Here is a 144,179-nt window from a genome sequence, read left to right on the forward strand (position 1 = left end):
GCCGAATTCCCCAGCAGAGGGCGAGCCACAATCCCTCCTAACCCGTCCGCCGCGCAGCCAGCTACTTTGTTTCGGCGGAGCCGTGCGCATGCGCTGTTGCTGACAGGGCTGGGGAGCGGCGGCGGCGCCGGCGGCGGTGGTGGTGGAGGAGGAGGCGGCGGCTCGCTGGCAGGAGGCGGAAAGCGCGGTGTGGCCATGGCCGCCCGTTAATGGGGCTGGGGAGCTCGTGCGGGGTCGGTGCTCGGAGGCGTGGCGGGACGAAGACGACGATGCTGCCCGGGGAGGCCGATCGGTTGCTGCTGAGCCCGCGCAGGCCAGGCACGGAGCCGCGGCAGCTGCTGTAGGCGCCGCCAGGAGGGGGAAGAAGAAGGGCACAAGCAAGCAGGAGAAGCAGCCAGCAGCCCCCATCCCCCGGCTGGGGCCGAGACGCATCGCATCCGGCCAGGTGATCCCCGTTCAGCCTCTTGCAATTTCTCCTCTACATCCCAGAATGCTTCCTAAGGGCCTTTCTGCCACCTCTGTCCCTCCCCCCGCATTGTTCCTTTCTACGGGTTTTTTTTTTTGCCTGCCCCTCCCGCCAGTAAGAGCCTCCTCCCAGCCTTGGGGCCTCTCAGATATGTGCCCCACCCAAATGAATCCCCGGATCCTTTGGAGCCCCCCAAGTGGCGCACTGCCTCCCCCCCCCCACCGCGTCTTTCAGAAGCTCTGCAGTCCCGCCTCCAGAAAGAGCCCATCGGAATCCCCTCCCAGCTCAGCATCCTCGCCCATCCAAACTCCCGACGAACTGCTGAAAGGGAGCTTTCTGCCCACATGCTCTGAAGAGACCCCAAGCCCAGTCCTCGTGGCATGTGCCGCCCTCAGATTCCTCCCATTCCTAAGAGTTGTGAAGCCTCTTTCTGTTGCATCCCTTCCCTATATATATATATATATATATATATATATATATATATATATAGAGAGAGAGAGAGAGAGAGAGAGAGAGAGAGAGAGAGAGAGAGAGAGAGAGAGAGAGAGAGAGAGAGAGAGAGAGAGAGAGAGAGAGAGAGAGAGAGAGAGAGAAGAGAGAGAGAGAGAGAGAGAGAGAGAGAGAGAGGAGAAAAAAAGCTACCCTCCGCCTTTTTCTGCTGCGCGCTGCTTCCCAGGCGGCGACGGCTTCTGGCTAGCAGCTAGCTGTGCAGAGGTTACTCGAGTTCAAACGTCGCTGAGCTCACCAGGGGCCGGGGAAGCTGGAAAAGGGGGTTTTCCGCAGCAGCTGAATCGAAGCTGCAATCAGCAACGCGCTGAAAGTGCGGTGTGTGTGTGGAATCTCTGGGTGTCCGTGTACTTTCTAAGAGGACCTTGTGACGGAAGCTGGAATGAAATCCCAGGGGTGAGGTGGTGACGGCCAAGGTTCTGAGTTCAGTGATAGAGCTTGGGGTATCCTGAGTTTTCAGAAAGTAAGATAATAGTGCAAAGAGCCTTCTGTATTGGAGCCAAAAACGGGATAAAGTGGAAACGAAGTCCTGTCAAAAGTAAGGAGGCACCCAAATAATGTGTATCACATTGTAGTAGTATTTGGTTGTCATCAATCATTGCAAGTGTTTTTCCTGTGAGAAATTCTCTATTGCAAAATCTCTCAGTCCCATGTGTGAAATGTAGTGTTCCATTTGAAAGGGTGGGGGGGGGCAATCTGTATTTAAAGTCAAAGTTTACATAAGAATCCTTCCTCTTTTCTCAGTCTGATGAGCAGGGTACACTCTACCTGTGTCACTCTCACAGACATATCTAATTTTTGTAAAGGTACCTTATTCTTCAAGACATAAAAGCTTATATCTTGACTAAAACTTTGTTGGTCTTAAACGTGTCACTGGACTCAAAACTTTGTTTTCCTCAAATCTTTCTTATTGGCATTGTAGCTCAGATCATCAGCTTGAGCATACACTAACAGAAGAATATTTATGGGAAAGCTGCATCTGTGCCAGTTATTTCTTTGTCATCTGGCAAACAGAGGGGGAGAGTATTGTGCTACAGAGGTTGCTTGGGTTATGGGAAAATATGACTATAAAGATAATTTAGCATACTCCTGTACATTAAAAAAATCTTTGTAGTTGATATATAAACCATTTAGTTATGTTGAGATGCAGATTTTGTTCTGAATAGTGTACATTAAATTGTTTCTAGCCTTTTCAAACTGTGGAGTGCTGTTTAATGTTTATTAGAACTAGGTTTAACACGGAAATAACTGCTACTAGGTGTTGGAGAAGCCCATTAAAATACTGGTCATATACCACAAATTTTATGTTAAACCTTAGTTTCTCTTACATGGGAGTATAGCACTACGGTTCTGTACAGTTTCACGAGTGCAAGACTTTTTTCAGCTTGGGACTAGCAATGCTTAGAAGTGACAGTCTTCCTTGGATATGAATTTCAATCAATATAATACAGCACAATCAATTCACCAAGCATGGGTCCAGAGAACAGGAATTCCAGCAGGCTTCCTACTATTACTTTTACCATCTGTATACTGTTAGGAAAAATTGTATCAAACTTATGTGGAAACAGGATTGCGCACTTTTGTTTTCTATCAAGATTTTTAAGCTTCTAACAACTGCATCGTAACTTTTCCTGGAAAAGGTATCCCTGTTGAATTTCCACTTGTCAAGCAGAAAACTGTTAAAAACATAGTTGCTTTGCGTAGGAAAAGTTGATGACCCTGTTTCTATACAGTGTGTATTGTGAAGCCTTCGTGGTGGTGGAAAGTGCCGCAGCTGACTTATAACAACCCTGTAGGGCTTTTAAGGCAAGAGATATTCAGAGGTGGTTTGCCATTGCCTGCCTCTGCATAGCAGTCCTGGTATTCCTTGTGGTCTTCCTTAGCTTCTGAGATCTGGCAGCATTGGGCTAGCCCATGGCCATAAGCCATAGATAAAAGCAAGACAATGTGGAAAGCAAGATTTAATTTATGAATCATGCATTACCATCATATATTTCTGAAATCAGTGTGGTTTTGTAAAAGTAGAAATGAGAGAGTCTGCAGTATGGTATTCTAACTTCTTCCTGTCATGCATTTTAACATGAGTTTAGGGACGGAAGTGGGCCTCATCAGTCAAGGATGCTTGAATAAACAATGAGGGGAAGTCCCCTTGCAGTTTATGAAAATAGTTTATTTCAGTTTCTATCAACCTCTTATATCTCTAGGGAAAAACTGTAGATAAACTCAATAAAACAGAAGAATTTGCATGTGCTCCAAAACAATATATCACTTTTCTTGTGTTTTCTTGCTTTAAAAAACACGTTAAACACAACATCCATTGCTTTTGCTTCTTCTTAAGGTAATCTGTTGGTTGTTTAAACTGTTAGAACACTGACTGATAATTTTATACTCCAGCTGCACTTTTCAGACAGTGCATTGCTTCTACTCTTCTTAAGTCCTAGGTGTACACATTGACATCTAAATATAACATGAGAGTGACCTCAAGGGTTTTGGTCTTGAAACTTTCTTTCACTGGAGGAGAGTGTCAAGTAGCATCCTGGGAGACCTGAAGCCTGTCATTTACTTGACAGCCATGGTGAAATCAGTCACTGTGAGATGTTTCACATTGTCAAAACACTTCAGTGCCTGACCTGGAAGTAGTTACTGTGGATTGCTGCCCTGCATGTGAACTTCAGGGCTGTATGTAATTACCTTTTACTATAACAGGCTTTAGTGCGGTGTAGACTCTGTTGCTGTGTACACTTTGCAGCTATGATATAGGTAATGTTTCTTTATAGAAGGAAGCTATTTAATATTTTTTCTGTAATATGTATTCTCACTCTATACCTATTATGGGTGTCCCATGAAACTACTGATGTAGTTTTTCTTTCAAATGCTAGTGTGGGTTTGGTGTTCCCAAGCAATACCGGCATTACTGGTGTGTTCATTTCAGAGTCACTAAGAGACAGGAGACGGTTTGGCACATCTGCTTATAATTATATATAAAGTTTAAGGACTAGCTATATAAGTTCAGTGGGGCCAACTAGGTCCTGTAGCATGCCTCTTGGGGATTTGGGGAGGAGAGAGGGGCAGTTTGCTCCCATCCCATGCTTCAGAAAACAAAAAAAAGACTGCTATAGGTAGCCAGCCCATAGAATTCTGGTCATTAAAGAGTCAAGTTTGTGAAGTCTGAACCACTCTGTATATCTAGAAGGGTACAAATCCTATTCCCTCCCAGCCTTCAGGAGTAATACAAGGGGTCGTTTTCAAGCAGGATCGTCTATACTTGTCTCCTCACATTTTGCCTTGGAACATATCACTCTATAGGCAAACATCTCTATGGTGCAGGTCGTCAAACTTCTCAAAAAATTCTCTTTAATTATTGTGAATGTATACGTACCACCCTCTTTAGATAAGCTAACTCTTTTGCAATATTGGGAACCCTTGGCCACACTCATGAAGGAATTAGAGAGGAAATTTCCAACTATAGAAATAATTCTAGTGGGTGACTTTAATACTAGGGTAGGGAAGGACTGTGGCATATTTTTTAAAGCTCTTGATTTTAACCAAGACGACACCCTTCCACCCATTTTCTCCTATCCAAGATAGCCTTCTAAATTCGGCAGGCATCTGTCTTACCAAATTCTGTATGCAATACAACAGAATTCTGTATGCAATACAAAAGGTTTGATTGGCTACCCAAATTCAGGAGAATTCACCTTTGTCTCCCTGAGGGGCTGTAGCGTAATTGATTACATTTTAATCTCTCCTTTATTGAAACCTTATTTCAAAGATTTTACATTGGGGGATTTTATTATTAGTGACCATTTTCCCCTCATTTTGACTCTTCAGATTGGTCCTTACATTTATCCCTCCTGTAATTTGTCCTTGCAACCTTACAAGGCTGACTTATTGCCCAGAATTCCATGGAATGACCGCACAGTTTGGGAAACTCAACAGCTCTTCAGATCTGGTCCTGCTGTAGAATACAGATCCTCTTTAATATGTGTATCTGACCCTAATGTATCTGTATCAACTTACAATTCTTTAACATCTTATATCTCTGAATCACTGAGTGTCAGTTTAGAGTGCCCAAGCAGAGGTGCAACTATTCTAGTAAACTCTGCACACCGATGGTTTGACAGAGAATGTAAAGAAACAAAAACTCTTCTGCGTAAAGTTTACAACCAATACCGCAATTCAAAGGCCCTGACCTTGCCATCACAATACTTTGTGCTTAAGACTCAGTTGCACCACCTTATCACAAAAAAGAGGCACAATTATATTAAAACTCAATTGAAAGAGCTATACCATGCTACTATCTTAAAAAATTCTAATAAGTTCTGGGCCATGGTCTCGAGTGCATTCCAGGCCGATGACCCATCTATGTCTGCCATTTCCTCTTATGTTTGGTTTCAGCACTTCTCAGTTCTGTTCCATCAAGATCTAACTTGTGCTGAACCATCTGATTTTCCTCTAACCAATTTACCTGACTGGCCTTCTGTCCCTCCAGAGGAAATAAAAGAATTAATTACACAACTGAAATTAGGAAAGTCTCCTGCTCTGGATGCCATTTCCTCCGAAATCTTAAAATTAGACCCAGACTGGTGGGCTTCTCCCCTTGCATCTCTGTTTTAGATTTAAAAAGTGCATTTGATTCAGTTGACAGGGACCTCCTCTGGATTAAGTTAGATAAACTAAACATGGATAAAAGACTCCTTATGCTTATTAAGAGATTACACACTTCTACCACCTGCCAAATCAAATGCTCATTAGCAGGCAACCTAACATTGAAGATTGCTGCCAATAAGGGTGTCAAACAGGGTTGCATTTGGGCTCCCTTTTTATTCAGTCTCTTCCTTAATGACCTGGCTATTCAGTTGTCTGGTCCTGACTGCCATAGTCCAAAACTCGGTGCATTACATGTACCCTTGTTACTTTATGCTGACGATACGGTGCTGTTGTCCTGCTCTAGAGTGGGTTTAAGACATCTGTTGTCCTGTTGTGTTCTTTATTTTACTAGTAATACGCTCCAGCTCAATTATGAGAAGTCCAAAATCTTAATTTTCTCAAAAAAGTGGAGACTTTACAAATGGGTTATTGATGGTAAAGAGATAGAGCAAGTCAAGTATTTTAAATACTTAGGTGTTTATTTTCAATATAATGTGACTTGGTCTACCCATCGCAAGTATGCTATGGCAGTGCATCTGCCATAGCTCGCTTATTTTATGGCAGAGGTAACCAATTTGTGCCAGCTGCCATAAAAATATTCAAAGCCAAAGTGATTTCACAACTTCTGTATGGAATCCCAATCTAGATTGGATTTTATGAAAGTGCTATGGAACGTGTCCAATCCAAATTATTGCGTAAAATTCTGGGCATGCCAAAATGTGTTCCATATGCAGCTTAGAAATTGGCATGTCTTTAATGGTTACTAGTGCATGGCTCATGATCTTCAAATTCTGGCTACGCTTGCACTACAGCTGTGAACCAGGGAGCTATATCTCTCAAATGTTCTCTGAATTTAATTTGTCAAATTGGTCAGCACAAATTGAGAAAAAAATAAAAGCAATGGGTTTATCTCTAGAACTATTGTCCATGCTGTCCTTCACCACCGCAGTCTAACAAATTAAAAATAGGTTGCTAGATATTGAGCGCCAAGGCCTATACAGTCTGGCTAAGAAAACTTGTTCCCCACTGAGTTTTGAGATCTCTCTTAGTACTGGAAAAATGGCCTCATATCTAAACGTCTTGCAGGAGCCACAGCAGTGTAGAGCTTTTTCCCTTGCCAGATGCAACTGCCCTCTCCCTCTGCCAAGGGAGATTTAACAAGACAGCCTACTCAGACAGATACTGTCTCTGTAAGCAAAAATGTGTGGAGTCAGTTACTCATATTCTTCTTTATTGTAATTTGTATACAGATCTTCGTCACAAGTATTTACATCCTCTTTTAGTTAGCATGGTTGATTGTTCTGATGCACTTAAGATCTATAATCTTTTGAACGATACTTCATCTAGTGTCACTGAGAAAGTGGCTAAGTTTCTTTATTCTGTTTTAAAGGCACGCCAGAGGATCTCATAGAAATAGTTTATGTTTATGCTTTTCCTGATGTAGATGTATGCAATCGTTCCATTTTATCTTTTTTTTTAACCAATTTGCTCTGATATATATATCTATATATTTTATACCAATAAAGGCTAACTTGACTTTACTTGATATCTAGAATCACTGAAAATCAGCTATGTAGGGAAACTGCTGGGATGGGGACAGAAGAGGAACAACCAATGTTTCTTGCCTTCAGCACAAGGGTAGTTTCTCTTTAGGCTGGATTTTAGACAGCCAGGAACCTCATTGCTCTCCCCCCCCCCCAATGGCTGTTTGGCTTCTAAAGTCGAGAACTTAATTAACCAGAACTAGGTTTGTAGAAGGGCCCTCCGTCAGAACTTGTTTCTTAAGAAGGGAAGAACAGAGTAAGCCTTTAAATCTAGCAAATTGGTCCCCAAAAGAATCTGGGATTGGCAAGTAGTTATGGAGAAAGCCCACCCTCCAGCCCCAATCTACTAGGTTCTTTTCTCTGTGGAGCAGAATTTCAGCACTTCCTCTGCTTCATCAACAGCATCACAGCTCTTTCAGCCATGAAACCCCAGTTGTCCTGCAAGCAAGAATCAGTATGTCATGGCATGTTTTTCACTTGCTTCCTATATAGTCCATAATTCATATACCCTCTGTACCATATTTTCCTTACAGAGCTGGATTTAAGAAGTATTTGAGAGAGACGCTCAAATCTGTAGATCCTTGCTTGTCAGTTATAATTGCATTATAGAAGGTTCCTGCTGAATATGCTATGTGAATACAACTATATGCCAATGTGATGTAGTGGTTGAAGTGATGAACTATAGGATGGGGGAGGCTTGGGTTCAAATTCCTACTTAGCCAAGGAGCTCACTGGGTATTCTTGAGCCAGTTACTTTTTTATTTATTCCATCCTACCTAATTGGACTGCTGCAGGGAAAAAAGAGGAAGGAACAATGATGTGTGCCATTCAGAGCTCTGTGTGATGGGATAAAAATGTAAGATCAATAATGTGTTCAGTAGCTTGATAGAATCATTGACTCCAGTGCTATCTCAGTGTTATTTCTGCCATACAGGAGAAATAAACTTAAAAATTATGAAGACATGACAGAAAAGCCACCTTTAAAAAAAATGGAAATGTTGCAAGAAATTGAAATTGAAATATACACAATATTTAATTTCTTTACAGATCTGAACCCCCTCCTCCCGAAATCACAGTGGCCCAAGAAATCAGTGTTGTGGTCTGTCATTAAATACAGATTGGCTGTGATCACGCATGCTAAATAATGTAGTTTCAACCCACTTTCAATGCAATTTCTTACGGGATTTTATTGTGTGAACTGGCAAAATTCAGTTTGAAAGTGTTTGTTTTTATTTATACCTCCTGGTTCTTCCCAGTGGGGATCCAAAGTGGCTTACATCGTTCTCCATTTTCCAGCAGATTAGGGATCCAAACATGGGTATCTCAGATCCTATGCAACACTCCAACCTCTACACTGGTGGGTTTATTCTGTGTAACAACACTGACCCTCCAGCATTGTCTCATAATCTTGTACAGCAAGTTTCATAGTGATTTTAGTCAAAATTAGTCTCATGAAACCTGTTCCATGTCATTTGAACCATAAATAATATAGCCTTGGAAATTCTATAATCAAATTGAGAACATCTGACTTGGGAGCAGAGAATCAGCATAAATTGTTCTGAAGACTTAAGTGCCATTATGTGTATGATACTGCATGGTTGGATACATACCACGATCTTAAAATGTTGCCTTAAGAAGGTTTTGGTGATCATTCTAAAACAGAAAATATTTCATAACTCCCCCCCCCCAATTTTTCTAAAAAGTATTGTCAATCCCCCATGTGGTTTTCCTCCCACCCTTTCACATCTCTGTACCACACAGTACTGCAGTTAAGTTGCTTACTATGGTTATGCTGTAACTAGTCATGGTGGCTGTTTGTGGAACCCTGGAGCAGGCTGTTGCAACTTGTGATGTTGTGCTAATGCAGCAGTCGTCTTAAACTCTCATTTACTAATGCAGCCATTTATAGCAGGGGTGGCCATGGTAGCTCTCCAGATTTTTTTTTTTTGCCTACAACTCCCATCAGCCCCAGCCATTGGCCATGCTAACTGGGGCTGATGGGAGTTGTAGGCAGAAAAAAATCTGGAGAGCTAACGTTGGGCACCCCTGATTTATAGAGTTGGGCTTTGAGACCTGATGGCATCTAGTTTCCCTGCAGCAGAAAACTTGGGCATCAAAGCTGCGATTAAACAATTCTGTAGTGTGTTTAGTATGCAAAATGGTTTACGATGTTTACCTCTTAATATTGGTCATTAAATTTTAATAATATTCAATTTGTGGTGTTGGAGTTGCAGTCTGTATAGCAGCAAGCTTTAACAAGTCTCCAAAGTGGAGCAGATTATCTGCAGTGGGGAAATCACAGTGGATTAAGCAAAGCGTTGTAATGTAGGAAGATGCTGTGAGCATCATTGGTTGGATCCAACCAGTCCCCCCCCCCTTTCTGCTGGTGAAAAAGTGAGGAGAGGGGCCTCTTTGATTACCAAAAAGTAACTGTGAAGCCCTCATGGACAAAAGCCTGTTGTAAGGAGGTTTGTGCATTTATGTTGATAGAGAGACTTATGTTGATAAGAGACTTTTCCACTGTAGGCATCTTCGTAGCAGGTTCTGATCAGTAAGCAGAAGCAGAATGCTAGTTTTATATACACAAGAGGAGCTAGTCAGCCCCTGGTGGGACAACCTGGCACTGAGAGCTCCATGCTGCATCTGCTGGGGCTGTCACCTGAATAACAGCCAAGAAAATCATATTTTGAGGGGCTCACCTGTATTGGTTTTTTATAAGGTATTTTGGGGTATTTATTCAGCTCAGTTTATACTGAGTACACCCCTAATATGCATGCCTGTTTTCATTTTTCTGTGATTTCAACTTCAAAGAAGTACTTTTCGAGTTAATGGTGAATAGCTGTGTTGGTTTATTGCAGCAAGATAGTTCTGTCAAGCTGTTTTCATACCGCAATCTCTCTCTCTCCCCCTCCCCCCCCTCACTAAGTTCAGCAGATTGAAAATAGATCAGGCCTAAAATATTTGCAGTTTCACAGTTCTGCAGTAATACTGTTCAGAGGAGATGTCAAGACTGGTCATGACTTTTCCAGACGGTCCAGAGACCATGGTACATGACCACTTCACTCCCACCCAGATCTCTTAAGCACCCTACTGCCCATGCTCTGTGAATTATAACGTGTAATGGGTTAATGAAATAATTATATTGAGCAGTCTTAATTCACAGTTCCTGCTTTGGGTTGGACTGTCAGACACTAGTTTGATTAATTCATTTGGCTTGAAGGTGAAAAATAGCACTTTTCTCTTCATGTGAGCGTGCTGCTATAGTTGAGCCTAATTTATTATGTCACATGGTAAAATTCCCTCTGGAGGATTTCAATTGTTTTTTCAGCAACCAGTCTCTTACTCAGGTATCCAGAATTTTTCCAAGTTCTTGCTACAAAACCTCACTGCACAGCTTTATGAAAAGTGAACACGTTTAAAATGACTGAGCTACTGTAGTATACAACAAAAGAGAGGTTCAGTAGAATTTCTGATGAGCTGTGATAAATATATATTATCCATTTGGGTCTTTCGGAGTATGATCATTTTACGAGCTGTATTGCTTGTTAAAAGTGGAAGAACTCTTTATTCATAAGAGTTTCTTTAAAAACATATCCCCAAATCTATAAAGTATTTCTTTTGTTTCCATTGTTAATATATGTGATTTCTGCACAGGACACAGAAAGAGGGAGAAATAAAAAGTTGATAAAATGTTTGGTCTTAACAGCAGTTATCAGTTTGAGATTCTGAATTTTTCTCTGTTGGCACTTCAAGGATAATTCATTTTTCACAAAGAAAGCATTTCACAAGCTTTGCTTTCAGTGACCATTTTCTCTTAAGTTAAGCATCCTGTATGATCACGTCTAATTTGTTTGCAATATGAAACAATATTTAGATTTTATATGTGAGCTATAGTGACATTTGCTATGTTAGATAGGTAGCTGCTGGTGATGTGTGCTTTTTATTTACTGCCATGCTTGGATTACATAGGCAAGTAATAGGCGGGTCATGGTTAATATAAAATCAGCAGAATTTTTTAGTTTATTAATGTTTGCACTTGCATTGTTGGTGGCATTGATCAGTTGGTGTCATTCATTGTGTTGGCTAATACTTGGAGCTCATTGGATTGAACTGCAGTTCCCAGGCAGCAGTTCCACGCTACATGAGATACTTGTAATTCAGTTTAGCACATAAGATGCTTGTGAAGTCAGGCAGGAACAATGAACAAGGCTGGAACAAGGTGACAACTCTGTCATTTTTTATGAACTGATCTAAAAAAAATGCAAGTAAGAATAATAAGGGAACTTTATGTAGTACTGTGTGCACAATAAGATGTTGCCTGGGTTAGCATGTGTATATTCAGCAGCCCTATCTGCATGGCATTGAGTATGTGAAAGTCACTGCTACATTACTGTTGGGTATGGGAAGAACATTAATCTAGTGCACATTTGTTCATATTGGAGAAGGAAGACAGGGTGTGGTTGTGGGTGCTGTAAACACCTTTGAGTAGAGTTGAAATTATTTGAGGGTGTTCATGTCCTTGCTGTGGTTCTGGGGGAAAATACGTTGTACTTTGTTGCTTGTTCAAAGTATTTTATTCTTCTGATATGACATCTGATATGTCTTATTTTATTTATTTATTTAGTTATGTCTTTCCCACTTTTCTCCAAAGGCTCAGGGCAGTTAATAAGATGCTGGTATGGCATAAAAACACACAACCAGATCCAAATTGTACCCTCTTGACATTGCTACTGTGGTAGTGGAGAGGAATGGATGGTCATCTTCTGGGGCTCTCCAGTAACTGCAGTTGGCATGTGTTTGCCTTTTTAAGTGAGCATTTTTGCAGGCATTACATATTTTTGTCAATGGCAGGAATGATCCGTAGGTGGCCAAAGGGTCTGAACAAAAAAAACAATCTCTGATTAGCTTAGTGCTACCACTGTTTGCTGATTCTTTTTATAAATTAACACTTTATTAGTTTTAAGTAATGAATCAGTACAGTTATAAACAAAAGTATAAAGATCTACAATTCATAAATCAGTAAAATACAGTGCACATGTGTAAGGAAGATATGTCAATACAGACAAGCTTAGATGGTGACTGAGTAAATGATAATATTTTCCTTTCTAAGACTGCCATAATTTGGTGCCAGCGTGAATAACTTACAGTAGTACAGATCCAGAGAAGCACTAGGGTGCATGCATAAATTGAACAAATATTATTTTGAACACTTGAATAGTTAAAATATTTGAGACTCACACTTTGTAACTACTGTTGTTCACTGCTTTCATAAGTCTCACAGTCATAGATAACACGGAATTACTTTGTTGGATCCATAGTCAATCCATAACCAGGACATGATACAAAAAAAGTGCCAGTTGGTTCTTTATCTTCAGTATGTGGTAACTTTTTTATCTCCAGTATATGGTTACTGGAGGTGTACTGTCTCTAAACATGAAATGTTCCACTGAGATACCATCACTCATAACTCTGAATTTGTATAAGCCTCATTTAAAGGCATGTAAAGTTGTCACCCTCAAAGCAGCTTGTAATTAATTCCATTGAATTAATCTTGTGTTCCTTGAAGTACTTCCTGTTTCCTGTCCTGAATTTTTTGCTAGTCATTTCTGTTGGATAATCTTGAGTGTATTGATTATCAGCACACTAGTGTCATAACTTTATAAACCATTTATTGTTGTCTTTTAGTTGTCTTTTTTCTGATTTGAAGATCTGTACCTTTTAAACCTTTCTTCTTAGGGAAGTTACAGATCTATGAATCTGTGGTAAAACGACAGTGAAAGTATATATTGAATTGTATGATGCTTTTTTCATTCTGTAGTTCCATTTTCAGCAGTAGCCAAAATGTCACCAAACTTCCCTGGAAATAGGTAATATAAGGATAGCCACAAAGGACTAAGTTTTGGTTGGTACCTGGGTGGTATTGGTTGTTGCCTGGGTGGTATCGTCATGTGACACTGACCATCCATTGCTACTGATTATTAAATCAGGCTTTTTTTTTTTAATGGTGGACTGTAGCTGAAAATGAACAATGCAAATTCATGTTCACCTCCTTCAAAACTCTCCTCCGCTCCCCTGCAAGACAAAGATATGAAGGAACAGGAGCTGTGTGCTTCTACTTTGCTTTTTTAATTTGTAACTCCCAAAGACTCTGTCTTTAATTTGATGCAGTTGTCAAACACCAGATGTATCTCCCAGATTAAATGCAGTTTTGTTTTAGTAATGTGTCAGAAGTCCTTTCTCTTGTTTTCTTTTGTAATAAAAGCAAATGTTCTGCCATAATTTCTTTGATAAGGCTTATAAATAAGATGTATCATCATTAAACAGGGAGAAATGAATAGCCCTTCATTGAGTCAGGGTTGGACTTGAACCAGAAAGACCTGATCTTGAATCCTTCAGGGACTATGAAGCTCACTGGGTGATCTTGAGCCAGTCACTCTTTCGTAGTCTACCTTGCAGGTCCATGAGATGTTTTCCCTGCAGGGCAAAGCCCATCATATGCCACACTGAGCTTCTTGGCAGGAAGAGAAGAAATAAATGTGGGGAACAATTGACTGACAGAATCATGTCTTAATTTTTTTTTATATCTTTTGGTTTACTGGGAAGTCTGTGTTAACAGCTGATGTCACTAAACATTTCTGAACTTACCTTGCTTCCACACCCATCTCAAATCATGAAAAAAGGTCAGACTCAGGCACTTACTGCAAATGGTTTGGTTCTAGTACATAAGACCATAACGGAAACCGTGCTGGATCAGGCCAGTGGCCCATCTAGTCTAACACTCTGTGTCACACAGTGGCCAAAACCCTGGTGCTATTAAGAGGTCCACCAGTGGGATCAGAACTCCAGACGCCCTGCCACTGTTGCCCCCCAGGCACCAAGAATACAGAGAATCACTGTCCTGGACAGTAACAGTTGATGTTCTCAAAGGCACTGTAGAATGGAGGTAGAAGTTTCATGGGGGCAGACTTCAGGATCAGAGATATTTTAAACTGGAAGTAAAAAAGTCTCAATGTATTTGTAGGGAAGGAAAAAATTGCCACCAGGAGTTCTCACATTATCTTTTTGCCTCCAGATTTGGAGGGTTTTTTTTACTGATTAAAAGCAAATGCAACATACTTGATGTTGAAATGCCTTTCTTGTTAGTGGGTGAAAATGGGCATAAATTGCCAAGAAGCTACTAAAGACCCTTTATGCGATGTGCCAGGTTGTTGAACCAAAGCAGAGGGAGAAATCCTTGCAATTCCAGACTTGTGTTGAGAGGGGAAAGTGAGAGGGCATTGTAAATTACAGTATGGGCTATAAACACTGAATTGTAGTGTGTTGTCTGGTGTTGAAGGGATGTGACTTAATCATTTTTTTCTCTAGCAACAGGCACAACAGTGTGTCTAGCTGTGGATCCAAGTTTCAGTGGTAGTTGTTACAGTGTATGCTGCAGTTGAATACCTATTGGAATCTTTTCTGCAAAGCATTTTATAGACAAAATCTTAATGCATCCATTATGCTGCTCTGGCATGGGCAAGATCAGCAATGCTGTGAGAAGTCTGTTGCTGTTCTTCCTCCTTACAGTGCAGCTGCTGTTTATAATCTACAAGTATTCTTCTCTTGTGTTGTCATCCTGTGACCACATTGCATCTTTTCCCACAGCTGTGTTCATAGCTCTTGTTCACCTCCTTTGCAGGTGTCAGTTCAGATCCCCACACAGTCAGTTTCTATGGGCTTGTGATGGTCCCTGAGTAGTACTAGCAGTTACCCTGCAAGCATTGCAGATATCACAATAACTTGTTTGGTTGTTTTTAATGAATAGCTCCAAATCACATAGGTGTGTCAGTAGCACTGATTAATATGGATTACTGTCTTGTAAGGCAGCTTCTATTGGGACCGTTTTTTAGTTGCAGGCATATTCCTGGCCTGAAGAACAGCTATATATATAGCCTTCCTCTTGGTTCCTTGCTAGTCTTGTACTCAGCTCACCCACCGGTTACTGCTGCATCTGTTGCACTTTCCTACTTTGTTTTTGTAGGCCTATTGTATTGTTGTCTACTAGCTCTCTGGACATTTTGGAATTGAGGGCAGTTAACCAGCTGGCCAGCTGCTTAGCTGAGCCATTCTAGAATCCCTTATGGGGATTTTATCCCAGTCTTTAGTGCTAAACTGATGATTCAGTGGCAGAAGTTGTGGAAAATGTGAAAGCAACAAACTGAGCTCAGATTTGTAATACAGCTAGCATCAAATGCCTCTCTTAAGGACTGTAGGCATGAAGACTTAGACCTGGATGAGACATTTAGTACATCAGAAATCTCATACCTAGGTTTAGTGTTCATTTGGCTGCATACATAATCCCCAGCTCTTTCTCTTAAGTCAGAGCAGGACTTATGTTTTAATTCAGCATTCTGAGGAAAAGAGCTGACAAACGAAGAATTGTGGACTGTAATTGGGGGTTAAGGGCACTAACTTTTTTACCACTTGTATGCAGTTTTCACAACATTGAACAGTGATAAAAAGTGGGAAATCCTTTTTTCTTTTGAGTAACTGACTGGGGTTTCAGACTTATGCATCATAAGCATTTATAAAACCAACAACCCTGAATTCTGCTATTGTCAGTAAAATGCTGTAGTAACTGCATAGGCTTAACCTGACTCCCCAGATTTTGTGAGTGTGAGAGAGAGAGAGACTTTATGCTCAAGTATAAAACCAATATAGTGTAGTGATGAAAATGTCAGACTATGATCTGGCAGAGCTGAGTTTGGTTTCGCCCATTGCCATTCAATTTGCTGGGTAATTTTAGGCAACATAGAGAGAAAGAGAGTGTGTGTGTGACTGGCCTATCTCACAAGATTGCTTTGAAGATAATGGGAAATTCAGGTATGCCTCCCTGAGCTCCTTTTGAGGAAGCACGATAAAAATAATACTGTATATAAAGGAAGAAGTAACAGCTATGAGCTAAACTGATCTCAGGCTAGTAAAAAAACCAACACTAGTGAAATCTCACTTTCCAGCACCAGAGGGATTTGTTGTAGCTCTTGAGTGTTCCTATTGCACATCAAGGGAAGCACAATTGTGACAACAGAGGGATTCAGGGTCTCAGAAAATATGTCACACTTTATGAAAAATCCCTCGAGCCTTTGTCTTATGCTGCAGTAAGAAATTATTTCAAGTATGACTGCAGGAACTTTTTTTCTTTTTTGCAAAGTATCTTAGTTCAGTAATGATGTTTAACCCTAATACTAAAAAACTCTTGATATGTAAAACGAAAGATAAAAAGAGTACACTGATAGCTATTTTATTTTGCATCTGAAGATATAAGCTGATCCTACATCTGAAATGACAGTGGACCCAGTACATGATAGCATTCTTTGTAGCTTAGAATCTACCTTTCTGAGGGATGTTTGATATCAGGCTTCCCTTTAATGTGGTTCACAGTATATAAAACAATTCAATTAAATTTCCCAACACACTCCCCCCCCCCCCCCCCAGCACTGATTCAAGATGAATGAATACTCTTAATGTAATTTTCTTACTACATTTAAACCAACTTGTTTACTGTACTGGGATATTCCAAAAAGATTTAGAAATCCAAAAATCCCAGGATGAGTCCTTACTTTATATTACCCCTGCCACTCTTGATATAGTGATTAACTTTTATGATCTCATAGTTCTTTGGAATAAAAATTCTATCCAAGACCATGATGGGATAAATTTTTCAGACATATATTTGTGTGTGTGTGTGAAGTTGGAGAGCCACACAGAAGAATGAAATGGTCAAAGCCTTTTTCCTGAAGCCTTCAGCTCTCAGAGCCAGCTACCTCTGGCAGAGTGGCTCTGTTTTATAGCCAGTCGATGTGGCAAATTGTCAGTGTGGAAAACAGATAAGCGTGGTCTAAATATAGAGCATAAGGGACTTCACTGCTGAAGTTCTAACCTATTGATTACAAATGGAGTGAAACTCATTCATACTGTGATGCCTTTTCATACATACTTTTAAAACATAATGCATAGCTGACTTCATGAAAACAAAATGTAGGCTTGAATCTGATGAAACAGATTTCCATTAGTAAAGTGGACTCCTTCCCCCTTGTTGTTCCCCCCAAAATGATGCTACTGGAAGACATGAAAGCCACAGAAAAAGCAAGAGGGGAGAGTGGACTAAAATTTCCCGCTTTTCATTTATACAAGCCCTCTGTAGTATCACCAGTTTTAAAAGTTTACTAAGGATAAGTCTGTTACTAGCAGCTAGCCATAATACCTCAACAAAACCTCTGTGGTATGTTAGAATGGTAAAGATGGAGTGCTGAACTTAATGGACCTTTGATGGGGTCCAACAGGGAAATTCCTGTATTAAAGAACAGGTTTGGTATAATGAAATTTACTTGTTAAAATCTCCTTTTTTTACAGTCTGTGGCACATTCACTGAAAAGAAGCAGAATGGCTGCAAAGGAGAAATTGGAAGCAGTGTTAAATGTGGCCTTGCGGGTCCCAAGCATCATGCTTTTGGATGTCTTGTACCGATGGGATGTCAGTTCCTTCTTCCAGCAGATCCAAAGAAGTAGCCTCAACAACAATCCCCTCTTCCAGTACAAGTACTTGGCTCTTAACATGCATTATGTGGGTAAGTTATACTTTGTTTGACATAAGCATATATTCCTTGTTAATGTCTGACTAAAATAATGATGCTTTCCCATTTCAAAACATTTGTATTTTATGATAGTGGCATCTTTGCAAATAATTATGGAGTGAAAGAATTCCATCCCTGATTCATTTGCATGAAGCTCCTGCCCACCCCCCTCTGCCGTTAAGCTATGTTCTGAGAAGTCCCATGTTATTATGATTGACCTATTCTTCAGGCTTAGGAAACAGTGGCTGCTATGATAGCCTTGTCATCTAATACCAGCCTCTATTTAAGTTAGCAACACAGTTGTCAAGGAGAGCAGAGATTACAGGCTTTGCAGTTTACCAGCACTTGCGGCTGATGGTGGCCTCACCTCATGAGAAAGTAGGCTTGAATGCCAGGAATATTGAGGCTAGAAAGGGGCAGTTGAAATGTCTAATTCACATGATACAGAGTCCTCATGGGCACCACAGGGACTTTATATCCCACGTGCACAGTGAGTTCTGTGTCCTCCAGGCATGTGAGGGTCATAGTCTGATGAGTGCATGTATAGAGAGGAGACTTCAGCCTTCTCCTGGCCCCAGTACAGTTTCTGAGAACTGAAACTGCCTTGGGAACTGCTGCTTGCTCTTTTGGAACACTTTGTGCTGCAGTGTCAGCAAGCAATTTTTGCGGGATGAGTAGTAGCTTCTTTAAGTTGTCAGCAGATGAGCTCTCTTGCCTAGTGCTACCTCCCTTGAACAGGCACTAGTAGTGCCCTGAGCAAGCAGGTGGGCCCTCTCCTGGCTTCTGTTGCATTCAGCTACTCACCAATGGGGTGAAAGAGTGCTGGATGAGAGCTAAAGAGACCTGGATTCAAACCCCCACTTGGCCATGAGGCTCACTGGATGATGTTTTAAAAAATCTTAAACCACCCCTACCCCACCCTCAATGAGGTAGGGCAGGCTGAAAGAGTGTGAATGGCCATTCACACTCTTTCAGCCTGCCCTACCTCATTGAGGGTGGGGTAGGGGTGGTTTAAGATTTAAAAAAACCCACAGGAGAATGGGGAACCATATAAGCTGGCTGGAGTGCTTTGGAGGAAGGAAAGAATAAAAATATACCAAATAGATAGGGTAGGCAGTAGAAGCATAAAGAAGGAGCCATTGCTGCACACCCACGTTAGTTTTTTGAGGGTGCTGAGCAGTACTTAAGCTGGCTCCAGGGGTATCAGCAGCTGCCACACTTCCTCCCCTTTGCTCACCAGAGCAGGAAGAGGAGAAGCAATGTGCTGCCAACAATGGCCTCCTCTTTCACCCCCACCCAAATAATATTCTTGTGATGTGTCTGTGAGTGTTATTAGCAGCAGAGGGAAATGTTTCCATTTCTATCTTTTGTGGGGAGCACAAGGGGGAGGAAGCAAGTTGAATCCTGCTGGAATGCATCTCCCCCCCACACACACACACAAAAGACCAGATGTTGCCACTGCTGCTTATTCTTTTGACTTGGAGGTGAGCAACCATGTAATAATATCACTGCTTGCTCACTCACCTGCCATTGGAGGTATGGTCATCCCACCTGCCCCTTTAAAATCAGCAATCAATTTGATAAGCAATGACCACTGAATTTGACATCAGGGCATTTTACTTTCACAACATTTGAGTTTGGTATTCCTGGTCTACATGTCAAAAATACATTTATAGTATATTTGGATAGCTGGGTTTCCCAGAATTAATCATAATACTGGGAAATGATCAGACCCATTTTATATGTGTGTGTTAATTAAGGGAACAGAAAGAAGTAATTCCCTGTCCCCCTAAGAATATTAAAGCTGAGTCATTCAGTGAAATTTAATGGCAGAATCTTTGAAACTGAAAAAGCAATACGGATCCACAAAATATGAACATAAATTGGTGTGTGTCATGGGTGCTGGGGACCCTGCAGAGGAAGACGAGTCTGCCGAGGAAACTGTACCCCTGCCACCTGCACCAGTACCCCTGCCTCCTGCTGAAGAAGATCCCAGCCCCCCTGCCTCGCCCTCTCGGGTGGCTCGTGTGCGTGATCGCCTCCGTCAGGACCTCAGGGATCGGAGGAGGGCGGCACGCTCACAAGCAAGACGCTCCCTGAGTTTTGAGAGGATTCTGGCCCTCCTAAGAGCAAGGATGCTTGAGTTGTAACAGGATCCTGGCTGCCTCCCAGAGCCAGCAATTAGCCCAAATGGGCAACAGCCAGCAGAGGGCTATATAGCTGTGGGCTTTGGGAGGAGGCTTTGTGGAAGCAACTAGTCATCTCCCTGACGTTCTAGCATCCACTCCGGCTTGACTTTGGTTCCTGACTCCCTGACTTTGGCCTTTGACTTCTGGACTCCCTGACCTCGGCTTCTGGACCTCGGACCTGCGATACTTGCACAGTGATTTGGATTTGGCACCTTGGACACTCCTGCTTGCTGGCTACAGACCTCGGACTGCCTCTGGACTTTGCCTGACCCGGCCCCAGCCGTGACAGTGTGCTTCATTACTACAAGATATCTTGCCAAGTGGTTGCTTAGATAGCTTTTTAAAAGTATTAGACAAAACTGTGGAAGGCAGATCCATCAAAGGCTATTAGCTACAATTGCTAGATGTAAGCTCCATATTCAGAGGAAATATAACAGGTGAGAGGATTGCTCTGTTTTCATCTTGTTCCAGTTACCATAGGCATCCTGTTGGCTGTTGTTGGAGACACAGTAGAAGATTAGATCACTCCTCAAGCATGGTCAAGCATAGCGGCCCCGTGGCGCAGAGTGGTAAAGCAGCAGTACTGCAGTACTGTCGTCTGAACTCTCTGCTCATGACTTGAGTTCGATTCTGGCAGAAGCTGAATTCAGGTAGCTGGCCCAAGGTTCACTCAGCCTTCCATCCTTCCGAGGTCGGTAAAATGAGTACCCAGCTTGCTGGGTGGAAAGTGTAAAAGACTGGGGAAGGCAATGGCAAACCACCCGTAAAAAAGTCTGCCGTGAAAACGTTGTGAAAGCAACGTCACCCCAGAGTCAGAAACGACTGGTGCTTGCACGTTGTGAAAGCAACGTCACCCCAGAGTCAGAAACGACTGGTGCTTGCACAGGGGACCTTTCCTTTCCTTTCCAAGCATGGTCTAGCATGAGTAGTTCTTACAGTGTTTAGAAAACTATATTTAAAACTGGATGCTGCAGTTATAACTGATGGTGTCGCCTGTGTATTTTGCCATTTAAGCATGGGCACATTTTGTACCTTCATATTTTTAAAAAAAATTAGCTTCAGATTTACCTTTATAGTTGTTATAATACTGCAGCAGACAGGCACTTCCTATGGATTTTCAGTTCCCCATCTGTTAACTTTGTAGCCTTTATGTAGCGCGTCACCCTTCTGAGGTGGTAAATAGACTTTATTATAATGTCATTGTCCTACCTTATTACTGTTTGATACTTAGTAGGTTTACATCCCAAATAAAGAACTGTGATTGAGGAGGGTTTGTGCCTCTATAAATTCTCCCTCAGAAATAGACATCTAGGCACACTTAAAGTTGAAACAGAAATCAGATTTATTAGAACAAATAGACAGGGGATGGAAAACTTTATTTACAAGTGAACTTTGGTTAGGATTGGTAGAGAGAGGTTCAAAGATATAGCCAAAATAGTTTTTTTTTATAACACTAGAGATATTTAGAGTTTATTTTCTTGATTTACTTTGGCTTGCTACTGTTATAAATGTTTCACTGGTTATACTTCGATACAGGTATTACTAGAGTGCCTTATACTTTCTCTTGAACTAGTTACTGGTTTTCACACAAGGAGATTTCTTTAGCTCCTTGAGTATATGAATTCTGACACTTCTTTGCCAGAATCACTGTCACCATCCCAAGTCTGTCATTTGCAGAAGTCACAACACATTCCTCTGCTACAGAAGGGGCTTAACAGACCCTTTCCCTTCAGAGTCTCTCCTTAGGAGTTTTCTATCCGCTCCCCTTCATAGCTCCAACTACAACCATTTTCATTCCAGCTAGCTAACCGACTCCTTCCCACTTGAATTTTTAAAAACAGCTCCCTCTTCCATTCCATAGCAAGCTGCTTTTACCCAATCAGAATAAGCTCTGTGGGCTGTCAGTCATTTTACAGCAACCTCACCCTTTCTCAAGCAGCATTCTTTAAAAGACTTTCATCACTGCAGAAATAACTTTAGGAATGCTTAAGCTTTTGAGTTTTGCTGAAGAATTTGTACTACAAACTATTTAAAATTACTTGTGTTTTCAAAAGAATGGTGCCACAAAACTGTTCATAAAATATGCCAATGGGCTGTTGTGTTCAATTTTCACAATAGGAAAGGAAAAGGGAAAAGAATTCAATCTCTGGACTTCATTGATACTACGCTATTGTATGTTTAAGTACTTTAGATTAACTTGTGGTTTGGGTTTCTTGACCCCAGAGGATGCTAGCAACAAGAGAACATTTCATATATGGAGCAAATAAGACATTTAGCTAAGATCATTTTGTGTACTTCTATGAGTTAAGCAAGCATCTGGGGAAGGAATTATGCGACTGATAATTGTCTAAATATTAAATTGCATTGACTGGCAGGAATAATAAAGATATAGAGATACTTGGCTGTTGCCTGGCCATTTCTATTTTATCCCTGTGCTAGTGTCCTGAGTTGCTTTATCAAACTGCAGGAAAACTCTTGAGTTTTCTCAAGGAAGAAACTGAAAGGAAAGGTACATACGGTCAAAACCCTTGGGGAAGCTTGGACGCTATTTAAAACTATAATCCTAGAAGCTCAGATAAAATACATACCACAAGTTAGGAAAGGCACAAACAGGCATAAGAAAAGGCCTGCGTGGTTAACAAACAAAGTAATGGAAGCTGTAAAAGGTAAGAAGGACTCCTTTAAGCGGTGGAAAACCAGTCCAAGTGAGATTAGTAAAAGGGAACACAGGCTGTGGCAAATCAAATGCAAGACTGTGATCAGGCAGGCAAAAAGGGACTATGAGGAGCATATTGCAAAAAACATAAAGACCAACAATAAAACTTTCTTCAAATATATTAGAAGTAGGAAACCAGCCAGGGAGGCAGTGGGGCCCTTGGATGACCATGGGGTAAAAGGATTACTGAAGGAGGATAGGGAAATGGCTGAAAAGCTGAATGAATTTTTTGCCTCCGTCTTCACTGTAGAAGACGAGAACTTTTTGCCCGCCCCAGAACCACTAATTTTGGAAGGGGTGTTGAAAGACCTGAGTCAGATTGAGGTGACAAATGAGGAGGTCCTACAACTGATAGACAAATTAAAAACTAATAAGTCACCGGGTCCGGATGGCATACATCCGAGAGTTCTGAAGGAACTCAAAGTTGAACTTGTGGATCTTCTAACAAAAATCTGTAATCTTTCATTGAAATCTGCCTCCGTTCCTGAGGACTGGAAGGTAGCAAATGTCACCCCCATCTTTAAAAAAGGTTCCAGAGGAGATCCGGGAAATTACAGGCCAGTCAGTCTGACTTCAATACCGGGAAAGTTGGTAGAAACCATTATCAAGGACAGAATGAGTAAGCACATTGATGAACACGGGTTATTGAGGAAGACTCAGCATGGGTTCTGCAAGGGAAGATCTTGCCTCACTAACCTGTTGCATTTCTTTGAGGGGGTGAACAAACATGTGGACAAAGGAGACCCGATAGATGTTGTTTACCTTGACTTCCAGAAAGCTTTTGATAAAGTTCCTCATCAAAGGCTCCTTAGAAAGCTTGAGAATCATGGAGTAAAAGGACAGGTCCTCTTGTGGATCAAAAACTGGCTGAGTAATAGGAAGCAGAGGGTGAGTATAAATGGGCAGTCTTCGCAGTGGAGGACGGTAAGCAGTGGGGTGCCGCAGGGCTCGGTACTGGGTCCCATGCTCTTTAACTTGTTCATAAATGATTTAGAGTTGGGAGTGAGCAGTGAAGTGGCCAAATTTGCGGATGACACTAAATTGTTCAGGGTGGTGAGAACCAGAGAGGATTGTGAGGAACTCCAAAGGGATCTGTTGAGGCTGGGTGAGTGGGCGTCAACGTGGCAGATGCGGTTCAATGTGGCCAAGTGCAAAGTAATGCACATTGGGGCTAAGAATCCCAGCTACAAATACAAGTTGATGGGGTGTGAACTGGCAGAGACTGATCAAGAGAGAGATCTTGGGGTCATGATAGATAACTCACTGAAAGTGTCAAGACAGTGTGCGTTTGCAATAAAAAAGGCCAATGCCATGCTGGGAATTATTAGGAAGGGAATTGAAAACAAATCAGCCAGTATCATAATGCCCCTGTATAAATCGATGGTGCGGTCTCATTTGGAGTACTGTGTGCAGTTCTGGTCGCCGCACCTCAAAAAGGATATTATAGCTTTAGAGAAGGTGCAGAGAAGGGCAACTAGAATGATTAAAGGGCTGGAGCACTTTCCCTATGAAGAAAGGTTGAAACGCTTGGGACTCTTTAGCTTGGAGAAACGTCGACTGCGGGGTGACATGATAGAGGTTTACAAGATAATGCATGGAATGGAGAAAGTAGAGAAAGAAGTACTTTTCTCCCTTTCTCACAATACAAGAACTCGTGGGCATTCGATGAAATTGCTGAGCAGACAGGTTAAGACGGATAAAAGGAAGTACTTCTTCACCCAAAGGGTGATTAACATGTGGAATTCACTGCCACAGGAGGTGGTGGCGGCCACAAGTATAGCCACCTTCAAGATGGGTTTAGATAAAAATATGGAGCACAGGTCCATCAGTGGCTGTTAGCCACAGTGTATGTGTGTATATAACATTTTTTGCCACTGTGTGACACAGAGTGTTGGACTTGATGGGCCGCTGGCCTGATCCAACATGGCTTCTCTTATGTTCTTATGTTCTTCCCAGTACAGCTACTGATGAAGGAGATAGAATAGGAAAGGAATGTCTTACATTGGTTTGACACAGTTGGATAGAATGTCCAGATAAATAGTTGTTCAACAGGGACTTGGGAGTTAAACCCTGATCTGACACCAGCTACAGAGAACTGTTAATTTGGAGCTTATTCACCTTGTTCCGGAACATTGCAGTCTTAGCAGTATTTGCGAGAACTGGGTTCATTATAGTTTGGCACTCTGGTACTGCCTATGAAGGCATGCATCTCTTCCATTACGCTTGGCAGCACTTCCTTGTAAAAGCTGATTCCAAGATTAAAGGATGCACAGTTTTTGCCAGTTAGGCCTAGTGCCCTGTAGTGCAGTAAACAGCGTTGCCTAGTTTGCCCCAGTTGTTTGTTTTAATTTCATGATTGTAGGAATGTAACAGTTATCAGCATACATATCTATTGCCTTTTGCATCTTACTGGTTTTCATTGTAGATTACAGCATGTTGCCTACCCTTGACTTTCTGAGATTTAACATGTGATTTGCAGATTAACTGTAGAAATATCATTCTGAACTGAAAGATGTAGCCCCCTACCCTGGTGTGGCGTGTGTGTGTGTAGCTGTCAGTGTCAGTTTGGTCATAGTTGAGAAGGAAGTTGGTGTTCTGCTCATTGCAGAAATGTTCAGGAATAATAGACCAAGTTGTGTCATGTATAATGGACTAATGGTAAAAGACTACTCATTCAAAGAGCTAACTGTTTAGTGGCACCATTCTTTAAAAAAAAATTAATAACGTTTTTTAAAATTTACAACACAATCGAAAAAAACGTCTTCCCCCTATAAACCCACCCTCTTTCCTATCCCTAAGCAGAGAAGAAGGGGGAAAAGAGGAAAGGAAAAGAATGAAGAAAGGATAAGTAAAGAAATTAAATAGAAAAAAGAAGGGAGAGGTAAACCTTATCCGAACAGATAAAATAAGTTTCATATTGTTTTATAGAGTTCTAAAAATCAACCTAAATGCAGTTATTTCATGCCTGTATCAGATTTATTACATGCTTTTTTTCCACTGGTAAGATCTCTGGTTATCTGACCAAATCTTCTGTCCCCCTGCCCCCAAAGTGAAAACACATAATTCTACAGATCACACCAGAATGTAAAAAGAAAAGCAGATTATTCAGTGCACCTACAGGAAATAAAGGATATGTTGAATGATAGGTCTGGGATTAGAAACTATCAGTAGCCCTTTAATAGTGCAGAGAGGTGTTAAATGCCATAGCACTAACTCTGACCCCAAAGGTAATATACCAGTTACAAAGAGGGATTGAAGATGGGCAGTGAATAGCTATGTTACCTTATTGCCTGAATGCACCTCCCCGCCCCCAAGTGTATGTAGCAGCAGTACTTGCATTTTGGAAACCAATGAGGATGCAAGAGGGAACAAAATTAGACAGCACACTGAATTCAGAGTGCAAGAGGAATGTTTTCACTTTCACATGGCTCTTGACTGCAGAAAATTAATTATTTAATACAAAGCTCAAGACAGTGATGGATCATTGCACCACAGGAAAGTTCTTCCCTCCATGTGCGTGATCACAGAGGGACACAAGACCAAGTCACAAGATTATGTGTTCATTTAAAAATAGCTACGCTTTAAAATAGACCATTTGAAAATTAGACCTGTCACTCAACCTAACATCTGCCTAGGCATGAAATACACTATGAGGTTAGCATAAAGTGTTTAATCAAGACTATAGTTCTCTGTCCCTGGAGAATTTCACATAGAAACAGGGATAGGACACTTATTATCTGTGACTCAGAAGGAAATGCATTGCAGTGAAGACTCAGAAATGTTGCAAATATTGGCCAGTGTTAGTGGTGTGAGTTCCCCAAATGTAGCCTTGAACTTTTGGCCACAGAGGGTGTGGCTGCCAGACATTCTTAGGGATGTCATTAGGATGAGGGGAAAGTCTGAATGTCCACCCCTTGGTGAAAGGAGACACATAGCCTTAACCAGACAGAAGCAAGGAATCCAAGAGACAGAATGTGGATGAATGTGACGGAAGGAAAAAAAAGTATTGCATTCAGCCACCATAAGCTGCAGTTTGCTATCATGGGCATGGACATAGCTTGTTTCTCATACCCAGATATCCCCTTCCTTTCTCTTTGAAAGTGCAGCTAAAAATTCCTGGTTAGAAACAAACTCCAGTCCTCCTCCCAGCCATAGTACAAATTACGGTTTGTTTTTTTCTTTCCAAACCAGGATTCTAAACTGGATCAGAATCCCCTCTAACAAGGAGTCCCTAGAAATGTAGTTTCAAAACAGGAATCCTTAGCCATGCTCTATATAAAAGGGAGGGAAGGCATGAAAAACAAGCCACGTTTGTGCCTGTCATGGTAAATTATGGCTTTGTCTAACATCTGAATGAAGCCAGATCTTTTAGTTTAGAGCAAGATGCCCCCAGCCAAAGCTTTTTTGCCATAATGCTGAAAGTAGACAAGTCCAGAGACAGCTTCAAAAATTCTACAGCAGCTAGATTTCATTTTCAGACGGTACCCTCTTCCAGGGCAGCTAGTATGATACAATACAAACTGAAGGTTCTTTTAAAGGTACACTCTGTTTTTGAGTACAGTCAGTTAAGTAGACTATACTGAGTACATTCAAATACTTCATGAAATTAATAATATCCTTAAAGAAGGAATCTATTTCTGTAACTGTATCACAGTGTCATCTTTTAGCAAAGGCATAACCAAAGGCCTGAATACGCATACACACATTCACCCAACTCCCCAGACCCTACACTTAAAGGCAACTTTAGGTTTTTAAAATACGTAGCTACTGAGCCTTTCAATGTAATTTTAAATAAAATTTGTGAGTTCATCCTTATGTGGAAGTGCACAGACTTACATAAAAACATTTTTGCACATTTGAAAATATAGACCCATGTAACTTGCCAGAAATCTAAACCACATGCTGGAGGATTCCCACAGAATAGCAAGAGCATTGCAAATATGAAAAAGGTATGCAGGGAACAGAAACACTGTTGTATGTAGTCACCAACTGTAACAGTGTCTGGTTTTTCCATACTTACATGCGTTTGGAAAACACAGTTCACAACACTAATTGCTTATCAGCATGGCATGCAAAATAAACACAGTCAACCAGACAGAAAAGTTGCAGAACAGCTTCGAGTTGCGCTGTCATCGACATATTTGTGTTAATGACTTGAGAGATATGACCTTTAATAGGATCACAGGTCCACAAACATTGCCTTGCTCTGCATTCGATGCCAGCTTCTTCCTCTCCCTCCTTCCAAGTTTCTGCTTTGATATTTACAGAAAACATGAGGGAAAGCCAGTGTGTTCTCTCACTTGTTTAGGACATGAAGAAAGTAGAGAAACAGTAGTCTCTCTAACTGTTTCTTATCTTTTCCATACTTCAAAGCAAGTGCAGATTTCTCTCAACTGTACTGAGATGAGGAGATTAGAAAGAGCAGGACACTCTGGCTTCGAGGGACCCATGGCCTGATTCAGTATAAAGCAGCTACATTGCAAGTTACAACTTGGAGGTGGGTGGTGGAGAGAATATATGCTTTTGGGTGACCTACTTGCTAGAGGACCAGGAAAATGTGTCCCCAAGTAAGCAGATTCATGGGTGCATTTTTTGCCGATACTGTACAGGGCCGTATACACTGATAGTGCTCATGAATAATGTGTCTATAGAATTGCAATTCCAAGCGTATAAGTATAATACAAACAATGACTTAGATAACACAACACTGCTAATAATTGTTGACTGACTGTACCTTCCATTACTGTCTGCCTTGCACTGCAATCATAAACAGAGTTACATCCTTCTAAATCCATCTACATCAGTGTTAGAAGGATCTAACTCTGATTAGGATGGCACTGTTGAGATTAATTTAATAGAGAAAAAGAATCAATATCTTTAAAGTGAACAATATTGCATGATTAACCTATATCATCCACTGTTTTGTAGTCTATATTCCAAAGACGTTTTTCAACTGTACAGATTCTACATTCTGTACCCTTATATGCAGAACAGGCAAAATACCACACTTAGTACATAGAAAAAACTGCATGGTAAAGGAGGATTTGGTCTTCCCAGTCTTAAAATATTCCACAATGTATTTCTAGTGGCACAGGTGAGTCTGAAATGACAAATCAGCAAAAAAAGGGGGGTAGCTTAAATGAGCTACACTTGAAATTCAACAAACAGAAGAAGAAGAAGATGATATTATTGATATTATTGGATTTATACCCCACCCTCTTCTCTGAATCTCAGAGAGAGTGGCTTACAATCTCCTTTAACTTCCTCCCCCACACCAGACCCCCTGTGAGGTAGGTGGGACTGAGAGAACTCTCACAGAAGGTGCCCTTTCAAGGACAGCCCCACAAGAATACCCCATGAGAATGGCTAACCCACGGCCAATCGAGCAGCTGCAAGTGGAGGAATGGGGAATCAAACCTGGTTCTCCCAGATAAGAGTCCATGCACTTAACCACTACACCAAACTGGCTCGTACAAGGCTAAAAAGTACAAGGTACATAATACCCTAGAAACCCAATTGCATTCTTGCAGTATAATGGCTGCTGTCAAGCATGGTGAAATTCTATTGATAATTGATTGTTATAGGGTCCTGCCTAACACTGGTCTGTGAAATATCATGGAGGACCCAGCTTTGCTAGCTTTGTTATTCTTTCCCTCCCCCCTTCTTGCTTTATTGCCTGAAATGTAGAAGTAGTGAGAAACGAAACTAACTTGAGAAGAAGTAATCAGCACCTTCCCATACATTCCTGGTAGGGAGTGTGACACATCTGGGGAAAAGCAAGGACAGAGTCCTGATAACACTGTGAGAATGTAGACATTTATGATAGTTTATGTGTGAGAGCTACCCCGCACCCCCATCCCTTGGAATCCTTTTGAAGTAAGCCTTAAAAGTATTGTATCAATGTATATGCAGCATTACTCTCAAGAATCTGTTACACAGAAAGTATCGGTCTATCAATAAACGTAGTCTTTGTATCAACTTCAACTCGTCATTGAACCCACATGCTTGACAGCTGCTAGGAGACTGTGGAGGGACTAGGGTCCATCTTTAGGCTTTGACCTGCATCCTTGAGAAGACTTTACAGTGTAGGGCTATCACATCATTAAGTCAGGGCAGAGCACAATTATTTTTAATACCTGGGCAAGATCTGGATTTATGATGTTAACTCATATGTTAACAGAAAAAACCCCTTTTGAAAGCCTTCAGGTAGAATTTTACTTCTTCCTAGCAACATTTTGTCAATAATGCCTATCTGCCAAATTTGGCCTTGATGTCTTAGCTGCATCAGAGCTTTCAGAATTATCCTTTTTGAATTTGATACAGTTATTTGCATAGGCTCGTAGGCCATTTTCAAACTGTTTTTGTATTAGTAGGTCGCTGATGGATTTGTTTCTGTCATTTCAGACAGACCTGTTTTAGTAACTGGTTGCTAGCGAAATTTATTTACCTGTTCATACAAACCTATTTGCATCAGGTTAGCAAAGCCTGGTTGAACTGGTTTTGAGGGAAACTGCTTTCTTTCTGTTTTCTACTTGTTTGTTGCACTTCTGAATTGCTCTGGTGTGCTGTTTAAAATGTCCAGTGTTTCCTACAATGCTGCTTTTTCTCACCCTTTTTGGTCCCATGATCTTTCACAGGCTTTTAAAACAAATATAGCACTTCAGAGCTATAGCAGCACCCTTGAAATGCCTGGACTCCATTGACCATTGGGTCAATGGAATCAAGTCATCTCAGTGGCACTGCTATAGCACTAAAGTGCTATATTTGTTTAGCACTAATAACACTCAACTTAGAATGTCCAAAACACCCCAAACTCCAAAGAAGGTTGTGTGGCGAAAAATGGTGTGTGGGGGGGGGAAGGCGCACTGTTTGCAATGATCATTGCATTCCAGAGATGGCCCCTTAATGGAAGAAAATTTGTTGTATGAAAGCCCCCGTCCCTGTATTACCTTACTTGAAATCAGGCCAACAGTGAAAAACAACAGATTTAGAATGGTAATGTGAAAAATTTCATATACTTCTCCTTCTGCTTGGAACTGGGAACCACACTGAACAAACTTTGGCTAAAATGGAATGCAGATGCAGAGCTGCAGGTACAAGCACCACAGTGTATTTTTTTTAATCATCCTGCAAGCTCCCTGGACCCGAGGCAGATTGGACAGACCTGGCGTTATGGACCACAGCAGTAGTTTGAAATGCACTGCACCTGGAAGGTCTTCCCTTATCACAGCATTCTGGCAAGAGGTGGAAAAACAGATTAACTTTGTCCTGGTCTCCTCTTTTCTGTTCTCAGCTATCAGTCTCCTCAGCACAGGGGGGTTTAGACCTCCCCACAAAAGCACTACCATCACTCTCTTCTATCCTGTTAACATAGTCCTGCCTAGCCACTTCTACCCCTCTCAGTCAGTCATCTGATGGTCCAAGCATTTGCTTGAAGCATGGTTTCTCCTCTGCTGGGGAGAGCTGTCTTTTGCATTCTCTTTCTCTCTTGTGGTACAGCCACCATTGATTCCTTGTCAGTCCTCCAGTGGTCTAAACCCGCTTGCCAAAAACTTAATCTTTCATGGATAAAGGAGCGATGAACAGTTGGTGGGCATTGGCTGGACAAAAACAGGTGAAAAAAGACAGGGAAAGCTTTCATGGAGAGCAGAGGGTTTCTGTGCTGGTAGCACTGGAAGACAACTGGTGAGAACACAAGATGGCTAGACTGGACAATATTAGGTAGTAGGAGACAGAGAAGAAAAGGTAGATTGAACAGGGAGAGGGGCTTTGGATAATCCGCAGACAGCATAAATCCTGATCTCTAGGGCTGTAATACTCAAGAGTAAACATGCATAAGATCAGATTGCATGTTACATGCATTTGCTGACATTTCTTCCTTCCTGTCCTTCCTTTTCAGTGTTGCTTCCTTTACGTTTAGTAAACACCTTGGTGAAATAGTGTGTTATTTTCTAGCTTATGTTAATAAACTCATACATTACGTGAACACATAAATAAACATATAACATGTTTTGGTAATCATTAGTGTTGGTCCTGGAGCTGTGCCCAAACAATATGGTATATTTATGCATTATCAAGTTAGAGTAGGCAGAGATGACTGTGAGAAACTAAGAAAGCAAAGGAAACAACACCTTCAGCTTGTGTTTCCTATTCACAGCTTTCTTGGGCCACTACCCCATGATCTTGGCCGCATTATTGGTGAGCTCATAACACTGACTCAGTCACACATTTGTAACTCAGTGGGTAGGGCTGGCGCAACCCAGTAGGCCAGGTAGGTCTCCGCTGCTACTGCACTTTCCCTTGTTGCCGCCTGCTTCTCCACCATCATCCTCCACCTTGGTGTCCAGCATGGTGGTCTGCAGGTGGGTGGGCAGCAGTAGTAGGGAAGGGGCTGAGTGGGGAAGGTGCAGTGGTGGCTGTGTTGCAGCAAGGGAGGGCCAGCTCTGAGCACCTCTGAGCACACACACCACCCCGCCCCTGCACAGCCTTCCCAGGTCTGTGCTTCCACCAGAAGCACAGACCTGGGAAGGGGCTGAGTGTGAGTGACGGGGTGGTGTGTGCACTTGGAGCGAGCCCTCCCTTGCTACCTAGGGTGCCAAAAACCCTGGCGCTGGCCCAGTCATTGGGTCACATGTTGCTTCCAGAAGTTCTGTAATGAAAGGTGGTCTGTAAATGAAAGATCTATATCACTGTTCTAGAGAATAACAGCCCTTACGTTCTTGGAATGGTTTGTGTTTTCTTATGTTGGAACCATGCACTTAATCCTGGAGTTCTTCCGTTTCAAGAAAAAATAATATTTAACCATAATTATTAACTAGTGGGACACACCTCCCACTCTCAAACATATGCAACACTTTTCTGAGCAGAGACTTAATATGCTATGTTGTTGTTAGTTTAAATTCTATTCTGCCCATAGCCAAGGCTCTCTGGGTGGTTTACTACAAATGTAAAACAATAAAATACAATAAATAAAGCATGAAGTATTAAAATTAATTTAAGGGGACATTAGAAACTATAGACTGGACCCCAAAAGGCCTAACTCAAAGTGAAAGAAAAGTGCTTGGCTAATTGTATCGGTCCCCTGCATGACCAAGGAGGTCTGTAAGTGCCTATTCAAAGAGAACTGCTTTAACCTGGTGCCAAAAAGATGGCAGATTTGGCATCAGGTGGGCCACAGCAGGGAGATTGTTCCAAAGACAGGAGGCCATCATCAAAAAGGCCCTCTGCCAGTTGCCACCGTCCGAGCCTCTCGAGGGGTTGGCACCCAGAGGAAGGCCCCTGGGATTGAGCGTAGTGTCCAGGTAGATTTGTGTAAGGAAGGTGGGAAGGTGGCAGAGAAATGGTTTGTGTAAGGAAGATGGGAAGGTGGCAGAGAAATAGGATGAATTCTTTTCATTTGTTTTCACTGTGGAAAATGTGGGATGGACACCTCTTCCAGAGCCTCTGTTGAGTTAAACTGAGGTGACAAGAGATGAAGTTCTAGGACTGCTAAGCAAACTGAAACAAATAACTCTCCAAGTCCAGATGGGATATAGACAAGGGTATATAAGGAACTCAAATGTGAAATTGTTGCTGTACTAATAAGCATATATAGTTCTCACTAAAATCATCCTCCATGCCAGAGGACTGGAAAATAGCAAATGATGCACCTATTTTTTTTTTAAATTCCAGGGGGGAGCCAGGAGATTACAAGCCGGTTAGCTTAGCATGTGTTGTAGATAAATAAATAGAAACTGTTATTAAAGATAGATTTATTAAGCACAAACAAAAATCGCTGACGGGAAGTCAGCATGGCTTCTGCAGAGGAAAGTCTTGCATTACCAACTTTTTCAAGTTATTTGTGCTGATTAACAAGCATGTGGATAAGGGTGATCTGGTAGACATTAAGAACATAAGAGCCCTGCTGAATCAGACCAATAGTGTGTCTAGTTCAGCATCCTGCCTCACACAATGGGCAACCAGTTTTTCTGGATGGCCAACAATAAGGCATAGTGACTGAAGCTTTCCCCCAATTTTGCCTCCTTGCTCTGGGATTCAGAAGTTTAGTGCTTCTGAATGGGACCTCAGTCACCATGAGGCCATTGAAGGACTTCTCTGTGAATCTATCTAATCCCCTTTTAAAGCTATTTATACCTGTGGCACTATATCCTCTGGCAGTGGATTCCACATTTTAATTACTCTCTGTATAAAGTAGTGTTTTCTTTTGTCCATCCTAAGTCTACTGCCCATCAGGTTTGTTGGATGCCCTCAAATTCCAGTATATTTTGGAAGAGAGGGAAAATTTCTCTTTGTCAACTCTCCCATTCTTTGCCCCATTCATAATTTTATAAACCTCTATCATGTCCCTCCTTAGTCATCTCTTTTCCAAACTGAAAAGTCCCAGAATCTTCAGCCTTTTCTTATAGGGAAGATGCTCCACCACCTAATCATATTTGGGATTCTAAAAGACTTTTTCCAAGGTTCCTCTCCAAAGAGACTTTTTTTTAAAAAATAAATAAATATTTTTATGTTTTATTGACTTTAGTGCAATTGGCCATTACAGCATATGGATGTTGAAATTACAAATAACCCTCCCCCCCCAACCCTCCCCATCTTCTTTTAGTCTCTCCAAAGAGACTTGAGTTCAGCTGTTGTGGGATGAGAGGATTGGTTTTATCAGGAAGCAGAAAGTAGGAGTAAATGGGCAGTTCTCATATTGAATATAAGTGAGCAATAGGGTCTCACAAGGATGAGGACAAGTGTTATATAATTTGTTTCTAAAAGATAAGGATTTGTGGGGCGGATGATGGGGAACCATAATAATAGCCAAGTCTGCAGATCATAGCAAATTATTCATAATGTTGAAGAATGATAAAAGCCAAGGTCCTATGGTTGCAGTGAATATGAAATACATGAAAATATGAACGAGTATGTGGCAACAGTAAAAATGGTAAATACTGCACTTGGCATTATTAGAAAGGGAATTGAAAATAAAATGGCCAATATTTTAATGCTCTTTTACAGAGCTGTGGTGAATCTCCATTTGGAACACTATATACAGTTCTGGACACCATATCTGAGAAAGCATTTTGCGGAGTTGGAAAGAGTTCAGAAGAGGGAAAATGATTAAGGGGTTGGAGCATCTTTCCTATGAGAAAAGCCTAAATAATTTTGAGGGTGGCATAAACCAAGAAAGCTAAGAATTAAAGACTAATTAAACAGCAAGACATTGGTTTCCAAATTACCAGATATCACCCATTCTCAAGGGTTCTCAGGAATCCAAAATGTCTCTTTCCAGAGCCTGCATAGGTCAGCAAGCTGTTTGGCCCATATGAGCAAGCTTTCAAGATGGCTGCAGTGAGCAAGACAGTGATTGCATGGTGAAGCCTCAGGTGGTCACCATCAGGTTGACAGCATGCTTGTTTATGGCAAAGGGTTTAAAATGGTCTCAGGCCTGAAAGACCAATAGGATGCTTTGGTGGTGATGCAATGCTGGTTGCTGGACAAATGACCTAGAGGTGGTCTGACCAAGATGAAAGGAAATGAAACCTATTTGCAGGTAGTTTTGGCCCTTTCCCATGGGTGCAAATCGTGAACCTTATTTGGGCTAATGGAGGGTTGATGTTAAACTCTCGACTCTTCTCTGGAGCTGGGGTGTTTTCTAAGAATCACAAGGTCAGCCATTTTTTTTAACTCTTTTGACCCAAAAGCAGACTGCATCTCAAGCCTGAACCAAACTTTGAATCAGAGCAAGAAATTTAGGGAACCACTTTCTTGACAGTCTCCATGTACAGAAGAAGCAAAACTCTGAATACAAGTGCCATGAAGCCGCTTTAGGGGAAGCCTTGGCCTCTGTAACCTGTTTATGTACCCTCCAGGGCAACTGGTTTGCCACTGTGTGAAATGGGATACAGGACTAGATGAATTGCCAATCTGATGCAGCAGGAATCTTCTTATACTCTGTTAGTTAAAAGCTGTTTTTAAACTTGATTTGGAAACCATGTGCCAACTGCAGTTTTTCAGTTTGCTAGTCATAGAGTGCATGATGTTCACAAACTAGGGAATAGGAGAAAGAGCCCATGCATAAGAAAGGGGAGAATGGAGCACATAAGACTGCAGAGATGGTCTCAATTACAATAAAATAATGATTTGGCATTGTATCTGAATCAAACCTCTTATTTGCCAAGTTTCCTCTAGCTAGAAAGATGTTAACATATATGTGATTTGGAAATTTCTTCCTTGGTTCTTTGATCTTTGGCAACATGTGCATTGTTTTGTGATTACAGAATGCTGGAATGTCTTTGTGTTGGAAGTTTGTGTATGACTCTCCAGCTGTCCTAATAACAGTGAGCACATGAGAAAAACCATTTGTGGAGATTCAGGTTTTTTTTAAAAAAAAAATCTGTGCCTGGATTTGTTGTGCAGTAGAGGAGGAGTGAGAGTCATGGGAATTGAAAATAAATGTGCTTTTGGCATCTTTGTTTGAATCCCAGTCTTTATTCAAAGTGTAGAAGTTCCCCTCTTGTGACAGAAAGAAATCACTGTTCTATCTTACCTCTTTAAATATTCAGTCAATTTTTTGGGAACCAAATAAGCGAAAAAAACCCTTTGTAATTATTGTTGTTCTCCAGAAAATGACATGTATTGTTATACCAGGGGTGGCTAAACTGTGGCTCAGGAGCCACATGTTGCTCTTTCACACATATTATGTGGCTCTCAAAGCCCCCACCATGCCAGCCAGGTTGGAGAAGGCATTTGTCCTTGTCAATGGAAGCCCAGATAGCTGCCACTGCTAAATCCGCCTTTTTCCATCTTAGGAGGGCGAGGCAGTTGGCTCCCTTCTTGGAACGTAGCAACCTGGCAACTCTGATCCACGCAACGGTCACCTCGAGGCTGGACTACTGTAATGCCTTCTACATGGGGCTGTCCTTATACCGAACGCGAAAACTGCAGTTAGTGCAGAACGCGGCGGCCAGGCTGTTAGTGGGACTACCTCGGTGGGAACATGTACGGCTGCCAGTTGTGTATCGAGTTCGTTAAAAGGTGCTGGTTATTACCTTTAAAGCCCTATATGGCCGAGGACCTGCCTACTTTAGGGACCGCCTCTCTCCATATGTTCCTCAGAGAGCACTGAGATCTAGTTCCCAAAATCTTTTAAAAATCCCTGGACCAAGGGAGGCTAGATTGAAAACAACGAGGGAGCAAGCCTTCTCAACAATGGCCCCCCCCGATGGTGGAATCAACTCCCAGAGGAGGTGCGAGACCTGAATCAGTTTCGCAGGGCTTGCAAAACCGCCCTCTTTCAGCTCGCTTTTAAGATGGAACCCGGCTAACTGACGTCTAGCCATCCTATACATGTTTCTGAATTGTGGCACCTTAATTAATAATTTATAATGGTTAACTGTTTTATCTAATTTTTAACTTAATTTATAAATGTAATTCAACTGTATTTTAATCTGTTTTATAGTAATGGTTGTATTTTATTGTAATCATGGTTACACCATGTCCTGTGAGCTGCCCTGAGCCTGCCTTTGGCAGGGGAGGGCGGGATATAAAAATAAATTTATTATTATTTGTTTCTTTAAATCACTTCTCCAAGCCAAGCCTGGCATTGACTTGGCGAATAAAGTTACAGTTGCTTTCTTTCTACCTCTACCTCTCCCCCCTTTATTTCCTTCCTTCCATCCCTCCTGCCCTCCCTCCCTCCTTGTGGCTCTCAAACATCTGATGTTCTTGTCTTGAGGCTCTCAAACATCTGACATTTAAAAGAAGAAGACTGTAGATTTATACCCCTCCCTTCTCTCTGAATCAGAGACTCAGAGAGGCTTACAATCTCCTGTATCTTCTCCACCCACAGCAGACACTCTGTGAGGTGGGTGGGGCTGAGCGGGCTCTCACAGCAGCTGCCCTTTCAAGGACAACTCCTGTGAAAGCTGTGGCTAACCCAAGACCATTCCAGCAGGTGCAAGTGGAGGAGTGGGGAATCAAACCGGGTTCCCCCAGATAAGAGTCCAACCACTACACCAAACTGGCTCTCCAGTTCAATGTGGCTCTTACTTTAAGCAAGTTTGACTACTCCTGTGTTATATCTTTTCAATTGGTTGTTGGTTGTGTTAATGTAACTTTGACAGAGGAGCTTTTGCGTGAGTTGGGGGAAACCCTGGAAACATGCAGCATAGCGCTTGGCTTTTTTTCCTAAATGACAGCAGCAGAGAGAATGCTGAGATATTAGTTTAAGCTTATAAGCAGCAATGTTGTGATGAAAAGCTGTGGTGCCATAGTGACCTTGACTACAATTTTGCCTACTGATTTCTGCATTTTAAGATGTGCAATGTTTGGATCACCTTTTTCGCAAAATTATATCATTACATCTAATTCTGAACTGGGCTATGAGTGTGGACCAGCGAATCTACAGAATGTAGGGTAGCACCCAGAGGTCTCCTGCTATTACAGTTGTTCTCCAGATGACCAAGATCAGTTCCCCTGGAGAAAATGGCCACATCAGATAGTAGACTCTATAACATTGTACCCTGCTGTCTGTCCCTTCCCAAATCCTGCCCTCTCCAGGCTCCATTCCCCAAACCTACAAGTATTTCCCAACCCAGATTTGAAACCCTAACAGAATGGGACCCGAGATAATGGAAAATTTCTCTACAAATCCAGGGCCAGCACACCTGCTAGGCGACCTTAGGAACCAAATTGGGTGTCCCCTGGGAGGGTGGGGACCACCTTCATCCTACCAGGCAATTTAAATCGTGCAGGAGGGCACCCAGGAGCAGCCACTGCCCTTCCCACACCTGGGAAAGGTCAGCCCACCAGCAATTCAAATCACATGGGAAGAGCAGCAGGAGCAACCACTGTCCTTCCCACATGATTTAAAGACCCTGTCGACCAGCTGGTCAGCAGGCTCTTCAAATGGAGGGAGAGGCTGGCCTGGCTGCTCTGCCAGTGCTTCCCATGATCAGGAGAGTGCCCAGGAGCAGGCACCAGCCTCCTGGGCAGTTTAAAGGCCCTGCCGATCAGCTGATCAGCGGGACCTTTCCTAGGCATGGGAAGGGCAGCAACTGCTCCTGGGCGCCCTCCTGTGCGATTTAAATTGCCCGGGAGGGAGGGGGCAGCCCCCATCATCCCAACCTAGGGCACCAGCAACCCTGTACAAACCTAAGGGAAGACCAGGTTTGCAGAAAAATCTGAAATGCTAAAAAGGGGGGGTTTCTTTTATTTTTTAAAAAAATAAATTCATAAAAGTAATGTCTTTTTTTAACAAAAAATATGCCATTAGATTGTGTTTTGAAATCTTGATGGCCATCTTGGTGGGAAATCCTGCTAATGTTTCCAAGTCTTAGTGTAGGGGAGGGTTTAAAAAGGTAAAAGGAGGGGGAGGAGCAAAAAGGTTAAACTGGTGAGGAGCATAGAGGTTGCTAGGAGGCAAAACAGAAAGAGGGAGGGGAATGGGGGTGGGAAAGACAGAAAAAGAACAGGCTGCAGCCAGTTTTGGGGGGAGCAAAGAGGAAATGCAAGAGGGAGACAAGGAGTGGGGCAATGAGATCCATTCACACAGGTTCCCTATTTGTTTATTTTTAGTGGTCTGTCTACAGAGTTCATGGTCAAATGTCTCAGTAGGGTGCAAAACCTAGGGTGTCTTCAGATAAAGTAGGTTAGGCCTTCTGCATATTTGGGGAAGTAAGTTCAAAATACTTTTTTAATTAATAGAAGATTCCTTTCGAATTGTTTTAGAAGCACTGATTATGGCCAGTGCTCACTGGAAGGGCATTCAGGGGAACAGGAAAGGAAAACATTGATAATGTCTTTGAATGGAGAGGTATAGGAAGGGAAATGGGGAGTGATGTTAATACTCCACATTCATTCCCCATTCCTCACTCCCGACTCCTCCAGTGCAGCCTGGAGAGGGATTGGCTAAAATACCCCCAACCCTATAATCCTCAGCAGTTTTTTAATATATATTTATAAAAGCACTAGACTGTTGAAGGTCAGGGCCAGAACGGCACAGAAGTGACTCATCCCAGCACTGCAGTATCACACTGTCATACTAGGGTGCATGTTCATTTTCTACCTATTATTCCTCCCCTAACTTGTAGAAACAAGTTGTGAAGTAGAAAGAAGCAGTTGCCATGTTTTCAGCTGCACATGTGAGATGCCTTTATTGAATATACTGTGAGATTACTTGAAAACACTCTTTCTCACTTTTTCAATGGTGATTACTGTTTTTGCAAGTAACCAGTTGATTTCAAGTGGTATGTGTTCAAACTTGCCCTAATGTTAACACGTGGTGGTGGATATTGGCTTTATTTGGTTGGGGTAGAATGAGAGAGTAATTCTGTTTTATCAACTAATCTGCATAACCTGCCTTGTATACTTGGTTTAATCACACCCTTCAGACATTCCCTTTGTTAGTCAAATTGCCCTCGAATGAGGTATGGGTGAATTTATTGAGGTGGGCAAAGATAGCAAATGCCATCAATAACCTGTGTATACAGGAGTTAGTTTACCAGGAAACCCTCTTGGAATAACAAGGAGATTTTCATGGTCTAAAAAGGGGTTTTATTAAGAAAAATTAGCAAACACACAAGAAAAATTAAATCACACAACAATCACACAGTCATAGGAAAATAAAGAGGGGGAAATTGGATAGAGAAACATATAAGAAATATATAAGGGTTAAAACACAGACAGGGCTATACTTTATCAATCTTGAAGAATCTAGAAGAATGGTCCAGTAGAGAAGATAAGGGAAGGGGGAGCAAGAAATGACCAGTGTATCTCGCAATAATGGACCCAATATTGTTGCACACACCATCAGTGCCAAAAGTTGAGTCCCCAGCCCAATTTAAGAGTTTCAACAGCCAGAGATCCAAGTGAGTTGATCCAGAGATTCCTTTATTGCCACCAGTGACAGGAGGAAAAGCACCTCTCTCTCTGTACCAACACCCTCCATTTTTCCTCAGCTTTCCTTTACAAAACACAGCATATTTATACAATTTTGATAACAAAGCAGGTCTAGTTGACTGGTTACGAAGTTCTCGCTTTTGGCCTTTTGTGGTATCTCATTGGCTTAAAGAAACCCGTCTCTTTCAGGATGAGTTAATTCCTTGGGGATTTCTTTGTTCTGTACTCCCAATCTCCTGCCTTCCTAGCATCTAGTATCTGGATGGAACTCTGTGGTTAGGTGTTCCTCTAAGAATGTGCAGATGGCCAAGGAATGGTGTGCAGGTTCTTTGTTTTAGATTTTTTGGCTTGGTTCCAGAAAATGTATCTGTAAGCAGAATCTCTGCTGCATGGGGGTCATTCTGTCCTCCAAGCCAGGCTTTTCCTTGGTGGTAGGAGAATTGTTTACTTTCTCCTAGAAGATGTTTACAGAACATACTCTGATAACATATTCTTGCTAGAGAAAAAAAAGGCTTCCTTTTGATATCTAATGTGCTTAGTAAAGATTCTAATAAGAAACTATATTTTTCTTTGTTCCCAAAATCCACTAGGCCTATAGCCCATAGAAAGATGCTATTTTGTATATTTTAAGGCAGGTTCTGTGATCAGAGTTAGTGCAAATATGTTCTATGATTAAAGTTAGTGCAAATTTTTCTGGCACTCTGTGCATGCTCTAGTGCAAATCTGAATCTACATTCTGATCAGGTAATTGTCAGGCAATGTCAATCTACCTGAATTTAATATGCTTATTAAAACCTAGTAGCCATGTTGAACCAATGTTACTAACACGATAGAATGCTATGCACATCAAAGTGTAATGTTGCCAGTGTACTGTTTGAACTCGCTTTGCAATTACTAACCAATGTAGGAATGCATTCCTTTGAAGATAAGTGCCTTCAAGGACAAAATGCCAGTTAGTCCCAGGAAGAGAGAGACCACAGGAAACTGATAAGAGAAAGTTACTGTGTGAATCTTCACACTTGGACTCCCTGTTGTTTAGAATAGCAGCTTTTGTTTTGGAAACCTTTGATGTAGTATCCTTAAGTATGCTTTGTAACATTGTTTGGTATCAGTCCCAATTTCTCTTCATTCAATACATATGGATTATCAAATAAAGCCTAACTTTGTATCATTTCAAGGACTGGTTGATTTGAGATCTAATTGCCTTACAGTAATTGGGGGTGGTTCAAACAGCAAAGGTGGGGGTAGCATAAGGCACACTGGACTGGCCAAAACCTGGCCTTCTAGCCAAATTTGTGTCCTAAGGCAATATCATATGCAACATGACATCATCCTGGAGATGGCTCCCAGGACTTTGACAAAAGGATTAATGGACAGTGTTGGTTTTACCTAGTGCAAACCATCGTAAAAACAAAGAAAATTAAGTGGACAATCTAGCTCCAAATTATTTACTATTTTGACACCGTAACTAACATAGTGGAAGGGGTCTATGTGACAGGATTAAGTAATTGACAGCTATCTTGCCTAGATGGTCGGCAGGAAGAGTCTTTTGTTAGGCGAGAAGCCATCGCAGCAATCCTATTGTTAATCATTGGCTTTTTCATCAACATCTCCAGAGCATGACTGATCTCTTGGATGTGATATGTGTTTTGGACATCCCCCTGGTATGGAGGTGTGCAGGAATAACTGTGTTGTTTTGGGACATCTCAGGATGTCCCTAACCCTTGACATGGCTTCTGTCAGGGGCTGCTTTTACCACTGTCGTCTGGATGACAGAGTGCAGTTGCTATCTGCAGGGCTGGGCAACTCATCTGGGAAGCACGAACTGGGGTCCTCTACTTGGCAGGCATAACAGTCACACAGTCACAGAAACAAGCAGGAAGCTGGGTGGACCTTGGCTGGTAACACTGCTGCATGATCCATTCAGGGAAAATGTCCATACTGAGACTGGCACAAAGGCCAAATACTTATACTCCAACAAGACTGAATGTCCATAAAGCAGTAGGTATGTGAGTTTTTAAAGAACAAAGTCCATAGTGGCTAAGAGTTCATGTAGGCCTGGCATTGGAGCCAGGGGTTTCATAATCCTCAATGGTGGACAATACAATGTTTGAATTGTATTAATTGAAAGGCTGGCCATTCATTCTTCATTTAGCAGTCTGCTCTTTACATTCCTCAGTCCCTTCCAATAACAAGAACTATCTGTCTGTCTATCTATCCTGTTGTCTATACATTAAGATATGTGAACTAGAGGCTTCAGATTGATTTGTGTATGGCAACTCCCATAATGTCTTGCCATATCACTACACTGAACTATGTGGAAATGCCTTGATAAGTGTCAGGGGTTGCTCTTTAGTGTTGCCATTTTGTTTGTTATATTTATTCCCATCTTTCCACAGAAGTGCAGGTTTGAATTGTTTCATTCAAACCTTGACAATGAGTACCAATATGTTCATCCATAAGGCTTCAGTAATTTCTTGAGAGAATGTAAAGTCAGTCATGACGAGAACATCTTCTGTGTTAAATATAATTCTTTCATGTAGTTCTGCATTAACCAGTAAATCTTGGCTGCATCATTCCTTAGTCAAGCTGAAGATAGCCAAGTAGTACTTTATTCAGGGCCTGTACAAAATGCTCATAGGTGGTTGTACTTTTACCATTACAATCTTTCTGACACTAGAACAGGAAACAGTTAAGAAGTGTCAAGACTTTCACGATACTTGGGTTGTTACCAGTGTTCCCTCTAAGCTGAGTTTGTGTGAGCTAGCTCACAGTTTTTTAGCCTCCAGCTCACATATTTTTGTTTTAGCTCAGGAAATATGGCTCCAGAGCAAACTAATATATGTAGTAGCCAAATCGCTTGCTCACAACTTTATTTTATTTATTTTATTATATTTATATTCCGTCTTCCTCTGAAGGGTTCCAGGCAGCTAGCATCAATTAAAACAACATAAAATTACATTATTACAGTAAAATCACAATTAAAACATCTCAAGCATATACAATTTTAATCCCTAGATGGCATTGTTATTACTTCTTAATTAGCACTGTTTATGGTAATGTTATTAAGTGTTATTGAGTGCATTGTGTTTCTATTTGGGTCGGATTAGGATATTAATGCTGTGGGGTGGTGAAATACTGGACGTCTCCATTAGGTGTTAAAAGCCTGTTTAAACAGTTCTGTCTTGCAGGCCCTGCAGAATTGTGGCAAGTCCTGCAGGGCCCTGATGTTTTCAGAGAAAGCATTCCAAAGGGTAGGGGCTGCCACCAAAAAGCCTCTTGCCCTGGTGGTGGACAGTGGAACATCCTTTGGCCTGGGAATCACTAAAAGGTTTTGTGAGCTTGATTGTAGTACTCTCTGGGGCTCATATGAGGACAGGCAGTCCTGGAGGTAGACAGGTCCCAGGCCATATAGGGCTTTAAAAGGTCATGGCCAGCACCTTGAAGTGAGCTCACAATGCCACAGGCAACCAGTGCAGCATCTGCAGCGCAGGTTGAATGTGCTCCCATAAAGGTAGCTCCAATAACAACCTGGCTGCAGCATTCTGCACTAGTTGTAACCTCTGAGTTCACGTCAGGGGCAGCCCCATGTAGAGGGTGTTACAATAGTCTATTCTCGAGGTGACTGTCGGGTGGATTACTGTGGCCAAGTCGCTGTGCTCTAGGTATGGAGTCAACTGCCTTATGATGATAAAATACGGATTTGGCAGTGGCTGCCACCTGGGCCTCCATAGTCAGCGAAGACTCCAGGAGTACCCTAAGCTCTTGTCCCTAGAAGCTTTAATGCCAGTAGCTCACGAAGTAGTATTTCTGCTCTTCATAAATACTTACTCTGCTGCTGAGGAATCTTGGCAGATCTGCCATGAAGCTCCACCAAAGGGAATATATTAAAGCATGCCAACAAGAATAACCTATAATAAGTCAGTGCCATGGGATGGAATAGGTAGTTGCTAGAGGTGTCAATCATATTGCCAGTTATCTGGTCTACAAATATGCGAGGAAGGAAACATGAGGAGTGAGGGAAGGAACAGGAACCTGCTTGGGAGGTCATAGCTTCAGTGCCTGGTGGAACAACCTCCTCTGAAGCAGCTTGCTGCAGCAGCAGCCGCCACCCTGGTAAGTAGAGGATCACTGCAGTTGCCATCATGCTGGCCTCCCCTTCCTCCCCTTCCTGCACATGGCGAGGCAGCTTTTTTCTCTACCGAAGCTGGACAATCCCTCCCTTCCTCACCACCAGCACACAACAAAAGAGACATACCAAGGGCAGAGGGGAGGGGAGTGGGTCACCCCAGGTGCATGCAGTGAGGGGTGCTCAGAAGCCCAAGGGGTGGGTTTGCACTGGAGTGGAGAGGAATGGGCTGCGGAGATGCTTAGCCTGCCTGGCTTTGATCATGATGCTGGAAAAGAAGATTGTTCCTCCTCCCCCCGCCCCCGTGCAAAGCCCTGCCTCCAACAGAGTCTCAGTAGACAACAACAAAAAAGTTAAGGGAAAAATACATTCTTTTTTTGCTCAACATCCTTAACTGTGCTGAACAAGAAAAGAATGCAACCCCCCCCTCCCCCAATCTCTGTCAACATGAAAGTTAGGGGGAAGAAATCCTTCTTTCTCCTCCCTAACTTTTTTCTCTCTACAAAGTCAGGGATGCTCCTCCCTCCTATTTGAAAGAGGGCAGCTCTTCACATCAAAAGAATTACTGGAAACTGGTGTTCCGGTGTTGCTTTGTTTCTTGTCTTCCCATGGAATTGTGAGATTCAAGGTAAAAACTGCATTGCTTGGATTAAGCTGGGTAAATTTTCTGCCTTTGCCTTGAAGTCTTTACATTCAGTTTATCTTCCTGGAAGATCTGTATGTCAAAATGGATTGTCTTTTAGTGTTCCATTTTAAAAGAGTGATAAAAAAAGTATTAATTGGATAGCAAAGTGATTTTTTGTTATGAGGCTTTCCTGCAAATGAGAGGAACTTGCTGCAGATTTCCCTTGTAATGTTTTCAATGCAAATTCCTAAGGGGCTTTATTTTGTATATTTCACTTCCCACCTTGTTTTAAAACTAACAGGAAAATATAAAGCATCTGCTGTCATCACTGCAATTGATGTTGATTTATTAAGAAAGATTTCATTAAGAATTTATTAAGAAATATTTTCTAGCCATTTTTCATAGCACCTCCCATAGAACCTACTGCAAATAAATTTTAGTGTTAAATCCTGATAGATCCAAGTGGGCAACCGTGTTGGTCTGAAGCAGTACAACAAAGTAGTAGTCAACTTTCACCTTTAAGACCAACAAAGTTTTATTCAGAATATAAGCTTTCGTGTGCTCTAAGCTCACTTCATCAGATGAGGAATCGGGTACAGTGAGCAGAGCTACATATAGCTGGTAGGCAGTGGTTTAGAATGCAAAATAATACAAATTTAAGATCCAATTTTAGAATAGTAAAATTAACAAATTGAGCAAACCTTTGATCTGGGTAGCATGAGCATGAGAAAGCAATAAAACAGTAATATGTCAAAATGTGAGAATGTCTGTTAATCACTCTATTGTTATAAGGCTGGGCCAAAAAGAGGGCATTTCTTTCTCAGAAGTTTTCTCCCATCCAAATAACTTACCTTTTAACTTGTAACACACATATAGTTTGCCATCAGAAGAAAAATACATTAAAATATAGTGGAAGATGGGTTTAGTATACAGGGCCGAATCTAGGGGGGGCGGAGGGGGGTGCTTGCCCCAGGTGTCGACGGAGGGGGGCACCAAATTGGGTATGGAGTCCATTGTATTCTATGGGCGCCATTTTTTAATTTTGCCCCCCTCAAAAAACATGTAGAAGTATTTAAGATGGAGTGGAAAAAGTTTAGAAGATACGTAGAAAAAGAGTGGAAAATAAAAGGCCATTGGACAATTTTTGATAATGATTAAGTACAAGAGGGAGGAGGATATTAATTTTTGTTCTTATTAATTAAGAGTACCTTTAATATTAATATTTTAAGTATAGAACACCGGCGGGGGTCAAGTAACAGGGGGAGGGGTGGGTAGAAAGTAATACGTGGGATAAAAAAGTAGTTGTTATTGATGTAAGAAATTGAAATTTATTACCATATGTTACTAATAAAATTGTTTAAAACAAAAAACATGTAGATCCATTCCTGTTAGTATATGTGATGAGATAACAGCCAATATCCCTATTTGAATATGTCAATACAGCTAAAAGAGAAATACATTGGATAGTGATGTTCTTGTCCACCTAATTTACTTTTTAACATGTAAACATCATTCTAGTTTCCTAGTATTCTAGGAAAAAAGAATACAATAAAATATAGTGAAAATGGGTTAAGTATATGTAATGAGATAAACAGCTAATATCCCTATTTTGAGCATATCAATACAAAAAATTAATCTGATACACTATTCTAAAAGAAAAATGTATTGGAACACTATGGATGTATAACTGTACTCAGTGAGAGTGGGTTTAGCATCTGTAATGAGATAAAAAAACCCAATATCCCTGTTCATTCCTGGGGAGATGTTTGTTCCAAGTTTCATAATAATTTGTAATTCAGCAATTTCTCTCTCCATTCTGTTCTTGAAGTTCCTTTGCAGTAAAACAGATTTGTGTCCATTTATCCTTTGTCTGACATCAGGAATTACAGGAATTACAGAACTGAGAAGCCTGTGGGAGAACACTTTAACCTTTCAGAGCATTTAGTTGTAGTCTCTCCTCAAAGAAATTTTAATAATAGTCTGGTTGGGAGGAGCCATGGCTCAGAGGTAGAGCATCTGCTTGGCAAGCAGAAGGTCCCAGGTTCAATCCCTGGTATCTCCAGATAAAAGGACCAGATAGTGAGTGACATGAAAGACTTCTGCCTGAGACCCTGGAGAGCAGCTGCCAGTCCGAGTAGATATTACTGACATTGATGGACCAATGGTTTGATTCAATATAAAGCAGATTCATATACACCTGGCAACAACCATAGAACAGTACTCTACTTTTATAATACACTTGTATGTCTCATACCTGGCATTACATTTATGACACACATATGGTCTGGCCCAACAAAGTGACATTTATGTCAGATCTGCCCCTCATAACAAATGAATTCGGCACCCCTGGGTTAAAGGGGATGAAGCACAAAACCTCACAAACATTGGTGATCAGACCCATGTGATATCAGCTGCTAAAATTTGTCAGTCAGGTTCTTCAAGTTTAACAGTCACAGAGGAGCTGGATATGTTTAGACAAAGAACTTCTAGGTCAGAAAGGGAGAAACCCATTTCAGTACTCTTTCTGTCCATAATTTGACTCTAAATGCTACGAAAGTATCTGAGCAAAACCACAGCAGCAAAGCTGAAAGAGAGTCCTCAAGAAGGACTAGCTGGCATTTATTTACTACTGACTGTACTAATGTTGTTTCATCTCAACCTGTGGCCAAAGAGCTGATAAAGCTACACATCTGAGTACTCTATGTAGAACCTGCAGGAAAACTGTCTGAATATGCAGTACTTTGGGACTGAAAGCCTGGATCCAAACTGTGGTGTAGACTTGTAAAATTATTAAAAGTGTGTCTTTTAAATCATCCCACTTGTTCTGGGAAATCATGAAGGTGTTGGGCATCATGGTTCCTTACAAAACACCTCAAAGGAAAGCCTTGGAAATATTATCATATTTAAATATCTATTTTGAAAACTTAAATGTCTTTACATATTGTTCTAAATGTTCTTGACTACAATGATTCTGACTTATTACAAGTAAAGGATTTTGGTTGGGGACTAAAAGACTAATTCTGTGATGCTGCTTAGAATAAGCAAGTGTTAACAGCCTGAGTGAAGTACAGATTCCTTGGTTGCTCCAGAGCTTTAAAATATTAAGAGCACATCATCAGTTGCCCTTTCAGCGAGCTTACTGTAGTTGAAGGAAGAAGATTGGGATGAGAGTGAGGGCCTGTTAAGGATAATGAGTTACAAAGGAGCAGTTGTTAACTCTTTAAATGTTTCATTTCACTTTAGAATGTTGAAGTATGTTTCTGGAATTGTATTAGGTAGCTAATGGTTGGTCCTACTAGCCAACACAGATTGGCTGGATGTTACATTGCAAAGTATAGTAAACCTGGTAATGGAATCCTTGGTGTTTTGTAATATTTATGTATGAATACTGAAATGTGTTATTTATTAAGAAGATTTTTGTCCCACCTTTCTCCCCCCCCCAATAATAGTTAACAAATTAGCATACAATTTAAAACATATAAATTAAAATGTTAACTTAAAAGCCATTAAAACCAACACACAAATACATCATTAAAACAAGTTAAAATCAGAACTTAATTTAAGTACAAGAGATAAGAACAACTGTTAAAACATTGGGGAGGAAGAAGTCTCTCAGAGAATGCCAAGCAAAACAAAAGTGTTCACCTGCTGTCAGAAGACAGCAACAGAAAGGAAAAGGTGAATCAACCTGGAAAAAGAGTTCCAGGGTTCTGATCCTATTCAGAAGGCAGGCAGAGAGTGCCTAATCTCAGAAGATAGGAGCACCCCCAGCAGACTCTCTGAAGGAGACCACAGTGTTCCAGTAGCTTCATAAAGTTCTTCAGGTATGCTGGTTCCAAACCATATAAGGCCTCAAATGTCAGTGCCAGCACTTTGAATTGTGTTGAAAAACAAATTGGGAGCCAGTGCAAATGGAGCAAGACTGGAGTAATATGGTCCATATGACCCACTCCAGTAAACATCCTCTGGTCAACAACCCACTCCAGTCAACATTTAGTATGTAGTGTTAAATCCTGTGGTAATATTGAAACAGGACAGATTATATATCTTGATACCACTTTTTGTTCTGAGAAAATCTTTTGGCTCTATATGGATTTGTGGGGTGAATTTTAGAACTGAATTTTTATATTATTTGACTTGATAGTCCCAAAATCTTTGTTCTGTTTGTTTAGTAGAAAATGCTTGAAAAGTGAGGACTACATGATATATATTAGATGGTTATGTTTCAAGTGCCATCTGCTGTGAAAATTTCATAACCACTATGTTTCCGCAAGCTTGATTTCTGGCCAAATGGGGTCCTCTTGTAGGTCTCCATCATGAATGAATATCACATATCCCCTTGCAACTAGAAAACAAGAGATATTAATTGATTTTTTTCCCAATTATTTCTCAAGGAACTGTTTACTTGTGTTACCTACATTGTTGAGAGATGTTCTGATTTCTGATTTAAAGGGGAAGTCCTTTGATGTTTTTGACTTAATGGTTAGCATAATTATAGAAATCTTTTATGTGCTGTGGGGTGAATCTGAGAGTTAACAGGGAGAACTGCAAAATTGTTCTCTTCCTTCTGAATGGGAGAATGGTGATGCTATTTCTGTTTTGCTTGTCTTTTTCTAAATGCTCATAGTTCACAGCCAAGTGGAGCTTTTAAAATTCTAAACTCATTTTCAATATGATCTGTGAACGGAAAAGATATAAGGTACTTTAAGATTTGCTTAATGTGTGTTTTCATTATTTATGAAAATTACATGACTGCAAAATGTTCATGAATGAACTTCTCAGCTAGTATTAGTGAATGGCTGGTTGATTCTCTTTTACCTGCATGATGAATTGTTTCTCCCATATTTTATTACTTGTGAGACAGTCTCACAAGTCGTCTACTTTTTGATTTAAAAAATTTAAGACATAGTGACTTTCCACTTCTGTTTTAAATGAAATACACTTTTCAGAAAGTTCATAAACTTGATTGTGAATAATCTCAATTTCTTCTCCAGGTTACATCATAAGTGTTGTACTCCTAACCTTACCCAGACAACACCTGGTTCAACTCTACCTATATTTTCTAACTGCACTGTTGCTATATGCTGGGCATCAGATCTCCAGGTAGGAATAGCAAAAATTGTTTTCTTTTATAGTTTTGATTTTCAAATCTGAAAATGTATTTTGTGAATATTCTGGCTGGAGCATCCACTGACCTTTCTCTCCTTACTTGCAAAATATGCTTGGGTTGAAAGGGAAATAATTGATGACAGTAATGTATTTTAATTGACTATGGAGAATATCTAAGGACTAACTTCTGACTGAATAAATGGGAAACTTTTCTGGACTTTAGTAATGATCAAGGCTGTAACTTTACTGGTGCCTAGAAATAAAAGGAATAATTTTCTATTACAGAGATACTAATATACTACTATTTAAGTTTGCACATTCAAACATGCTGGGTCAAAACCCCTGTAAGCCCCTCTTGAGGCACTGAAGTTTCTCTGAATTATTCATGAGCATGATTCAGCATCATAGTGGACACAATATGCTAGAGAGAATAAGGAAGAAGGCCAGAAGTACATAAAGTGTAATTACAGTGGCAGTTATTGTTTGTATTGCATTGTTTAACAAATTGGCTCTTAGGAGGTCTTTACAGATTTTGAAATCTGAATTTAAAAGTTAACCATTTGATATCTGAGAGTATGGAAGGCTAGATTCCACTTATCTGAATGTTTCAACATATGTTTAAGAGCCAAATGACAGTTCTCTGAGATTTGAGGCAGACAGGAACTTCTTAGGAGACTGGGAAGGAAGAAGCTTGGTAGAGCATCTGCTTTGCATGCTGAAGGTCCCAGGTTCAGTCTCCTGGCATCTCCAGTAAAAAAGATCGGGTATTCAGTTATATCTGTTGCGCCCTAGAGAACCACTGCCAGTCAAAGTAGACAATACCTAAATAGACCAGTGGTCTACCTCATTCTATAACAATTTCATACATTATGTGGAACTGGACCAGATTCTTTTTCGCGTTCTGTGGTGAACAAATAGATACACCAAAATGATGTCCAAGCCAGTAGAATATATCTTCCAGCAAATGCTTTGATGAAGACAAAAGGAAAATGAAAACTTGGAGATATCTATGAGGGTTTTGTGATAGTTGCATTATTCAGGTATATGAGTCAGTATTTAAATGCTCCAAGAAAAGAGTGTGATAGTTTTGGATGTGTGATCGCTCAACAACAGAATGAGTCGCATTCTTGGATGCTCGTCTGAGCAGCCCTGCATCGAATCAATATTCAGCGGTTCAAATTTGAGTGCTACACACCTGCTTTTAATGTGAGGTGTGGCCGCACCCCAAGTATTTATTTGGTCTCAGATGAATAGTGACAGTTTCTTATTTTTTTCTTCTCTTGTGAGGCATATTTGGCATCATCCCTCTTCACATTTAGAAGTATAGTTAATTTTTTTTAAAAAAATCAGTTTAGTTAATTAGTTTTGGGTTTAGATACTGTTTTGACTGTTGGTTTCTGCTAAGTATTTATATGTTACCGACCTGGACAGGAAGAAACTTAATGTTGCTTGTACTTGAAAGAAGTTGTGATCTGATTGTATAATGCCGCCCTTAGTTATGTGTTGCTTATACCAGATAATTTTAATACTACTCTGAAGGTTGCATACAGTTATTTTATAGTTATGTCATATTTTAGCTTGGTGTTGTGTTGTACCGTTGTCAATGTGTTGTGTTGTTGTTGTTGATTGGCCTAGCGCCGCAATAAACTGACTGACTGACTGACTGACTAGTACTTTTTTTTCCTTTTTAAAATTAATTATAAGATATCCTTTTGTGATGTTTGATGGTGTTTGCATTTGTAGGTGAGTTGTTTAATTCTGTTTTGTAAGCTGCTTTGAAGGTATTTTGTATAAAAAATGAGATAGCTATTCTATTTTTTTCTGCCCAAATCACTTCTCTTTTTGTGTTATCTTGGATGACATCATCACTTTCTGTAGCTTCCAGACCCACCATTTTGAGATTGCCTTTGACTCATTTCCCCCGACAAATATTAAAGCCCCAACAAACTTTTCTTTTACAGTTTTCCCAACATTTACTCTTTTCTCTCCTTATGAGTGCAATTTGAAGAACTTTTTAGTGGAAGTAAGCCTCTTTTAATAACATGGGACTTAATTCTGAGTAAACCTACTTAGGATTGTGCCCCTCTCTTTTCTTAACTACATTAACCTTCTTCCTGCTCACCTTCTCTCCTGTTATAATTTCTTCTGTTTGTTCTGTCTGGAAAGGTCTCTTTTGAAATGACTTCCTGTTGTTAAACCAAATTGTATTTTCTCTAATTCATCTTTTTGAAGACAATTGCTTTATCTCCAGTTATATGACATACTTTTCTCCTTGTTCCCTTTGCTCTTCAGTTTGTTCATTCCTTTTCCTATCTCCATTGTGTCCTCTGTCAACTCCCTATCTAGTCGGCCTCTTTATATCCCACTTTCCTCAAAGCTTTTCTTAATCTGTTTTGTGTTGTCAGTTACCTCTTTGACAACTTTCCTTCATTAGTACTGGTATTCTGGCAATAATGTCCTTTCCTTCTTTTATATATTAAGCTGCTTAGGCATTGTTTGTGTCCAGTCTGTGTATACATTGCCTTAGCATCCTGACTTTAAATTATGTGATAATATATTAGAAAGACCTGTTGGACAGCTCCTGATTAATACTAGGGTAGTGGACTGAAACCTTTCAGCAATTGTGTTTGTAAAAATGGTATTTCGGTGTCTAAATGTGCAGGATCCACAAAGTTGTAGATCAGCAGCTTGAGTAGTCATTATACAGAAAGAGGCCATTCCTTAGCTGTCAACCAGAGAATGGAAGAGTAGAGGATACAGGCTTACCTGTTTCCTAGAGTTAATTGAATGTAAATAAACACGATCATGGCTGACACTGGATGTAATGTCCTATGTGTTTATTCTGATTTTCAGCATGCTGTGTTTCTCCCATGAGTTTATTAATCAGGCAGTTCTCCCTATCAGAATAAAGCAAATTTTAATGAAGAAAATAGTGCTTCTATTAAAAATCTGTGTATTCCAGTTTTTGTTAATGGCAGTTTAAGGGCAGTTGCTTAGCTGTTATTGCCTTCCAGTTACTACGGTACTGAAACCACTCTTTGTAAACTTGGCTCAAATCTGTTATTTAGCAACAAAGTAGAGCTTTTCTGCAAATACTTAGATTATTTTACATGGTATAATATAAACACATTTTCTCTGTAACCATCACAGCGATAGAGAGTAGAATATTTTGTGATTAAGGGATAGAAATAGACATTGTGAGGCAGATTTACCCTGACCTATGACATGGAGTTATGAATTTCCTTTAAAAGCAAAATATAAGCCTCCATCCTGTTTTTTTTTTTTAAATAAATCCTTGTGACAGGGACCCAAACCAATTCTTGTATGAATGGAAAGATGCTTCCGGTTGTGCAGGGAGAGAGGTGATTTCTGCTGACTGTATGACTTCTGATCCTTGTTCTCCATCCTTTGCTATTCCCAATGCTTCTGTGACCCTCAGGAGCAGCCATTTGGGAACCATTTTTTTTTTGGGGGGGGGGGGAGCATGAAGAGGAAGGTGGGAAAATAATGTTCATAAGCAGAGGTCTACTTACGATTCATTGATGACATCTTTAAAAGTGCCTTCTAATAGAGCAAATGACAGTGTTTTTAATTACCAACCACTTCAAGAAACCAGACATGGATCCTTTCCTCAAACACATTAAATCACAATCCTTGACTTTGAGTTTTTCATGTACATTGTATTATTTCCCTCTTTCTTTTCCTTTCCAAAATCTTACTGACACCAAGTAACTTTTTTGGAAATGTGGGAAAATTTTGAGTTTTGTTATAGCTAATGTGGATTGTAATATTTAGGATGTTAATGAAAATATGAAAACTAGAAAGGGGTTTGTGGGTATCAGCAGTTAACAGAGAAGTATGGTCAGCTGCATGCAGGGCCATTGTGTGGGAGTTGGCGAAGTAGGCAGCCACCTCGGGTGCCACTTCACCGTGGGGACAAGTACCCTACCCCCGCCAACCCAAACGTCCCTTGCCTGGCCCTCTCCCACTTCAGAGGGAGCCGAGAAGAGGCAAAAAAGAAGGACATGGCCTCTTGTCAGCTTCCTTTGAAGCAGGAGAGGGGTGGGGCAGGCCACACATTCTTTCTTGGAGAATGCACAGCTTGACCTGCCCCTCCATTCTCCTGCTTCAAAGAGAAGAAAGAAGGAGGTGGTCTCTTTCTGAGTCCCTCTGAAGCGGAAGAGGGGTGAGGCAGGCCACATGTTCTTTCTTCAAGAACGTGCAGCTTGGCTCGCCCGGCCCTCTCCCGCTTCAGAGGAACCCAGAAAGAGGCTGTGTCTTCCTTTCTTGTGAAGAAAGAAGGACATGGCCTCTTGCCGGCTCCCCTTGAAGTGGGAGAGGCGTAAGCCAAGTTGCTCACAGCGCACACAGCCCAATGACATCACTTCTGGTGATGTCATTGGGCTGTGTGCGCCTTGCACGCACATGGGGAGAACCATGGAGGGGGTGTGGGCACAGGGTTCGGCGTGGGGTGCCAGAACCCCTAGCACTGGACCTGACTGCATGATGCAGTGAGACTAGTGAACAACAGTGTGTTTTTATTAGCCTTCTAGACTCTAGAGCAGTGATTCCCAACCAGGGTACCGTGATATGTAGATGTACCACAATGCCATTCAACCCCCCCCCCCCCACCGACACCTTCCTCTGACCAGGCTGGCCAGACGCAGGGTGACTCCAAAAAGTGCATGGACACAAAGCTGGCAGTGCTGCTTTATGACCACGCAAGGAGGCTCTGCCTGGCCCCACCTTCTCGGCATCCTCCTTTTTGCACACTCTGTGCTGATCAGCAGCAGACAGTGAGCAGAGCAGCATGTGTTGTCTGCTGCTACTGCTACCTGACTCCTCTGCCCCTTTTTTGCTGAGCCACCAGACAGATCACCCAGCTGTTTCCCTCCTCCTTTGTGTCTCAGACTGACAGCTGGGTGTCACAGCCAGCCTTAATATTGAGTTGACGACAGATTGGTAAGCAGCAAGTTCAGCAACATGCCATGCCACGAGGAGGGCATGTGGGGAAAAGTTGGCTGGGCAGGCCTAATTAACTGCAATAAATTATTATGTCTCTCACGCAACCAGAAATTAAATCAATTTTTTTGTAAAAAATAGGTGTTTTCCTCAAGGGCACCATGAGATATGAAGAGCGAGGTCAAGTGTACCAGTACAACTAACAAAATTTGTGGCAGGGCATGAGCTTTCATGAGTCCCTGCTCACTTCTTCAGATACAGCTAGAATAAGAGTCCATCAGTCCTTATATATTGAACAATGAGGTGATTTTGCACACCAAATGACAATAGCAGGTATTTGTAATGAAAGAAGAAACCTAGGTCTCAGTTCAGTTCAGGAGGATGCATTGCCTTGAGCTTCATTATCAGTTGCAAGTCAGCAGTCTCTCTAATCTCCCTTTGAAATTCATTTGTAAGACAACTACTACTCTTAGGTCAGCAACTGAATATCCTGGGAGGTTAAAATGTCCCCCCACTGGTTTTTCAATGTTGTGGTTTCTAATAGCAATAGAAACAATAAGAATCCAGGAGCACCCTAAAGCCTAACAAAAAATTGTGGTAGGGTATGTCATGTCACCTCTCGAGACCGTCCTATGAGCAATGAGCTCGGTATGTTTAGCCTGAAGAGGAGACGACTGAAAGATGATACAATAGCCATCTTCAAGTGTCTCTCTGTCTGTTTGTCTATCTAATCTTTCTAACCTTGTAGTACTTGAAGAGCTGTCATATAGTGCAGAGTTTTTTTCTGTTGCCCCAAAGGGGCGGACCAGAACCAGTGGGTTGAAATTAAATCAAAGATTTTTGGCTAAATGTTAGGAAGAACTTCCTGACAGAGTGGTTCCTCAGTGGAACAGGCTTCCTCAGGAGTTGGTGGGCTCTCCTTCTTTTGAGGTTTTCAGGCAGAGGCTAGATGGCCCTCTGACAGTAATGTTGATTCTGTGAACTTAGACAGATCGTGAGAAAGAGAGCAGGAAGGGTTGCATCAGTGCTTAGTTCTCATGGCCCTTTCTTACCAATCCAGATAAATGTTAATTGCCACTTTGGGGTCAGAAAGCAATTTTTCTCCAGGCCAGTTTGTTCAGGGATTCTGGAAGGGTTTTTTTTTTTTTTTGCCATCTTCTGGGCATGGAACAGATTAAAGTACTACTTTTTTCAGATCAGTTGCTGCTGGCAAGAAAAAGAACAGGGGACTTGTGTAAAACAAAGATGGCAGTAGAAGGACAAAATGTTCTAGAATTGGTCCTCTAGGTTCTTTGTTCTCATACATTTTGTTTGCAGGTTGTAGCCTAACAAGGCCCACTTCAACATAATTTTCCATGTTATGCTTTTTTAAAAAATCTTGCAGTGGACAAGGAGTCCTGTAAAAGGTATGCAGGAGAAGAATTTGAAGTGATTAATACTTGAGAATACCTCTGTTTCATAACTTGGAAAGTAAATAGGAGTGGACAAGAAGAATTTGTCATCCAGCAAAGCTATTTTTTTTTTCTGGCTTTGACTGAGAAACTTCAGTCTGAGTGGATCATTGTATGCAAATCACAAGACTGTACAAGATCAGCAAAGAATAGAGATGTTGACAAAGATGCATCATAAATTAACAGCATGTCTTTTAATCCTAGACATAGGAAGAGGCTTTCTCTCTAGTAGCCAGTGCAATACAGTTGTTAGAATGTCAGGTAGGGAGACCTAGTTTAAATTTCCACTCTGCCACTCTAAGATATATTGGAGAAAGGTCAAGATAAATCTAGTAAATAAAACATGCTTCTTTTTTTACAACTAACTTCTATTTTTATATGTATAGATTGTAATTTTTTATTCTTCAGTGAGGAATTTCAGCTAAACTGTACATTCTGTAGTGTTTTGTGATTCCTTCCTCTGTTTTTTTAAAGAAAAACAGGTTTGAGAGGCCAGAAGCTTGGATAGAGGATTAGCAAATAGCAAGGATGACTTGCCATTTGTCCACTCATAATCATCTGAGGAGGTAAAGATTGATGGATGCTGCTTTTTTCATCCATGGGTGTGAAAGCATGTTAAAATTGCCAACTTTGAGTAAACAAATGGCTTGCAGAGAAAGGGTTAAAGAGCCTCTCTTACCCCACCCTGAAGCCCCACTTTTGCTCAATTAAAAATTGCCTATCTGGTCAGCTTTCCTTGAGGGAGGGAGGGGATCCTGTAACTGTACATACCACATACTGTTCAGACTGTGACTGAATGGAATTAAATTTGATTGGCAGAAAGAGCCAACCTCTGTGTCATATTTTTCCAGATTTCTTATGAGACTTTTTGTGGGAAAAGTGGGGAGGAGGAACCCGAGGCAGTGCTTCTGTGTTTTACATTATTGTTTTCTGTTGCCTGCTGTACATTTCTGTACTGATTCTAGAATTCAATAGAATTTGTTCACTGCAGGGGATCTAAAAAGATAAACTGCAATTACATTAATTGGATTGAATTCATTCTTTATTCTACTTATAGTGTGCCTTTCAATCTTTCTTATTCTTCCAGCAAACAAAGGGGATTGTTGTTCTGGTTATTGAAAGGATAAACTAAGATAAAGATGTCACTTTTTCTGACAGAGCTGCAATTTTAAATGTTATTGTGACTGACTGCATTTTTAGAAGCTTAGAAGTGCTGTACAAACAGATAAAGGACTGTAAAGGGTTAATTTTTCACAAAAACCGAGCCTTGAGTGGCAGACTGCTCCAAGCAATCTGATTGGTTAACATCAGCTGATTAGGGAAAGACTTGAGAGCTACATGCTGAAGAGAGTCAGTTAAATTTCTGCCTTGACTGAGTTGAGCCTGATTTCAGCCTTAGCTGAGAGCAGTTTTACACAGATGGAGCATTGGGGAGAGGTTGGCAAGAAAATTTGGGAAGTTTGGTACAGACTCCATTCAGGCCAAAGAAAAGGGGATAGATCTTCTAGTGAGAGGAGAATTTCCCTACCCAGTCAAACAGGCAGCTGGTCTGTTGTGGTTAGAAACTGCCTTTAGAGTTCTTAAGAGTAAGTTAAAAACCCAAGATGAGTATTAGTGTTTCAAGAGGAAGGGGTTTGGGTACTAGAAAAAGTGTACCAGCCTTCTGGAAACCAAAACTGTCAGAGAATACTCAAAGTGTACTGAAGTGTTTGGGAAAACACTGGGAAAAACACCTCTCAGCATAAAGATTTAAGTCATTGTGAATAGTTTAAGAAACTCTCATTGGCTTGAAATATAAGAACTAAAGTCTGTGCGTGTACTGGTTTAACCTCAGAGTTATCTATATTGAGTTACCTCAGAAATTTCAACCCTTGATTTCATGACCCATTCTCTCTGTATTGAATAAAATATTAAATTTTGAATTTAAAAACGTCTCAAGTGCCATTTTTAGTTGTTAAAGCACAATCCTAACCCTTCCCTCAAGTTCCTGGGCTGAGCCAGCAGTAAAATATCAGTTTGAGACAGGATGGAGCAGCCAGAATTCTTCAGGAAAGAAGAAAACAGACCACTAAGGCTGCTCAATCAGAAAAGCAAATAGAAATGGAGGGAAAATCTTGCCTCTGAGGGAGGAAAGTGTATGAGGGTCGTCATAGTTACCCAGCATCAACTCCCAATTAATATAGTTCTCAGTAAGCACATTTGAGATCATTCAGTGAGTGGGCACAGTACTTTCTTATTTTAGAAAGCATTCATGCATCATACATAACATAAATCTCAGTTTGTTTGCAATAACCATAAACCCAAGTAGCTAATGACTTCACTAACTGAGGCTTTCCCTCCACTTACTAGGATTTTGCACTGTGGCTTAATCCCAGTTAAAAGTTGCCATTTCTGGGATATAAGCTAACCTTGTTTTGTGCTTATGAGAGGGTTGCCGAGGTCTGCAGAGGTCCATCTGTACTGACCTGTGCATAGGGCCCTTCTCCCAAGGTGTACTGGACCCTGCTAAATCTACATTCCCTTCTAAATAACAGAGTTCTGTGGTGTTTCTCTTGTTTACTTTTGTAAAAGTTGCTGCCTGGTTTTCCTTCCTGCTCAAAGTATGTCTTTTTATCTTTAATAAAAGATAGGCCTTACAATCACAACCAATAGACTAGGGCTCCCATTCCCCAGGCTGCGGCAGGGAGATTGCCTGCTTTTAGGGGCTTCTGCCCACGCTGGCCAGGTTGCCAGCAGGGGAAACCTCACTCCCAAGCAGCAGTGTTGCACAGTGATGTTCCCGAAGCAATGACATCACATGAAAGTGATGTCATCAGGTTGGTGATGCTCTGCTTTTGGGGCAAAACTCTATGGTTTGAGGGTGATTTTACCATAGAGTTTTGCCAAAAAAGCAGGGCATCACATGTGGCATCCCCAATGTGATGATGTCATTTCATTCACACAACTTCCCTGCCTCCTCCAGGAACATCCTTCAAATCCCCCTACCAGTACAAAGGTAGGACCTGGCAGACCCTTTTTACTGTTCATCTTTCAGAATAAAGTGCTTTGCCTTTCCTTTCAGAAAAAAACTGGCTCAGTTGATTCAGTTGAAAAAAGCATGTATAGCAGCTACTCATGTAAGGAAGTTACAAAAACTGTCTACCCAAGTTCAACAGTGGTTGGCTGAACACTCTTGCAAGACTTGGTTACATAAGCCTTTTGTGGCTTGCTTGTACCTAAGGCCTTCATTATTTAGTAGTTAAGTCTTTACCCCAGTCAAAGTTTCTCTGTTTAAAGATGCAGACAATGGCTTTGCTTCTTTTCATTCCCAGCTCCTAAAACAGTATGACTAACTTTTAAACAAAGCACTAAGTTGTATTGCTAAAATAAAAACAATTTTGCTGTACTTCAATAGCTACAAATACAGGCTTTCTTCTTACCCACTACCCCATTTCTAGTGAGTTCAGTACAGAAACTGGAGACTTTTTAAAATATATATATGAAACATGGTTTCACTTATGGTAGACAGAGTTCAAAGACAAGTTAAAACCAAGAGAGCCAGTTTACATAAGGTACTATCTTCTTCGTGATCTCTGTGCTTCACACTCATGGGATATAGCGCCTGCGTCAATCCCCCGAATCGGTATCTAAAAAGCCTGGGATTTTTTCGCGCTCAGCACCAGTGGGCATGCGCAGGCGTCCCAGTACACATGCTCACTGGAGCCAGCACGAGGATCCCGCCAGCTCCTTTTTGACCGCCGTGTTGATAGGATCTCTTTTTGACTGCTCTGGTCGGTGCCTGGATTTTTCTTCCTGTTATTAGCCCGTTTGTTGTTTTCTTAGTAGTTAAGTGTTATAGTGAATTGTTGTTGTTTTAAAAAAAAAGACTTTGTGTTGGGACTTTTGCCCCTTGGGGCTTTATTTTCCCCCCATCCCCTCAGAAATCTTTCTGTGTGGGTTCCGGTGCCTATGGAAAGGCGTTGGGGGGTTTTCAAACGTTGCCTCAAGTGTGGTAGCAAGATTGCACCTCCTGATGGTCACTCCCTCTGCTTATTGTGTCTGGGAGAGGGACACCGGGTCGATTCGCGCCCGCATTGCTCGAGTTTCTGGAAGCAAACCCGCAAAAACCGGGCGGTGAGACTATCGGCGGCACTTGTAGAATCGGCTCTTCGTCTGCTGAAAATGGCAATGGACCCGTCGGTATCGATGGGGGAAGCTACCCAGGCCCCAATGGTTACATCGGTCAATCCATCGTCACCGGTGCAGACTACCATGCTGACCGAGAGAGAACAACCCTCTGAAGGGTTAGTGGTGACTCCGGCCAAGAAATGTCGGGACGATTCAGGGACCCAGTTGTCCCTCCCGAAGAAGTCTAAATCGAAAGAGAAGCGGAAGGACAGGCTTTCCCGCAGTCCTTCTCGGGATGCTTCGTTGGAGTTGATGTTAATAATAATAATAATAATACTTTTTATTTATATCCCGCCCTCCCCGCAAAGCAGGCTCAGGGCAGCTCACAACACGTAAATACAATGTACAATGTTGACTCAAGCTGCTCCACCCCGGAAGATTCTGGCATCTCCACGTTCACGGAGTCCTTCGGTGTTGAGAAGCAGGGGCTTGCAGCCGATCCATCTGTTGGGATCTGAGCAGGAGACAGACCTGACCCAGCGCACCCATTCGTCAAGATCGGGGTCGCGTCATCGGAGCGACAGTGGTTCGATATTGGAGATCGAGGTTTTGGTGCCGATCGAACTCTTGGCACCACTTCCGCCGACTATGGGATGGAGAGAACTTGAGCCAGCTGCTGTGGTTCGACGTTTCCCACCACCTCCAATGTGGGATCAACGTCAGTGGCCATGTTCCTATGGGTATCTGTACTCATCGCCATACCAGTGGTACCCTCCGCGTGACTTTCCAGAATTGGATCAGCAGTCGGAAGCCTCGCATTTCTCGAAGGTTTCACATCACTCCACGCATTGGTGTCGATCCCTCCCGAGAGACGCAGAGAGCGGTCGGAAGAAGTGCAGGCTCGCCCGTCAGTATCACTCTAGTCATCCGAACGTGCTTCGACCCCGATACTATATGAGCACTCAGTGAGAAGAGATTCTTCGTCATCGGACTTTGAGGTCGGTACCGATGATCCGGACAGGGCAGCGGAACCTTCTCCAGAGTCACATATTGCTGAGGACCTTCCCATATCTCCATCGGAAGATCTGAAGTCTTATGGGGACCTGGTGAAGCGGATGGCTCAATCTCTCTCCCTCACAGTGGTTCAACCGCAGCCAGTTGTCGATGACACCATCTTTGACATAATGCAGAGAAAGACATCGACGGCTGTGGCCCTTCCAGTGACCAAAGTCATCCTGCAGGCGGTGAAGGAGCCCTGGGCAAAGCCAGCATCTACACCAATCTCTACACGAAGACTGCACCATATGTATCATGTTCAGGAGGATGGTGCTGAGTTTTTGTTCTCCCACCCTAAGCCCAACTCGTCCTCAAAGGCCCACAAGACTCATTCTTCTCCACCTGACAAGGAGGGCAAGAAGATAGACAATGCGGGCAGATGGTTTTATTCAGCAGGAGCATTGGGAGTGAAGATCTCAAATTACACTGCATGCATGGCTCGCTACCAATATTCCATCTGGGAGCAGCTCACACCGCTAATGTCTTCCTTGAGTGAAGAAAAACAATCTTCCTTCAAGAAGCTGCAAAAAGAGGACTTTGCTGTGGCTAAGCAACAACTGGCTGCAGCAAAGCATATGGTGGATGTATCTGCCAAAACCCTCACTTCCGCAGTCTCCCTGCGCCGTCACTCTTGGCTATGGTCTACAGCTCTTCAGCCTGACACCAGGGCCTATGCTGAAGACCTTCCTTTCGAAGGTGAAGGTCTTTTTAGTTCCATCACTGACAGTGTCCTTCAAGAGATGGACAAAAGCATAAAGACCTCAAGGGACCTTGGTGTCCCAGCGTCTTCTAGGGCGGGCAAGCCTAAGCAGTGGCATAAATCTTGGCCCAAGAGGCCCTACCAGAAATTCTCCCCTGACCAGCCCTGGAGACCTCGCCCTTCGGAAACAGAGAGTAGGTTTCCCTATAGGGAAAATAATAAAACCAGGTTTGCTTCAGCATTTGCAACCACGGGCAAATCTAAGGGTGCTTGCCCCAAGAAGCAGGGCTTTTGACTTTTATGTAGCACACATCGTCGCCCCTTCTCCGTCACATATCCACCTCCATCAGTATCTTCCAGCTTGGGAGTCCATCTCCAGAGGCAGGTGGGCTCTTTCCATCATAGCAGAAGAATACAAGATAGATTTTGTTCAGGTTCCGACTCAGTCATTGTTGGTCACCACACCTCCTTCTCCCCCTCTGTTAGAGGAAGTTTGCAACCTCTTGCAGAAACAAGCCATGGAACCGGTCCTTGCAGAGGACAGGACAGGGGGATTCTTTTCTCGTTATTTCCTGGTCCCCAAGCGGGATGGAGATTGAGACCAATAATGGACCTTCGGAATCTGAACAAGTTTATCGTGTACCAGAAATTCAGTATGTCTACATTGCAGATGATTCTTCCCCTCATCAACCAAGGGGACTGGATGGCAACCCTGGATCTGAAGGATGCCTACTTCCATGTCAGTATCCATCCGGCTTACAGGCATTTCCTCAGGTTTGCGGTAGGCTCCAATCATTTCCAGTTCAAAACCCTTCCTTTTGGCCTGTGTACTGCACCACGGGTGTTTACCAAGGTGATGAGTGTGGTAGCTGCACATCTTCGGCTGCAAGGCATAGTCGTTTTTCTGTATATAGACGACTGGCTCCTTGTGGCGGATTCAGAAGAGCATCTATCCTGCCACATTGCAACCACTCTTTGTCGTCTTCACACCTTAGGTCTGCAGGTCAACATGAAGAAGTCCCATCTGACACCATCAAGGACTGTTTAGTTTATCGGGGCTTTGCTGGACACAACACTTCATTGTGCTTTTCTGCCTTAGCAAAGAGCATCAGACATCATCGCTCTCATCCATTTTTAGCAAAGTCGGAAATGGGGCACGGCACAGCAGCTGCAGCTGATGCTGGGGTTGATGGCAGCGACTACCAGTGTGCTTCTGTTCGCAAAACTGTACATGGGAGGGCTTCAACTCTGGTTCCTCAGAAAGTTTCGACCATTACGGGACTCACCTCAAAAGAGGTTCATGCTTCCATCATCGATCCTTCAGGCCCTGGAATGGTGGCAATCCAAAGACATCATCTGTTAGGGAGCTCCCTTCCATCTGCCTGTAACGACAGTCACGATCACCACAGATGCGTCTATATGGGGCTAGGGTGCTCATATGGACACTCTGTGTGTGGGGGGGGGGCCATGGCCTCTACAGCTGACTCGGTGCCACATAAATTATCTCGAACTGCTGGCAATTCACTTTGCTCTTCGGTCCTTTCGTCCCTTGGTGGCGGGGAAGGCTGCGGCCATGTTGACGGACAATACTACAGCCCTCTGCTGTGTCAACAGGCAGGGAGGGACAGTTTCCAGACGTCTCTGTGCATTAGCAATAGAACTGTGGCAGGAGTGCCTGGTGCATGGCATATACATGAAGGTGGCACATCTTCCAGGAGTACTCAATCTCCAGGCAGATTCATTGAGCAGAGGAGCAGCATCTCCGCACGAGTGGGAAATGCAGTGGCGCTTCCTTCAACCTGTGTTCCAGCTCTGGGGGTACCCTCAGGTGGACGTCTTTGCCACAGCCCTGAATCGGAAGTGTCCTCTGTTCTGCACCAGGGGAGGGTCGGATCCAGCATCCTTGGGAGAAGGTCTAATGTTCCCATGGAAGGGTTGGTTTCTGTACCTATTTCTGCTTCTTCCATTGCTGACAAAAGTCGTCAACAAAATAGCGAGAGAAAAGCCGAGGTGCGTACTAATCACGCCATGGTGGCCTCGACAGAACTGGTTCCTGTTTTTGCTTCGTCTGGTGAAGGGAGTTGAGGGGCATTCAGTTTTTGCTCACCCAGATTCAAAGCGTTTCCTGAAAGGATTGGTCAGATTGCATCCTCCATCTAGATCACCTCCACAGTTGTGGGATCTGCCGCTAGTGTTGGACAGGTTGACTCAGCATCCCTTTGAACCAATGGCAACCTGTTCCCTATAGCTTCTATCCTGGAAGACTGCATTTTTGGTGGCAATCACATCGGTACACCGTGTAGAGGAGCTCATGGCGATGCGTTGTGACCACCCTTATTTATTTTTTCATGAGTCTGGAGTGTCGTTGGCTCCTGATGTTTCGTTTTTACCTAAGGTGGTTTCTCAATCTCACCTTAAGTTGGAGGTTTGGTTACCCACATTTTATCCGACCCCTTCCTCAGATGAGGAACATCGGTGGCACACTTTAGATGTCAAGCGTGCGTTGCTTTTTTATTTGAATTATTCTAAGACTTTTCGGCAGGACCAGCATCTTTTTGTTTCATATGCTGCTCTGCGGCTGGGTTTAAGAATTTCATCTCAGCGGCTTTCAAGGTGGCTTACTGAGACTATTAAACTGTGCTACTTGCTGGCCACGAAGCCGTTGCCTGGACCCATTCGTGGACACTCTACTAGAGCGATGGCGACGTTGGTGGCATTCCTGAAGGGTGTTTCCTTGACGGATGTTTGTAAGGCTGCCACTTGGTCCTCTCCTCATGCTTTCATGAAGCATTATGCTCTGGATGTGCGTGCCCAGCAGAGGACTCGTATGGGAGCTGCAGTGCTGCAAGCTGTTTCTTCTGGTTGACCGTCTTCCCACCTCCAGGTATGTCTGGCTTGCTAATCTCCCATGAGTGTGAGCACAGAGATCATGAAGAAGATAGACAGGTTGCTTACCTGTAACTGTATATCTTCAAGTGGTCATCTGTGCATTCATACTACCCACCCTCCTTCCCCACTGCTGACGGTCTCCCTATGTTAGGGGCTTCCAGCGGTCAAGAAGGAACTGGCGGGATCCTCGCGCTGGCTCTGGTGAGCATGCGTACTGGGACACCTGCGCATGCCCACTGGTGCCGAGCACGAAAAAATCCCAGGCTTTTTAGGTACCAATTCAGGGGATCGATGCAGGCGCTATATCCCATGAGTGTGAATGCACAGATGACCACTCGAAGATCTACAGTTACAGGTAAGCAACCTGTCTTTCCCTGGTCTTGTGTATGAGAAAGCATTGCACATTGTTTTTCAATGTGTCAACAGGGGAAAAACATATAAAATTTAGGTCCTGCTTCATTTTTTTATAAGGCAAAACCTTAACAGTTTCTGAATTAAAGGTTTCTTAACATATTCTCATTGTGTTTTTCAGGGATTACGTGAGGAGTGAGTTGGAATCTGGCTATGAAGGGCCAATGTACTTAGAACCTCTTTCCATGAATCGTTTTATGACAGCCTTAATAGGTGAGTAGATTCTAATATTTCTTCTGTTTATCTCTTGCACAGAACTAGAGGTATAATGCTTCTAGAAATTTAGAAGCCTTTCCCTCAGTTCTTCTCCAGAAGTTTTTGGGGAAATTGAGATATATGTAAAACTTAATTTCCTATCAAGCATAAACTTATTTTACTGTGTTAACATAAAATGCATAACTTATACCTTGACATGTTAAATATGTTGTGTTTGGCATGTTTTTGGATTTAACCATGTCACTGCCTTAGTTTCGGACAGGTAAAGTTGTAAATATACACAGTACTTGAAACAGAGTTGCAGATTGCTACAAGCTATGCTGCCTTAGCCCATGTGTCTTAACTTTATGCCAGTGAAGAGGTAGGAAAAGTAGTAGTTGAAATTATAAAATATAGTAAGTGGAAGAAAAATTATTACTTGAACAGCATCATATATATATTTGCAATACAAGTAGCAATGTATATGGATATCAAGTTAAACTTCATAACATTGAACACATTATTATCATTATACAGATTATACCATAATTTTTGGAAAAAATATCACTGTGGAATTATCATTGTTGGCAAGTTCTTAGGGCACCATCACTATATCCTTCAAACACTCTTCTGGTTTCTGAGTTGTCATTTGGGAAGATAGATGACGCACCTCCATGGCCAAAATCTGACATGCAAGGTGCCATTACTGATCCCCATCATAGGGGATATAACTGTATAAATTACTGTTACTTTGGGTTGATTAAATCATGGGATTCTTCTGCTTATTTACATGCTATAAAATTCTTTTTAAAAACACTGTAAACCATTGAGGTAAAATAAATAGTTTAATCAAAACCATGTTACAAATATGAGTCCATGTTTTAAAAAAATTAAAGTTCATTAAAGACATAAGAAATGTGTCGATTTGCAAGTTCACTGTATAGATATAGGCTATTCAAATAAATTAACGCTGTATTCAATGCTGATTTAGAGTCTAATCTCCACCATGGCCTTGTGACTTTGAATAGTTTTTGAGATTATTGGAACCTTCCTTCCAAAATGTAGGATGTTCCAGCCCTACAGCTTCAGAGAGATTTTTTTTTCAGCCCATGCTTTATGGAAGCCTTAAAGCTGATCTAACTGGAAATTAACTCACTTTCTTGCAATGCCTTTTAAATAGCCCACTCCACTGCAAGGAATAGTATTGTAGATGGCATTCAGAAAGTAGTTTCACCTTTTTAAACTTGTGTCCTTGAATTTATTGTCATGCTTGAAGAGGAGGTGGAAATCTGAAACTTGCTTTAGGGATGGCTTTTTTCCCTCTTCAGCTACTAGCACTGATCAGTCTCACTGCTTTCTTGGCTGGCTTTGTGTGTTTACAGGGCTGATTTCACAATGTCCATTACTTCCATGAAGATGAAGTCATCTGAGACAAAGATTAATTTTAAAATGGTTTGCCTTAACCCTGTGTCTCTCAAACAGACTTTCACTGAGAATTGTTTTAGTTCTTTCTGTGGACACTCCTGAAAAGTTCATCTGAGTTTTAATGAAAAACGTAAAAAGTGTAAAACATATTACTTCTTTTTGACATCTTCCACAATCATGGGGTAACTACTGAAAAAGCTGAAGCCTGGGCAGGTACAGACCACACCCTGGTCAAAAGAGCACAGAGGGAGGGAGAACATTTGCAGCCAAAAAAATCTCTAGTTGTATTTACGAAATAGTTGTTTGTTCAAATTTGGTTTTATTTGAGTGAACATCCAGTCATTAATGATGGCACAGTTGTACCTGCCAGATATTAATTTTTTATCTAGAATCATAGAATTATAGAGTTGGAAGGGACCTATCTTGTCCAATTCCCTGCAAAATGCAGGAACTTCACAGATACCTCCCACACTCACACACATCCCTAGTGACCCTTGTTCCATGCCCAGAAAATGGCAAAAACATGCAGGAACCCTTGCCAGACTGACCTGAAGAAAAATTGCTGACTTACCTGGGTGTGTAAGAAAGGGCCACAAGAACTAAGCTCTGATGCAGCCATTCCTGCCCTCCTTCTCATGATCTGCCTAATTCACAGAATCAGATGGCCATCTAGCCTCTGCTTAAAAACCTCCAAGGAAGGAGAGCCCACCACCTCCTGAAGAAGCCTGTTCCACAGAGGAATCACTCTAACTGGCAGGAAGTTGTTCCTGATGTTTAGCTGGAAACTCTTTTGATTTAATTTCAACCCGTTGGTTCTGGGGCAACAGAAAACAATTCTGCACCATCCTCTCTATGGCAGCCCTTCAAGTACTTCTCTCAGTTCTATCCTCCCCAGGCTAAACATACCCAGCTCCTTCAGCCTTTCATCATAGGATTTGCAATCTAGTGTAATGGTTGTGGTTTCCCATCTCCTCCTGGAAGTCACCATTGTAATTTTGTGAAACAAGAATTTTCTGTTAAAGATTTCTCACAGAAATGCAATTCCCAGGGTGCCATGAATGAAGTTCTGATAGTTTACAGCATGTCCATTATTGCCATTTTTTTATTTGAAAAGTCATACATGTAAACATCCTAAACCTAGTTTGTAGGATGAAGTGTAGGCAAATATGTCCAAAAATATATCTAAGGCCTTCATTGTGCATTTGTGGTATGCTTGTTACATATAACAAACAGACTTGATATTAGATCCAGGTGGGCAGCGGTGTTGGTCTAAAGCAGTAGAACAAAAACTTTAAGACCAACAAAGTTTTATTCAGAATGTAAGCTTTTGTGTGATCTAAGCACACTTCATCAGACAATAGTATGGAATGGCAATCAGACCTAAATATAGAGAAAGTGGGCAGTGAGTTAGTATGCAGAGTCATGGAAATGTTTTTAGCAGATTAAAAGAATCACAAATTGGGGTCTGGTGTTTGTTAGTTATGTTAACTGGGCTGAAACAACAATGAAAGGACTGCTTGCCATTCCATACTATTGTCTGATGAAGTGTGCTTAGAGCACACAAAAGCTTACATTCTGAATAAAACTTTGTTAGACTTGATATCAGTCTTCTGTGCAACCCAGTCTCTTACCACATCATAAGAATGTTTTTATGGATAGTCTCATACTTGGGATGCAGGTTTATCTTTCCCTTGCTGAAGCAATGTAGGGGGAGGGAAATAGAAATCAAAACATTTAGTCTTTTATGAGATATGCAGTATTTCTTTTTTTTTTTAATTTCAAATTTTTATTATGTTTGGGTATAAAAAGAAAGAATAATGTGGGGATACAGAAGCAAAAAAGAAGAAAAGGGAGGGGACAAGGTAGAAAAATAATAGAAAAAAGCAGCAAATATATCAGATCTTCTTCGTGGTCTCTGTGCTTCACACTCATGGGATAGAGTGCCTGCGCTGATACCCAGATCGGTACCTAAAAAGCCCGGGATGTTTCGCGCTTGGCACCCAGTGAGCATGCGCAGGAGCCCCAGCATGCATGCTCACCAGGGCTGGCTTGAGGATCTTACCAGTTCCTTCTTGACCGCCGCGTTGAAAGGCTCTTTCTTCAGTGCTCCAGTCAGTATTTACCGTTTCTTCTTGGATTTTCCTCTTCTTGCCTGTTTTCTTTAGTTCTCCGTCCTTGTTTTTTAAAAAAAGAAAAAAAAGACTTTTAGTTGGACTTCGCCCTTTAGGACATTTCCCACCCTCCCTTGTCGCCATTCCAACTGCCTATGGAAAAACGTTGGGGGTTCTTTAAGCCTGAAGTGCGGAAGTAAGATCGCTTCCCCAGACAGTCACTCCCTTTGTTTGTTGTACCTGGGTGAGGGACACCATGTTGACTTGTGCCCACACTGCTCGAAATTTCCCAAACAAACAAGGAAAAATCGAGCGGCCAGGCTATCGGCTTTAGTCAAAGCATAATACCAAATTCTTTCTACCTGCAAGTCTTTGAATTTTAACCCAATATAACCATTACATTCCACATTATTTCATTATATACTTTTTACTATTCTATTGTGTATGATATAAATTCAAACTATTCATCTTCAGTACATACAAACGAAAAAAGCAGAAGGGATAAAAACCAAAGATAGAACTAACCGGTTAACTTTAGCAATATTAAAAATAAGAACTAATTCGTTAATTTGACAACATTGAGAATAAACATAAGCAGAAAAGATTAATATAATTTCTTTATCCTTAATACCAACTTAATTATTTCTAGCAGAAGAGAAAGAAGAAAAACAGAAAACACAATACTTTGTTTATTTCAATATAAACAGATTCTCAAGTCAAAAATATCAGGAGCAGATCTTTAAAAATATAAAATATCTATATTATCTACCTTATTATAAATTGATACATTACTTGTTTGTCTATTTTTAATATTTAAGATTCTTTAAAAACTTTTGGAGATTATAACTCCTATTTTCATATTACTCTAAGAAAAGCAAGTTTGATAAGCAGTAACAGCCTCATCTCCCACATTTTTTTATTTTTGCCTAGGGAAGAAATCATACAATCTCCATAATCCACTCTCTATTAAATTGCTCTATTTAGCTTTAACAATATATGATCCAGAGATGAAAATAACAGAAGAGAAACATCCAGATTCTAAAAGCCTCGCTTGCCATTTCAAAGTCACACGCTAGTTTCCTTTTATTAATTCAATGTTGACCAATTATGTAAAAGAGAAACAGTTTATAATCCCTTCTTTTTAAGCCTTGGTCTTGATGAAGTCTGCCTCTTCTCCCTTTGGCACATTCATCCGTTTTGCTAAAAGTGATGAGGCCTCCTGTAAAAACGTTAAGCAGTCTTGATTTCTGCCTCTTCTATGTAACTGCGTATGATGTCTCCATTTTGATTTCTTTCGGCTCCTTTCTCAACGGATCTTTGTCCAGTTCTCTTGACTCCATAGACATCACTGGGGTCTCTTTACCACTCCGCTCATGTAAATTTTCAGTTTCGCTGTATTTCAAAATAAAAGTTTCCACCCTGTTTTGTATCAACTCTGCCAGCAGACCGATTTTCTGCTTTGAGGAGAATATGGTGACCGTAACATCTTTTTTATCAAGCACTTCAAGTTGCAATGCCATCATCTCCTCCAGCCATGTGCTTTTCTTTTACATTCCGGTTGTAATTGTTTCAGTCCCGATCAAGTATCAAATGCATTTCTCTTAAAGGTATATCCAGCTTTTATTCAGACCGTATTGTAATGAAATAATGTTCTCATTATGGTTTGTTTAATTGTAAGCCATCCGAATATCTATGTTCAGTCCAATTTAAGTTATTGGGAATTCTTAAGTTTGTTCTTTGTCTTTTTGAAGCCTCCCTTGTGGGAAGGGGGAAGGATATCCTCTTTTTTTTAACAGTCCCAATTGGCGTTATAGTAGACGATCCATTAGTCGGTAGTATTAAAAAATAGACTTACTTGCATGGTAGTATTTCAATGATTAAGGTAGAAAAATGAAGTATTAAAAGCTTGTTAGAAGAAGAAAGAAGTCAGGTATTCACCTCTTCCTGCCATCATGGTGACCGTGGCAGTGGAGCATCGGAGTGGACAGGAGGAACAGGGATCAGCCACTGCTGTTTCCCTGGCTCCTGTAAAGCCCTTTGCTGTCAGGAAACCCCTCCAGGGTCCCCCTCGAGATGCCACAGCTGTGGCACCCCTCCTACTGCCCGGTACAGGGGGCTGCTGAAGACTAGCTCCATGAACCCCACCAAGCTTGAGATGCCAAAACACGGAAGCAATATGCAGTATTTCTAATTCTTCAAATGTCAAATTGAAAGTAGTACAAACTAGCCATGGGGTACAGTTAGTTCTCAAAGCATCATACTTCAGTATAAGGCTTTCAGATTGGTGACTTCTGAATCAAATCAGATGAACAAATAGCTTAAAACTTGGCTAACTTTAAGCTTTTCTAGTCTTGTGTTTCTAGGCACATGACAAGGTTGTGAATTACTTTAAATATTTATGTGTGTAGGTAGTATAACTTAGCTATAAATATCTGTTGTATGCTTCATGATTTTTCTTGCAACACAAAGCAGAGTTTATACAGACAAGATTTGTGGCACCTGAAAGTCTCAGCAGTGGCCCAGGCAGGCCAATTGATAAATGAGGCTGAGGGTATCTAGCAGATTAGAAATGTGGTGGCAGATGCTGAGGCACGGTTTGGGGAGGGGAGGGATTTCATCAATATGTTATTATGAAGAAAAAAATAAAGCCCTTAAAAGTTCTCTATATTCCCAAGAGGCAGCTGGTTGACTCATAGACTCTGCTCCCCCATGTCATTCCTTCCATACAATTCTGCTAGTGATCATTCTGTCCAGTTCACCTGAGGTTTCATCAGCCTGCACCTGGCACTCCTGAGGGCACATGCACAAATGTGGAGCTTCCTTGAAGGATTCAGAGGCCTGGAAACTGCCCCCCCCCCCTTACTGTCCTCAACTTTGTTTTGCTAGACTGGAACAGGGCAGGGGACAGGTCTCACTAGCAGATTTACTTGTGTGGACCCCTCCTCCCTCCGGTCTTCTACATTGCCTGCCAGCTGCTTCCCCTCCCTCTCCCTTGGAAGAAGAACCTTCCTTTTAGAGAACACTCAGGCCTCTCCCATTGCAGATCTCCCATTAATTCCCTTGTCTGACTTTGTGTGATCACTCTTTGTTGGCTTTGCCTCTTGCAATATAGCATTCTGATATGAAAGATCTCCTTCCATTATAAATTTATGGCCCCCATTTGAATGCACCAGAACAGAAATTTTGCCAACAAAACTCCTGAAACGCACTTGCACAATGGCCATGGGCTGCCTTGCAGTTTGAGAATCGCAAGTGTGTAATGCCACACTGCCAGCCCAAAGTTCTCTCAGAGCACTTTGGGAAATAAAACTGAAGTCAGTGACCGAAGGCAAGAATCACTCCTGTCTTCACCAATGGCTGCTACATGCCATTTCTGTTGTGATATAGGGGGCCACCAACTTGTAGGGTGAACCCTTAGTCATTCGACCCCTGGCCACCTCCTCACAACTGCCCTTGGCATTTACTTTCTCTCAGGCTTCCAGCTCCACTTTTTGACATTGTATTTACTCTGGTTGGAGCCACTGCACCTTGAATTGCTTATTCTTCTTCATCATTCTTCATAAAGGAATCTCCTCAGGTTCCTGGGGGTTCATTTTCCCTGTCTGATACCCAGTTTTCCACAGCTTCCTCAGCCACATATCTCACTTTAGGGTCTGTCCTTTCTCAGCACCAATTTAGGACAGTTGCACTGGAGATGTCTCTTCTCATGGCAGTGATAACATTCTGCCTTGGGTGGGGAGATGGCTCCCAGCTTGTCGTCCCAGGAGGATATAGGGCTCTGTCTCCAGACATTTGGGCTGTGCTCCCTCCTTCAGTTTGGTGTAGAGCGGTGAACTCTAATCTGGAGAACCAGGTTTGATCCCCCACTCTTCCACGTGCAGTTGCTGGGTGACCTTGGGTCAGTTAGAGTTTTCTCAGAGCTGTTCTCTCAAAAGCAGTTCTCGAAGAGTTTTCTCAGCCCTACCTACCTCATAGGATGCCTGTTGTGGGGAGAGGAAGGGAAGGAGATTGTAAGCTGCTTTGAGACTCTTGAGTGAAGGGCAGGGTATAAATCCAATCTCCTCCTCAACCAGCTTCCATGGCTTCATTCCCTTTGGATCACTCCTGGGCTTTGCACTGAGCTGACCAGAAAACAATGCCATATCATTTAGAGAGGCTGGGTTGTGGGCTTGTACCAAGGCCACAATGTCATAAAGCAGAGCCTGGAAAGGCTGTTCCCAGATAAACAGGTCACATAGCTGGGCATTACTAGCCTGGGCAGCTTCTACACATGAGTCTAAGTCTCTTTAATATGACATAAATGTAGCACAGGTCTCCTTGGGTTTCATGCTCACCTTTCAGAAGTGAACCATCAGCTGATCCTTGGACTAGCCCAGGCGCTTCATAACCAGCCTCTTGAACTGATGATTGTCCTAAGAGTTCACCCATCAAGTCACTTAACTCTCCACACATATAGGCATGTAGGACCTCCAAGTATTCCTGCTGCAGCACATGCAGGTTCAAAAGATGAGTACAACAATGGATTGAGGCCCTTGTGGAACACAGGAAACTTTTTCTTTCCCCAGCTGCAGACTTGGTCCTGACTCATCAAATTGATTTATTGCATTTGTAAATCCATAAAAGCCTTGATCAGGTCTCGCAGCTCTCCAGGCTGGACTCCTCTGGCAGTACACCCATCTCTCTAGTTGGCTTGCTATACTGGGTCCATGCCTCCTGCAGACCTCAGTATTTGACTTCTTGGCCGTCATCCCTCAGTGGAGTTCTGGGTTGGTGCAAACTTGCCCCTGCACCCCGCTCCCCATGGACTGTGTACCCACAATGCAGCTCCAGCTCTCACTCTGCAGTAACTTCCATCTCTGCAATACTGCTTGAGATATCTGGCAATTCAGTTGGTGCCACTGTCATCCATCCCTAACTCACAAAACAACAAACGATCTGCAGACCTAAGGAATGTGTTGGCTCCAAAAGGTACTTGTGCACAAAGGCACCGATCCCCTAACCTGCCACCATGTCAAGGAGGCAGTGGGCTGACCCTGCATGTTCCCAAGGCAGCTGCACGCAAATAACCAGGCTAAACAACACAAATATAAATTACATGTATATTTATTATGAAAACAAAAAAATTAATGAAAATATATAGCCAACAGATTACCATAGATCATACATCAAACAAATAAAAAATGCTTGCTTTATCTACCTAACATTGTTTAGGAGCTATGTTAGGTGGCACAAATCCTGATGAAGGCCTCTGATAAGCATAGGCTATGGTCTCAGCAATTATAAAGCATAAAATAGGCCTGCAGTCCATGAACATTTCAGCTAGCTAGCCTCTGAAGTCATATAGCAATTATAGTTTTTGGCCCTCCAAGTCAGGTGCAGATGACAACCAGTCACAACACATCTTCAAGAAAGCTCTGGAAAATTGCAACATTGTTTCTCATCTCCCCCCCTCCCATCACTGAAGACATACTCCCATGGGAAACTTATTGTCTGCTTCTACTCTGACCTTGATGAGAAGGTACCAGATAGGCTGAGACCCACTGATTAGTAACACCTCGAAATAGTGTGTTCAGAAATAAAAATAACTTGTACACATAATTAATTTATAGCGTAAGGATCAATACAGACTTGCAGCAGCACAATATTCCAGGCACTGATAAGTGGAATTCTAGTTTCTTAAATACTTTTAATATATTTCTGACTGGACACTTTGAAACAAACAAATTGTAACAAATCTTAATTTTGTACTAGATTTCAAGGAACACAGGATATGTACTGAAGAAGAATTAGTTTTTTATACCCCACTTTTATCTACCCTAAGGAGTCTCAGTGGCTTACAATCACCTGCCCTTCCTCACGCTACAACAGTCACCTTGTGAGGTAGGTGGGACTGAGAAAGTTCTGAGAGAACTGTGATGGCCCAAGGTCACTCAGCAGGCTTCATTGTGGAGAAGTGGGAAATCAAACCCAGTTCTCCAGATTAGAGTCTGCCACTCTTAATCACCACATGACACTTCAGTGTGCTCACAGATAAAGTGTGCATAGTCACATTAATTTGTTTGATTAATTTTGACAAATTACACTTTGGATTGCAAAACAGATTAATACTTTTAAGTAGTCTGAACAGATTCCTTTCTTGGGTGTGTTCCTTTGGATTGTTTAAATGCCTCATAGTGATTTTGAAATTACCCACAGGTCTTAAGTTCTTGAAAATGTAATATGAACAGAACATAAATCAGTATGTAAATATTTTCTCTAAAAGGCACAGGTGTTTTGCTGCCCCAGGAAAGAAATCATAGACCATTACTGTGTCATCAGGGATGACTAACAAGACAGACCGTCCAACAAGAATACCCAATTATTGTGACACTTGGTTCCTGAACATTGTGGAATGCAATGAGTGTGTGTTACTATACAACTTCCTGTTTTATTGCCTATGTGAAGCTCTGTCAGAATTCTGTATACTATCCATTAATCCCTACTTTAGAGATTAAGTATCCACAAGGGCTTGTGGGGGGTCTCAATGCCCCTTACAATTTCCTCTTTCTTTTTACTGTAAGTCCCCATGAGCCTCTCCCCTTTTCCTGCCTCTTTCTCTTCTTCCCACCTCCCAGCCACTCTATCCTCATCTCCCCTACCCCAGTCTTCAATTTTCCTCCTGCCCTACCCCTGGCGGCCTCTACCTAGGAAAAGTATGACCAAGTTGTACAGTGCTGGCTTCCAGGCTGGGCAGGGAACCTATAAGGACTTGCAAAGGGTACCTTAGTTTCCCTTGTATCCACTTCACCAAACTATTTCCTCTTCCCTCCTTCCAATGGCCCCCCATATCCTTACTTTTTCAAACTTCCACTTCTGCTGCTCACCCACAAACCCAATATCTGCTGCCCAATCTTCAACTATATCAGCATTACCAACCTTTTCCTCACAACGGGGAGCAAAGCGGCTTACAGAGATCTCATCTTCTCGATTTTATCCTCGCAGCAACCATGTGGGATAAGTTAGGGTTGAATGTATGACTCACCCAAGATCACCCAGCAGGTTTTCATGGCAGAGTGGGAATTTGAACCTTGGTCTCCCAGATCCTAGTCTGAAACTCTAACCACGAAATCACATTGTCTTTCATGTTGAGGCTGCTGTTGAACAGTAGTAGCGAGCAGCCAGACCTGAATGAGTTATGCAGGTCAAGTGGTAGGAAGTAGCCCGGTGGTTGCTTGCCAGACTAATCCCAATGCATCCTCCCTGAAAGGTCAAAACAGCTCTGGAAAGGGTCATTCCCCATCCTCCTGCCTTTTACTGCCAGAAGCCAAGGCTGGAAAGCATGACAATTAGGGTTGTGCGCAAAAAAAAAGTCAATATTTTTCAGATTTGGGCTTATTGGACCTGGAAAAAAAATAATAATTTGGGCTTATTGGACCTGGAAAAAAAATAATACAGAATTTCCCAAATACCAATACCAGTGTGGTATTTGTATTTGGGTAAAATTCGAGAACTCTGAATTTTTGGGTCCATTATACCCTATGGAGCCATTGAAATTAATAGCAAATGCCCCCCGAGGTATTGTCAGGGGACTGTTTTTTGAGGAAGAGGCACCAAATTTGCTGCATAGCTGCTAGAACCTCTCCTCAAAAGAACTACCAAGTTTCAAAAAGATTGGACCAGGGGATCCAGTTCTATGGGCACCTGAAAAGGCTACCTCATCCTCTATTGTTTCCAATGAGGGCAAATAGCCAGGCAATACAAACATTGCAGAATTTCTGCAGTAAAATGAAGTGTGGGGGGGGGGGGGCTTTGGAAGGCCAGCAAAACCAGTGCTACTGTGGGAGTGCCAAAACCCAAGAGGGAGGAGTAAGGACAAACCAAATAATCTCTGAACTAGAAACATTTCTGCCCTCTGAGTTTTAAAAATATCATCCCCCCCCCCCCCAAAAAAAAAGAGTTGGAAGCTAGGTCATTTAGCTGCCATGGAAATGCAGCGTTGTCCAAACTTCCTTAACATAGGAGCCACATAGAATAAATTTCAGATGTTTGAGGAAAAGAAGAAAGGGAAATAAATGAAGGAAGGGAAGAGGGGAAGAGAAGTGGAAAGAAAGCAACTTTTACTTTAAATGCATTCTCCAAGCTAGCCAACAGGGCAATGGAGAATTCAAAAGCCACACAATACGAGTGAAAGAGCCATATGTGGCTCCCGAGCTGCAGTTTGGCCAGCCCTGTGCTAAAGGATCTTGTTAGAAGAGACAATGAGATGAGCCAGCTCACCCCTCCCCTCCACAGGTAGGAGACAGTTTGGAGGTTGTTAGGCTAGACCAGCCCCAGGGACAATCTAAAGGAATGAGCTGGAGATTTCCCAGAAGGCATGGAGGTTTTCCAGGATGCCTCCCAAAAGGAAGCTTCCTCGAGGCAACAGGAAAAGAAGCCTGGACCTGGGCAGACCAGGTGAAAGGGGAAAGGAGACTGATGTAAAGGGGGGTGGGGACGGAGATCCCATACCAGTGCCAACCTACCAGCAGAACCCAGTGCCATCCTACTAGTGCTCATCAGCATAATCCAGTGCCATTGTGGCAAATGCTAGCTCAAGAGGACTGGTGAAAAGCACAGAATCACAATCCAGGCCAGGAGAACCAGTACAGTACTACCCACCAGCAGCACAAAGTCCTTTCTCCAGCAAGGAATGTCTAAAGGTTATCTAACAGGATATTTATTAAATGCAACAGATAAATTTATACCTCCATTTCTAACTTTCAGAAAATATTTCTTGAATATGTCTTAATTTGGTTGGTCTATCATGTATAGAAATTAAATACTTGGTGTAATTTGTGCCTTTATGTTTGGATATTTTTTTGAAGTCTTCCTGTCTGTCCTTATACAACTAGGGATATTATAACCTGGAGGAAAAACAAGAAAACCTTTTTTCCCCTGGGAACTAGCTTTCAACTTTTCCAATTGAGAAAAAAAATGGGAAATTTGGGGGACCACTGAACAAAACCTCTTATGAAATATTTTATCTTTTAGAATGAGAGAAACATTGTCTTACATTTCCTGATTGTGTTGTAGTGGTTGAGAGTGGCAGACTCTAATCTGGAGAACAGAGTTTGATTTCTCACTCCTTCACATGAAGTCACACTTCTCTCAGCCCCACCTACCTCACAGGGTGTCTGTTGTGGGGAGAGGAAGGGAAGGTGATTGTAAGGTGCTTGGAGTTTCTTTTGGGTAGTGAAAAGTGGGGTATAAAAACAAACTCTTAATTCGTCCCATATGTACAGCATTGAATGGACTGAAGACTTGTTTTTTTCCAGTGGAAATGTTGAGGGATTTGGGGGAGCACTGAGTGGGGGATATTATATAGAACAATTTCAAAGATAATGTTTAAAATGTAAATAATTTTGGCAACAATTAATGTGATATAATACATTATTAAAGAGTTGATTGTTTTCAGTGTTACAAAGTTTGTATTTCTATCCAAACACGTGGCCATTCTACCTATCCTGACTCTGTGATCGTTTCTGTTCAAATAATACACTTCCTTTTGTTTACTATAGAATTTACTTTCTGCCTTGAGTTGTTATTTTTCCTACCTCTCAGAGGGCAAAAATTATGATACATGTGCTATGGTGGATCAGTTGCAACTCTTTGCTAAGTGTTGGGTATATTTTCAGTTTTTCTTACAGAGAATTAAGATATTTATACTTTTGAATTCCATAAATATGCTAAATAATTTATATGCTAAGTAATTATAGGTGATATATTTTATCTTTTTCAAAAATAAGTTTAGGTTTAATAGAAAGTGAATTGCATATATTTCAGTTTTCCCCCCCAAAATTCCATTTTGTTACCTTGTTAAAAAATGTCCATTCTTTTCTAGTATCAGCTATACCTGTTAGTTCAGGGGTGGCCAATGGTAGCTCTCCAGATGTTTTTGCCTACAACTCCCGTCAGCCCTGGGGCTGATAGGAGTTGTAGGCAAAAAACATCTGGAGAGCTACCGTTGGCCACCCCTGTGTTAGTTTATAGGCCTTCCTAGCTGGATTTGTCATCTCTCCCACTCCCCCCATTCTGTCTTACTGGCTCTCCTGATTGCAACAAAAGATGTATGTTAAGTCACAGGACTTCTTAGGTGTTTCTGAATGCAGAGTTCCAGAATTAGTGTCTTGAACACTAATGGAAAGACAGAAAAAGGGCCTTGATTTTATTAAATAGTCTTCAAGGTTGACACAGCATTAAGAATTTTCATTTAAAATTTAAAATTCTGTCCAAAATTTGAATTCATTTCTGGGTCAGAAATCTTTTCCAACTGGAATGATTCAACATTACTGCTTTAGCGTTACTGAAACAAGGTCAGTTTAGTGGCACCGATATAATCCATCATAATTTATGCACCTGACTGTGACCAACAGCCATGTTTAAGGCATGGCTCACACGAGAGTACTGGCATAATAGAGTCATAGAGGTAGCAGAAGGGAGAGCACCACTTCATACAGCAAGTTGAGGTTTACATTTTTGGAACATGTTTCCTGATGTTTGAAAATCAACATGCCAATCTAGTTGAGGGAATAGAACCTTTCTGTTTGCTGCTCTAGTTATTTTATTTGCACAGGTGTGTGTTTTGTTTTGTTTTTAAAGAAAAAGGCACATTCAGCACTGCAGTCTGAAACAGCAGGTTCCATTTTACACCTTGTGGTACTGCAGCCTCACTTCCACATTATTGTCTTGTGTGTATGAACTAAGCCTGAGCATGTGGCTACTTTTGTGGTTGGCTTGAAAGGTGGGTAATTAATCCTAGCAATATATTGCAGGCCATAGGGTGCCTAAAGAATTAGCTTCTGTCAAGCTTCACACCACCAGCAGAAGCTACATTAAAATAATACTGTAAATCCTTTTTGTTAGAGGCATATTGAGATACCTCACTGCTGCCCAAAAGCTCAGATCTCCTCAGGGTCTGCCCCCGCCTCCCCAATTTATGCTCTTTTAGGATAAAGTGCTAAATTCTTAGAAAGTATGTGCTGATTTAATCATTCTCTTGTTTGATCATCTGCCTCTATATCATTCGTGGTCATGTTCTTTGTCACCTCTGTGGAGAGCATGTATAGCTGGTTACAGATGAGTGTTAGGGAATTAGAAATAATCAAAGTTATAGCTGTCGTGAATTCTGTGTGTATACTTAGAAGCAACAAGTCAGGCTTTGCCTACCTGAGGGACCGTCTTTCCCCATACGAACCCCAGAGAGCACTGAGGTCAGTCGGGAAAAATCTAATGACCATCCCCGGGCCGAAGGAGATAAAATATCAGAGCACCAGAGCACGGGCATTCTCGATTGCGGCTCCCACTCTGTGGAACCGACTCCCCGAGGAGGTGCGGGCCCTGCGGAACCTTGAGCAGTTCCGCAGGGCCTGCAAGACCGTCCTTTTCAAATTTGCACACCCGGACTGTTAGGAAGATCAGAAATTAAGGAGCCGCCAACGCGGTTGAAGAACTATACCGCAGAATAACTGTATTTATTGAACTGGTTTTTAATGTTATTAAGTTTATTGTTGATGTTTTATATTGTTAAACTTAAAGGTTTTATTATTATTATTGTATGTTTTTATAAAATGTTGTTAGCCGCCCTGAGCCTGCTGAGGTGGGGAGGGCGGGATAGAAATAAAATTTATTATTATTATTATTATTATTAGAAATGTCTCATCGGTCTTCTTCATCATCAGTCCCTGAGCATTAGGAGATTTCTGTTCTCTTTTCAAAGGAGCTAGAAGGATGTGTATGGGTCTGATACTTCATTGGCATTACCAAACCAAGCAGTTCCCTTCTCAAAAAGATAGTGATTACACAGTCTGCTTTCTGGGGAGGAACAGATAGAGGGAACCAGGCGGTCTCTGATGACACTGGCCATGACGTTGCAGGATTTGCTGCTCTGAAAAGGCTTATTGTGTAATGCTTTAAGACAGCTGCAATGTGTTGGCACACATGGTTTTGAGCTCAGTAGGAAAGGACTGAGTTTTACACAGAAGTAAGCAGTAAAATAAACAGAGTTGCCATCTCACTTATTTTAAAATAATTGGATCAGGAATTGATTTTTTTAACAATCGTGCAAGCATAAAAATATGAGCAGTTAGGAGAATATACTAATACACAGTGGCTAGGTTTAGTTTATTTCCTTGCGGCAACAGGTGACAACTTTGGCATTACAGAGACTGTGTTTTGATAAATATGTCAAATTTCTGACCACCTACAACATGCAAGAGCATTTAAAAATGCTCATTTTTACTTTCTGTAAGCTCAGTGATGTGGCTTACTGTATGAATTTTGTAGCAATTCTGTGCAGTGAAAGGTCAGTGAAATGTCATCTTGAACCCACAACAGTTAGCAGAGTGTAATTGTCTTAACTGGCTGAATTATCTGAGTGACAGCTCAGAAAGAGGAACCCAGAAACATTGTAAAGTTATTAGAATAGCAGCCACTGACCCCACTTTGTTGACCTTGGCAAATAAACTTCTTCTGACTCCATAAACTCGAGTGTCTGACCCGAGACACTCATGGCCAGATGGGCACAGTCAAGGGGGAGCAAGAAGTCCCACCAATGCAGCAAGGGGCAAGGAGTGGGGCTAGGCATGCACATGAGAGAGAGAGACAGAGAAGCCTGGTGTGCTGCCGTGACGGGGGCGGGGAAAGGGAAGGGGAAATGCGAGCTGCAGGATTGGCCAGTCCCGTGGCCGCGCCCACCGTCAGATACTCGTGCCAATGGCAAGCAGGCAAGAGAAGTCATGTCCCCCCCAGCCATACACAGACAGGGGAAACGTAGTGCAGGAGTCTGCAGTCAGAGAAACCAGGCAAAATATGTGTCCAGGACAAAGGAGACAGCCACAGCATGTCCAGGTCCCATAGGAAAGCGCTGCCCAGCACAGGCATAGAGTCTTGCCCCTCCCTTGCGGGGAACCTCGCCCCCATTGGCAGCAGGACACAGAGTGTGAGGTGCCAGCCAGGTGCCCTGCACGTGGCCTCCCCCGTACCCTCTGCTCTGTACCATGGGATGAGGAGGGAAGAACCCCCAGGCTTCCCTGTCCACACTCTCGCAGAGGTGGCTCATAGACTCGGTCCCTCCCCATGAAGCAAGTGACCCTGCCCCCCCAAGAACCCACTGACAGAGGGAACACTTCACACAGCACACTTGGAAGGGGGTGGGGCAGAGGGAATGTGCAGCAGGCACCACGCACTTGAGACAAGGAACACGACACATCTCAAGACTTTATTGGTTAGGAACTGGGTGCAAAGATTTCCTAAAAACAACTCAAGACAGTCTTGCGGTGCACAAGGCTTCACTCTGAGAGGAGGGTGGGAATAGCTGGCGGAGAAGTGGGGGGGAGGAAGCGCCCCACACTGAAGCCTCTCTGTTGCATTCCCACCTGCAAAACAGAAGCAGAGATCAAGAGCACTCGAAGGGGCGGCAGCTGCAGTGTGCAGATGTGTTGTGCTGAGGGAATCTCTTAAAGAGACAGTCCCTGACCCATCCCCGCAGGCCTCGGAGACCCTCCCCGCAGAGACCCTCCCCTCAGAGACCCTCCCCGCAGGCCTCGGAGCAGCTGCCAACCCCTCCTCCCCCTATGCCCTGGTGGGGGTGGATCCCCTGCCTGGGCCAGCAGCCCGAGTCAAGCGCCGGGGACACTGTCGCTCTGCCCACCCGCGAGAGAGAGGAGGGGGAGGAACTTTGGGGTGCACAGTGGTACTTACCCATCCATGTGCGACCACCTTGGCACGCTGAGCCCCTGGAAACTGGGTACCTGTTAGAACTAGGAAACAAGCAGTTAGCCACAGAGGGGAGACTATGCTCTCTTCCTCGCAAGTCAAAGAGCCTGCCCTGCCTAAGCAACCTCACTGTGCAGTGCCATCACCAAAAGTGCCTCATCCCGCACTCTAAGTCTGAGTGGCAGGGAGCTCCCTGGCAGATCCCCTCGCCCGTGCAGCTGTCTCTAACAAATGGGTCGTGCGAGGCCGGAGCAGAAGTATTTCTAGGAGGGGGGGGGACAGCAATTGGGTGTTGGGGAGGGGGCTCACCCAGTCTGGGGACAAGGTGATTGGTGAGGCAATTACACTGCTCCCTAAGGGGTTTGCGAGTTCCCACAGAGGCAGGTAGAACCTTTGTTTTTGGTTTCAATGAGTGCCTATGGGATATGCTGCCATTTTCGCGGGCATAACTTTACGCCTCTCAGGGAGGGCATGTCATAGCCCAAAGTCCTTAGGGAGCCACCTAAGCCTGGCCACACCCCTGACTCCTCCCCCTCTTGCACCGCTGCGGCCCACTCCAACAGACTTACGGCTCCACTCGGGCAGGATGGGGCAGCGCTCAAGCGGGGCAGCATTCACATAACTCCCCTCCACTGTGGCGCCGCCACACTTCTACTGGCGTAAATGCCACTTGCGCCAATGTAGCGGTAAGTCCACTCCAAAGCACCGCCCCCCCCAATAGGATTGCAGTCCTAGTGCATGTTGAGTTTCAGTCAGGGTCCAGAATGATTTAGTTTTATGAACTCCTGAACAGTTAACGCAAGCTATGGCTTGGTGTCTTTGCCAGGGCTGTAGCTGCAGGGTTCTCCCTGCTCAGCATGAAATGACTCCTGTCTGCCTCTTCTCAAACAGCTGAATGATCAAAAGCAAGCCCTGACAGTTCAAATATAATTTATCAAGAGCCTGTAATTTGGATAGTTTCTATTTCACTGCCTGTCTTCTTCAGAAACACATTTCCAAGTATTCCTCTTTAATCACGAACTCTGGGAAGCCTTGCCATTTATGAACACTGAAACTGCCATGATCTTATCAAGCGTTCCTACTGGGCAGCAAGCACAAGATGTATTGTTGGGCTTATTAAATCAATCTTGTGTTTCAGTCTTAAACAAGCCTAATTTGAATTAAGTTGTTGAGTGAAACTTCTCTAAAAATGTAATGATACCTCTTTTATGCCTGCAGCTGGTCAAATGCATCATCTTGTAGTTTGCATTTTTAAGACTCTGGCATACTACAAGGGTACACCAGCAGGGTGATATGTCTCTGCTACAAAGTTTTAGTGGGTTCACACTGCAGATAATCATTGCATTTGACAGCTGTTAAGACAAGACATGTCTTATCACTCAATATAGAGAATGCCACAAAACTCCTTTTGCTTTTAAATGTTTTGTATAACTGAACAGTGCCTTCTTAGCCAGCATGCATAGAGTATTAAAAGTTGGGTTGTAATCTAGGCATCATACTCATTGATGAATTTTTGTGGGGAGTAACTCAGAATGACGGATATCGGTTATTCACCCCTGTAAGGTAGTTAGGGTGGCAGCTGCCTGCTAGATCTGGGGCTTTTTGATTAGCTCTCCTCTTTGATGGAACAGCCTGCCAGAAGTTTCTAGGAAGGTTTCTACTGCCAAAATTCTACAAATTATGGAATGCAAAATATTTCAGGACTTTTGACACTGAAATCTGATCTTTAATTATTTGTGTATGCTGGTCTTTAAAATAATTTATAGTTGTACATTGTTTTTGTTATTATTGTAACTCATCAAATACAGTTTTGGAGAAAGGTTGGGTAAAAATGCTCTAAATAAATATTAAAAGAGTTTTTCCCCTTAAAGTCAAAGTGTCTTGCTGTTTAATGCTCCCATGTCATTTTCAGGTCAGCTAGTGGTGTGCACCCTTTGCTCCTGCGTCATGAAAACCAAACAGATCTGGCTGTTCTCTGCTCACATGCTCCCTCTGCTGGCACGGCTTTGCCTTGTCCCTCTGGAAACTATTGTTATCATCAACAAATTTGCTATGATTTTTACTGGCTTGGAAGTTCTCTATTTTTTGGCATCTAATCTTCTGGTACCATATAATCTTGCAAAATCTGCCTATAGAGAACTTGTACAGGTAAGATACATTGAAATATGTAATTAATTTTATTGAAGTGTCTTGGTATACTTCTTTCTATCTAAAAATTGCAGGTAGCCGTGTTTGTAAACAACATAAATAAAATAATCAGTGGTTTATAGTAGTCATCAAGCTTTAGAGTTTACAAGAAGCGTTCATGAAGCTGGATGTTAAAATAAGGAAAAGATTTGGGGGATGGGGGTAGGCTGTGGGAGTACCCAGGGCCAGCCCTGGTGCTAGGAGTTCTGCCTCCCCAGGCAGAACCTTGCACACCTGCCCCACCCAAGGAAGAAAGAAGAAGACTGTAGATTTATACCCTGCCCTTCTCTCTGAATCAGAGTCTCAGAGCAGCTTACAATCTCTTTTATCTTCTTCCCCCACAACAAACACCCTGTGAGGTAGGTGGGCTGAGAGAGCTTTTACAAGGACAACTCCTTTCAAGGACAACTCCTACGAGAGCTATTGCTAACCCAAGGCCAAACCAGCAGCTGCAAGTGGAGGAGTGGGGAATCAAACCCAGTTCTCCCAGATGAGAGTCCGCATACTTAACCACTACACCAACTGGCTCTCTATGTGGGTGGCCGTTGCCCAGCCTGCTCCCTCTGAAGCAGGAGAGGGTTGGGCATGGGGCAAGAACGCTTGGCCTGCCCCTTGCCCAGCCCTCTCCTGCCTCAGAAGGAGCCGGTGGGGCAGGGGCTACATCCTTCTTTCCCTCTGATTGCTTGGAGCAAAGAAAGAACACTCCGCCCACCACTTGCCCAGCCCTCTCTCACTTCAGAGGGAGCTGGGCAGGGGCTGTGCCCTCCTTTCTTTACTTTGAGCAATCATAACGAAGAAAGAACGACGTGGAGTATCAGGGTTGGCGGGGAGGGGGCGTCCTAGGTGGCTGCCTACCTTGCCTACTACCACACACCGGCCCTGTCTAGGGCTTATGTTTATAACATGATGGAAAAGAAGACTCATGTACATGTAGATAGATCCAGGTGGGCAGCCATGTTGGTCTGAAGCAATAGAACAAAGCAGGCGTCCAGTAGCACCTTTAAGATCAACAAAGTTTTATTCAGAATGTAAGCTTTTGTACACATGCATACTTCTTCAGACAGTTAAATGGGGTACAGTGAGCAGAGCTACATATAGCTGGTGGGTAGTGGTTAAGAATGCAAAGTGTGGTACAAACTTAGAATCCAATGGCAAAACAGTAAAATTAACGAAAGAACAATTGGTCTGAATAGCCTTTGCATGGGAAACCAATAAAACAGTAACATGTCAGAATGGGAGAATGATGGTGAGAGTGTCACAAGGCAGTAAAGTCTGTTAACTGCTCTATTGCTTGCAAGTCGGGGTTAAACCGAGATCATGTTTTTCTCTGAGTTGTCCCTGTCCACCTAATTTACTTTTTAACATTTAACATACATTATAAACATCATTCTAGTTTGCCATTAGAAAAAAAGAATACATTAACATATAATGGAAGATGGGTTTTGTATATGTAATGAGATAAACAGCCACTATCCCTTATTTGACTATGTCAATGCAAAAAACATTATTCTGTAACCAGCAAGAAGGCCCTGCTAGAGTCAACCACATAACCTTGTCTCTTAGATAGGGGAAATGTGCTTCTCCATATGTCAACAGACTATGTTCATAGATTAATGCTTTTCTTTAGTCTCATTCATTCATCAGCACCATAAGAGCTGAGAAAAGTATAAGGATTTTGGCCAAGTTATAGTCTGATTCTGTCATGTTGTTTTATTATTTATGTTTTAAATGTTGTTCATAGTTCTGTATTTTACTATGGGGGTTTTTCAATGTTTTACATTTTATGGCTAGAAGTAAACTGTATGCTTTGAGGGGTTTGCTGTGTTGTTATGGCCTATGGCTACAACAGTAAAATACTTTGAACCCTTTGAACCATTCATCAGCAGTAAAAATAATTTATCTTCCCAATATTTCTGTATATAAAAACTTAATGCTTACTAAGAAATGTCTTGCAACTTCAGCATAGAAAAACTTCCAAATGAGCCAGTGCTGCTCAGCCTTGGTTCTGCTACTTCATTATGCAAATTATGCCATTCAATTATTGACGCTATCTGAACAATTTAGATGATATTTACAACCTGCTGTTTGAATAATAGCAAAACTAATAAAAAAATAAACTTTGGTTAAGAATAGCACTATGTAATATATTAAAGTGATATTGTGTAAGGGAAACATAATTGCCACTAAGTCCCCCCCCCCCCCCATAGCATTTCAGACAAGATGTGTGCAATCAGTGTAGTTATAGCTCTGAATTGGTTTTGTGTTGCAATTCTAATCTAGTTTAATTTAGGGTTAGGACTAACTAATAAAATGTTATAATCAGAATCTTGTTTCTTCTGCAATAAGAATTGAAGGGCTTGCACTTTAAACATCACACTGAAGTCAAGGCTGGTAATATGTTTCCCCCGGTCTGTTGCATCTTGACAACATTTTATTTAATAAAGATTTCCTGACAGTGTACTTTTGCTCTTGTTTATGAAGTTGCCTTCGCTCAGGTTGACTTCATTCAGTTTAAATCAGTATTTGGGTTAGAAATTTTCTCCTGGACATGTCATTAACCACATTCAAAATCCTTGCACATAGATCTGTGATCCTTGGATCACATCTAGCTGAATCACATTAGCTGAATCCAGCTAATGATCTTGCTCAGGTTTGCACTGCAGTTTACTAGGAATTTTTTTTAAAGAAGCCCCACTCTTTCACTTGAGTCTTTTCAGCCTCTTGATTCTTAATGTATACTTTAGATAAGCAGTTCCCGCCACGACTCTCAAAAGGGCAGGGTGATGATGAGGCACAGAGACACTGTATGAAGCTGCTTGCCTTTATTTCATGCCTTCATTCTTGATAACATTTTGATCTTCTCTTGATTATTTTTCAATCTCCTTCTCTTCCACAATCATCCATTATTATGTGTGGTAGGAGGACTTTTCACAGAATATCATCTAAGGGGATTAGAAGCTCCCTTACATAGGTGTATGGCCTAACACAGCGTGTCTGCCACAGTGAGGCAAGACATGGAGGTGGAGTGATAAAAGTGTCACATCATAATGCTGTAAATTACTTATCAGACTGACTGCCAGACCCACCTGCTGATATCTGCATTGTGAACTCTTAATTAAACACCAGCAGCAGCAGAGAGGAGGAAATGGTTATTTTCTTTTAACTTTTACAACTCTTTTGTCAGCAAGAAAGTAGCAAAAATAACTTTATTTAAAAAAAACCACCTTTTTCTTTCAGGTTCTGAAGTATTGTAAATAGACTTGCTGTTACTCATCCCCTTTTGAGCCTAGAATGCATTCTTTTGTTGATTTTTGGAACAGGAAAAAAAATCAATCTTCTGCTTTTGATCCATGCAGGTAGTCGAAGTGTATGGCCTTCTGGCCTTGGGAATGTCTCTGTGGAACCAGCTCGTGGTCCCCGTTCTCTTCATGGTCTTCTGGCTTGTATTGTTTGCTCTTCAGATCTACTCCTACTTCAGCACACGGGATCAGCCTGCCTCTAGGGAGAGGCTTCTCTTTCTCTTTCTAACAAGGTACTTAACACTTGTCTGTAACTGGCAGTTGCCAAGGTATATTCCTTGTGCTCTTCAGTAAATCTGCTTCCTAAAGACAAAAAGGTCAATTAGCCACTTGTGCTATATGAAAATGCTGTATGCACAGTGGAGGCACCTCATGTGTAGCATAACATACGACATATGTGCCTGATTTTTTACAGTCTTTCCATCACAGCTTTGAGGTGGAAGGATTGCAGTATGTATAACATTGTGCTCCTATACCCTTCATTACATGTTGCATTGTAGTGTGGTAGGAGGACATATAGAATGTCCTGGGTGATACGTGGGTGAACAGGCCTATGTCTCATTCTGTTCTTTGGTATTCAAATGAAAAGGTTGCTGCCTGTTGGCACAGCTGAGAAGTAAGCATTGCTGCATCTTCCTTCAGGAAAAAAAGTTACCAAACTCATTTTATTTTTGCCATTTTTAGAATACTTATTTATGCATTTTAAGGCCTGTAAGTTTTTTAATTCTTCTGGTGTATGAAGATAAAAAGATCGGGTATGACTCTATTTGGGATACTTATATCCTCCCTTTCTACCATTAAAATAACCAAAACAGTCTTTTAAGTAAGTGGCTGAGGGATTTTTTCCATGCCAGGAAAAACTTTGGCTTATGAAAGAAGTTTTTCCCAGAAGTATTGCGCTGTAGTACATTCATTTCCTCTGGTATTGTCATTTTTCAGAAAATTAACACAATTTTATCTTCCTCATTTTAAAAATGTGCTGCTTCCAATCTAGCAGAAAACCCAATCTTCATGATTAGGGTTTCTTTTAAATTGGGTGTTTTGAAGGACAGTCCTCAAAAGTTAAGAGTATTATACAATGGAGACTATAGTTATGCAACACAATAATCAGTCTTGTTTCTCCTTTAATGTTTTGACAGGTTTGTGCTACTGAATTTCCTCCTCGTTTGGGCTTGCAAAAACAATAACATGGAGGAAGGAGTGTGCAAACAAGCTTTAAACGTAAATCAGTACATGGGATTGCAGGGTTTCATGACTAAAGAGGCCAGACCTCTCACAATGGTGTGAAAGCTTCCTTTTATAGAACCACATTAGAGCTGCGCACACCAGTTTTGGGGCTCATGCGCCACTGTCATTGAGTATTTATTTATTCGATTTATATCCCACCCTCCCCACCAAGGCAGGCTCAGGGCGGCTTACAACATAAAATCCAGAACAATTAAGATTAATAAATATTAAAATACATATTCAATAATTTACAATAGTTAAAACAGTAAAACAAGAAGAAACAGTCCGGAGCTATTCTCACAGCCATCCTCCGCAGTTTTAAATACCAGTCAGTTATATGCCCTTTGAGTAAGAGAAATGCCCTGTGAATTGAAGTACACTGTTTACTTGCAGCATGACACACATCCAGTGTTCCCTCTAAGCTGAGTTAGCGTGAGCTAGCTCACAGATTTTTAGCCTCCAGCTCACAGATTTTTGTCTTCGCTCAGGAAAAATAGCCCCAGAGCATAATAATTCATGCAGTAGCTCACAATTTTAATGCCAGTAGCTCACAAAGTAGAGTTTTTCCTCACAAGACTCTGCAGCTTAGAGGGAACATACACATCCACCCTTAGTTATCTTTATCTGACAAGTACAAATGGGAGCTGACATAGCAAACCCACCTGCATTATTTTGCGTCTCTACAGGCATGTCTAGATTGAAATGTTAATGAGCAAATTGAAAACATTCTTTTTTGGTCATTGAAGAGTAATCTCTTATTTAAATGCAAGGAGATCAGTGCCCCCAAATGGTTTGGTCTTGCTAGTGCATGGTGATGGAGCCTAGCTTAGTGAACCCAGCAGATACATGCTACTCTTTGCTAAATTTATATTTACCAGATTCTTTTCAAAGTCCAGAATCCCATTGGGTGAATTTACTTTGGGTAAACCTACTGTTGCTGGTATCTGTAGAACCTGCTGAGAACCTTCATATTGATGTTTCAGCTGAAGCTCATCAATGAAGCTAGCTTTATTCATCTTTTCTGGCTTTAAATTCAAAGCTTATTGGCCTGTCCAAAGTTCTAATAAAGTTGTGTTGTCTCATTTCCTAGTATTGCAGAATGCTGTAGCACTCCCTATTCTCTCCTGGGCTTGGTGTTTACAGTCTCCTTTGTTGCTCTGGGGGTTCTAACCCTCTGCAAGTTTTACCTGCAAGGCTACCGAGCATTCATGAATGACCCTGCGATGAATAGGTAAGTGTGCAGTGGAAAGCATCTAAACCCTGGTACAAGCCAGTTTAACCAACTGAAGCAGATTGTGAACATCAAGAAGAGTATTAAAAGTACAGTCTAAGTATAGTCTTTTGAACTCGTGTGCAAATTCTTAATTGGTCCTTCCTATCCAAGTTTAATAGGTCTTGGGATTTTTCGTTGAAATACAGACAACCGTGAATCTCTTTAGTTACTACTTTTGTTAAATGCACATTGTTTAACTCTTTAGCTAATACATTGTTTGGATTCATTATCCAAAGATCTACTTCTGTGTCCCAAATAGAGATACATATTATTTTCTCCTCCTTTTCAATCATGTCTTAGGACTACTTCTTGATTTGTTATCTTTCAGTCATCAATTTTTGCAAGCTTTTTGGGATGCCTGCTGTTTAAGGTTCTTTTGCTTCACTTCTTTTGCACATCTGCCCCTTTCATACTCCTTGGCTTATCAAAGCCTTTTGCAAAACTACTTCAACCAAGACTTGCTTACAGTATTTCTCCTCTTTCTCCTTTCTTCTTCATTCTGTCTTGGTCAAATTTGGTATATATGCATCTGCATTTGCTAGCTATCATGTTATGTACACTGAGGTTTGGGTCCAGTGATGCATGATCTTAAAGGCAAACTTTTTAAATCACAGTCCCACTTATGTAAGCAATAGCACAGGAGGCTGAAGTGCTTCAGTATAATGGAATGTAGAACAGATGGTCTGCATGATTTTATTTAATTTTTTAAAATACCTTGTGCTATGTCTTACACACATGAAAAAGATAGGATACATCCAGTTTTACTTAGCATGTGCCAAAAGAAATAATTTAATTTCAACATGTATAAGTAGCAGGGAAAGACATCTGAAAACAGTTTCCTTTTCTCACAGTTGTCTGGCATAAAATAGGAATTTATTTGGTTAATACATATGATCTCTAGAGAGTACTGAAAAAATGTTTCAAGCCAGAAATAGTAAAACTGAACCAAGGATGGAAGAGTTCAGGAATATTTCAGGCAAAGTTAATGTGGGAACCAACATTCCATTACAAATTACTTCAGGACACTTGCATGTGTGAAGTGTTACTCTCAACAGGTCTAGAAGGTAGAGTCACTCCAAGTATTGTTTTATAGAGGAGTAATTAATGCTGAAAAGAGTCCCGTGGTGCAGAGTGGTAAAGCTGCAGTACTGCAGTCCAAAGTCTGCTCGTGACCTGAGTTTGATCTTGGTGGAAGCTGGGTTCAGGTAGCTGTCTCAATGTTGACTCAGCCTTCCATCCTTACAAGGTCGGTAAAATGAGTACCCAGCTTTCTGGGGTAAAATGTAGATGACTGGGGAAGGCAATGACAAACCACCCTGTAAAAAGTCTGCCAAGAAAATGTCGTGATGTGATGTCACCGCATAGGTTGGTAACGACTCAGTGTTTGCACAGGGGACTATCTTTACCTTTTAAATTAATGCTTGAGAGATCGTGTCTGGCTCCAGTTTACTCATTGAATGGATAAACAGGGATCTCCACAATCTTTATTGAGGTTTTGCAATTGGTAGCTTTGTGGGCAGCGTATGGTTTGACGACAGCCACCAGGTTGTGGGATCATATGCTGACATTCTGATGTCAAAAACTTTGGGATGGTGGCTGTTTTTTACTCATGCAATTTTAAAACTGAATCAAGATCATTAATAATGCAAATTTTATTTTTCATTTGTGTGTTTTCGCAATGCAAAGAGGGATGACAGAAGGAGTCACACTTTTGATCCTGGCCGTGCAGACTGGCTTGATAGAGCTGCAAGTTGTCCACCGGGCCTTCCTGCTCAGTATTATCCTCTTCATTGTGGTTGCATCCATCCTGCAGTCAATGCTGGAGATCGCTGATCCCATTGTTTTAGCTTTGGGAGCTTCAAGGGACAAGTGAGTTTTTCTTTTGTATTTTCTAATGTTGACTGCTATTTTTTTTCCTCTCAGTTCTTGTGTTGGTCACAAAGTTGCAGACTATAAATGGGGGGCAAGTTGAAAGGATGAAATAAAAAAGTTTAATAGCTAGAGGGTACTGATCAAACAGGAAGTAAGGACAGTAAAATAAATGGGGGAGCACCTTATAAATGTAAGGACTAGGATGCTAGAACTGTTTATCATCAGGTGTTAAGAAAAAGAAGAATTGCAGTTTTATACCCTGCCCTTCTCTCTGAATCAGAGACTCAGAACGGCTTACAATCTCCTATACCTTCTCCCCCCACAACAGACACCCTGTGAGGTGGGTGGGGCTGAGAGGGCTCTCACAGCCACTGCCCTTTCAAGGACAACCTCTGCCAGAGCTAGTGGCTAACCCAAGGCCATTCCAGCAGGTTCAAGTGGAGGAGTGGGGATTCAAACCCGGTTCTTCCAGATAAGAGTCCACACACTTAACCACTACACCAAACTGGCTCTCTTCTTCTATGCGATCCAAAGAACACTTTCAAATGCTCATACTCATATTTTGCCCACTTTTGTAGCTCCCTGTGCTTTCTATACAAGTCACTGCAGGTAAAATCAATCATGTATACATTAAAAGAAAAAGAGCCTATATACAGAATGTTAGATATCCAGAAGAGAAGGATTCTAGCCTTACAGGCAAGTTTTCTGTGAACAGGGTTTATTTCCAGCTATGGAACTTCTTCATCCTCTGAGCCCAGGAGTGATTTCTATCACATTATGAGTTATTTTGCTAGGGACCCTCTCAGGAACAGCTCACGAAATCACATTAATCCAAGCAGGTGACTCCTTTGAGAATAGAGGGTGGCAGAAGCTATGCTGTTTTGGACAGAGTTCACCCTTTGGCCTTTTGGATCATAACTCGCTGGCTTGCTGCTGGCTTGTTCTTGTTAGATGGACCTTGCTAGTTCTGAAGGCTGTGTGACGATTTTACAAAATGTCCTGGTGAGAAGCTGTGTACTGTATCTTTCTTATCTTCTTATCTTCTGTGCTTTCTTGCTTTGCTATAACCTGCAACTCTTGTAAGTAAGAGGTTTATTTATATCTTCCACATCTGTTTTGCTTAGAGGTTACTTGTGGCTGGTACAGGCTGTCTGAAACATGTTAATGCTAAATTTATTAGCACAGAGGAAAGGGAGAAGCAGAGCTGCAAAGAGTGTAACTAGCTCCTAGAAATTGGCCCGGGTGGCAGCAGACTATAATTCAACTCTGCTAAGTTCAGACTAGAATGTGGGGGGAATATAATAGAGATGGTGTTAGGCTATTTTTTTTACAAATTTAAGACCCCCAACATGGTGCCTTGATATTTGCATGGATGATTGATTCCAGCATTTGAGTTCTTTAGCCTGATGCTGCAGTTTCCTTTCCCCACAGGTTCTGTGCATATTCCATCTATGTGTATGTTGTTCAGTCGCACAGTCGAGTCCAACTCTTTGCGACCCCATGGACCAAGTCACAGCATCCTCCGAAGTCTGCTCAAATTTGTGTTAGTTACATCAGTAATGCTGTCCAGCCATCTCACCTTTTGCCCTTCCCTTATTCTTTTGCCTTCTATCTTTCCCAGCATCAGGATCTTTTCCAGTGAGTGCTCCCTTCTCATTTGGTGGCCAAAGTATTTGAGCTTCAGCTTCAGCATCTGACCTTCCAGGGAACAGTCAGGGTTGATTTCCATTAGGACTGACTGATTGGATCTTCTTGCAGTCCAAGGGACTCTCCATATTCTTTTCCAGCACCACAGCTCAACAGCATCTATTCTTCTGCGCTCGGCCTTCCTTATGATCCAACTCTCACAGCCATACATTACTACTGGGAATACCATCACTTTGACTATACGGACTTTGTTGGCAGGGTGATGTCTCTACTTTTTATTATACTGTCTAGGTTCACCATAGCTGTCCTCCCAAGGAGCAAATGTCTTTTAATTTACAGTCACCATCTGCAGTGATCTTGGATCCCAGAAATGTGAAGTCTGTCACTACTTCCATGTCTTCCCCTTCTATTTGCCAAGATGTGATGGGGCCAGATGCCATGATCTTAATTTTTTTTTTTATGTTGAGTTTCAAGCCTACTTTTGTGCTCTCCTCTTTCACCCTCAACAAGAGGTTCTTTAGGTCCTCCTCACTTTCTGTCATTAGAGTGGTGTCATCTGCATATCTGAGGTTTTTCCTGGCAATCTTAATTCTGGTTTGCTTCATGCAGGCCAACATTCTGCATGATGTACTCTGCATATAAATTAAATAAGCAGGGTGACAATATACATCTTTGTTGAACCCCTTTTCCTATTCTAAACCAATCAGTTGCTCCATATCCTGTTCTGACAGTTGCTTCTTGACCCCTTATATAGGTTTCCCAGGAGACATGTGAGGTGGTCTGGTACTCCCATCTCTTTAAGGACTTGCCACAGTTTGTTGTGGTCCACATAATCAAAGGCTTTAGCGTCGTCAATGAAGCAGAAATAGACCTTTTTCTGATACTCCCGTGCTTTCTCCATAATCCAGCGTATGTTGGCAATTTGATCCCTAGTTCCTCTACCTCTCCAAAACCCAGCTTGAACTTCTGGTAGTTCCCGATCTACATACTGCTGAAGCCTAGCTTGTAGGATCTTTAACATGACCTTACTGGCATGTGAAATGAGTGCAATGGTGCGATAGTTTGAACATTCCTTGGCATTACCCTTCTTTGGGATTGGAATATGAACTGACCTTTTCCAATCCTGTGGCCACTGTTGCATTTTCCAAATTTGCTGACATGTGTGCATCACTTTAACAGCATCGTCTTTTAGGACTTCGAGTAGCTCAACTGGGATACCGTCATCTCCGCTCGCTTTGTTGTTAATAATGCTTTCTAAGGCCCATTTGACTTCACACTCCAGAATGTCTGGCTCGATGTCAGCGATTTCACTGTCATGGTTGTCAAGGACATTGAAATCCTTCTTGTATAATTCTTCTGTGTATTCTTGCCACTCTTCCTAATTTCTTCTGCTAGATTCCTACCATTTTTGTCCTTTATCATGGCCATCTTTGCACGAAACGTTCCCTTGATTTTTCCAGTTTTCTTGAAGAGATCTCTTGTCCTTCCCATTCTGTTATTTTCCTCGATTGCTTTGCATTGTTCCTTCAGGAAGGCCTCCTTATTTCTCCTTGCTGTTCTTTGGAAATCTGCCTTCAGTTGGGTGAATCTTTCCTTTTCACCTTTGCCTTTCGCTTTCCTTCTTTCCTCAGCTATTTGTAAAACCTCATCAGACAGCCACTTTGCTTTCTTGCCTACTGATAAAATCGGATGAGCTGAGTTTCAGAGATTTAGCAAGTGCCAAAGTAGAGGAGGCACTGTCCCCCTCCCCAGTGCTGGTTCAGCCACTGATGTGACACTGTCTGTCAGCTGGTGTAGGAGCCTACATGGGCATGGAAGCAGCATCCTAGAACATTATCAGAGACAGACACATGACCAAATGGATGGTGACTTGTGGGCAGTATCTATTTCAGAGCAGGTGAAAGGCTTGCATTCCTAAACAGAGATATACCTTTCTAAGACCATTGACTTTCAGTAGCTTTAAACAGTTGTAACTCTGCTTAAGACTGCAGCATTACTCAACTAGTTTATTATACTACAGATGTCAGCCTACAGGCCAATATTAAACTAAATCAAGAAAAAATAAATCCCATTGTCCTAGAAGTTGCCATGTTTACGTTTTCATGGCCAGAGGCTGTTTTTTCTGTTTTTAAAGGGCTTTCAGGCTGTTATTGGCTTATAGGGATAGAAAGTCATCTCCCACTTCTTAGTGGCAACAGGAAGAAGGGCAGTTGCATCCTCTTTGACTTCTTGGAAATAATCAGGACTGACATTGTGCTGAAAGCTGCTGTTTTTTAAACATGTACCCTCAGTAGAATAATACTATGTTCTCAGGTGATGTGGCCATGACCACCTTGGAGAAATTCTAGTTTTTATAGCACAGGGGTGGCCAAACTTGCTTAATGTACAAGCCACATAGAATAAACATCAAATGTTTGAGAGCCATAAGACATGAACATCAGTTGTTGGAGGGAGGGAAGGAAAGGAAGGTAGGTAGGTAGGTGGGGAAGGAGAGTGGAAATAAGGCAACTTTAAGTGTCTTCTCCAAACCAGCCAATGGGGCAGTGGGGGCTTCAAGAGGCACACAATATGTGTAAAAGAGCCACACGTGGCTCCTGAGCCACAGTTTGGCCACCCCGATAAAGCACCTGGGAAGAACTGATCACGTTAGTTTGTGATAAAGCTTCATAGTTTGTCCAGGCTGTTTTGCTTGATATTACTCCTTTGAAGATACTGTTGTCAGTCTCTAATGATTCACTTTCTGAGTAAAGGAATATGAGATTTAGAACCTCTTGTTCAGAACTGCTTTAGGCACTCTGTAGCTGATATGACCCATGCATCTCCTGTAACAAGATCACTTCAGATTTCACATGCTTTTCTAAAAATATCCCCCCTCCCAGACACACACATACATCTTGTTGGTCTCTAAGGTGCTTCTAGACTCTGCCTCTTCTTCTGTAGACCAACATGGCTACCCTTCTGAAACTTGCCTCTGTAATAGTAAGGGAAGATGTGGACCTTGATGCGCTCTAAGTCTCATCACAGCTTGAATAGGGGAAGTATCTGAACAGCTTTTGAAATATTTCCTGAAAGTTACTTAACAACTAGTTCAGCATGATGAGGTGTATGAGGCAATTTTTCTGCAACATTTTTCATGCCTTGCCTGGGTAGCTGATTAGAGATTTTTAATGTTAAAGAACAGTGAAGCACATATGGATATTGTTCAGATACCTTCAGGAAAGATATTGTAAAATTCTCCAATGTGGAAACCTTCAGCAGGAATCAGTAGCCAGAGTCTCTACTGAGAGGATGCTGCTAACTAAGTCAATTCTGACTCCAGTCACAGGTGCAAGTGCTGATTCCAATTTTAAAGGAGAATATTGCCTTGTTGTTTTTCAGGAGCCTCTGGAAGCATTTTCGTGCTGTTAGTCTGTGCTTGTTCTTGCTGGTCTTTCCAGCTTACATGGCCTACATGATCTGTCAGTTTTTCCACATGGATTTCTGGTTGCTGATCATTATTTCTAGCAGCATACTCACCTCCCTTCAGGTAAGCCATAATAGCATGTTGAATTTAGTTGAAGTCTATTAGCAGAGATGAGCTGATCCTACAGCCCTGGGCCATTTATTGTTGGATCCCTCTCTGCTTTTGGAGATTCAGTATGAAGATCTGTCAGGAGATTCAGACTGTTCCAAAGAGTTGGCAAAGACCACTCAGAATTAATCACTTTTACAATTCACTGGCATGTACCCAACCACACAGGTCCTTCACTGGAATGGCATTTCTGTTTGTGGAAGAGAGTGCAGCAATTTCTCTTGATTTCTCCCTCCCTCCACTACAGACCCAGTTTCGTGCTCTGAATTGCTGCACTCCCCCAAGAAAAAAAATTGGGTGAGGGGAGAACTCAATGGGCAAGCAGCAGAGGAGAAAGCAGGAAAGCTCATAGATCACTTGATATATACACACACCATTAATTTCAGACTGATCTAAGCATTTGTTAACTCTTTTATTGAATTCAGTGTAACTTAAAAGTACTTAATTTTTGCTGGTGTGTGCATTTGTTTGTATCTGTTATATTGAAGTTGGCAAGTTTCTCTTTTAACATTTCTTTTAAATAATAGTAATAATAATAACTTTTATTTATATCCCGCCCTCCCCGCTTGTGAAATAGAAATTTACAACAACATTTCTTTATTAGTATTCCGGTGCTTTATTGGGTTATAGATACTGGGAGGTTCTAGTCTTGGAACTTGAGTCAGATTGTGCATTCTTTCTTCTTCTAGGTACTTGGAACACTTTTCATTTACGTTTTGTTTATGGTTGAGGAGTTCAGGAAAGAGCCAGTAGAAAACATGGATGATGTCATTTATTACGTGAACGGCACCTATCGATTACTAGAGTTCCTCGTAGCACTCTGCGTCGTGGCATATGGTGTGTCAGAGACTATCTTTGGAGAGTGGACTGTGATGGGTTCGATGATCATCTTCATTCACTCCTATTACAATGTGTGGCTTCGTGCTCAGTTAGGGTGGAAAAGCTTTCTTCTCCGCAGAGATGCTGTGAATAAGATTAAATCACTTCCTACTGCTACCAAAGATCAGTTGGAACAACATAATGATATCTGTGCCATCTGCTATCAGGTATATAATATGTGTCCAGATAGAGATTACTTAGAGTGTATCTTCTTTCTTTCTTTTGGCAACATGTAGGCTGCCCTGATCGTCAGAACATTTAGTCAGGAAACTGATTCTGTTCACATATGTGCAAGGATAGCCTGGTGATAGAAGCATTTCTATGAATATAATGATTTCCAGCCATAAAACATGACGTTTGCACCTCCTGTTGCAGTCCAGAATGCCCCCAAGAGCAGGGTGGGGAGGGGGATGAACAAGTTGCACTCCATGGGCAGGAATCTTTTCATCTGTGGAAATGCAGAGGTAGCTCCATGACATTATATGTGGGGCAGATCGTCCGAGCCTGTGTGCATGATGGACTTGATTCTTCTTCAAAAAAGGAAGGGGAGATTGTATGTGCTGTGGTCAGAACTCTGTGTGATGTATTCATATCACACATTATGTAGAAGATGGTGGCCATGTGCTAATTCTTATATCAAACAAGTTGCACTGCCAGCTAAGGAAATGAACTGGACCAGTTTCTGCACCATTAAATGGGGTGACTTTTCAAATGATGGAGCTGCTTCTGTAATTTTCTGTAAGATTCATCACCTAGGTTTCTGTGTAAATTGTGGTTTAATGTCAGATGCTTTGTAAAGCTGGAAACAATGTTGGCTGCTTTACATTCAGGGCTTTAAATTGTTGCCTGCAGCTGAGATGGCTCGCAGGCTGCCTATTGAAAACAAGATGCTGACAAGCCTGAACTGGCAACTTTTAATGATAGTGACACCAGGCTGTTCAGTCATTTTGTATCAGTTTCTCTTTTGTAGAAAGTCTAGTCAGTTTTACTGGCTTGCACTCTTACCTCTGCTTCCATCTCTGTCTTTGCAGGATCCATTTAATCGCCAAGGCCTATTCTCTTAAAGAATCGGTTGGTCAGCAATGAAACACCATTCAGATTAGGCTTAGACTTTCATGGAAGCAGAAGTAATGAAATGAAAAGAACTCCGAAAGTGACATTTATGTTACCCCTTAAGCTTTAAATTCTGTTTATGCTTATTTTCTTGTGTGTAGTGGTTGTGACTATGATGATATTGGATTTATATTCCACCCTCCACTCCAAACCTCAGAGTCTCAGAGTGGCTCACAAATTCCTTAATCTTCCTCCCCCACAACAGACACCCTGTGAGGTGGGTGGGGCTGAGAGGACTCAGTGCTGCTCCAGCATCCAGTTACCTTTCAGGAGGGGGATGGAATGTTGGAGCATGCAGGTGGGTATCCCAAGCAGGGAACAAGGAAGGGCCTCTACAGGCTGTCACCACTCTAGTATGGGTCTGTCCGGGAGGGCCCAGAGCATCCACCTGACCCCTGTGTCTTTCTTCTCATCAAGTCCCTTTTATCTGTGACCAAAGAGATGTGAGGACCCAGGCAGTATAACAACAATGTATTTATTATAAGTGCTCAAGAACAAACAAGTGGGTTGTAAAATTATTGCAGTAGAGAAATCGGAAAAAGCAGTAAAAAGTGGTACAAAGAAAAATAAAAGCCCCAATGCTACTCACTCACCCCTCTTTGGATGAGGGAATTCTCCTGACTGCAGCCTCTTCCCAGCTGCAGGCTTTCCCCAGCTAGGCTTCTTGGCCTAGGCCCAGGGCATGACAGAGGGAAACACAGCAGATTATTCAGGGAGAATGCATCGGTAGTCTGGGTCTGTTTCAGTAAAAAAGCAGAGGATTAGATGGATAGTTCTGCCGGATAGCATGGTAAAGTAGTTTACCTTTACTTATGGGAGAGAATAGAGTGCCTGACTGTGAGGTCTGTCTTTGGTGATAAGCAGACCTTTTACCTTCTAGTCTGACTTTTGGGAAAAGGCAAGCTGGGGTGGGTGAAATCCTGTGTGTGTAAAAGAATCCAACCTAGTGGCTAGTCAGTGAAAGCCTGTTTGTACCTGAAAGTATTGAAAAGATTTCAAACTGCACTCTGGAGCCATAACTAACTTAAATTTAAGTGGTTGGGCGAGGTTTCTCTTTTGACTCTGGAAATTTGTGGTGCTGTTCTGTTATTTAAAACCAATCTGTAAATAAGTAATTCTTCTTTGTTATTTACATACAACTCCTTTCTCAGTGGTCTCCATGTTCATTACAAAATTTACTTCAAAGCAGCGAACCGAAAGCCTTTTCACTTGCTGCCCTAAGAGCATCTTGTAATTAGGAGGAAGGTTTACTGTTTAAAACAAACCTTGTCCCCCCAAATCATAAGAGCTCCATGGGTCCCCTCAGTTGGTAAAAAAGGCCTGTCATGGACCAATTGTCTGGATAAATATAAGACAGCTTCTTACAGATTCAACAGCTTGACAGGCTCTCCTTGTATGAGTTTGACTTAAAATCTATGGAAGGGCATGGGCCACTTGGATGCACTTTATTTAGCTCTTGTGGCCACAAACACTAGGCCTTTGTGGGAAGTTCAGTGTGTTGAATACAGGACCAGAACCCCTAAAGCCATGTAAAATAAACTTGAGGGAAGGGTAAATCCTTCATCTTGCTACTACAGTATATGGTTACTTACTTGGTTGCCCATGCATTCCCATATATGTAACTTTTATTTTACATTTGAATGCTCTAACATGTTGTTAACAAGTTTGCTAGTGGCTTCTCTTTCTAAATCCTATATACAGGCCTGTAGACTAAAGTAATGGTTCTTTTATGGCCCAACAGCCCAGGTTCTGCATCAAGACAAGAAGAGTATTGCAACTGGTGTAAAATGTGTACATTGGAAAGACATGCACAATTTATTTTGCTGTGTTTTGTATTTTGTGTCATGAATTTTGTATTTTTGTGTCTGCTAGTCATGAGAAGATTAAGGGCACTGAAGCCTTATTCCCAACCAGCTGCTGAAAAGCATCTTCAGGCGCCTCTTTAATTTTTCAGATTTTAGCAGACATTCCCCATGTTCTTTCAATAATACCTTCTCAGCCATAAGAACTAGAAACTAGCTTTTAAAATGAGAATTGAAAGTATCAAGAAACTGAATTCTTCACCCTCTAGTGCAGTCAGTTCTGCTTATGTAGATTGTAAATATTTAATAACTTCTTCCATATGCTGTATTTGCTTAGAATTGAATGTTGTATTCTGCTGTTCTCATGTCAAGTGAATCCATGTTAAGAATGGGAATAGCTTTGGATCCATGATAAATCAAACATAATGACTAGCTCCATCTTTATCTTGGCTTAACTTTAGCAGTTAATTCTAGCCTTAGTTGAGATTTTGGTTGAAGAATGGTGTACAAATATTGGAATCAATCAGCTAGGGTTGCTTCAGGAGGGTGTTTTAGCAGTTGAGTACTATATGATCCGTCTCCTTTTTTCTCACTTCAGGACATGAAATCTGCAGTCATCACTCCTTGTGGCCACTTCTTCCATGCAGGCTGCCTTAAGAAATGGCTGTATGTGCAAGAGACCTGCCCCCTGTGCCACTGCCAACTTAAAAACTCAACTCAACTCCCAGGGCTTGGATCAGAGCTGGTGCCACAGCCAAATCCTGGAGCAGAACAAAATACTGTTCAGCAAGAGGCAACAGAAACTCCTGGTGTAGAACACCAGAAAAGGGCATCTGTTGACAATGGACAGGCTGTCAAAGGTTTGGGTATCCTGCAGGACTCTTCGGACACTACGGATGAGTCTGTCATTCCAGATGATGCCTCTGCATGTGAAGTCAGCCTGGCAGAAAGTGCCATGGAAGAACTGGCTAAAGAACAGGAAGAGATGTTAACACGAGGCCTTGGGGGTTGTATCCAGAACTGAACAAGCAGAGAATAGTGCAAGGAACACTCCAGGGTCCTTTGACTGAGCAGACAGAATCCTACTCTTCGTTGTCTTGGAGAAGTTTAACTCTCAGTATGCTGGCCAAAATGTATCTATACTATCCCATGCTGATTTCTGTGAGCTGCTTGGTTTACAGGGCTGCCAGTGCAATCCACTGGGAACTATTTTAGAAGCTGCCATGTTGCAAAAAAGGGGGGCAGAAACTGAGAAATCACAATTGAGTATTGTCAGAAGGGAAAGTTGTAAGAAAAATAAGAATGAGTGGGGTGGGGTGGGGTGGGAATGAAGAGAGCCAGGTTAGTTGGTGGCGGGGAGAGACAGTGTTGCTTAAGTGGAGAAGGAAGAATCAAATAGAAGGATGAGAAAGATGTGTTTGGATCTCTGGGCTTTGGTCTCTCTGCAGTGGTGAGAGCTCCGCCAAAATCATTGGCAAAGATTCTGTAGAGCACTGAAGGAGTCTCAACATTGATTGTGTTGGGAATGGTGCTTCAGGCATGTTGGTTTAGGGCAGCTGCATTTGCATTTGTGTAATCTATTGCAACTCTTGACTTTTTACCACAGAGTTGTCAACACTTAAATGTTTTTGTGAATGAACATTCTGGGCAGCATGGGCTGTGTGAAGTAAACTAAAGCTCCAGTGAACTCTCTTGACTACCAACAGAATGGAGGAGAGATGTGGGAGGAGCTTTAGGATGCTGATTGAAGCCTCTAAGTGCTGTTCAGTTTGGTCTAGTGTCTAACTTCTTGCAGCTGAATTGAAGCAGTATTAATCTCCTGGCAATATTTGCACCTTTTGGGAATGAGTACATAATCTGTATGATCAAATGCTGCAAATGCCACTCCTAAAGCTGTTAATAGGATTTGCACCTTCCCCCCCTCTTTTCTTTGACATATTTTTTCTCCTCTTTTCCCCTCTTTTCTTTGACATATATGTGTATTTAAATTTTTACATTCATCATGGCTTTCAGGTAGAAATAGGGATTGGGGGAGGGATGGGAGCTGGTGAATTTTTTATGTGAATTTTGATATGAAAAGGAACTAGTCACTTATTTATACACTAGGCTTGGCTCAAACAAAGTGTGTTTTTTGTTTTCTTCAAAAGTTGTTGTTCCTAATGTGAAATGTGACATTATTTTATTTTTTAGTAGTGAACTTGGATGTAGACTAACAGACATAACTGAATGTCTCAATAAAATACATTTGAAGATTTTTTATATCTGGGTGTGGCGTTTTCTTTACCTCATGTGTTTGAAGATGAGTAAGCATGGTGGAAGCTACATAATTAATCCCAAGAGGTTCTTAAATAAGAAAATAAGACTCTTACTGTATAAGACCAAGGTCCACCTAATTCAGCTTCTGGTTTCTCAGATGATTTTAGTCAAAGCCAACTTCGTGCAATACACTCTCATGGTTGGGTGAACTTGGAGGCCTTTAGAGACAGTATTCATTTCCTGAGAGCATGGAAATGACCAGCTTTTAGTGTCTTTCTTACCTTTAGTGGCACTCTAGATATTCCTTAATAGTAATGCACAATAAGCTGCAAGAAAAGGCATGCTTCTTCACTCAAGGTAAATTAAAGGTTTTCTCAAAGCCAAGTCCCCGCTGCAACAGACCTTGTTAATATATTAATGTATAATTTACACAAACAGGTGACACCAAACCTAGAAAGGAGAGAAATTACAAGGTTCACTACTATTTTGTGTCCACTGGCATCAGAGGCCTATGAAAAATACAAGGGGATTTGCAAGGTATAATTTCTTCTGGTAATATATGGGTGTAGATAGCTTTTCGAAGCTATTGGGGGGAGGGGGGGAGATTGCCGTCAACTCCATAAAGCAGGTGTTGGATTACAGTTGAAAGTGGCCTAGTGCTTAATTTGTGCTTATATATTCCAAAAATACGTGCTGTAAAAATAAAGGTAAACTGCCTTTCAGCCATGCAGACAGCATGAGCAAAATAATGGATTTTAAACAATGGTTAAGTTGGGCATCTATGATGGACCCCTGGCACTTCCCCACTTTTCTCGCCAGAAATTAGTTCTCAGCTGTGACTGAGCAGCTCCAAGTGGTGTGGTTTTAGTTAGTGTTTAAAAGATCTATCTTCTTCATGGTTGTGCATCACCCATGAGATAGTGTGCCTGCACTGACCCTGTTTGGAAGTGAGTCTCCCTGAGAGAGGGTGAACTGAGGGAGTGACCATCAGGAGGAAATTTCACTCCTGCACTTGGAGCAGTTTGAAAACACCATCCAGGGCCCTTCCATGAGCAGTCCAAGGAAAGGAGATGAGCAGAGGAGGGGGGAATCCAAAGAAAAGGAAAGTCTGCTTTTTTCCCCTCTGTTTTTATTTATTATTTTCTTTTGAGCAAGCATAAGAGACAAATATAGAAATGGATTAGAAGTGGCTATTTGAAAAAGGGAAAAGTTAACAAAAGTACCAGCTGGAGTGAGGAGATTGATTGATCAGTCAGAAGAGAACTAGTGGGATGTCCATGCCCACTCTGGTGAGCATGTGTGGTGGGGTTCCAGCACATGCCCACTGGAGTTGGAGCACAAAAATTCCTTGGCTTGTTAAGTACCAATTGGGGTCAGCACAGACACACTATCCCATGGGTGTGAATTCACAGAAGACCAATCAAAGATCATCAGTTGCAGGTAACAGAAGACCACTTGAAGATCATCAGTTACAGGTAAGCAACCTGTTTGTCCCATCTCAGCCCAGAAACTTGATGGGAAAAGCAGGAGCCCTCTTGATCTTTGTGGTCTCTGTGCAGTCACACACTTGGGTGCTGCATTCATACAGAAGCACACCTTGGAGTTTAAAAACCTCCAACACCAGGATTTTGGCACATTTCCTTCTGCCCTTGGGGAGCAGGCAGGCAATATGCATGCCTGAAGCTGAGGGAAGGTGCCAACCCACTCAGTTCCATTTTTTCAGTTGTGATTAGAGCATACCTTGTTAAACGCTCCTTTCTGAGGCTCCTTTTGCTTTTGTTTTCAGTCATTTTTCACTTTTTTTCTTGGATTTCCTCCTTCATTTGCTTGCTCTAAAAAAAAGAGAGATGTTCATGAGTTTTTCCCTCAAAATTTCCCCTGATGACACCCCCCTTCTTTCTCTGTCTCCTCATAGCACATGGAAGGCTCTGTATTTTTTTAAATGTTGCACCTGTTACTGAGCTAAGATCCCATCAATGAATGGCCACAGTTTTTGCCTTCTTTGCTGGAAAGGGCCATCATACTGATTCTTGTGAGTTTTGTGCCAGATTCACTTGTGTTATTCAGAAGATCATCAGGGATCAAACAATACGTATCCTGATTGTACCACGATGGCCCAGGCAGCCATGGTTTCTGATCCTCTAGCTGTCTCACCAAAATTACCATATATTTCCACTGGTTCAGGATCTTCTATCATTGCAAGGAAATAGGGTTCTTCATCACAAACCAGGATTCTTTCACCTCATAGCCTGGTTCATTAAATCTTGATTTTTTTTTCTCCCCAAGTTCAATATGTCGTAGATAATGCCCGCAAGCCAAGTATTAAATGCACCTACTCAGCTAAGTGGAGATGTTTTTCTATTTTTGCAAAAAATGAAGGACTTAGAAAACAGAGTACATCTCTGACATTTGCTCTCCCCACGCGCCCCCCCCCCCCCCGCCACATTTAATGTCTCTTCAATGTTTAGGTCTTGGCTTTTCTTCATTGAAATTTCATTTGGCAGCAATTTCCACTTTTCATGATCCAGTGGATTGTAGTTCTCTTTTTTCTCACAGATTGACCAAAACATTCCTTAAGTGTCTCCTGCACCTTCACTTTCCAATTAAACATATAATGGCCCCCATGGAGTCTCTATCTGATCCTCTCCCAACTCATGGGAAAGCCCATTGAGACTATGGCCACCACATCTCCCCATCTTCGGTCATGGAAGATGGTTTTCCTAGTGACAATAACTTCTGCCAAACAAGCAAGCAACCTTGCAACTTTCTGATCTTCTTCGTGGTCTCTGTGCATTCACACATATGGGGTAATCCGCAGGATTGGCCCCGACCTCGGAGAGTTCAAAGCAATCTTGATCGTAGATCTGGCGCGCCTCCCGCTTGTCCTGGGAGGAGTCAGCTACTGCGCATGCCTGGAGAAGGGGGAGGTGCTTAGCCACTCAGTTTCTTCCTTACCGCCGACCGGATCGCACCTTCCTCGTTGATCTCCAACTTCTTCATTGCAATCTCTACAACTACCTTCTCTTCAACCTCAACTCTTCATCTTCTACTTCTACCTGGTATCGTATAAAAAAAAAAAAAAAAAAAAAAAAAAAAGGCCTTTTCTTACTATCTCTTCGGGACTTTTCCCCTCCCCCCCCCCCTCCCCGGGCGGATGGAAGGAAGGGACAAGATAATCTTTAAACGCTGCACCAGCTGCTCATCCAAAATCCCCTCATCCGACGGTCACTCTCTGTGCTTGTTCTGCCTTGGAGAGGCCCACCGTCCAGACTCCTGCGTGCACTGCAGCCAATTTGGCAAACAGGCCCGCAAGAACCGCGCCGCGAGACTCAGGAGCCACCTCATGGAAACCACACTCCGACCGGCCATGCCGCATGGCGGACAAAAACAACCCGCGCCATCTTCCCCACACCTCGTGGGAGAGACGCAGTCGGCAGCTTCCGTGGCACAGAGTCCCAGTAAGCCTAAGACCGGCAAGCACTCCAAGAAGTCGGACGACCCCAAGAAGCGCCGCCGTTCCGATTCCGCCCACTCGGACCCGACGGGTAGCGTGAGCTCCAAGAAGCACAAGACCCGACCTCTCGACTCGGTCTCGAACCCGACCACCAAGCCGAAGACCCCGAACCCGAGCGCCACTGCCTCCGGATCGCTGCCGAAGACTCCGACATCGAAGTCGACAGCAACACCATCAATCACTCCATTGGAAATCATCCGCATTTCATCCAAGTCACCGTCCATTCCGAATTCCCCACCAGACCAACTGCTGGATACGCACTCTACCGCATCCGTTGGGATCCTCGACCCATCTAAATTCATAGATCTCTCGCACCCTGTAGACGCCCACGCGCTCACCAGAGAACCCTCGACCCCGAGAGTCCTCCCGACCAGACCGCGGTCTCGCAGTCGCAGACGCACCAGATCCCGCAGTCGCCGGCACACCAGGTCGCGCAGTCGCCGTCACACCAGGTCTCGCAGCCGCCGCCGCACCAGGTCCCGCAGTCGCCGCCGCACCAGGTCCCGCAGCCGCCGTCGCTCCCGCAGCCACCGCAGGGGGAGACACTACTACTACTCTCCATCGAGATCCAGGTCTCCATCCCCACGGAACCGAAGACGGCACCGACGATCACCATCCTACGATCGACATTACCACAGCTACCAAGAGTCTCCTCGCGACCGAGATCGCTCACACAGACTCCATTCCGCATCGGTCGAACCGCTTCACCATGACGACCTTACGAATCTCGGCGCCGAACCGAAACTCCCGCCGCCACTCGAGTCCTTACACACGGCTCCCAAGACAACGCCCCAGCCCGACCTGCACCAGGGAACCGACGACGGATCCGAGGAGGAACTCTCCGACTCCGACCACTCTTCGGGTTCGGACCTACAATCCCCAGAATCCGACATAGCCAAGCCAGCAGACCTATCGCCGTCCGAGGGCCCGAAATCCTACCTCGACCTCGTGGCAAACATGGCAAGTTCGCTGAACCTGAAGCTCAATACGGACGCCCCCAGAGTCTCGGACGTCGTATTCGATCTGGTGCATGCGGATCTTCCATCCAGCTCATCTCTTCCCATGCTCCCCGTCCTCCTAGAAACACTCAGAGAAGCATGGGACAAACCGGCATCAGTACCGCCGACATCCAAGAAGGTCGAAGCCCTCTACAAGATACATGCACCTGAATCCAAGTTCCTATTCACTCACCCGGCTCCGAACTCGATCATCGTGCATTCGTCTTCGAAATCGAAGCAGACTAGGCACCCGGTACCACCAGAACGAGAGGGCAAGAAACTCGACACGATCGGGAGAAAGATCTACGCCCTCACTACAGCCACAACCAAAATCCTCAACTACATGGCATGCTTTTCCGCATACACCCACAACCTGACCACTTCCCTCGGCGCACTGGTACCATCCCTACCCGAGGCGTCCCAGAAGTCAGCCGCCACTACCCTGCAAGAGATCGCCAGAGTGAGCAAACAGCAAATCAACACTGCACGGCACGCTGCACAGTGTTCTTCCAAAACCTTGGCCTCAGCCATAGCACTCCGTAGACACGCGTGGCTCAGATCCTCCTCCCTCCAACCAGACATCAAATACAAGGTGGAAGACCTGCCCTTTGATGGCCTCGGCCTGTTCAGCTCATCTACAGATGACATCCTCACGTCAGTAGACGATGGCAGGAAGAGGGCGAAACGTCTGGGAGTTTCCCAACCTCTGACACAATCCAACCGACAAAGGAACTGGAGGTCCAGCCAATACAAAGGGGCCAGATCCCCACGACAACAGGATTCATGGAAGCGCAAACCACCACAGTCCAAGCCTTCCTTTCAGCACAGACGCCAAACAACCAAGAAACCTCCAACCACATCCAAACCATCTCTCTGACCTCCCTGCCCCGAGCCGTCCAGTCCCCCTTCATCAGCCAAACCCATCAACACGACTACAACCGTTCTACACTGCCTGGAGGACCATAACATCAGACGCCTGGGTCCTCACCATCATTCAAAGAGGCTACCTGATAGAGTTTACATCCACTCCAAGGCACCACCGATTCCTCACCACACCCCCGTCCGCACCCCTGCAGACAGAAATTGCGTCTCTGCTGGACAAGGGCGCGATAGAACCAGTCCCACCCCAATACCATCGCACCGGCTTCTACTCCCGGTACTTCCTGGTACCAAAAAGGGACGGAGGACTCCGACCCATCCTCGACCTCCGCAAACTCAACCTACACATAATCTACAAGAAATTCCGTATGGTCACGCTTCAGGCAATCCTTCCGCTCATCCCAGAACGAGCATGGATGGCGTCCATAGACCTCCAGGATGCCTACTTCCACATAACAATCAATCATCATCACAGAAGATTCCTAAGGTTCGCCGTAGGGAGGCAGCACTTCCAGTTCTGCTCCCTCCCCTTCGGCCTCTCCACAGCACCAAGGGTCTTCACCAAGTGCATGGCAGTAGTAGCAGCCACATTACGCCAGCAACAGATATCAATCTTCCCGTACATAGACGACTGGCTGATCGTCGCCCATTCCAGGGAGCAACTACAACTGGACGTCTCGACCACCCTCTCCACCCTGGCCACCCTAGGCCTCCGAGTCAACCTCTCAAAATCCAAACTAATCCCTACCCAGAGGATTCAGTTCATAGGGGCGGACATCTCCACGCTCTCGCAAACGGCTTCCCTACCTCAGGACAGAGCACTCGCCATACTGTCAATGGCCAACACTATCATCGCCCAGCGCTCCCAAACAGCGCTCACCTTCCAAAGAATGCTAGGCCTCATGGCAGCAACCACAGCAGTTCTGCGGTTTGCGAAGCTGCACATGCGCCCCCTTCAAATGTGGTTCGTAAGGACTTTTCGCCCCCACACACAACATCAATCCACACTACTCACCCTCCCACCGCACATTGTGCCATCCCTCAAATGGTGGACCAAGCAACATCACCTCTTCAAGGGCATGCCATTCAAACAGACACCGCCCTCGGTGATCGTAACCACAGATGCATCCAAGTGGGGATGGGGAGCCCACTTAGAGGACCTCACGGTGCAGGGCCAATGGACAGACTACGAACGCTCTCTCCACATAAATTGCCTGGAGCTCATCGCAGTGCACAAGGCCCTGCGGTCTTTCCTCCCGTCGCTAAAGAACCAGCACGTCCAGGTCACCTCCGACAACATCGCCACAGTCTTTTACATCAACAGGCAGGGCGGCACCGCCTCCGTCAGACTCTGCAGGAGAGCCCTCGCACTGTGGCATTGGAGCATAAGCCAGGGCATCTTCCTCACGGCCGTGCACCTACCAGGGACCGACAACACCCAGGCAGACGCCCTGAGTCGCCACTCGACCAACAACCACGAGTGGTCCATCAACAGTCGATACATCCGACAGATCTTCAACGTCTTCGGACAACCGAAGATAGATGTATTTGCTTCACCATCAAATGCCCAATGCACCCGCTTCTACATGAGAGGTCCCCCATCCCACCTCTCCAGGGGGGATGCCTTCCTACAAACTTGGAACGGAACACTGCACTACCTCTTTCCCCCCATCCCACTTATCACCAGAGTTCTACAGAAGATTCAGGTAGACCACACAAACTGCATCCTCATAACTCCATGGTGGCCGCGCCAACCCTGGTTTACGACCGTGCTGCTCCTGTCCAACAATACCTTCGTCCAGCTCCCTCAAACACGGGATCTCCTCTCCCAACAGGACGGCAGGGTCCTTCACCACAACCCGGCGTCACTCAAGCTAACAGCCTGGAGAATCAATTTCTAGATTTCCCCCCAGAGGTCCGTCACGTCCTAGTGAATTCCAGAAAACCATCTACTAGGAAATCCTATCTACTTAAGTGGAAACGCTTCTCACACTATGCCTCACAACACAACTTCGACCCCAACTATGCCACCATACCTCAGGTACTAACTTACACCTTAACGCTCTCTAGAGCGGGTCTGTCGTATTCCTCCCTGAAGGTACATCTGGCAGCCATCTCTGCTTTCCACCCCCGCATCGATGGCACAACGGTTTTTTCTCACCATGCGACTAGAGCCTTCCTCAAGGGCATCATTCGCCTTCACCCACCAATCAAACAAGTTCTACCCACCTGGAGCCTATCTCTAGTCCTGAGCCAACTCATGAAACCGCCCTTCGAACCCATGGCTTCCATTCCACTGCACCTGCTGTCATGGAAGACGGCATTACTTACGGCCCTCACCACAGGTAAGAGGGCCAGTGACATCTGCGCATTCAGAGCAGACCCACCGTATACGACATTTCATAACAGTACGGTGGTCCTCCGACCTGACCCGACCTTTCTTCCCAAGGTCGTCTCTCCCTTCCATCTGGGAAGACAGTCCATTATACCAGCCTTCTTCCAGCACCCCGCGGACGCGGGACAAAGGGCACTCCACAACTTGGATGCACGGAGAGCCCTAGCCTTCTACATAGATAGAACCCGCCAAATCCGTAAAGACCCCAGACTCTTTATCACTTACGCTACCCATAATCAGGGCAGCAGAATATCTACCCAGAGACTCTCCAAATGGATTGTTGCTGCCATCGAACTCTGCTACCAGCTGGCAAAACAACCAATCCCTCAACATATACGAGCCCACTCAACCAGAGCCGTGGCCACCTCGTCCGCCTTCATGAAAGGCATACCTATAGAGGACATCTGCGCCGCAGCCGTCTGGTCCTCTACATCTACCTTCGCCTCGCACTACGCCCTCGACGTTCGTGCCCGGCGAGACGCCTCCTTCGGACAAGCGGTGCTACGATCGATCTTCGACTAACCACCGTGAGTAACACTATCATTATGTTACACTCTAATCCTACCTTTTCTTACAGATCCAGCACCCACCTCCGAAGAAATGGCTCGCTAATCACCCATATGTGTGAATGCACAGAGACCACGAAGAAGATGGACAGGTTTCTTACCTGTAACTGGTGATCTTCGAGTGGTCATCTGTGCAATCACACAGACCCACCCAGCCTTCCCCGCTGCTGGAAGTTAGTTAGCACAGTTATTTCCACCTACCCGGCGGCGGGAAGAAACTGAGTGGCTAAGCACCTCCCCCTTCTCCAGGCATGCGCAGTAGCTGACTCCTCCCAGGACAAGCGGGAGGCGCGCCAGATCTACGATCAAGATTGCTTTGAACTCTCCGAGGTCGGGGCCAATCCTGCGGATTACCCCATATGTGTGATTGCACAGATGACCACTCGAAGATCACCAGTTACAGGTAAGAAACCTGTCCTTCACAAGGACAAGGTACTGCTCCATCCAGTTCCATCTTTCCTGCCAAAGGTGGTATCTTCTTTCCACCTTTCACAGCCCATAGTCCTCCATTCTTTCCAAACCCTGTTGATGAGCCCCAAAGTTCTCTTTATACTTTGAATGTGCATAGGTCTACCTTGACTGCACTAGGTCCTTCAGAAAAGACATGAACTTATTTGTGGCTTCTGGCAAGCTGAATAAGGGCTCTAAAATCTCCTCCCAAGGACTAGCCAAATGGATCATGTCTACCATCTTGCTTTGTTATGAGCTAGCTAAGCAACCTCTGCCCATTCACTTGCCCACCCAATCTACTAGGACTGTGTCTACATCAGCTGCTCTGTTTGGTGATGCCTTCATTGAAATACAGCAGCTACTTGGTCTTCTCAAGCCACTTTGGTCTCACATAATGCTTTGTATGTGAGAACATGACATGACATATCAATTAGACAGACAGTGCTTCGATCCATCTTTACCTGACCTGTTTCTCAAGGTAACCTGTAGAATAAATAACAATACAGTTTATTGCTCTAAATATTAACCATCAGTCATGGTGTTCTGTATGCATGATTTTGGTTTATACTTTCAGTGTACTTCAGGTGCCTCACAGCTGTTTCTGATCTGCCAGCACCCATCATCCAGTCTGTCTGAGCTCACTAACCACCCAAGCATGCGACTGCACTGAGACCACAATGAAGATAAACGGGTTTCTTACCTGTAACTTTGATAAACTTTGAGTGGTTATCTGTGCAGTCACACATGCCATCCTTACTTCTGGCATCTCCTGTCTACTTACTGTTGTTGATGGGACTTACCACTTGCGGCAGATAGAACTGAGTGGGTCGGCACCTTCCCTCAGTTCCAGGCATGTGTACTGCCTGCCTGCTCCCCAGGGTGAATGGAAGCACACCAAAATCCTGGTGTGCTTTTTAAACCCAAGGTGAGCTTCTGCATGGATGCAGTACCCAAGTGTGTGACTGCACAGATGACCACTCAAAGATCATCAGTTACAGGTAAGTGACATTTCTCCCCTTTCAAATGGCACTTGAGACAGTATAATATTCAAACAAAAAATAGCTATTTTATTTAGCAGGCAAGGATAGAATAAGTGTAGTCAGGAGATGGAAATGCTGATGTAAACATTGTTAAAAAAAAGATTGTACTTCTTTTAACAATCCAAATAGTGTTGTTGAAGCTTATTTTTATATATTCTTGGATCTTAACAGTGAGTGTTTGACTATTTTAGTTACAATTACAATGATGTTCATATACTTTTGTATGACTCTTCAGGTTTATTGGAGATAGCCTCTATTTGTGTACCTAAACTCCCCCCCTTTTGGAAAAGACAGGTTGCTTACCTGTAACTGTAGATCTTCGAGTGGTCATCTGTGCATTCACACTTGTGGGATACTGCGCCTGCGCTGGTCCCCGATCGGTATCTGTAAGAAAGCCCGGGAAAGATTTCCGCGGACGGCGCCACTGGGCATGCGCCGGCGTCCCACTGCGCACGCCCAACGGCGCCACCGCGGGAATCCCACCAGTTCCTTCTTGACCGCTGAAAGCCCCTAGGGAAGGGAGACCGTCAGCAGTGGGGAAGGAGGGTGGGTAGTGTGAATGCACAGATGACCACTCGAAGATCTACAGTTACAGGTAAACAACCTGTCTATCTTCTTCGTGGTCTCTGTGCATCACACTTGTGGGAGATTAGCAAGCAAGGCATACCTGGAGGTGGGAAGACGGTCAACCGGAGACGACAGATTGTAGCACCGCAGTCCCCAACCGGGTTCTCTGCTGAGCATGCACGTCCAACGCATAGTGCTTCATGAAAGCATGCGGGGAAGACCAGGTAGCAGCTTTGCAGACATCAGCCAAAGACACGCCCTTCAGGAACGCCACCGATGTCGCCATCGCTCGTGTGGAGTGGCCACGCACAGGACCAGGCAGTGGCCTCTTCGCTAGGAGGTAGCAGAGCTTGATGGTCTCTGTCAACCACTTCGAGAATCTCTGTGAAGAAATCTTGTCACCCAGTCTGGGCGCAGTGTATGAAACGAATAACTGCTGGTCCCTGCGAAAGGACCTAGATCGGCTTAGGTAAAAAAGCAGGGCACGCCTAACGTCTAGGGAGTGTAGCCTCCGCTCCTCGTCCGAGGAGGGGTTCGGGAAAAAGGCGGGCAGCCACACTTCCAAATTGAGGTGGAATTGGGAGGGCACCTTAGGGAGGAAGTTGATATCAGGGGCCAGGGAGACGCCAGACTCTCTAAAGGCTAGGTAGGGGTAGTCACAACGCATCGCCGTGAGTTCCCCCACACGGCGCGCGGAGGTGATGGCCACTAAGAAAGCAGTCTTCCAGGACAGAAGCTGCAGGGAGCATGAGGCCATGGGTTCGAAGGGACGCCTGGTTAGTCTGTCTAGGACTAGTGACAAATCCCACGGCGAGGTGGGGAGCTTGGATGGTGGATGCAGCTTAAATAGCCCCTTCATGAACTTCTTGGACTGGGGGTGGGCGAAGACAGAGTACCCGCCCACAGGTTCGTGAAAAGCAGAAATGGCTGCCAGGTAGACCTTAATGGAGGAAAACACCAGGCCTGCGTCTACTAGGGACACCAAAAAGTCAAAGACTGCCGGCAGGCCTGCCTCCCTAGGTGCGAGTGGCCGGCCAGCCATGAAGTCCGAGAACCTCTTCCACTTCCTGTCATAGGATGCTCTGGTGGAGGGCTTCCTGCTATTTAACAGGACCTCCTGGACCCTACCCGAGAACTCTAAGGATCTATGTGCCACGCTGTCAGTTTCAGGTGTGGCACGTTGTGGTGAAGCACCAGCCCCCGTTGGGACGACAGGAGGTCTGGTTCCGCTGGGAAGTGGTAGAAGTTTCCCCGCGACAGGGTCAGTAGGGAGGCGAACCAGTTCTGGCGGGGCCACCAGGGGGTCACCAGGATACAGCGTGGCCTCTCCCTCGCTAACTTGTTTATTACCCTGGTCAGCAGAGGGAGAGGAGGGAACAGATAGAGGAAGCGGCCCTCCCACGGGATGAGGAGCCCGTCCCCCAGGGATGCGGGGTCTGCACCCCCTCTGGAGCAGAACATGGGGCACTTCTTGTTGTCTGCCGTGGCAAAAGCATCCAGCTGTGGGTATCCCCAGAGCTGGAAGACTGGCTGTAGGAATCGCCACTGAAGTTCCCACTCGTGTGGGGAGGCTCCCCCCCCGCTCAAGGAGTCCGCTTGAATGTTGAGGACCCCTGGAAGGTGTGCGGCCTTCACGAAGACGTCGTGCTGGATGCATTCCGTCCACAAGTCTATTGCCAATGCACAGAGGCAGCGGGACACTGTCCCACCCTGCCTGTTGATGTACGCCAGAGCGGTGGTGTTGTCTGTGAGTAGTGCCACTGTCCTCCCTATCAGCTTTGGGCGGAAGGAACGAAGGGCAAAGTGAACCGCTAGCAGTTCTAGGTAGTTTATATGGTGCGCTGCCAGCTTGGGAGGCCACGGGCCCCCCACACAGAGGCCTTCCATGTGGGCGCCCCAGCCCCACTGGGAGGCATCCGTGGTGATGGTCACTGAGGGTGGTGGGAGGTGGAAAGGAGCTCCCTGGCAGATATTGTCTCTGGACTCCCACCACTGGAGCGATTGGAGCGTCGTAGGGGGAATAGTGAACCTCTTTCGAGGTGAGTCTTTGTTCGGGCGAAACTGACGAAGAAACCATAGCTGTAGGTCTCTCATCCTCAGTTTCGCGTAAAGAAGCACGCTTGTCGTTGCTGCTATCAGCCCCAGCATCCGCTGAAGCTGCTTTACTGTGCCCCAGCCTTGGCTCCGGAGCAACTGTACTGAGTTGGTGATGTCCTCTGCCCTCTGGGCGGGGAGAAATGCTCGATGGAGGTTTGTGTCCAGCACCGCCCCTATGAACTGCACTGTCCTTGATGGAGTGAGCTTTGATTTTTCCAGATTGACCTGCAGACCCAGGGCATCGAGAAGGTGCAGTGTGGCTGCGATGTGGGTAGACAGACTTTCCCTTGAATTGGCTACCAGGAGCCAGTCGTCTATGTATGGGAAGACTATCACCCCCTGCAGCCGCAGGTAGGCGGCCACGACACTCATCATTTTTGTGAACACCCTGGGTGCCGTGGAGAGCCCGAAGGGTAGTGCTGTGAACTGGAAGTGTTGTGGGCCTACCGCAAACCTGAGAAACCTTCTGAACTCTGGGTGGATGCTGATGTGAAAGTAAGCATCCTTTAGGTCTAGGGTGGCCATCCAATCTCCTTGGTTGATGAGGGGCAGGATGGACTGCAGTGTGGACATCCTGAATTTCCGATACAGGATGAATTTGTTCAGATTCCGGAGGTCCATGATGGGTCTTAGTCCCCCATCCCTCTTTGGGACTAGGAAGTAGCGGGAATAGAACCCACCCGTTCTGTCCTCCGATGGTATTTCCTCTATGGCTTGCTTCTGTAGGAGGGTGTCCACCTCCGCCAGCAGAGGTGGGGATGGGGGGGTGGTGATCACCACTGACCGGGTAGGAATCTGAGCAAAGTCTATTTTGTAGCCCTCTTGGATGATGGAAAGGACCCACCTGTCTGAGGAGACCAGCTCCCAGGCAGGCAGGAAAGGGCGCAGACGGATAGTGGGCTGGGTGGTGGCAACGAAGCGTGGTGCAGGAAAGTCAAAGCCCCTGCTTGGGGGGGCGGGTGCCCTTAGGCTTGCCTGATGGCTGGGCACTGTAGCGGCCTCTGTTGTTCCCCAAGTAAGCCTGCTTGTCGGGCTGTGGAGGGCGTGGTCGCCAGTGTTGGTCCGAGGATGGCTTATGTGGAGTTTTTCTCGACCAGGACCTGTTCCACTGTCTGGCTCTGGGTTGTCTGGGAAGTGGCTGCACCCCAAGGCTCCTGGAGATCTTGAGGTTCTTGTCCAGTTCCTGCAGTGCGTTATCTGTGGTGGAACTAAAGAGTCCGTCCCCCTCGAATGGCAGGTCTTCGATGAGTGCCCTGGTGTCTTGTTGCAGGGCGGTCGATCTCAGCCAGGAGTGCCTGCGGATGGAGACGGCAGACATGATTGCCGAGGCCGAAACGTCCACTAGGTGCTTGGCCGCCGTTAGTTGTTGCTTTGCGACCTTCTGGCCTTCGTGCAGTAGTGCCTTGGCAGTGGTTTTCTTGTCATCCGGTAGGGAAGACAGGAGGGGGGACAGTTGCTCCCAGATGGCGTATTGGTATCTGGCCATACAGGCCGTATAGTTCGATACCTTGGCGCCGAGGGACCCCGCCGAGTAGATCTTCCTCCCCATGGCGTCGAGTTTCTTCCCCTCCTTGTCAGGGGGGGTAGAATGCACCCTGCGTGACCTCGAGGAAGAGGAGACGATGGCTGAGTTTGGTTTTGGATGTGTGAATAAAAACTCAGCCCCCGCCTCCTGGACCTTGTACATGTGGTCCAGTTTTCTTGAAGACACCGGTGCCGAAGATGGTTTCTTCCACGGGTCCTTGAGCGCCTGGAGCATGACTTTGGTCATAGGGAGAGAGACGGCTGGAGACGTGTCCCGCTGGATGATATCAAAAACACTATCATCCACGGTTGGCTTGGGTTGAGAGATGGGCAGGGAGATGGTCGCTGCCATTCTCTTGATCATTTCCGCGTAGGAACGTAGGTCCTCAGAGGGCGAGACTGGGAGGTCTTCTGACGTGTTGGGATCCGGTGAGGGCTCCCAGGATCTCTCCTCGTCGCTCTCTGACCCCGATGGCGAGGACTCTCCTCGGCCCGAGCGTTCCGATAGTGATGGCTCCCTTCGTGGCGACCGTGTCGGTGTTCGGCGCGGGGGCTCCGTCGGTGAGACGCGTTTGTTGTGAGGAATCGGGGCCGATCCCTGAGGTTGCTTGGACCGATGCGATGTCCTGGAGAACGAGGAAAGCTCAGATCGATGCTCCCAGTCCGGGTGGTCGAGTGGCTGGTGCCAGTGATATTGGGGGCAGCAGGGATACGTCGATTGCCACCGATGGTGGTCCCAGTGCGGCATCGCTGGGTAGTGGCGTGGCTCGACTGAAGGCTCCCTTGGTCTCACGCGCTTGGGCGCCGCAGGCGTTGTCACGTCGACCGGTGGTAGTGACTCGACGTCCGATGCCGAGTCGAAGCTCCGCCGACGAGATGCCACCGATGGAGACCGACGGGTTAGGTCGATCTCCACTTCGTGTGTTGAGGGCTGTAGCCGATGGTCGCTGGGCCCAGGCGTCGGTGAGTTACGATGCCGATGCGCGCTAGCCCGTGGGGTTGGAGGGCTGCGTGGCCGATGACCGCTAGCCCTTGGTGTTGGAGGGCTGCGTTGGCTTCTCGCGCTAACCCCTGGAGTAGCGGGGGTGCGGAGAGGAGGGAACCCTTCTCACTGGTTCGGTGCCGATCGGTGCCGACACGTCGGGAGGAGGCGGAGGAGAGCGTGGCCGTTTTCGCTTCTCCTTGCTCTTCGCCTTCTTAGAGGATTCACGTCCCGGATCCTCTCTTCGTTTCTTCTGAGGCCGCTCGACCGACTCGTCGGGGGGCCGTTTTGCCGACTGTTGCTCCTTCTGTGGGACATCGACCGGGGCCGCATCGGCCGATGGGGCCTTCGGAGTTTGGGCGGCAGCCATTTTCGGTACCGATGCCGAGGAAGACGCCGATTGTTTCGGAGGGCGAAGCGCCGAGGCAGTTAGCGCGGCCGAGAGTCTAGCCGCCCTGTTCTTTCTGGTTTGCTTCGAAAAGCGAAGGCAGTGCGGGCAGGCTTCCACGCGGTGTCCTTCGCCGAGGCAGAGCAGGCACAGAGAATGGCCGTCGGGAGGGGCGATTTTCTTCCCGCAGGCCTGGCACCTCTTAAAGAACCCCCAACGGCTGTCCATAGACAGCGGTCACTGGGAATGACCTCTCAGAGTCCTCTGAGAGGAGGAAAAAAACTAGGGGCGAGAGGGGGGGAGTCCCGGAGGACAAAAACCCCGCCACGACACGCACCCGAACAACAACGCACTTTTTTTCTAACTAACTACGGAACTAACTAACTACTACACTACAGAAAAACAATAAACAGGCTAATATTTACAGGAGGCTCAGGGAAAAAGGGGGTAGAAAAAACCCAAAGCTCACCGACCGGGAACACGAGGAAAAACGCAGCTCTTCGCGCAGCGGTCAGAAAGGAACTGGTGGGATTCCCGCGGTGGCGCCGTTGGGCGTGCGCAGTGGGACGCCGGCGCATGCCCAGTGGCGCCGTCCGCGGAAATCTTTCCCGGGCTTTCTTACAGATACCGATCGGGGACCAGCGCAGGCGCAGTATCCCACAAGTGTGATGCACAGAGACCACGAAGAAGATCCACTGTTTATTTCACTATCCCAAGGTGTCTAAATATGATTCCCTTCACAACAGACCAGCACGCTTCTCAAAGCAAAATCCTCTGTGTAACTGGGCAGGAATTATTCTTCTCCACAGAAGATATAACCCTTTTCTTTTGGCCTGAATGGGAGTTTCAACATACTGCACAATCACCCTTGCCAAAATTTTAATCCCAGTTCTGGTGTCTGATTTCAGTTTAGGTTGACTCACAGATGTTCAGTTCTGATACTGAATTCTTCCTCAGAATTCATAGAAAGCAGTTAAGGCAAGGAGTCATTTCCCTTCACTGTCTGGTGAACCTGTCTGACTGACTCAGACTCAGTGACTCCAACTGGTTCTGCCAGAAGCCAACTCACTGATTGTCTGACTTCCCCAAAGACAAATTGGCCAAAGGACTCCCAAAAAAGGCCATGCCCTCAGCAATCAGCTAATCATATAGTTCTCAGCAGGCGCTGGCCAATCAGAGGAAGGAGGGGGAGGGAGCAGCCTGCCACTCAAGCCTCCATTCCAGTGAAAAGTAAACTTTTCACCTCCCAGCTCTCTGAAATAGCTGCACTATGAAACCTGTTGTTAAGGGCAGTCCGTCACAACATCTTTCCAACATCTGGATAAAAGTATAGAAATGCAATTACAAAAAAAAAAATGTAATTACAAAAATGCCTGGAAGACATTTAGGTAAGAAATGAGCAAGAGCCTATTTGCCCCAACCCTAATCTGGAATTAAATTCAGAAACCAAAATAATATCCAGACATCCACTAGTAGTCCAAGCATTAGTCTGGTGGTTCTCTTTGATTAAGCCCACCTTGAATTTCTGGTTTGGAGGCCTCCAGAAAATACCAGAGTCCTGCATGGTCTGACATTTCTGCTACTATTTGAAGCCAGTTTATGTGGTAAAGGAACACAATAAATGTAGAAAGCATGAGAGTTTCTTGGTCTGGCATAGAGTTATAGTAGTCTGATCTGGAGGTGACCGTTGCATGGATCATTGTGGCTAGGTTGGGATGTGATAGAAGGGGAGCCAGTTACCAGGCTTGGTGAAGGTGGAAAAATGCTCCTTGGCAATATGCATGACTTGGGCCTCCATCAAGAGGGAGGTGTCCTTTGTCATGCCCAGGCTTTTGACAGACAGCACTGGTATTAGTGGAGCTCTGTCAAGAGCCAGTAATTTGCACTCTGATCCCAATTCTGTTCTCCCCAGCCACAGAACTTCTGTCTTTGATTGATTCAGCTTCAACCAGTTCTTTCTTAGCCAACCCACATGGCCTCCAACCTCCCTGGTCAGATTTTGTGGAAGTGTGTCTGTCTTGTTGCCCAACAATAGGTACAGCTGGGTATCATTTGCATATTGATGACACCCAAGCCTGAAACTCCTTGCCAGCTGGGCAAAGGGGTGCATGTAGATGTTAAACAACATCAGGGAGAGGAGTGCCCCTTGTGCAACCTGCTGTCCCTGACTGCAAAGAAAGGAGGAAAGCCACTGAAGGGCAACCTCATGTATTCCCTCGTCAGCAAGGCGTTTCATAAGGTCATAAGATCAGAATTGACTGTGTCAAATGCTGCTGTGAGGTTGAGTAACAACAGCAGCATCAACCCACCTTGATCCAGTTTCTAAGGAGATCATCATCTGTCAGGGCAACCAGCACAGACTTCATCCCATGGCTAGGGTGAATGCCAGACTGGAATAGGTCTAGTGCCAATGTGTCCTCCAGGAACCCCTAGAGCTGCTTAGCTACCACTCTCTCAATTACCTTATCCAGAAATGATAAGTTTGAAACTGGGCAGTAATTGGCTGGATCTGAGGGATCCAAAGAGTGGTACAACCACAAGCTGTCCTTGAAAGGGCAGCTTCTGAGAGAGCTCTCACAGCCCCACCTACCTCACAGGGTGTCTGTTGTGTGTGGGGGGGGAGAGGTAAAGGAGATTGTAAGCCACTCTAAGACTCTGAGATTCAGAGTGGAGGGCGGGGTATAAATCCAATATCATCATCTTCTTCTTACCTCCCCCTGGCAGCGCCTACCTGAAAAAATTATGGCTCAGTTTCACCCTGTTTAGGCTGAGAATGAGTAACTAGCCCAAGATCACCCAACAAACTTTCGAGGCGTAGGGGTGATTTGAGTCTGCTTTCCCAGATCTGAGTCTGAAACTATTATCTTTACACTATATTGGCTTTCATGCTGCTGTTGAATAGTTACAAGTAACCAGTCCTGGGTGAGTTATGCAAGTCATGTGATATTAAGTCTACTGGTGACTACTGTCAGCTAGGGTTGCCAAGTCCCCCGCGTCCTGGAGCGGGGGACATTTGTGCGTGCGCAAAGCGTGCGTACAATGCAATGACATCACCCAGAAGTGACATCATCGCGCCAGTGGCCGCTCTAGGCGTGGCCGCTCTAGGCATTTCCGGGAAACCTCTGGTTTTTCCAGACGCTCTACCCATTTGGGAGGGGAAAACTCTATGGTACCTATTGTACCATGGAGTTTTCCCTCCCAAATGCCTAGAATGGCCATGCATGGTGACACCGGTGCAATGACATCACTTCTGGGTGGCATCATCATGCCGGTGACGTAGGGGGAGGTTCCCCCCACCAGCCCAATGTGGGTTGGTAGGGTTTGGAACCTCCCTGACGGGGGAACCCCCACCCGGACCGGGGGCTTGGCAGCCCTACTGCCAACACAGGGCCTGATTAATTTTAAGGCCAAAACAGCACTGGAAAAAGCCTTGCCCCCTCTTCCCTGCTTTTTTCTGACAGAAACCAAGGCTTGAAGGCTGGCAATACAGCTTCTTTATCTCTGTATCTCTGGTGCCCGGCTGTTATTAGGGCTCCCAAGATGGGAGCACATTCGGCCAGGGCTCCGGAGTCTGCACTGGCTGCCAATAATATACCGAGTCCGGTACAAGGTGCTGGTTATTACCTTTAAAGCCCTATATGGCCTAGGACCTGCCTACCTTAGGGACCGTCTCTCCCCACATGTTCCCCAGAGAGTACTGAGATCGGGCTCCCAAAATCTGCTTGTTATCCCCAAGCCAAAGGAGACCCATCTGAAATCCACCAGGGACAGGGCCTTTTCTGTAACGGCTCCTTACTGGTGGAACCAGCTGCCAGAAGAGGTGAGGGCCCTGCAGGACCTTGGCCAGTTCAGCAAGGCCTGTAAGACAGCCCTCTTCCGGCTGGCCTATAACTAACTGGCATTGGAAACTCTATAGAAGGTTGTAGTGTAGTATTCTGATAGATCGCTTGTTTTTATATGTTTTATTATTTTATCCTTTTAACTGCTGTAACTTGATGTATTTTAAATCTAAAATTTATGTTAGATCTTATATGTTGTGAGCCGCCCTGAGCCACTTCGGTGGGAAGGGCGGGATATAATTTGAAATAAACTGAAACTGTATCTCTGAGTATCTCTGAGCCTGCTTCGGCAAGGAGGGCGGGATATAAATCAAATAAAGTAAAGTATAATAGCTTTACCTCTCCTCTATTAGTTTTGGAAATTCTTGCCCATGATTCAGGTCATGAATGCAAATGTACCAGTGAGGCAACCCACCACAATCTAAGTCTTGCCCATAGTTCCAGTTCAGTGGGTCATGGGCTCAAACTGTTAGAGCCAATTGACATCTTATTTTCAGCTAGGGATGCTCAAACACTCACCAGTTCTGTTCACAAGCTAATTTTTCATTGAGCAGTTGTGCTGTTGATGAGCAATTCAGACTTGTTTGTCGAGTTACTTTATACATATTTAAACAGTACATTGCAATATAATTGCATGTGCATTCTCAGCCCAATGGAAATCCTACTTTCCACTTAGCCTGCATGTTGCTCAGCAGCCAATTGCATAAACAGTGAGCACATCAGTCAGCTGAAGATTATAAATTTGTATGTTGTATACTGTATTATTTAAAGAATGTTAATCCTAGGTGTTTATTTAAGTCTACATTATCAACATTATTTCGCTGGTGTGTATTTTTGCACAGCCTTTTGAGAGGTGTAGTTCCTTCTTCACATCATTTAATTACCTGACTCAACCTTCCTTGACCCTGGATACAATCACTGCACAGATGCCAAGCCCCTATGAGGCAAGGAAAAGAAAATACTACTACAGCTACTGCACAGCTGCAAACTTTCTAAACAGCTATTCATGGTGGATGGCTGACAGACAACTAGACTGGACACTCAGCTTAGCTGATTATGGGTGTCACCTTTCGAGAATGTGTTTGCTACAAAAATGGTGGCATTTGTCCTTTCACCTCAGCTTTTTGAAAATCATCCAGCTCTTAAATTTTGAACTTTTGTATTTGGCAGTACAGAAATCTTTGCAGGAGCAGATTTGGAAGATGGTTCAAAGGAGGGGCAATGAGAGTAGTCACAGCTTGATACTTAAAGGGAGAGAGTTGGAGGACACAACTTCCTTTGTACTTGGGAGTAAAATGTTTTCTTTGTCAAGACCTCTTCTTAGCTTTCCTAGCAGGGCCTTCAAAGCTGAGAAAAGAAAACAGAAGTTCCAGTTGGAATTCAGAGGGATTAAGTTTTTTATTTATTTCCCCTGCTCTAAGCATATATTGTGCATTTTGAAAGGAAATGTCCTTGAAAGATGAGTTCCTCCATAAACTATTTCAGCTTCTGTTTGTTTTTAGATGGAAATTATTTTCTCAGAGACCCCGCATGTGAGGAAGTGGGTGTTGATAAGTAAGACAAAATAAGAAATTACAGCCTGTAATATCAAGGAGCAGTTTGTTTCCAAGTCTGGAAACAAACAGTTTGTGGTTATTCATGTGTTTTATTGGGTTTTGCCTTTATCAAATTGCTTTCTCAAAAGCACACTAAGCAGTCTTACTCATTTGAAAGGAAGGCAAGAGAAGCCTTACTCAAGGTATTAAATGTTTCATCCTTAAACATCTGTTCAAAGGACTGCTAAGGCTATTTGACAAATCCTTGGACAAATCAAGGCTTTGCTCCTCTGAATGCTTCTTGGGAATGCTTCTTCTCAATGCACAGCAGCCAAGAAGGTCTGAGCGTCTGCTCCGGCTGCAACGCCACTGAGGATGTTCTCCGCAGCTGAGAACAAAACGTCTGGAAGGAAAACTTTCTCCAGTAGAACATGGCACTTGATCCTGAAAGAGTCTACAAACCCTAATGATGTTACCAGCCATGAAAACCTGAAATCTTTGATAACTTCTTGGGAAAGTCACCCATAACCTAAAGTATTAGGATCATTCTGTTCTCTAAATACTAGAGATAGCATTCTCTAAATACTAGAGATAATAGAGATAGTGTTCTCTAAATACTAGAGATAATCCAGTTCTTTGCAGATGTTTAGGATCTGTAGTCACTGCCTACACCTAGTAGCAAGGGCCTTACAGTGATGGAGTACCAAAGCATAGATGGTACTGAGATAACTAAAAGTCTTCCTGAAAGATCTTCTCAAATGGCAGATTGGCATTGGTTTGCCTTTCAAAAATGGAAGGTAAAGACCAATTCAATCACAAAAAATATATGCATATAGAGACTCAGTGCTTCTTTTCCTTACAAGTGGAAACTGTAAGCAAAATTTTTCTACCACACAATCATAAAAATTTGCTCAGGTGTAGGCAGGGAGTGGAAGTGGGGATTCTAGTGCCACAGTCTGTCGCATGGCCACCAGTTGGAATGTGGAAGGTTAAAAAGGTAAAGGTAGTCCCCTGTGCAAGCACCAGTCGTTTTTGACTCTGGGGTGACGTTGCATCACAATGTTTTCATGGCAAATTTTTTATGGGTTGGTTTGCCATTGCCATTTTAGATAAACTAGAATCAACCATGATTCCAAATAGCCATGCATAGTGTAATGTCGGGATGTGACACCCTGATCTTATCTGCATTCTACATTAAGTAGATCTAACTGTGGGTTAGGTTATTGTGCCAGACATTCAGCCTCTTTCAGGGATCCAGAGATGCTGATGATTAGCAAAGTGCAAGTAATCCCAAAAATAGGGTTGCCAATCCCCAGGTGGGGGAAGATGGGTCCCCTGATTTGGAGGCCTTCCCCCCACTACAGGGTTATCAGAAAGTGGGGGGGGGGAGTCTGCTGGGTACTCCATTATGCCCTATGGAGACTGATTCCCATAGGGTATAATGGAGAATTGATCCATGGATATCTGGAGCTCCAGGATGGCTGTTTTCTGAGATAGAGGCACCCAATTTTCAGCAGAATATCCAGTGCATCTCCTCAAAACATCCTCCAAGTTTCAAAAAGATTGGACCAGAAGAAGGTGCCCCATCCTTCATTATTTCATTACTTCATTAAATGTGATTGCCAGAACTCTCTTTGGAGTTCAATCATACTTGTCACACCCTTGCTCCTGGGTCCACCCCCAAAGTCCCCAGATATTTCTTGAGTTGGTCTTGCCAACCCTAGTCAAAAAGGGCAGCAGGGTTATGGGGTTTCATAAGGTACAGTTTGGACTGAGATCCCCCCCCTTTTTTTTTTAATTACCTCCTGACCATGTAGCACTTGATAGAGTATGTGAAGGGAAAGGTTCCTGAAATAGATCTTGGCCCAAGTGCTGTAACCAATCTGTATCAATAATGATAGAATGAACTTATTTGGAACTTTTTTGGATTTGAAATTTTTATTTTCAAGAAGAAAAGGGAAAAAGGAAAATGGAAATAGAAAAGTAATAATATATCTATCAAGAAAAATACAATACATTCTGCATGTCGCTATTTCAAAGAAAAGAAAATTTCATCATGTTATTACACATTTAACCTCTCATTACAGTAAATCATATGAAATTATATTGTAAGTCCCCACTTAAGTTGTCAGTTTAGCTTGTGTTTCGACCATATAAATCGAAGAATATTAACAGAAGTTCACACCAGAACATTTTAAGTGCCTAGCCATACATATAACGTCTTTGAATATTTTCTTGCTTCTTCCTTGGATTTCCCAGCAAGCAATAAAGATAAGTAGTCCATCTCTGCTGCTTCCAATGTTTTCTGATCAGTTCCTGTTTCATAGGTTCCATTGAAGCTTCCATTTCTGAGCAAACAAAATCCTACCTGCTGTGTTAATATGTGCCATTAGATGTCTCGTCTCTTTTGTATAGTCACTAGGGTACATATTCAGCAAAAATAGTCCTGGTTTAAATTGAAACTGCAGCTTCAACATTTTCTGCAGTAGTTGATGCAACATCTTCCAGTAGTCTTTTGCCATCTCACAGGTCCACCACACATGATAAAATGACCCAACCTGTTTTGTACATTTCCATCATTTGTTGGACATATTAGCATACATTTTAGTAAGTTTTTGAGGAGTTACGTACCATCTATAAAACATCGAGATTTTCCTTAAAAGCTACTGATTTAGTTAGTGTGATATTAGATTTCCATAAGGCCTCCCATTCATCTAACATAATACTATGGCCTATATTCTTAGCCCATTGTACCATACAGTCTTTCACAGTCTCATCTTGCACCTTCATCTGTAACAAGTAAGAGTTCTTCCTGAGGACCCAGGAAGATTTTATCAAACGGGTATTGATCAATATTTAACCCTATTGTCTTATCTTTAGTATATCTGGACTCTATTTGCATTCTAAGCCACCAATTCATATTGATGTTCTTACTCTTTAATTCTTCCTTGATTTTCAATTTATTATCTTGTTCCAATATTTCCTCATATTTATAGCATTGATTTGATTTTATAAGATTTGGTGGTGTAAACGCTTCAACAGGAGACACCCATCTTGGAATTCTTTTATAAATTTTCAGTTTTAACCATGACCATGTATGATAGAGAGATTTTCATAGCCAGTGGTTTTTGAAGTAAGAATGTCATTCTAGTCTTTAATTCCACAACTACGCATGCCAGCTCTGGTTAAGTTCATGTCCCTCCAGAGACAACTGTCTTCTATCTTGCAATAATACCCAATCTCTCAGTCAGGTCAGCACCGAAGCTTTATAATACAGTTGCCAAACTGGCAGGCCCAGACCTGCTCTTGTTTTACAGTCTTGCAGTGCTTTTAGTTTAATTCTTGGCTTTTTCTTCCACCAGATATATACAGATACCATCTTATTCAACTCTTGAAAAAAATGCATTAGCTAAAAGTACCGGGATAGCTTGAAATAAAAATAGTAATCTTGGAAATATATTCATTTTTATCGAAGCTATTCTTCCCATTAATGATATATTCAAATCCTGCCATTTTTCCAAGTCTCTTTTGATCTCTTTAAGCAGTTTGTCATAATTATCCATCTTTAAAGTAATATATTTATTTGAGATATAAATACCCAAATATTTCCCTTTCTTCTCATAACAAAATCTGGACCTTTCTTGAAGAGATTGGATTTGTTCTGTTGTCATATTATTGGCCAAAAATTTTGCTTTGCCATAATTTATCTTCAATCTTTCCCAGTGACCAAACTGGTTGATCTTATTTATCAAATTGTCAATTGAATCAAGTGGTTGTTCTAGTATGAAGACCAGATCGCGAAAGCCCTCAATTTATGTTGTTCACCCTTAACCAGTGCACCCCTGATATTTAGATCGTCTCTTATTTGTTTATTCAAAATCTCCAAGCATAAAATAAACAGAAGTGTTGATAGCGGACAGCCTTGTCTTGTGCCCTTCGGATAACAATTGATTCTGATAATTCACCATTCACCATCATCTTTGCACTTTGATAGGGGTATATCGACTGTATCATTTTCGAAAGTTCTCACCACATTCCATACCATTCAACTGTTGTATCATAAATTGCCAGCAAACATTATCAAAGGCCTTTTCTGCATCTAAGCAAATTAAAGCCAACTGCTTCTCTGGATGGTTCTCATAATACTCCAATATATTACATATTGTCCTAACATTATCTTTCAGATTTCTTGGCAGAAATCCTGCTTGGTCCTGATGTATAATAGTCAACAAAATTTTCTTCAGACGTTGCACCAGTATTGAAGCAAAGATTTTATAGTCCACATTCAAGAGAGAAATTGGTCTAAAATTTTTTACATCTTTCAAGTTTGTAGCCTCTTATGGAATTAAAGATATTGTGGCTTCTTGCCAGGAAAATGGAATTTTGAATCATTTCTATAAGATGCTTTAAAAGAACCGATAGTCTTCCATGACTTTATAAAATTCTGCAGGTAAACCATCTGGGCCAGGTGATTTGCCATTTTTGAGAGGTTATTGCTTCACCCACTTCTCTTATTGTTATTGGTTCATTAAAAATTTTCCATTGGTCAACTGTAAGTTTATTAAGATTATTCTGCCTGAGATAGTCTTCTAGATCTTCCCTTGAGACCTGTTTATCTTCATATAGCTTTTTATAAAATTGTTCCACAATCTGAAGTATCTCCTGTCTTTGAAATTTCTCTTTATTACTTTCATCCCTCAATGCTGTTATTACTCTTTTGGCATTTTCTTTTCTCAGTCTATATGCCAACCATCTCCCAGGTTTATTGACATGTTCAAAGTAATTTTTTTTGCAAATTTCAATTTTTTTCTCTACTTCTTCCACAAGTAATAAGTTGAGCTGATGTTATATCTTTTTTATTTTATCTTGAAACTCTTGTTTTATTGGTTGTAATTTTAAATTCTTATCTGCTTTTTCTGCTTGCATCATTAGCCCTTGGAAATGCTCAGATCTTTCATTCTTCTTCTTGGCATTGAATCTAATTGCCAACCCCCTAAAATATGCTTTAGCTGTGACACATACTACCTGCATCTTCACTTCCTGTGTTATATTTTGTTTAAAAAAAGATTTCATTTCTTCTTTGCCTTCTTGGAGAAAATTTGTATCTTTTAGGATTTGAGTGTTTAACCTCCAGTTTTGTCTTCTTTGTATTCCTTGAAATTTTATAGTTACTGAGCTATGGTCAGATATCACTCTAGGTTGAATCTCAGCCTCTGCTAATTCATTCATCAGACCGGTAGTCAGCCAACGCATATCAATTCTTGACCATGACTGATGACTGGATGAATAATATGTAACATTTCTTGATTTTGGATACCTTGTCCTCCACGCATCTACTAGTTCCATTTCTTCAGCTAATTTTTAAAAACTTGTTGGTAACTGTAATCTTTTAGATTTGGTTTGTCTATGTACCTTCCTGTCCAATTGTCTATCAAAGACTGCGTTAAAATTTCCAAGTAAACAATATTCTAAGTAGTCTAAATTCATTAACTTGAGATGTAATTCATTAAAAAAATTTCTTGATGATCATTTGGGGCATAGATATTTGCTAACAAAACTTTTTTACCTTCCATAGTAATTTCCACCAATAGGATTATTCCATCTTCTGAAGCAAAGCAGAGTTATGGGTTGAATTTATCTTTTACATAGGTTGCCGCACCCCTCTTCTTTTTGTTCAAATCCATTTCCACAAATAGATTGCCAAGCTTTTTGTTTTTCAAAAGATGTTGATCCTTTGCCAATATGTGAGTTTCTTGTAGACAAATTATATCAGCTTTCAATTTTGCTAAATATTTTAAAATCTTCATCCTTTTTACAGGAGAATTAAGTCCATTCACATTAGTAGAGACTATTGATGCCATTGTGAATCTTCCTTATCACTATCTTTTTTATCTTTTTTGAACTGTAGCTGTGTTAGATATTTCTTTGCATCACTTGGAACTTCTTCCTCTGAGCTTTCTTCTTCTCCATCTTCCTTCTTTCTTCTCTCTTCTTTCTTCCCAAATTTCTCCAAAAAATTTTTCCGCCTTGAGGATTGAATTAATCCTGTCTTTTGCCTTCAAATGTGAAAAGCAAACCTTCTGGCATTAACCATGTATATGGTACTTCTCTTTCCATTAAAAAATGTGTCAAGGTATAATATTCTCTTCTCTTCTGTCTAACTGGCCAAGGCACCTCTTTCAAAATTCTCACTGTGTTTCCTGCTATCACCACTGGTTTATCTCTTGTTTGCCTCAGAATGTTGTCTCTAGTTATTCTCCTTGTAAGTTTCACGTGTATTTCTCTGCGTAATTTATTCTGCTTAGTAAAACTTGATGGTACACGCTTGACTTGATCAATCTCTTCTTCCATTTTTTTTCTAGTGGGACTTGTAAAATTTCTGTGAAGGCCTCACTTAACATTCTCTGCAAATCTTCAGCCTTGTCTTGGAATTTTTTGCAGTCTCAACATATAGGCTGCTCTATCCATCTCTAGCTGGAGAAATCTGCTGTCAGACAATTTTTGATTGTTTTCCAAATGTTCAACTTTTTGAAAGTTACTCACCACTTGAGCATCTTAGGGCTTTCAGTGCCTTATTAGTTTCTGCTGTTTGTTTTCTATTTTCTTGGAGCTCTTGCTTAACTTCAGCCATTTGTTCTACCTATATTATCTATTTTGCCAGTCAGTTGTGTTATGGCTGTTAATAAAGTATTTTGCATTTCTCTCATGTCTTCTTCCATATTTGCAGTTGTAAATTTAGTTGGGCCAATTTGGTGGAGGCTAAGGGATGGAGTTGTGGCTCATCCATTTCTGTTGTCTCTTCTTTGGGGGGCCTCCTTGAACCCTGTTGCCATTTCTATTATTAAATTTCCTACAATATATATCCCCTCTCAAACTTGAAAAATTTTGATGTTTACAATTAACCAACCTGTTTTGAAACACAGTGTTCCAGCTTTTATCAAGTAACTCAATACCAGGCAAGAAAAGTCAATATTTGAATAGATATAAAATTGTTTAGGAACAGAACCTTTCCCTTGTATCAACAATCTAGCAAACCCAAATAATGATAGTTAAGGCTATAAACAATATCAATTTACCATAATAATGATTCAAATGTGCCACAAATGAACACCAAAAAAGGAGGGGGTAGGAATACACTCACACCTGCAAAATTATAATGTACTCTTAACCAATATAGATTAGTCAAGTCCAGCCAATGAAGAAGTAGTCCAAATGATCCAAGTATTCCAAAATCCAAAATTTGTAATTTATAATCCAAAACAAGAATGTCTAATTTATATGTCCTCTTCCCACTGGCCTTTATATTAAAAAAAAATTAAAATGTCACACAAAACCACAAAAAACAACCACCAAAGAATAAAAAATAAAAAAATAAAAGTCCTAATTATAATCCAACAGTACAGTTAGAGCCATCCACATCTCCGTAATCCATTTAAAGGTTATATATTCCATCAAAAAAAATTGTAATCCATTGGCAATAAAAAAAAATAAAAAACAGGTATTTGTAATCCAATAAAATGTTATATATTCTGTCAATAATTTTGTAATCCACTAGAAGAGAGTAAGATCAAGATCTTTAAAAACTTCGCAGATATCCTTCTGTAATCAGCAATACAACTCCCTCTTGTAATCCAATATTCAAACCAAGCTCCTCTTTCTGTTTGAAGTCAATAAAATAGGTCTCAGCCAGTGTTCCCTCTAAGATAAGTTAGTGTGAGCTAGCTCACAGATTTTTAGCCTCCAGCTCACAGATTTTAGCTCAGCAAAAATGGCCCCAGAGCACAATAATTTATGTAGTAGCTCACAACTTTAATGCCAGCAGCTCACAACTTTAATGCCAGTAGCTCACAAAGTAGAATTTTTGCTCACAAGGCACTGCAGCTTAGAGGGAACATTGGTCTCAGCTACTAAGAATCAGGATTTCCTTTTAAGCTTCCTTCCAAACTTTATTCCAAACTTTGCCTCTGTTCAGATCCACCACCAGACCACTACATCTCAGTCAATTCTTCTAACTGGTAATCTCCTGCCAGTATGCCTTATAAATTGGGAAATTTTTCTTTAGAGCTCAGTTCAATACACTCCCACTATAGATTTATTATTAGAGGCTCATGTGAATCAATCTTTTCTGGAATGCAAATTCGTTTAAAGGTTAAAAGCCTTTGCCCTCTCACAGTCTGTTTGAAGCCTTGGATTGTAAGGGGGTTAGGGCATTTCCCTCCTTCTTCCCTCGTGAGTTTGCTCCCATCCCAGCTTCAAGCTTCCAAACTTTAATCAAAGCAGTCAAAAGAGGAAAGGGAACTTACAATCACTGTGTGTATCTTCCAATCCGCTCAAATCATGCAGAGTTCAGTTAGGAAGTAAAAAAGAAGTGCAGGTGTTCAACCCAAATGCCATTTAAAAATGGCGATCGGGGCAATGGAGCACTGCTGCTTCAGTGGGTCTGAGAACTGGCCGTCGCCGATATCCCAAGCCCAGCTGACATGCCGCCTGCCTGCCAGGACCCTTCCCAGATCCTAGACTTGAGCCCCCTGGCAAGAGGAACCCCCCAATTGCTCAATTAAAGACCGACTGTCAGGAGCAAGCCCGCGATCAGTCTTAAGAGCAGGTCGCTGAAACTAGAACTCCCTTATTTGGATTTTTTTCTAGCCAGTGGGAAAAAACCATTTCCTCAAAAACTTCTGTAGTGTTACACTGGAATGATACAGATTTGTTCAGACATGCACTAGTCCCCACACAAGTATCTTGGGAGCATATTGGGGCTTGTGACAATCCTCAATTAGGGATTGTCACACAAGTCTACCTTAATCATAAGCCTAAAGATGATTAAGAACATAAGAGAAGCCATGTTGGATCAGGCCAACGGCCCATCCAGTCCAACATTCTGTGTCACACAGTGGCAAAAAATTTTATATATACACACACACTGTGGCTAATAGCCACTGATGGACCTGTGCTCCATATTTTTATCTAAACCCCTCTTGAAGGTGGCTATACTTGTGGCCACCACCACCTCCTGTGGCAGTGAATTCCACATGTTAATCACCCTTTGGGTGAAGAAGTACTTCCTTTTATCCATTTTAACCTGTCTGCATATGACTTACAAGGATGCAACATGCCTGAACAATTGCTAAGCTCTTCGAGACATGCAGGAAATATTTTGCCAGTGCTCTTCACTAACTTTACTCACTGTTTTTTTTTCTCTCTGAGCATGGCCCTTTCAGCTCTTAGAAACACAGCACTTCATGGAGGCAATGACAGACAAAAATTGAATATAAATGAATATTGTGAGAAGGGTTGTCAGCCTCTTGATGGGGATGGAAGATCACTCACAATTATAACTGAGTTCAGAGATCAGTGTCCTTGGAGAAAATGGCTGCTTTGGAGGGCATCAGGGGTTGTTTCATAGAAAAATAGGTGGTGGAGCTCATCCAGGGAATGTTATGCAGCTGCACCTACTATTCAATGGACAAGGAGGTGGAACTCTCAGGAGGAGGTGGAACTCTCAGAAAGGTTAAGGAGCTGTGCTCCTGTGAGCTCTCACTGAATCTGAGGCCTGGAGGGCATTATATGATGAGGTCCCTCCCCTGCCCAAACTCTGCCTCCCCTAGACTTCACACCCAAGTCTCAAGGAATTTCCCATCCCAGATAATAGTGAGTAGTGTCAAACATTATATAGGCAGTAAAGTTAAGTAGTATTTTATTGAGTCCTTGGAGTATTTGTCAGAATTAAGGAGATTAATATGCTTGTTAGGCTTATGTAGCAAGATGGTACATGTTTGGGAAAAGTGCTTGGTAAGTGTATTACAAGTTGTGAATACACATTGAAGTCCAGACTAAGAAGAACTGAGAAAAGTCCAATTCATTGCATTCCTTAGAATAACAACAATGAACAAAACATGTCATTAATTCCACCACCCTTTTGCATTTATTATTTGATATAAAACTGAAACCTTTTCCCCTAAATAAATTTGACATTGATGGGTCCAGTCTCTGAGATTTTCATCCCATTGGAATGGGGAAATAAGAAGGTATAGTCAGAAATGTGTCCTTATCTTTTAATTGCCTTGCAAAAGGGGATGCTTTTTATCTTCCTCAATCTGGCAGAGAGGATCCATTGGGTGACTGGTACGTAAAACATTTTGTTCACATTGAATGGATGATATAACAGTTACAGCAAGAAATGTTCATCCACTGAAAGTGAAAGCTAATAATAGCAAGAATTAGTATGTGTGGTGACAAAAAATTAAGGTTTTGAAACAAAAATAAAAAGTTGCACATCCCTCTTTGAGGTCCTGTGAAGGAATATGGAATTTGAAAGACAGAAGCACTAGCAGAAAAGACTGGCTATTACTAGGGTTGACAGCTCTGGATTTGGAAATACCTGGAGATTTTGGGGGTGAAGCCTAGGGAGGGTATAGTTTGGGGATGGGAGGGAAAGGACTTCAATGGGATATGATGTGATAGTGGCCAAAGGAGCAATTTTTTTCCTGATGACTGATCTCTGCCACTTGGAGATCAGTCGTAATCTCAGGAGATCTCCAGCCACCACCGTAAGGCTGGCAATCTGAGTGCAGAAAAGAAAGCTGTGGACTTTTCCTTTTTTCCTTTTCCCTTTTTATTGTCCTTCCTTTACTGGATGGGTTGGGTTATTTCCCTTTTTTAAGCTTTTAAAATTTTAGCAGCAATGTTGTGTTAAGTATACCTTTCAAAAGTAAAACACATAACTATTACAGTAAACTATTTTCTAACTTCCACAAAGCAAACAAGAGAAACAATTGACTATTCAAAAAAAGCAGCATGAGACATAAAGCTGAACTTCACTTGTTCTTAAACACAGAAGTATAGCCTTTCTGTGTCTGGAAAAAAGTATAATCTGGAAATTATTTACAACCCAAGGAAATAAATACTTTTAGCTGTTTTACAAAGCTGTCCTCAAAAATTTTGGGCAAATCTCAGTACTTTCCAGTAAGTTGTCAGTAGTGTTCATGGTGTATCTGTTTGCATGATCTATCAGTCTAAAAGGTCATTCCAACAGGGAGTAGCCACTAAATGCCTGTACCTCATCTGGCTCTTTCTGACTGTGGCTCCCCAAATCCCTGAGCATGATCTCAGTTGCAAGTGATAATGCAGTGCTGACATCCCAAGGGGTTAAACATTCAGGTATGGATGGTTTATTTATCAATTAATGGCTGAAACAAGCTAAATATTAAAAGAAAATATACAACCCCTCCCCCAACATGGGTATATAGAAAAATTATGCGTATAAAATAAATGATAAATTAACACTATTCAGACTCATTCCAAATAAGATATAAGTCCCTACTTAAAACACTTGAAGAGACTAGCAATGTTGGTTCTTGTTCCCCTTTGTTAGGCATTTCTTTCCTCCATTTCTGAAATGACTGGACTTCCTTGGTCAGCCACAGAAGTGTCATGTAAGTTACACGCATACTGTATCCTCTTCCTTTCAAATATACCTGGAGTTGACCAAGCTTGGCCATGTGCTCTAGGCCAGAAGCCCACGTGTTGCACACACACCATGCAATAGCAGCCCATGTCCTAAATGTCTATCTTCTGGATTTTCCAAATTGTCAGTTGTTATAAACCTTTGTGATGCAGAAACTAATTCCCAACTACCTCAGCTATCCTGACAGCAAGATGTCCTGATTGCTTTGAAGTTTGTTTCTTCCTTTCAGGATTCTTGTGAGGCAAATAGAAATAGGGGATTACTAACTATCCCACTTTTAGAAATATGGGACTAAAAGTGTGTGTGTGTGTGTGTGTGTGAGAGAGAGAGATTTGCTCAAAATCACCAGGTAAGTGTGCTTTTCTTAAAACAAAAGATTGAGTTAGGCACTTAATACAACTGAATTCAGTGTTCACTTTCTTTAGTTCTGTAGCATCTCCTGTTAAAGGAGTTTGTTTTACCTAGGTGCCTATAATAAAGGTATCTACTTCTTGTTACCACTAGATGGTACTATGGTTTTGGAAAACAATTCCGAATGGTTAATCATTCCTTCAGTTGCAAATATCAGAGGTCTCAGAGGAAACGAAGAGATTTAATAAATGCTGTGTTTAATCGTTTCCCAAAGTATGTAAACATCTAGTGCAGTTGATACTGTTGTGATTTTGAAAAATGTTGACTGGAATTAAGTGTGAACACTGAGTTGTCAGGTTTGTTTGCTTTTGCCATTTCTCCATCTTTCTTACAAATAAAGTTCAAAGTCCCACAAATTATTACAGAAAATAAGTGAATTTTTCATGTGACTTCCTGCTGTAATTATTATCTTAGTATGTCAGAAATAGTTTCTTTGGTTAAAATGAAAACGATCACATTTATCTATTGCTGCTGTGTCACAATGCCCCAATTTTAGCCAACTGCTCTTAAATTGTAGGATTCTAGTTTCTAGGCTGAGTTATTTTTGCGCTTTCTGACAGATTCTGAAATATTAATTCCACACTTTTTTTTCCCTTGAGAACCTCCAATTGTAATATGAAACCTCATTTCCACATAATAGTGGCAACCTCCAACCAAAATTTTGATAATACATACCTACAAGGGATATAAACAATTAGCATTGTACTGCAGTCTGAGCTACCTGCTCACGACCTGAGTTCGATCCCAGCGGAAGCTGGGTTCAGGTAGGCAGCTCCAGATTGACTCAGCCTTCCATCCTTCTGAGGTCGGTAAAATGAGTACCCAGCTTGCTGGGGAAAGTGTAGATGACTTGGGAAAGAAATGGCAAACCACCCTGTAAAAAGTCTGCTGTGAAAACATGAAAGCAGCATCACTCCAGAGTCGGAAACAACTGGTGCTTGCACAGGAAACTACCTTTACCTTTTCAAAAATCTGGTACAAATGTACTGCAAATGTTATTTAATTTTTTTCAGAAGTAAGACTTACCTTCTATTAATTAGAGTGTCAGACTAGGGGAAACCAGAGTTTGAATATTGCTTAGCCTTTAATTTATCACCAGATAACTTTGGACCAGTCACTCTGTCCTAGACAAATTTCTTCCCCACAAGGTTGTTCTGAGGACTAAATGGTATGGGAGTGCTTTATATGCTGCCCTCAGCTCCTTGGAAAACAGGGAGGGTGAAAATTAGAAAGATACTAAGCTTCCATAATTTAAAAGACAGAAATCCTGGAGCTGGAAGTCTGGAAAGAAAGGAGTGGATTCAATTCCCCTTCTTTGCCCAGTAGCTTCTTCAGTGGGATGATTTTTTTTAATCTCTTTGCCCCCCCCCCTTTTAAATAGACATCCAGATGCTGGCTATGTTCTGTTTGCACAGCTATATTTTATGCATACCTGGGGAGTTCCCCAAGTAGGCAGAGACCCATATTTTGTTTGTGAGCAGCCACACTGTGCTACTTTTCTTATTCATTTATTATTAGAGGCAGTGATACTTGAGGACTCTGTCATTTAATTTCTCACCAGATAACTTTGGACCAGTCACTCTGTCCTAGACAAATTTCTTCCTCACAAGGTTGTTCTGAGGACTAAATTATATGGGAAAGCTGCCCTCAGCTCCTTGGAAAACAGGGAGGGTGAAAATTAGAAAGAATATACAGTTGAATATACATATGAATATACAGTTTGTATCAAAGCCATTAGAATACTGTTTCATTTTTGTGTTTTCCATTTTAATTTGCAATGGTAGAGCAAGTTCTTTTTTTCGTCTCTGCATGTCCAGAGGCAGTAAACCTCTGAATCCTAGTACCAGGAAGCAACACCGGGGGAAGTCCTTGGCTTCTATGCCCTGTTGCTGGACCTCCAGAAGAATTGGTTGGCTAGAACGCTCCAGAAGAATTGGTGAGCTAGAATGCTGGACTAGAAGGACCATTGGTCTGATCCAGCAAGGTAACAAGGCAATAGTTTTATTGTATGTGACCATTGGCCATTACAATATAAAATTACAGTATAAAAAATTACATTCAAAAAATCATAGTTATAAAGCAAATCTTCAGGTTAGAACTGTATACTTCTAAAATTTCATAAGTACATTGTTGGTATATTTAAAGTCATAATTGCTGTGCTGGACTATAGAGCTCAGTGTGGTGCATTACTAGGAGCCACCGTTGATCTAACTTTTCTAACTGCAGCTACCTAGAATGAGATTAAGGGGTTCGTGTCCAACAGTAAAAAAATCAATTTTTCGTTGTAAACTAAGCTGTGTACTTGGCTTAAAATTCCAGAAAGGAATCTGCTTCTTAGGTCTGAATATAAAGGGCACACCATTATATAGTGAAAGAGGGTTTCAACTGCAGATCCAGCAGGGCTCTTCTTGTCCTTATGTTTAGGAGAGCTTTCAGAAGGGATTGAGTTTTTGTCTTGCTTTTTTTTTTTTTGCAAATATTGTATGGGTTCCTTAGTTGCTTGTATTGCTTTGACATTCCTCTTGTTATTGTAAGCTGCATTGAGAGCTCTGTAGAGGTATTACCGAATGGGGTACACTAAAATAGTTAACTAGATAAACATACCATCTGATACAGATGAGGGGGACATCTAGAGTTTATATCTCTCTGAGCAATAAAACCAAGGGCTTGACTGGAACAAAGGCTCATGTATTAGTTCTGGTTGTGGGATATGGGACTGCAGACTTTGTAATTTCATTCCAACTTCTCCTGCTAGGGAATCATTGAAAAAAAGAAAAGGGAGGGGGGAGATAGTGAAGCAAATAGATTAATAAAGAAATAAATGTGAGACTCTCAGGATTACCTGAAGCTTTTTGTATTTTTTTTTCAGTAGTGCTACACTCAGAAATGTCCGTATTTCTAGGTCTATCAGTTTATTATGATGTTTTTATCATACACATCATTTTTTAATTATTATACTTACAACAGTTTTTCTGCTGTTTACTTGAGTAATCCTTTACTCCAAACCAAGTCCACTGATTAGACTAGAGTAACTATGCATAGAATTTCACTGTTAGTCTTGATATCATAATCAATAATATCAATGAAGCTGATTAGCTTCAAAGGGCATTTTCAATCCAAAATATTAGGCTATTGCTTCTGCATTGTACAAGTTTTCAGGGGTTTCTTCATAAGACAAAGCCATTCAGAGTCCTCCCCCTCAAATACCTAGATGTTAATCCTCATTTCAAAATTATTTTTGAAAACAGTATGCTTCTTATGTTCTGTCCAGAAGTTCATATTTTCAACTGTAATTCATGAATTAATTCACAGTGCAGAGAGATATGCTTCAAATATGGTATTTTTCTATTTCAAAGACTTTTCTCCTGTGAAAATTAGAAGATTCTGTTTTCAATGGCAAAGTAATTTTACATCTGCAAGCCAATTTCTTACTTAGGTATTTCCTACAGATAAAGATGTATGAGAATGAAATAATATGACTGAGGTCAGGATTTCTGCACTTCAATGTTACCCAAAGGGATTCTTAGAAGTGCTCAGATTTTTATCCAGTTCCCACAGGATACTAATCAACACACAGTCCAACTTCAATTATGGGTTCAGAGAGCTGATTTTTTTTCCCCCCCATCAATTATTCTGAATTTTAAAAGCCAAGACATGTACAATGCTCTCTATCATTTACTAAATTTAGTCTGTTTTTCTATTCTTAGGTTATCGTTTACATGTAAATAATTTTCTACTCTCAATTAGAATAAAGCTATTTTAATTTTAAACAGGTGAAGTACTGTACATTCAGTGATGTCTTTTCTGTACTTAGATAAGAATATATAATGGCCCAGCTCCTCCTCCTCCTGCCAGTTCCTCTTCAAGGCTCATTTGCCAGCAACCTTCCCCAAACTACAAGAAGGTAAACCTGCCTAATACTGAGCTATATCATTGATTCATCTAGCCTGGTTTTCTCTGCTTGACAGAAGCGCTCCATGTTCTCAGGTGAGACTCTTCCAGTCTTGTGGTGATCCTTTTAAAAGAGATACCAGCAGCTGAACCCAGGACTTTCTGCAGACAAAGCATGTATTTGTTCAACAAATGTATTGGCCCCATCTATTGGATTTGTGGATCAAGAAGACAAAAAATAATGACTACTGAGGAAGAGCCCTGTGGTGCAGAGTGGTAAAGTTGCAGTACTGCAGTCCTAAGCTCTGCTCACGACCTGAGTTCGATCCCGACAGAAGCTGGGTTCAGGTAGCCAGCTCAAGGTTGACTCAGCCTTCCATCCTTCCAAGGTCGGTAAAATGAGTACCCAGCTTGCTGGTGAGGAAGTGTAGATGACTGAGGAAGGCAATGGCAAACCACCCCGTAAAAAGTCTGCAGTGAAAACGTTGTGAAGGCAATGTCACCTCAGAGTTGGAAACAACTGGTGCTTGTACCTACCTACCTACTGAGGAATTACACAACTTTAAGGTTGATGAAGAGGAAATTGAAATTGTTCAAGATTTTCTATTCCTTGGCTCCATTACCAACCAAAAGGGAGACTGCAACTCTATAAATCAGAGGGAGATTGAAATTGGAAAGGGTAGCCATGAAGGAGCTAGAAAAGACCCTTAAGTGTAAGGATGTGTCGCAGGTGGCCAATATCATTAACTCATGTCATAGTATTCCCCACTATTATGTATGGGTGTAAAAGTTGGACAATGAAGAAAGTTGACTAAAGAAAGTGGATTCCTCTAAAACGTGGTCTTGCTAGAGACCCAATAGATGTTGTTTACCTTTACTTCCAAAAAGCTTTTGATAAAGTTCCTCATCAAAGGTTCCTAAGTAAACTCAAGAGTCATGGGATAAAAGGACAAGTCCTCTTGTGGATCAAAAACTGGCTCATTAATAGGAAACAGAGAGTGAGTATAAATGGGCAATTTTCGCAGTGGAGGGTGGTAAGCAGTGGGGTACCACAGGGCTCAGTACTGGGTCTGATGCTTTTTAACTTGTTCATTAATGATTTGGAGTTGGGAGTAAGCAGTGAAGTAGGTAAGTTTGCAGATGACACTAAATTGTTCAGGGTGGTGAGAACCAGAGAGGATTGTGAGGCACTCCAAAGAGATCTGTCGAGGCTGGGCAAGTGGGCGTCAATGTGGCAAATGAGGTTCAATGTGGCCAAGTGCAAAGTAATAAACATTGGGGCCAAAAATCCTAACTATAAATACAAATTGATGGCGTGTGAACTGGCGGAGACTGACCAAGAGAGAGATCCTGGGGTTGTGGTAGATAACTTACTGAAAATGTCGAGATAGTGTGCGACTGCAATAAAAAAAGGCAATGCAATGTTGGGGATTATAAGGAAGGAAACTGAAAACAAATCGACCAGCACCATAATGCCCCTGTATAAATTGATGGTGCGGACTCATTTGGAGTACTGTGTACAATTCTGGTTGCTGCACCTCAAAGAAAAAGAACAACATATTGAATTTATATCCCATCTTGAATTTCAGAGTCTCAGAGCAGTCACAATCTCATTTACCTTCCCCTCCCTTCCCAACAGACACCCTTTGAGGTAGGTGGGGCTGAGAGAACTCTCACAGGAGCTGCCCTTTCAAGGACAACTCCTGTGAAAGCTATTGTTGACCCAAGGCCATTCCAGCAGGTGCAAGGGGAGGAGTGGGGAATCAAACCTGATTCTCCCAGATAAGAGTCTGCACACTTAACCACTACATCAAACTGGCTTTTATATTATAGTATTGGAAAAAGATGTTATAGCATTGCAAAAAGTATGGAAAAGGGCAACTAGAATGATTAAAGGGTTGGAACACTTTCCCTATGAAGAAAGGTCAAAATGGTTGAGGCTCTTTAGCTTGGAGAAATGTCAACTGAGGGTGACATGATAGAGGTTTACAAGGTTATGCATGGGATAGAGAAGGTAGAGAAATAAGTTATTTTCTCTCTTTCTCACAATACAAGAACTCGTGGGCACTCAGTGAAATTGCTGAGCAGCCGGGTTAGAATGGATAAAGGGAAGTACTTCTTCACCCAAAGAGTGATTAATACATGGAATTCACTGCCACAGGAGGTGGTGGCAGCTACAAGCATAGACAGTTTCAAGAGGGGATTGGATCAATATAATAGCGGAGGTCCATCAGTGGCTATTAGCCACAGCATATTGATGGAACTCTCTGTCTGGGGCAGTGGTGCTCTGTATTCTTGGTGCTTGGAGGAGCAACAGTGGGAGGGCTTCTAGTGTCCTGACCCCAGTGATAGACTTCCTGATGGCACCTGGTTTTGTTTGGCCACTGTGTGACAGTGTTGTACTGAATGGGCCATTGGCCTGATCCAATATGGCGTCTCTTATGTTCTTAAAAGTTTGCAGCACGAAAAGAGAAAGACCCAAGATGAGATAGATTGACTTGATCAAGGAAGCCACACTTCTCAGTTTTCAAGACCTAAGAATTACTGTTAACGATAGAACATTTTGCAGGATGTTAATTCATAGGGTTGCCATAAGTCAGAAGTTACCATATTTTTCGGTCCATTGGACGCTCCGGACCATAAGACGTGGGTGCCTGGCTGGGAGACAAGCGGCGAGATCGCTCCCTCCGCCCCCACCACAAACCCAGCACTTCGCAGGGAGCGATCTCGCCGCTTGTCTCCCAGGCAGGCACGCAGGCGATGGCGTGCTTCCCCCGTGCCTGCGTGCCTGGCTGGGAGACAAGCAGCAAGATCGCTCCCTGCGAAGTGCTGGATTTGCGGTGGGGGCGGAGGGAGCGATCTCGCCGCTTGTCTCCCAGCCAGACACGCAGGCACGGAAAAAGCATGCCACCCCCTCCGCAAACCCAGCGCTTCACGAAGCGCTGGGTTTGCGGAGGGGGGGGGTGCTTCCTCTGTGCCTGGCTTCAGCTGCTGCTTATAGCAAGTGCTGGGATCGGAGGCTTGGCTGCCTCCGATCCC

The 144,179-nt window shown here is 42.8% G+C and overlaps 1 protein-coding gene across 1 annotated transcript; it reads left to right on the forward strand.

The window, feature by feature from the left end:
• The first annotated feature begins 150 nt into the window (after positions 1-150).
• On the forward strand, positions 151-104,600 carry LOC132590783 (RING finger protein 145). The gene is made up of 11 exons (XM_060263704.1): positions 151-445; positions 17,560-17,773; positions 50,319-50,427; positions 66,131-66,222; positions 85,384-85,619; positions 89,015-89,190; positions 91,275-91,415; positions 93,144-93,326; positions 98,355-98,502; positions 99,237-99,593; positions 102,940-104,600. Exons 2-11 carry the CDS (start codon positions 17,590-17,592, stop codon positions 103,363-103,365), a joined length of 2,052 nt encoding a protein of 683 aa, XP_060119687.1. The 5' UTR covers positions 151-445; positions 17,560-17,589; the 3' UTR covers positions 103,366-104,600.
• The last annotated feature ends 39,579 nt before the right edge of the window (positions 104,601-144,179 follow it).

The sequence above is a fragment of the Heteronotia binoei genome, unplaced genomic scaffold, assembly GCF_032191835.1.
Source record: "Heteronotia binoei isolate CCM8104 ecotype False Entrance Well unplaced genomic scaffold, APGP_CSIRO_Hbin_v1 ptg000729l, whole genome shotgun sequence".
NCBI lineage: Eukaryota > Metazoa > Chordata > Lepidosauria > Squamata > Gekkonidae > Heteronotia > Heteronotia binoei.

Coding starts and splice junctions, on each gene's coding strand:
- LOC132590783 (XM_060263704.1), top strand. CDS start 17,590: ATGGCTGCAAAGGAGAAATTGGAAGCAGTGTTAAATGTGGCCTTGCGG. Junction 17,774..50,318: donor TCTTAACATGCATTATGTGG/GTAAGTTATACT, acceptor TTTCTTCTCCAG/GTTACATCATAAGTGTTGTA. Junction 99,594..102,939: donor TCTGTGCCATCTGCTATCAG/GTATATAATATG, acceptor TTCTCACTTCAG/GACATGAAATCTGCAGTCAT.